Source organism: Carettochelys insculpta, chromosome 6 (genome assembly GCF_033958435.1).
Source record: "Carettochelys insculpta isolate YL-2023 chromosome 6, ASM3395843v1, whole genome shotgun sequence".
Classification (NCBI taxonomy): domain Eukaryota; kingdom Metazoa; phylum Chordata; order Testudines; family Carettochelyidae; genus Carettochelys; species Carettochelys insculpta.
In genome coordinates, this window is record NC_134142.1 from 8,516,146 (window position 1) to 8,644,705 (window position 128,560).

A 128,560-nucleotide genomic window follows, 5' to 3' on the forward strand; every position below is an offset into this window, starting at 1 on the left:
TCCCACTTCCAATGACCTTGCAGCTGGTCTGTGTAAGTTCCTTGTACTGTCTCTGGGGTCCCGTACAGCGTAGAGCATGTTGGCACTTAATGTAACTAATATCCTGCCTCTTTGACAAGAGGAATTAACTCCCCCTTTATCTTGACAGGTGCTGCATCACCACCCCTAGGTTTGTGTCTCACTCTCTGCTGAAGCACTAACAAAATGAAATGCTTGCTCAGGGAGTCAATAATGGACCTGGATACAGAAATTTTCACCTCTTGGTCATAGGCGCAGCTATAGGACAATGCAATAGTAACCAGCAGCGTTTATTACACAGATAACGTATGTGCTATTGAGCTGGTCTCGGCTTTTGTGAGGTGGACACATCCCCTATCATCACATTTGAGAGTAAAGCAGAGTAATTAACTTGTCTGTATGGCCCCTTTTTGTCTCAAGAGATGGGGGCTAGTGGCAACGGTGAGGGTCTATGGGCAGTGTTGACTCTGCAGCTTCTCTCATGGTTTTTCTGTCCAATATTGGATTTGCACAGTCGACTGCAATAACCATGTCAGTCTGTCTGAATTCTTGAGTCTCAGAGTTTTTCCTTCTAAGACAGTGTTCTTTTGCATGGCTTGCACATCTACTATCGAAAGATGCTGTGCCCTATCATAGCAATCGTTGCCAGGTATTTTGATCTGATGATGTAGATTCCCAGGATTTTGGATGCTGAATTTTTTTTTCATGGTGTTTTTGCATGTATCCTTGAATCTTAACTTTGATCTTCCTCTTGTTCTCAACCCATGTGACAGTTCACCAAAGAGGATTTCTTTGGGAAGATGTTTGTCACCCATTCTTCTCCCATGACCAAGCCAATGTAGTCTTCTGCTGTTGAGGATCACTATGAGGCTGGGTATGCCAGATCGTGACAGGACACCTGTATTTGAAACTTTATCTTGACAGTTGATATGCATAATTCTGCGGAGGCAGTGAAGATGGAAGCTGTTCAGTTTTTTCTCCTGGTTCGAGTAGGTGGTCCATGTCTCAGAACCATATAGCAGGATACTCAATACACATGCCTGGTAGATTAGCATCTCTGTTTTCACTGTCAGTTTAGATTGTTCCATGCACATTTCATAGGTCTGCCAAAAATAGTAGCTGCCTTCACGATTCTGATGTTCAGTTCTTCATCCATAGACAGGTTTGTGGTGACAGTAGATCCAAGGTAACAACTGTTGCATTAACTTGTAGAAATAAGAATAATCTTTTAGTTAATTTCATTGCTTTGTTTCCCCATATGGAAAAGAACCTTAGAATTTCATAGGGAAGATACAGACACAGTTCCATGGAAATGACCATAGTGGATCAGACCAATGACCCATCTAGCAAAATATCCTGTTTTCTGATAGTGGCCAATGCCAGCTGCTCCGGAGGGAATGAACAGAACAGTGCAAATTTCAAGTGATTGATTCGCCTCTGTCCTCAAGTCCCAGCTTCTGGCAGTCAGAGGTTTAGGGACCCTCAGCACGAGGGCTTGTGTCGCTGATCATCTTGGTTCACAGCCATCGATGGAAGAACCCTCCATGAAGGTATCTAGTTCTTTGATCCCAGTTATGTTTTTGGCCCTCCCAACATCCTCTGGTGACAAGCTCTACAAATTGACTCTATTGTGTGAAGAAATACTTCTGGTTTGTTCTAAACTGCTGCCTAATAATTTCAGTGGCAGACCCCTGGTTCTTGCGCTAGGGGAAGAGGTAGATAATCCCTTTCTGCATGCCATTAAAGATTTTATAGCCTGCTATCCTATCCCTATTTTAGTCCTCTTGTTTCGAAGCTGAGCAGCCCGTCTTTTTATTGTCTCCTCATACAGAAGCTGCTCCATACCCGCAATGACTTCTGTTATCTCTCCTCCACAACTCTTCCAAATTACCTATAAACAAAAAAAAAAAAATCTTGCAGGGGGGCAAACAAATCTGCATGTAGTATTGAAGGTGTGGGCGTACGTGGCATTATGATAGTCATGGTCTTATTATCCATGCCTTTCCTAATGGTTTCTGTTACCTTTTTGGGTAGCTGCTGTACATTGAGAGGAACTCTAAGAACCTACAGAATTCAGTAGAGAAGGATACCCTTTCACTGCGTGCTGTTAGCCTTCCTGTGGAATGCTAGAGCAGGGACACGGTACTCTTTTAAATTCTATGCCAGTTCCATAACCCTTTAGAAAGGCTATCCCGATTCAGACTCCAGAATTTCTACTGAATTCTATAAGAGTTGTGACTTTTTGCTGTTTCACTGAATGCATTATTAGAAATTACTTGTAAGAGTTCTTCAGATCATTCACCAAGTGACGCAGGAAGGCTTTAGGCAGCTGTTTGAAGTCACCATTTGAGATACCAGGTGAGTTAGTTCAGTCTGATGGGATGGCTCAGTTTTCTGAGCACATAAGCTCTAAGAATGGGGTTTCAGCTTCCATGCCTCTTGTTTTACAAATTGTACTGGCACCATTCTGAGAGCTACATCGCTGTCATTTGGTACTTCTGCTAGCAGTCGCATGGAAGTCAATCATAGCAGTAATATTTAGGGTATCCTGTAAAATACACAGTAGGATGTTATCTTCAGTAGTTGTCAGGCAGCAAACATAACACTGCAAAGCCACATGGGCCATTTCTGAACTCCGTGCTTTAGAGACTATCTGATGCATCAGCAACAATATGAGCGACACAATATTTGTAATACAATTGATGCAGAGAGACTTTAATTCAATGGGAGTTACTTTAAATTTACACTGGCCTGCATGCAATATGCAAAGTGTGGGTATACCATGGATTTATATAATGGCAGCATGTTATTCACTGTCTTATTAACTATCCCTTTCCCAATGGCCAAAATGGGCAATTTTTGTCACAGTGAAAACTTTGTTTTAAGCCACAAGTTGTTATGGCATTTTCTTTACCTGGTAGATTAACCTGACATGTAGCTTCCATGAGTCGTACTCTCCCCATCTGGAAAAACAGGAGCTCCCTGAAAAGTGGACGCTGGAGTTGAACTGCCTGAGGAAAATACATGTAAAAGAAAAGATGGTCAAGGCTCAAGTCAAGAAAAGGAAAACTTATTCTACATCCAAGCCTGCAATGGGTGAGAATCATAGGACCTGAGCAATGGCTGTAGTTCTCCCTAAAAGATAGGGGCAGAGAGAGTAGGAAGTGGGTTGTAGCAATAAGAAGAATGGCATGAAAAGAAAAAGGTATGCAACTTCATAGTGGGTGGCACTTTGAATAATGATTTTTAAGTGCCTGATAGAAATCTAACTTTCCTCCTCCCTTCTTTCACTCAGGTCCTAAAATTCCTTATTCAGCTAGAAAGCAGTGCTTAAGTTCAGCTTTAGGAATGGATGTTTTGCATTTGCTCTAAAAGATGCACCTAATTAAAATGTGTCATACTTATAAAACACACTGTAAAGAATCAAGTATTGGAGGGGTAGCCGTGTTAGTCTGGATCTGTAACAGCAACGAAGGGTCCTGTGGCACCTTATAGACTAACAGAAAAGTTTTGAGCATGAGCTTTCATGAGCACAGACTCACTTCATCAGATGCTGGTCTTCGAAATCCACAGGGCCAGGTATAAATAAGCCAGAGCAAGGGTGGGGATAACAAGGTTAGCTCAGTCAGCAAGGGTGAGGCTTACTACCAGCAGTGGATCTGGAGGTGTGAACACCAAGGGAGGGGAAGCTGCTTCTGTATTTAGCCAGCCATTCGCAGTCTCTGTTTAAGCCAGAGCTGAGGGCGTCGAATTTGCAGATGAATTGTAGCTCAGAAATTTCTCTTTGGAGTCTGGTCTTGAAATTTCTTTGCTGTAGGATAGCTACTTTTAAGTCTGCTACTGTGTGGCCTGGGAGACTGAAGTGCTCTCCTATGGGTTTTTGTATATTGCCATTTCTGATATCTGATTTGTGTGCTCTGGCTTATTTATACCTGGCCCTGCAGATTTCCAAGACCAGCATCTGATGAAGTGAGTCTGTGCTCACGAAAGCTCATGCTCAAAACTTTTCTGTTAGTCTGTAAGGTGCCACAGGACCCTTCGTTGCTGTTACAGATCCAGACTAACATGGCTGCCCCTCCGGTACTTGACACCATGCAAGGCACTGCATTTAGCCGTGTGGAATGGAAGTCTATCAGCCTCACAAGGAAGCTTGCACAAACTCAGACATCATTTTTCTCTCCAAATGCAAACGAATGGACATCATACCAAATGGACTAAAGGTGAAAAATCCCTTGCAATCTACATACTGCACAGACTACAGTGAGAGATGATGCCATACACTCTTGAAGAAACTGAGGAACCACCTAATCAGCACCCTGTACAACAAACAGGAGAACATCAAAAAAGAGCTCTCAAATCTGGAGTCTTTCATAAAAAACCAACCTTGAACACAAACTTCCACACCGCTGAACTTCACTAAAAATAAGAAAGGAGATTTACATTAGACACTTCACTACTCTACAGAGGAAAAAGGACTGCAAGCTGTCTAAACTCCTGCCTGCCACACAGAGCCACAGCAGTTGTACCACTAACTCAGCCAGCAATATCGTCAATCTGTCCAGCTACACGCTCAGCTCAGCAGAAGAGTCTGCTCTTTCTCAGGGACTCTCTCTTTTTGCCCCACCACCCGCACAAACATAATACAGTTCTGCGGTGATCTGGAAGCCTACTTTCGCCGTCTCAGACTCAGAGAATACTTTCAACACAACACTGACCAGCACACTGTTACACAGACACCCTCCCAGCAGCACAAGAAGAATAACTCCACGTGGACCCCTCCTGAGGGTAGAAATAACAGTCTGGACCTATATATAGAATGCTTCCGCCGACGCGCACAGGCAGAAATTGTGGAGAGACAGCATCGTTTGCCTCACAACCTCAGTCGTGCAGAACGCAATGCCATCCACAGCCTCAGAAACAACCCTGACATTATAATCAAAGAGGCAGATAAAGGAGGAGCTACTGTCATCGTGAACAGGTCTGACTACCAGAAGGAGGCTTCCAGACAACTCTCCGATACCAAATTTTACAGACTACTTTCCTCAAATCCCACCGAGGAATACACTAAGAAACTACACCATCTGCTCAGGACACTCCCTACACAAGCACAAGAACAGATTTATACCAACACACCTCTAGAGCCCCGTCTGGGGCTATTCTACCTACTACCCAAGATCCACAAACCTGGAAATCCTGGATGCCCCATCATCTCAGGCACTGGCACTCTCACTGAAGGACTGTCTGGTTATGTGGACTCTGTCCTCAGACCCTATGCCACCAGCACTCCTAGCTATCTCTGAGACACCACTGACTTCCTGAGAAAACTGCAAGACATTGATGACCTACCAGAAAACACTATCCTAGCCACCATGGATGTAGAGGCTCTCTATACCAACATCCCACACAAAGATGGAATAAATGCTGTCCGGAACAGCATCCCTGATGATGCTACAGCACATCTGATGCCTGAGCTCTGTAACTTTATCCTCACACACAACTATTTCAGATTTGGCGATGACATATACCTTCAAATCAGTGGCACAGCTATGGGTACCTGCATGGCCCCTCAATATGCCAATATTTTCATGGCTGACCTGGAACAGTGCTTCCTTAGCTCTCGTCCACTAACACCCCGTCTCTACTTATGCTACATTGATGACATCTTCATCATCTGGACCCACGGGAAGGAGACTCTGGAGGAATTCCACCGGGACTTCAACAACTTTCACCCCAACATCAACCTCAGCCTGGAACAGTCCACACAGGAGATCCACTTCCTGGACACCACGGTGCTAATACACAATGGCCACATCAATACCACCCTGTACTGTAAACCTACTGACCACTACCCCTACCTTCATGCCTCCAGCTTCCATCCCAGACACACCACACGATCCATTGTCTACAGCCAAGCACTAAGATATAACCGCATTTGCTCCAACCCCTCCGACAGAGACAAACACCTACAGGATCTCTACCAAGCATTCTTGAAACTGCAATACCCAACTGAGGAAGTGAAAAAGCAGATCAACAGAGCCAGACGTGTGCCACGAAGCCTCTTACTACAGGACAAGCCCAAGAGAGAAACCAACAGAACACCACTAGCCATCACCTACAGTCCTCAGCTAAAACCTCTACAGCGCATCATCAGGGATTTACAACTCATCCTGGACAACGATCCCCCACTTTCACAGGCCTTGGGAGGCAGACCAGTCCTTGCCCACAGACAACCTGCCAACCTGAAGCAAATCCTGACCAGCAACTGTACACCGCACCACAGTCACTCTAACTCAGGGACCCATCCATGCAACAAACCTCATTGCCAGCTCTGCCCACATATCTACACCAGCAATACCATTACAGGACCTAACCACATCAGCCACGCCATCGTGGGTTCATTCAGCTGCACATCTACCAATATAATTTATGCCATCATGTGCCAGCAATGCCCCTCTGCTATATACATCGGACAAACTGGACAGTCTCTATGTAAAAGAATAAATGCAAACAAATCAGATATCAGAAATGGCAATATACAAAAACCTGTAGGAGAGCACTTCAATCTCCCAGGCCACACAGTAGCAGACTTAAAAGTAGCTATCCTACAGCAAAGAAATTTCAGGACCAGACTCCAAAGAGAAATTTCTGAGCTGCAATTCATCTGCAAATTCGATGCCCTCAGCTCTGGCTTAAACAGAGACTGCGAATGGCTGGCTAAATACAGAAGCAGCTTCCCCTCCCTTGGTGTTCACACCTCCAGATCAACTGCTGGTAGTAAGCTTCACCCTTGCTGACTGAGCTAACCTTGTTATCCCCACCCTTGCTCTGGCTTATTTATACCTGGCCCTGCAGATTTCCAAGACCAGCATCTGATGAAGTGAGTCTGTGCTCACGAAAGCTCATGCTCAAAACTTTTCTGTTTAATCTATAAGGTGCCACAGGACCCTTCATTGCTGTAAAGAATCAGGCATTACTGCTGTTCTCACAAGCCCTCTGCTGGCCAGTTTGGGGTTTGGCCGGCAAAATCCATGCAGCCACTACAGCAGATGTGGGGAACTTGATTTGGCTCAGGGGCCACTGACCCATAGACAAATCAGTCAGGGCTGATTCGTGACGTTCCAGCTCTGGGAGGCAGGGGAGGAGCAGGGACAGTGTGAATCAGTGAACTCGGAGGTGCGGGGCTCTGGTGTTCCAGTGTGCAAGAGGCACATGGGGGTTGGGGGCAGCTGGGGGTCTGCAGGCAGCACATGGCACCCTAGTGAGCTGCAGGTTGTCCACCACTGGCCTAAAGACTCCAGTCCTTTCATGTTGGGCGCCACAGAATCGTGAAATGAAGAAGTGATCCTGTGACAGAGGCCCATTGGTGGTTCACTACACGACCACCAGCTTTTGTCAGGCCAGAGATATTCACTATGCCCAACAGGCAGTTTATGTAACTTGTAACCAAACAGCAGCATGTAATAGATCACTGCAAAACTAACAGCTCTCTAATCATTATTATTCTCTCATAATGTGTGTGTAGCAGACCACAATGGACTTTATAGCTATGTGCTGGCAACAGGTGTCTATGTTGGCTATGTCTACACCACAGTGGTCGGTTGACAGAAGTTACTGTCAGAAGAGATCTTCTGACAAAATTTGTGTCGACAGATCACATCTCCACCCAAAAGTGGATCGAAAAAGCAATCTGGTCTGTCAACAAAGAGTGGCCAGAGTGCCTGGCCACTCTCTTGACAGAATGGCCAGCCTGAAGCTCAGAAAACAGGGCTGCCCAGTGAACTGGAGGGCCCCCCCCCAGAGCGTCCACACAGCATTTTTGTCAACAGACTCTGTCGACCAAGGTGTTATGCCTTGTGGCAAAGAGGCAGGAGGCTGTTGATGAAAGTGCCAAGTCCTGTCGACTGCATGTTGACAGAATGCATTTTTAGTGTAGATACTCCATGGGTTTTGCTGACAAAACTCTCTAGTGTAGATGTAGCTGTTTGTGCTTAAACCAGGCATGGCAGAAGGAGTTAATAAACAAATTTTCTCCAAAGGAAAGAGGCCAATACTGTTGCCAAACTCAGTGGGCTATTCCTTTTAATTGGAGATTACAAGAAGATCATTTGCATTGTGAAAATCACCAGCGAGGAGAACAGTTTTGAGCATGAGCTTTCGTGAGCAAAACAAAACTTTTCTGTTAGTCTATAAGGTGCCACAGGACCCTTCGTTGCTGTTACAGATCTAGACTAACATGGCTACCCCTCTGATACAGTGAGGAGAAGACAGCCTAGTGTCCGTGCCCAGTAGGGAAAAGGAACTTTTTATCTGGAGATATATTTCAAAGAGTGACTGGACTAGAAAGAAAGGGGAACCAAACCCTGGCATTATCCTTTACGTGAGAAGACAAGGAAAACCCATACCTTGGACTTGGTGGGGATCCTGACTGAGAGGTGCTGCAAAAGGAAGAATAAGGAAGAAACCACCGGGAACAAAGACAGCAGCCTGTTAAGTCTGATCCTAGCTGTGAGCAAGAGTAGATTGTCTGTTAGCTCCAGACAAGGTAACAGATTGTTGTTTGTCTCTTTAAAGGAGAAGGGAATTTAATTACTTTGGAGAGTGTCCAAGGGCAGGATGGTGTACATATGCCAGTATATATGTGTGCCAGCTGTGCGTGTCTGGGCTTGCCAAGAAAGTGGTAACACAACTGCTCCCTAGTCTGGGATGATCCCCAAAACATCGCAGTTCCTACCCCAAATAGTTTGCAATCTAAGCACAAGATGATAAATGAAAGTGGTAGAGGATCACAATGAGAGAATAAGAATAAAACTCACTTGGGGTCTGCTCTCTAAAGGCAGTGGGATCTTGCCTAAGTATGAGCTGGCTGGGAACTGAAGATCTAAAGTCATCCTATGTATATGAATATTGTACTAATGTGCGCTAAATACATGGGGGGGGCTTAGAGAAGTGAGTTTTCCCCTCAGACCCCCTGGACATTGTTATCCCTATAACAACAACTATAATTGTAGGTTGAATCCAAAGTGTGAATATAGCTATTGGACTAGGTAATTTTCTTAATATTAACTGAGTGATATTTGACTCCTACACAGTTACTGTCTTCAGTGTTAAATGAGTGTAATTTAGATTTCATATCCAAGTAGGAAGTCCATCAGTTTCTGATGGAAGCAGCTCTCTTAAAATTGAGAATGAGATTGTGCGAAAGAAAGCATTACCGTGGGATGTGCTGCTACGAATGCAGCACTGGGCCATGTTCCTCTACCTTCAGTAGCACAAAGGGGATCCCAAGAAGCCTAAAGCAGGCAGTGAAATCTGACTTTATAACAATTATAAAGCATCTTCAGATGACATGGGGTTTGGTTATTCGGTTGCCATCTATTGGAAAGCTCTGGCATTGCCTTCTAGTCTATTAAATGGATTTTTCTACATCCCTGTAGAAACAGTGGCTTGATTGTCTCTTAACAGTCTTTTCATTGTGCCTCTTTTACTCTTCATTCATATTACATCAATTGCATATGCATGCCTCACTTAGAGTCCTGGCCTTCCACCACATTAGGAGCAAAGTAACTTGATCCAGTTATGGCAGGAGAAGGTCTGGCTTGAAGTAGATGGTCTGGCTTGAAGCCTTTATGCTCACTGGCCCAGTGTGAAGAAGTCCCTGGCAGATGAAGTGGAAGAAGAGTAATAGGGTGTACCCAAGATCTGTGGAGCCTGTAACAGTGGCAGCTGTGCCTGCAGAGCTAGGATCATCTACTCAGCTGTAGGGAGCGGTACAAGCTAAATGACTGAAGTACAAGGGGGAAGATATCAAAACATGCTGTCAGCATATCTGATGAAATTACAGCTGCAAGGAATGCCTCTAACAGTCGAAGAATGAATCAATATTCCTACATTAAAAGAGGGAGCAATGGCTCGTTCCCTCTGGTTTTAATAAAATGTAAGAACTATGTACAAGAGCAGTGGAGGAGAAAAGACTCCAGTGGTCAAATTACTTCCTGGTGTAACTGGAATGAGACCAATGTTGTTGCAGACTCCTGAAATGTACCCTAGATTCCAAACACAGTCCTGTAACTCAATTAAGATTTACATTAAGGCCATTCTCAATATTTCTAAGGAAACGCTATAGCAGGAAGGGCTGGGTTTTCAAGAAATGCAAACAGGAATATTACAATGGTTTTGCCATTTTGTGGCTTTTATCAAAATGGTAAAGAGAACTCTGCTTTAACTAACCAAGGGAGGGACACTTATAGAAAGATAACACCATATGCCTGTGGTCTGGAAAATGTCAGTTTTCAGCCAGATGCTAAGAGGGAACACTGGTACATGTGCTGCTGAAACTAAATTTAATGTCCTTTTTCTGAGGATGTATGTTTACATAATGTTAACTAACTTAATACCCAAAACTAGAGAAAATTCGGAGTGACTGCTATAGTTAATTTATCGTGGGAAGACATTCTGCCGGCAGTAAATTCAAGTTCTGTGTGGCAGGGTTTAAGTGAAATGAGAGGGGGAAAAAATAGGTTTCTTTCTGGCATTCTCCATGGTGATATGAGTTCTCACAACCTGATTTGAAAGAGCTGAAGAAAAGTTTGAATCTTCAAGTATTTATTAGGCATAAATTGGGAGTTAATAAAAAGACACTGATGATGGTGATATTTGGTTGCCAAGTATGATCATTTTCCGTGGGAGCGGTAGATTCTCAGGTGGCTGAGAAGGTCTATCCTTGAAACACAGGTTCATTTACAGTGATGACAGATGCTTGCAAGTATGACAGGAGGCTGCTGACCAGGAGTGAAAGCCAGTCTCTCCTTCCTCCTGCGCCTTTTGTCCTCCTCGGTTTGTTGGCATGCAAATTTAAAATGCAGAGGACTACCTACTGTACTTCTCTATATATTGAGCAATCCTGGGTAAGTATCTCCCACGTGTCAATGTCAATATTGTTTGTCTTTAACTTAACCTTCAGCAAGTCCTTATGTTTCTATGTTATGGTACCTTCTTTCAGCTGAGAGAACAGGACCTGTTTTGGGAGGTGATGGTCTGGCATCTGGACAGTGTGACCAGGTTAGCAGAGTTACTGATGGATGGTTGCTGCCTCGATACTGGAGGTCTTTGCTTTTTCCAGAACACTAATGTAGGTGTGTCTGTCTCTGTCTTCTCATTCACTCTTTGGGATCTTGTGGAGGCAGCATTGGTGATGCCTTTCAAAGACTTTCAGGTGATGACTGTAGGTTATCCAGTGTCAGACCAATACAACAAAGTTGGGAGAAAAATGGCTTGATAAAGAACAAGAAGTCCTGCGGCACCTTATAGACTAAGATATTTTGGAGCATAAGCTTTCGTGGGCAAAGAAGCTTGGTGTCTCTTTGACTGCTGTGAACTTCAAAAATCCTGTGCTGTATACAAGCAAAGGCTGCACTGGCACAGCTCAGATGGTGTTGGATTTCTGCCTTAGATGTGAGATGGCTTCCAGGAGGGAGGGAAATGGTCAACATTCTCCAGTACTTCTCCATTGATTTTAATAGCTGGAGTGTGTGGTACCTTATTTGGAAGGTGCTGATGGAGCACTTTAGAATTCTTGATGTTGAGCATAAGACCAAGACGTGTAAGAATCAACAAGCATGATCAGGATACACAACAGAGGTGATGGGAAATCTCTCTCTTAGCTTTCAGCCTTACTGTTTTACAGTACTGAGAAGTCAACATCACACTTCTCTTAGCAGTGGTGTACAATAGGATTTTCACAATTGCCCAGGCTCTCCCCTCCCCCTGCCAGTAGAGCCAGGCACCAGCCCCATCCCACAATGCCAGGCACCCTCCCCACACACGCACACTGCCGGTGACTCACCAGAGCCACTGCAACCCTGAAACCAGCAGGACCCATAACTGGAGACCACACTGGGCGCCACGGGCCTTGTGGCTGGAGACCACGCCAGGTCCGTGGCTGGAGACCACACAGGTGTCACAGGCCTTGCGGCTGAAGAGTGCTCCGGACCCACGGCTGGCTGCGCAGCTGGAGCGGCACTAGCTGCTCCAGACCATGGCTGGTGCTGCCCCTGCCACCACATGCTTTATCCACAAATTGGTGGGGCACATGCATGGAGTGGGTGGAGGGCAGGCCCCGCTGCGGTGTCCCATGCACCACGCATTGTGAACAGGAGGCACATTGGACACCGCCGCCTTAAAGCAAACCAGCATTACGCCTCCACTTAGACACCCCATTCAAATCAAGTTCTACTAGTCCCAAAAGAGTGGACGCTTTACCTCCCAGCTCAACAAATATTTCAGACCTTACCCCAAATTTATGCTTACAGCCAATTCTTTCTTACTCAACTAAAGTTTATTTTAAGAAAGTCAAGAGAGAAAATTGGTTAAACAAGATCAGCACCCATACAGACATGAGTTCTAGATCAGATTCATAGTGTAAAGGGTGAGCTTTGTAATTGCCAAAGCAGCTGTGCACAGTTAGCCTAAAGGTTATAGTCAACTGTCCAGTATTGCAGGATGGACCCAAGCAGGCTCATGCCAGGGCGGGGGGGGTGGTGGTTTCAAATCTTGCAACTCAGACTCTCCCTCGCCCCCCCCCGATGAAACATAAGCAAATCTGAGAGAAAAAGGATTTTTATACAGTTTTCCAGAAGCCTGCTGACCATTCAGTGCTGGATGAACACTAGACAGCCATGAAGACTTCCAAACAGACCTATCTCTCAAGCATCTCTGGCAATTGGTAATTTGAAGTGTACAGCAAATCATCTGTGAACAATGAATAATTCCTCACAGATGATTTGCTGTATGCTTCAAAGACAGATGAATACAGCATAGACAGGAATCATTTGATTTACATTCTTATCTTCCAACAATATAGATGTAAACACATACAAACACACACACCTTCTACCAGTCTGATGCTAAAGGTTGAATTTGGGCCATTTATCCTGCAAGATGCGTAATACTTTTCTTGGCCATCAGTCACAGGAGGGCAGTATTCTGCTACTTCCTTGATTAAGGAAGCCTGGTTCTAAGACCTCACGATGAACCATTTGGTGGGTGGGATGACTAGGTCCAGACAAAGGGGGAAGAAGGCACTATCCAGCTGGAGAAAAACAAAGAGCTGAAGGCAGAGTCCTGATCACAACTCCTCAGCTGATGCTGATTTTTAGAGCACTGTTTTCCTTTTTGTTTTGGAAACTAACACTGGAAGAGGTAGGACTCTAGCATGCCCTTGCCAGCAGGCTAAGGCAGCATGGCCCTAGGTTGATGGGGGTCGCACCCAACAGTTTGGGATCTGCAACAGTGAAGTTGGGCCTGATGGAGCACAAGCAGGTGCAACCTAAACAACCTGGTTACATCTTGGTAAAGAATGTGGGTGCTGATCCAGCCCCTGAAGAAGGGAGCAGGTCAGGAATGTAAACAAAAAACAAGCAATGCATCCCCAGGAGAGTGGACCACTGTTCCCTCTATGTTTTTTAACTTCCAGGGGCAGAATAGATTGTTATGTGCACCACCAGAAAAAACACATGCTGCTCACTGTGGGTGTCTGTGGGTGCTCTGCTAATGAGCTGGGCAGCACCTGAATCTCTGAAAATGTTTGAAAAAGTAGCAGTGGCAGCATGGTGGCAACTTGAGCAATGGCCAAGCATATTGGCTCTGTACTTGATCAAAATGGTGCATGTAGCCAACTGAGAGTTACATCCAGTGACATTGTGAATATATGCAGGAACAAAAGAGGCCATTTTGGGTATCTTGGAGTAGCAGGGTGAGCCCCAAATACGGATATATACCAGGTATCTTACACAAGATGTATAAGATGTAATCAAATGTTGTTATATTTAGAATGACCAAGTTGAATATAAATACAGGTGTAAAATAGCTAATCAGTAGGAGGGACTGGGCAAGGTATCCCCACATACCTTGTTCACAGCAACTGGAAGCGGAACTGTTTATTCCAGCAGCTGCAGTGGGGGCACCTGAACACATAGGGAAAGAACAAGGTCACAACCTCCTGTCCGGTAATTGTAAGACTGCTTATGGTTGAAATGAATGGCTACGTCTACATGACAAGTATCAGAGGGGTAGCCGTGTTAGTCTGGATCTGTAGCAGCAACGAAGGGTCCTGTGGCAGAGTATGTGGCTGAGCATCTGAAGAAGTGAGTTAACTCACGAAAGCTCATGCTCTAAACTTTTCTGTTAGTCTATAAGGTGCCACAGGACCCTTCGTTGCGTCTACATGACAATGATTTTTCCAAAGAAGCCTTTCTGGAAGATCTCTTCTGAAAGAACTTCTTTTGAAAGAGTGAGTCTACACACAAAAAAGCAGAGCGAAAGCATGATCTGCTCTTTGGAAAGAGAGTGTCTACACACCCTCTAGCTCTGTCAAAAGAAGGGGCCAGGGATGAAAAAAGCAGGCCCCACGAGGACTGCTCTTTCAAAAAAAAAAGAGCCTGGGGAGGGTCTACACACCATTTTTGTTCAAAAGAGGATTTCAAAAGGGAGCACCACGTTCTTGATTTACTTTTGAAAGAACGTTTTTTGTGTGTGGAGACTCGGTGGGCTCTTTCGAAGGAGCCCCCTTCCCTTCGAAAGAACGGGGGGGTGGAGACGCCGCCCCTGAGGCCTGCTCTGTCGAAAAAAGGACCCGGGGAGCATCTACACGCACTTTTTTTTCAAAAGTAGCTTTCGAAAGAAGGCTCTGTGCCTGAGCTGGGAGCAGCAGCAGAGCCACGCCCCCCGCAGCCTGTCCCCCAACTTCCTCTCCTCCCACCCCCTCTGCGCTGCCCGTAGCCCCCCATCCCCTTCCTCAATGCCTGTGCCCCTCACACCGCCGCCTCCGCTCCCCCTCTATCTGTGCCCCTCCCCCCCATCTGTGCCTCTCACACCCTCCCCTTCCTGCTGCCTCCCCCAACCCTCCTCCCCTCCACCTCTGTCACTCTCCCTGAGCCCCTCCCCCGCCTCCGCCTTCGCACCGCTTCTCCGCGGCCGGCCTGTGTCCGCCAGCAGCGCCGTCAATAAAGCTGGTTGACTGCGACGCCTCGCTCTGTGTTGCCCGCCCGCTGGCGTCACTCCCTCTGCGGGCAGCCCATTGGCTGTGTCAGCTGCCGCTCTCGGGATTGGGCCAGTGAGAGGCCTCGTCCCTCCTTCTCCCCGCCCCTTTTCTCTGCCCGTCGCTACGTGCGAGCGGCTGCTGCGCGGAGGCTGAGCCGCTGCGGAGGGACCATGTTCCGCCGAAAGCTCACGGCGCTGGACTACCACAACCCGGCCGGCTTCAACTGCAGAGGTGCGGGAACGGAGCGACGGGACTAGGCCGCAGCCCCTCTCCCGCCCCAGGGCCCCTGCTCGCCCCCCCTCCCCCCCTCGCCTCAGGCCCGCTCGGGCCCCGGGGCGCCGCGCCCAGCTGTTCCAGTCGCCTCCCCCGCCCCCTGGCCTTGGGGTGTCCCCGCCCCCTGGCCTTGGGGTGTCCCCTCCACTCTGCCCCCCCCCCCGCCTCTGGCCCTGTGGGGCCCTCGTGGCCTCCTGCTCGTTGCCCCCCCCCCCCCCGCTCTGGTGCCCTCCTCCCCCGTCCCTGGGGTATCTCACCCCCGCCCTCGTGGCCTCCTGCTCGTTGCCCCCCCCCCCGGTGCCCTCCTCCCCCCGTCCCTGGGCTCCCTCATCCCCGCTCTCGTGGCCTCCTGCTTGTTACCCCAGGGACAGGGGGAGGAGGGCATCTCACCCCCGCTCTCGTGGCCTGCTGCTTTGGCCCTGGCGGGATGCGTCCCCCCTTTGCTCTGGTAGTTGCCCCCGCTCTGGTCCTGTGCCCTCGCTGCTCTGTCAGCCTCACCTGTCCCCTTTGTTTTGATTGTGCCCTGGGACACCCCGTCCACCTGTTCTAATGGCCTCCTTGCTCTGTCCTGAGACATCCCCGCTGCCCTCTGCTCTGGTGCCCCCCTCCTCCCGTTCCCTTTTTATTCTGGCATCCTCTCACGCTGGCACTGCCCCTTGCCCTCTTCTGCTCGGGTATGCCCCATCGCCCTCCCTAGCTGTGGCAATGGGGGTCTCTGCCCCTTCTCTCTGCTCTTGCTCCCACAGTGCTCCAGGGCTGCTCTAAGAGACAATTCCAAACAAAAAACCTTTGCTGCTGCCTCTAGCACTGTGTGCCTGGCTGGTCGGCAGCTGCTCCTCCATCGAGCTGCTCTGGCCTTTGTTGCTTATGCCCCTTCGGGGGGGGGGGGGCTGGGGGCGAGCCCCAGCCCCAAGGAACAGGAAAGCATTCATGTGTTTTGTTGAATGGCTGGTGTCCCTTTATTGGGCTTGCCTGGCATGGGAATTGGTAGCAATTAAATAATCTCCCAATTATTGCAGGGGTGGATATCATTTTTTTGTTTTGGGAGGGGCGGTTGGAGACCAGAGACCCATAGAAAAATCAGTCGGGGACCACACACAAGTAAGAAGCCAGAAAAAAAAATGAATATGGCCCCCAACTGATGAGCAGACTCGCAGTGCCAAGGTACTCCTTGCACCCCAGCCCCATGGGGAGAGGGGCACAAGACTTGGGAGTTACCCCCAGAGACAGATTAACTCATCTGGAGGCTAATAGATTTTTGCGGGCCGCCCTGGGATGGGCCCAAAATTGAGGGGCTTAGTGGATAGAAGGGAGCTGTGGGGGAGTGAACTGCGGGGGGGTGGGAGGCTATCTGAGCAGGATCTGGGTGGGAGGAAGGATGCCAGAGTGGGATGGAGGTGTGGAGTCTGGGTAGGGGGAAAGGTGCAGGATTGAGCTGAGGGTGCAGGAGCAGGGTGGGCATGTGGTGTCTGGGCAAGCTGCTGCCCCCCAACACTTTCATTGGTTGGGATTCCCACCCTCTGGGTTTGATGGGGTGGAGCATGCAAGTCAGCTAAGGTGATAGAGCTTTGCTGTGCTGCCGTTTTGGCCCAGAGCCTCTTTCTCCCACTGCCAGGCAGAGCCTGTGGGTCACATGCAGTCCGCAGCTTGTCCTGGTTCGTTCTGTGAGGCTCAGGGCTCCCCTCCTCGGCAGGAGGGAGCTGACACTGGTGCACCAGCCACGCAGTGAAGTGCTGAATTTTGGTGCTCACCCTTCCCTGCATGGCTAGCGCATCAGTGCCAGCTTACCCTCCTGTGTTGGGCAGGGAGACTCAGGTCTCGCAGGCTGTATCAAGGCAAATTGCAAGTCATGGGTTCCTCACCCCTGAGGTAATGCTTTGGCCCCCCAGCAGTCAGGCTATAAAAGCTGTTTCTGGAGTTTCTTTTGTTTAATTCGTGAAGGTTACAGCATTACGCAGTTCAAAGTAAGCAAGTGTGACAATTCAAGTTGCCTGTGCAACCTTTGTTCAACTGGGTGTGTGTATTGTTCTATAATGTGTAATTACATGGGCAGATTGTATTTTTTTTCCACGCACTGCTGGCTCATTCAGTGCCAGGATGTTCTCAGATAGTGAGCAGCTATTCAGAATTTTATTTTATTTGAATTCAATATGTGGCTGTAAACCAACGTTATTACACGTTATTCAAATCCTTCCCTGATCACAGATTTCCTTGTGAGCTTTCCCATGCTGCTCATTGCAACAGCACCTAAGTGCTTCCAAAACAATTCTGAATTTATTTTCACAAAACCTTTCGTGGGCTGAAGTGATATTAATACACCCATTTTGAAGTTATGGACTTGAAGCCTAGGTGTCTGATCTGAGATACCCAAGTACCTGATTTTTAAGAGTACTGTAGAACCTCAGTGTTAAAAATTCCATATATTCTTGTGCGTGTTTATCTGTAACTTGGATTGACTTTGGTTACAGCTGAGTGTGCTCAGAACGTCTGAAAATCAGATTGCAGCATCTCAAGTTAGGCACCTAGAAAATGAACACACAATGTAGTAATCACCTGTCAAAAGTCTGATTGTTTTAAGTAGCAAGCCCAGCATAATGTAGGAGCTCTGTTGCAGGGGCAGGCATAAAATGCAATTTTCCAGAGAAACAGTCTGGTGGCTTAGGATTTGTTTGCACGGACAAGTTACTGTGCTTTAACTTTCTCACTCAGGGATGTGGAAAAAACACAAGCTCCTCCCCGAGTGCAGCAGGTTAGGGCAGTGTAAAGTGCCAGTGTAAACAGGCTCCCAGTGTTGTTAACTGCTCTCCTTGTGGAGCTAGTTTGCTGTGACCATACTGCTGTGTTAAAGTGCTACTGGTGTCAGTGCTTTAAACATGGAAGTGTAGATAAATCCTTAATCATGAGATAATCCCTGCCTTGTTCATTACATATCTTCCAACTTTTGCAGCCAATCAGGTGCAGTTGTCCAACAGACAAGTATTCGTATATAGCCCTGGTTCATCCCTAGGTAAGGTCCATCCTCCATTGGATGAGGTGAAGGTCCTATGGAAATAGTAGTATGTGATCATAATGCCTATGCAGCAGCAACCCTAGTTCTGGCATTTCCTAACTTTTCAGTGCTTGAATTTTGTAATCGTAATGTTCTTTAGTATAGTCTTCTGGGAGTTTGGTTTGTATTTAATTTTGAGCTTCAGTTGGCTTTTCTTTCCATGGGGGCTCTTTTAGTAAGTAAAAATGAGAAATTCTTTCATACTGACTGACCTTTGCGATCGTTGCTTCTCACGATTCTGGTTGACTGGCTATACGTTTTCAGGCCTATTTTTAACATTTTTAAAGCACTCATATTCTCACCACATGTACGCGTGGTGAAAAATAAATTAAGGTTTATTAGTGGAATAAGTGGACAATAGAATTTAAAAATTAAAAAACTGGCTGAAGACCCAGGTGTGTTTAAATTGTCTTCATATGGTGGAAAAGAATTTAAGGTCTTGCTTTTGCCCCCATTGACTTCTGTTTCTAAGAAAACCTGACTTTATTCTGATTTATTTTTCCGTTTTTTTGTCTTTTTTTTTTTTTCTTTGCTATAGATGAAACAGAATTTAGAAACTTTATTGTCTGGCTTGAAGACCAGAAAATAAGACACTACAAGATTGAAGACCGAGGAAGTTTAAGAAATATACACAATGATGAATGGCCCAAAGCCTTTGAAAAGGTAACTTCATACCTGAAATAATAGAACACATTATAATCTGTGTGTGTGGTAACTGTTTGTTTCTGGTGATAAACCACTTCTAATTTTTATTTGGTGTATCTATTACAAAAATGTATTTGAGAGAGATGATATGTGAAAGGAATATCTTTTGTTGATACATCTTCTGTGGGTTAGAGAGACAAGCTTTTGTGCTTACATAGAATTGAGGAAAAAGACAATGGAATTTGGTCAGGTTGAAGATATTTCCTCATTCATGTGTCTCTAATATCCTGGGACCAACGTGGCTACCTCTGCATACAACAGATATATATGAAAGGAAAAAAAATGATAAATTCTTTATTTGATGGAAGCCAACATTTAGGGGTAATTGCTGTAATTTATTATACATAATTTTTACTTTAATCTAAACATGATTGTTTTTCAGTATTTGGTATCCTTGCCTCTTTCCTTACTGGATAAGGTTTTTACCTTTAATGTAAAAGGAAATTGACTGAAAATAGTCCAGTGGGTTTTTTTTAGAAACTAGACACCAAAGTGGAAACTGACTAGGATCAGATAATCTTAGCCTTAGCTGTCTGTAGAAGACTATTGTAATTACTTCTGTCTGTTACTACTACTGGTAGGTGAGTGTCTACTGTCTGCAGAAAGCATGGCAGATAGCCATCAATGTGTGTCAAACCTGCAGTGGGCGAGAATGTTGACGCTCCTCCCTGTTGGTGACATCCGTGTTCCTTTCTGTCTGAGGGATCAATCCTGCAAGATGCTGAACGTTCTCTGGATTTGATGCTGCACAGTACTTTGTTTTTCAGCAAGTTTCAGTGGGACTATTTGCGTGGTTCATTGTCTTGAGGGATGAGGATAAAGTGTTCTGTACCTCATGGGATAGAGCCATAAAGCACTGGAGCTGGAATTCTTTGGTTTTTCTGACCTCCCCTCCATTTTCCCCTGCTTGTACTGTTCGGAGGAAGCTGAGGGGCGGGGAGGACAGGGAGGTGGCATAATTAAAATTTAATTGGAATATTTTGGAATGTCTTACATCTCTTGTGGATGGCACTACAGTGAAAACATCAAACATTCACTAGCTGAGAAGCACATATGATTCCTAAGATGAGATGCATGGCTGTATTGTGGCATGAGAATCACTGAAATGTCTTGGATGAAAAACGGTAGGAATATAACACATTTCAGAATATCACTCAATAATAATGGCCTTGTAACAAATCTGGGCTTGATGGAGATGTTTGTCAAAAATACTTATTTATCAGAGCAATTCTACAATGTTGAATAATTTGTGGATCTGTATCTTCCCAACTAATAATGATGATGGATGTGTTTTCTCATTTTTTTTCCCTTCTACAGTATCTGAAAGATGTCAACTGTCCCTTCAAGATACAAGAAAGACAAGAAACAATTGATTGGCTTCTTGGATTAGCTGTTAGGCTTGAGTATGGAGATAATGGTATGGCTTATTTTTTTAAATGCATTTACTATAAAGGGTGTAGGGAAATTATCATAACAAAATCATTCAAAAGAACCTTTCAAATTGAAGAAATGAGAGCACATAGAAACTGTTCTTTAGAAATGTTTAATTTACTGTCAATATTTTTATAATTTTTCTATTTTTATTTTGTAACATTTGAATAAGAGGTTTTTCTCCTTTTCAGAGGAGCTTCTCTTTGTTGATTGTAGCAGTAAACTTATAATTTATTTCCTGGTTTGTTGGGGGAGAGAGAATTGAAATAATACGCAGTATTACTTCATTATGGGCTCATGCTTGTGAGGCACAAAGGTGCACAAAAGACATTTTTGTCTGTTTTCAGCAAATCGTTGATTGTAAGCAGAAATAGCAAGTCAAATAGTTTTAGCAAGATATACTTACATCTTTTTACCTAATATGGAAGCAAGTGGTAATATTCCTATCATCTTATCTAATAGGAGTAGTGTCAGCTGTACAGTAAAACATATTGGAAGTGGAGTACTTTGTCCAAGGATCAGGGTCAACTAAAATATCTGATAGTCCCATCCAAGTGATCACTGAATATCATCTTTATTAATATTGAAGAGGTTCTAGCATAGAAATTTAGTTCACAACCTTTTTCTTATAGTAGTTCTTCACGCTACCATCAGCTGACTTGTTCCTTCTTGCTTAGCTAAGATGAGGACTGCCAGTTAAGAGTCTGTCAAGCTTTAAAGTCCTCCCTGTGATGTAGCACGTAGCCGCAATTCTGCCTTGACTTGAGGTAGTAAGTAGTCAGTAGTAATAGCTCGTATTTGAACAAGGTTGCTTAGAATCTCACTCTTCTGGGGTTTCGTTAGCAGCAAACAACTGAAACATCTACAGACTGATTTGGCTATCAGTCTTCCACCATGTGATGAAAATGCAGTTGGACTAATTGCAGCTAACTATATGTTTTAGTACTACTTTTTCTATGCTTTGAGATCTGTTAATTTTTAATTAATCATTAGCTGTCACCTGAACTATAAATTCATGAAACAAAACTCTTATTTTAACAGCTGACAAATATAAGGATTCTACACCTGATGGTGCTAAAATTACTGATAATGCAGCAAAAAATGCAGAGCCACTGATAAACTTGGATGGTAAGTGCAGTAAGTTTATCTTGTTGATTTCCAGAAAAACATTTTTGTTGATACATTTTAGTTAAATCTGTTCCATTTAAATCTATAGTTTCTTTCACTTAAAAAAAGAATATCATAACCAATGTATTTCAAGAACTCTAAAGATGATTTTTCTAAAGCTGCCTGGTATCCGAAACGTGCATTTTCTATTCATTCATTCATCTATTTATTTATTGATGGGTACCAGATAAGTACACAGTTTTTAAGCCTACGGGTTGTTGGTATTCTAGTGCTGTATGTGTGATGTTTCTCCTGAAAACTTTTATTTCCCCAATGCTCTCTAATGATATAGAAGGAGAGATGAGTGCTAGTATTTTGCCCCTTATTAATTCTAGTCCTTTTGAATAGGATTGATGAATAGCTTGTTCTGGTGGGAGACACTTTTACAGGAATGAAAAAGTAACTAGAGTTTTATTGGCGCATGAAGTGGGAAGAAATAGAAGCTAGAATAAGGAAAGAAGAGAATATTCTGAAGAATAGTTAAGTGAGCTAGATGTAGTCTAGTCAACAGAGCCTGAAAAAAGGAACCCTAGGTACCTAGCCTACAGCCACGTTACCACTCAGGGTTGATCTTCTGTGGTTTTGTTTCACGCATGTGCAAACTGATGCTTTCTGGGGTCAAAGCTGACCCTGGAACCTCTCACAAGTGTTGAGGATTAAGGAAAGTTAATAGGAGAAATGCTCCCATTAACTTTCTTCCATGTAGACAGCCATAGCAGTCAATCTTTGATAAGCTTATTTTAGCTATGCATTTGTGATTGCTAAAATTGCATATCAGCAGTCAACTGCTATGTCTAGTGTACAAATAGCCTGAAGAAACTAGAGGTTTGTCTACACTTGCCCCCAACTTCGAAGGGGGCATGTTAATCAGGGCAACAGGAGATTACTACTGAAGTCCTGCGGTGAATATGCAGCACTTTGTTAGGCTAATTCTCCCCTACAGCAACTTCGAAGCTTCAAACTTCAAAGTGCTGGCTTGCATGCAGCCGCAGGCACTTCAAAGTCTCTTTACTCCTCATAATTTTGAGGAGGGACTTCGGAGTGCTTGCATGCATGTAGCTGCAAGCACTCCGAAGTCCCTCCTCAAAATTATGAGGAGTAAAGAGACTTTGAAGTGCCTGCGGCTGCATGCAAGCCAGCACTTTGAAGTTTGAAGCTTCGAAGTTGCTGTAGGGGAGAATTAGCCTAACAAAGTGCTGCGTGTTCACTGATTAACGTACCCCCTTCGAAGCTGGGAGCAAGTGTAGACCCAGCCTAGTCAGAGCAGTCTGAGTGATTAATGATCATCTGTGAGAACTCCAGGTAGATGGGTTAGATTTCAAAGGACCAGAGAAGGGAAACCAATAGTACCTCTCTGTAAAAAGAGGACCTGAGAATTTTGATACCTGGAAAGATTTTATATAGAGAAAATGTTATTTTCTGTCTTTCCCTTGCTTAATGATTCCCAACCTTCTGTTGAGCGTTTTTGAAAAATTGGCACCACATTAGCATCATGCTGTCGAGCCTTTGAAAAAAAAAAATGGCACCATACTAGCATTCCTCTAATTTTCTGTGACTTCCCTGGTGATTCAAGACTTAGTGAAAACCAACATTTAACCATCTAGTGAACCCTGGAGCCACCTCTTTTAAAACTTTTGGATGCCTGTTATCTTTGGACCTGCCAATTTTAAAGTGTGTTAGATGCTTCTGTTTATTATCATCCAAAGATACCGTAGAATGAGAAGAGTGGTCATCGCCACAGGATGAGGCTGTACCTCATGTCCTCCCCGCCCTCCTGACTGCCCCCTAAACAGAAGAAAATTTTAGTGAACACTTCTGCTTTTTCTGCATTATTGACAATTCTGCCCTTTCCGTCTAATAATGCACTAGTACCATTGTAGGGATTCTTTTTGTTCCTAATATATTTTTAAAAATTCCCTCTTAATCTCTTTACTAGTAGTGGCTGTAGGTTTCTCCTTGTGTCCCTTTTGCTTCCTTTGTCCTACAGTTCCTAACTTCTAATTTGTATTTATTGCTACCAGCTTTCCTTTTCTTCCATTTGTTTTATGAATTTTTTTTTTATTTTCTATATCTGTCTTCATCTCCCTTCTACACCAGGTCTATTCTTTTTAACTAATATGACCTCTTCCTCTATGATGGCTTTTCGGGCATCTAGTAAGATGTTGTCCAATGATTCCCAACTACCATTCATATTTTTCTGATTAAATTCTTACTCTCAGCTGACTTGTCTCATGAATTTCAGCTTTTGTGAAATTGTTTGTATAAAAGCATAAAGAACACATACATGAATATACACCAGTTATACATATATATCAATTATTGGTTTGAACTGTGTTCTGCATGGATGTTATAAATGCCTTGATCACGATTACTTAAGCTGCCATGAATTTTTAGTTTTATGGCCTGTTCTTTGTTTAAGACAAGGTGTAATAAAGAATTCCTCCTTTGATAGCTACAGCACTTACTGAGTTAGGACATTGTGATCTATAATGTTAGTTTCCCTCTACCCAGCTATTTCCTATCAGGCTAGAGACTTGAAGAGTGACTCTAAAGGGAAAGTAGACCAATGACCCTGACTGCAGGATCTCTTTTCCTGTTGTCCCTACCGTGGCAGTGGCCTCTGGTCCTGTAGACTTTACAGCCATTAAAGTACATGTCTTCTCATCCTTTCAGTAATTTCACTTCTGAATCTGTGTCCTGCATGTGCAGCCCACTGTGCCTCCTCACTTTCTAAGCTGTGCAGTTGTATAGCTGTCTAATAAGCTCCATGCAGGGGCTCAGCGTTGCTGTGCCTGGAGCTGTGGCTGGGGAGAAGCCCTTGTCCACCATAGGGATGGGTAAAGGAAGGAGCTTTAGGGCTGGAGCCCCTGTGTTCCAGGACAGCCCTTCCTGGTAGGGTTGGGGAAGTGGCTTTGTGTGTTGCCATTCCTCCCCCACCTAGCTGCATCACTGCAGGTGCCAGGAAGCTCTGTCTATGCAGTGTCCTCTGCAGCTCCCATTGGTTGGGAATAGCAGCCAATGGGACCTGTGGGAGGGGGTGCCTGCTGGTGAGTGAAGGGCAGCCCTGGTTCCCCCTGCACACCACCACCACAAGGGATCTCCCCCAGGTAAGTGTCCATCATATCTAAATTCCTTCCCAGACCACACACCCCAGCCTTCTGCCCTGAATCTGCTCCCACATTCCAAACCTCTTGGCCTTGGCCTGGAGCCCCCTCCTGCATCCCAAATGCCTCACCCCAGCCCAGACCCACATCCCCAGCCAGGCCTCTCAACCCGCTCTAATTCTGAGCTCCCTCCCACACTCAGAACTTGGTCCCACCCCTGCCACAGTGTCCATGTGCAGAATGAATTTTGTTCTGTATGCGCATATGGAAGTGATGTCTTCATGTTTGCCCACATAACAAAATGTATTCTACACATGGACTTAAAAAATTAGAGGGAACACTGTGCCCACACATGCTACCCACCTAATCCAGTATAACAACTCCCTCCGCATCTGTTAAAGATGGCCACAGTCATCTTTTCTCTTGATCATGTTAGTTTTTATTTTTTTCTACCTAATTTTTATGCCTATTAGTTATCTGTAGATTTCAGTGAACATTTTCAGCAATGTGTATCGGCTCAAGCCAGTGTTCATTAAAGCAAACGAGGTAATCACCAAGCGACTCTACCCATCAACTCTCAGAAAAGCCAAAATCTGGCTCAGACTTCAGGCAGCAAGTACAATCCCGCTCTGTAGCCAAGTGTTACAGAGATCTTCAGAAGAGACAATACATATTTTTAAAAATGTAAATACATCAAAATGCATTAAAGACTGAGAGTGGCAATCAGCTTCAGATATTTCCATGTATTTAACGTGCATGCTGGATTGAAAATAATGCTAATTGTACTTTATTACCTATTTATATAGTCCATTTTCAGCATACAGCTGCATTTAAAATTGATCAGCAGTTCTCAGCATTTGCTTGCTTTCTAAAATGAAATTTAGGTTAAACAAACATATTGTCAGAATGTGAATCACTTACATATGTAGTCTCATGGGAATACAAATGTGAACCCCTTATTCAAATTTGTGAGCAGTCTGATACATGCAGAGCAAGAAATCAAACCTGTATTTTGGAGCCAAATATTATCACTCTGTCTGTCTTGCAGTGAATAATCCTGACTTTAAGGCTGGTGTGATGGCTTTGGCTAATCTTCTTCAAATTCAGCGACATGATGACTATTTGGTAATGCTTAAGGTGAGGTTTACATCTCATTTGGGAATCTGGTCTGAGCAAAACAGCACCACGTAACTTGGTGTGGGTGAAGTCATTGACTTTTTTGCTTCTTAGGAACAAATAAAAGTTTGTCTGTTAATACCTTTTGTACATAATTTTTGGTTGGTTTAAAAGAAAAATGATAGCCATATCTTCAATTTGAAAGACTATTTATATTTCAGATTTTTTCAACAAATCATAGAATTCCTGAAACCTTGTAATGAGAATTTGTGTTCAGTATTTAACTGAATACTGATTGATTAACTGTGGCAAAGCCAGAATTAGAAGCTCTGTCTCCTAACTTCTGGTCCTTTGCTTTTTCCACCTAACTGAGCTGTATTCTTATATCATTGTACGGGATTGGAGTCAGCTAACCCCTCTGTCTTGATCATAAAATGTGGAAATAAACTTTTTGTTCAGCAACAAAAATTTGCTAGGTATTTCAGACAAAAGGATAAGGTTCCTGTCCTGCAGGTATACAGTCTAGTGTAAATTTGTTTTGGATGTGAACAATGTAATAATCTACATTAATACTTGGATATTGTACAGTGGCAGCTTTAGAAAAGCAGAAGAGTGCCAGAGTTCCAATTAAAGTAGCAGCTGGTAAAGCGAAAATACCTTGATGTTCTCTTTGCGCAGCTAACATTTTGAGAAGTTGGCCAGGGACAACATCATTGGTACCAAACACACAAAAAGTGATGTTCTTTATCCTCAGTTTTGTTATTGGCATCTTAGTTATAACAGAATGCACAAACAAATTCATATTCTTAGTCAAATTAGTTTCTTCCCATGCCAGTTCCCCTGGTGTACAAGAAAATTCTGTGTTGCCTTAGAGTAGAGTTGTAATGTCACATGTCAACGTGCCAAGTGACAGGAGAAATAGTAAAGTTAGGCACCAAGTAGTTTGATTGCTTTTGTCAGACTTGGATAACTCAGCAAGGAAATTGTGAGAGAGACAGCTGTAATGAGCTGGCTTTTTGCTTGTGTTATGGTGCAGTTCTGGCTCTCTCATATCGCTTGAGTTATATTTAGAGGCCTTTATACAGACATACGTACCCGTGTGGATGGAATGGAGTGGTGCTAGCTGCCACGTGCAGGAGCCAGTAGATCAGCCAGATGGGGCACAGATATCCCAGATCAAGGCTGGACTTATTTTTAAAATAGGCCAGGGGGTGGGAGGTTACAAGTCCATTCTCATTTCACATTTTATAAACAACCAGTGGCCCAATTCACTTCACATTCTGTGCTGGTGGAGCAGGGTTTAGACTGTGGCAAAAGGCTGGCAGCTGCAGAAAGCACCATCAGTGGAATGTTCCAGTAGTAGAAGATGTTGGGGCTGTACAGCTGGCAGCATAGCCTCAGAAGTAGGCAGGACACCATCCTGTGGGTGAGCTAACACAGTAAATCTGTATTGTACCCTGTGCAAGCGGGGCTCCTGCAGAGCCTCTAGCAGGAGTTACAGCCACTTCAGGCTGTTCGACTTTCTTGCGTGCAGTGCTGGAGAGACATGCATCAACATGGAATTGTTACTTCGGTCTTCAAACTTTGTTTCCTAGGCAATTCGCATTTTGGTTCAAGAGCGCTTGACTCAGGACGCCATAGGAAAGGCAAATCAATCAAAGGAGGTATGTGCTTGTAAGAAAGTCCACCAGCATTGTCGAGTTCATTTTAAATATAGAAATGGATGTTGTTTGTGGCTGGGATCTGGATTCTGTAACATCGTAGGTAGGAGAGTTATCTACTTCATACAGCAAACTTGATTCTGAAGGATCCAGGAAAATGTCATACAGAATAATCAAGTTCAGGTGAAGTTGCATATTGCAAATATAGATTACTGTGTAATGGAAGGCAATCACAGTCCCCCAACATTCCAGTAATGTACATGACAACGGGTTTAAGGATCATTTCCAAGGACTAGGAAGAAAGATCCTGGACAAATTCTTCTATCCAAGAAGTAGTGGCTCTTTGAGGGGGGCCTTAACTGTTTTCACAAATTAACTAGCACCAGAGGTTGACTCAGGAGTGCCAGTATAAAACAGGCATGGGCATTTTGCTACCATCAGGTGTAGGCTTTGCTGTGCAGTGCATATGATTCAGTTCAGCGCTGCTTGCTTCATTTGGTATGAAATGTATATTGGAGTCACAAGACATCACTAAGGCAGCATCTACGCTAACAAGGTCTTTCGAAATATTTTTCAAAAGAAGGGGCTCTTTTCTAAATATCCAGTGGAGTGTCTACACACACTGTTCTTTCACAATTAAATGGGAAGAAAGCGGCACTTGTTTCAAAATTGCTCTTCCACTCCCATGTCAGGAAGAGCGCCTTCTTTCAAAAGATTTGGACCTGGAGAAGGGGTGTAGGAGGTACAGAGAGGTTTGGGTTGTGACTTGGAGTAGGGGATCGAGGCACAAGGTCTGGGAAAAGGATATGGGTGCAGGAACGATGATACAGAGGGTCTGGGTTACATGGGGCAGGGGTTCAGGATGTAGAAGGGGGTAGGGTTCCAGGTGCAGGCTTTGGCTGGGAGGCACTTACTTATTTGGCTCCTAGCCAGCAGCCCAGTGGTATCCTCAGGCAGGCCCCTGCATGCTGCTCAGAGTGGCCACTGTGGGGGCCATGTCATCTCTGTGTTGTGTGCACCTGGGGGAAGGGTACTTTGTGTACTGCCTGCCCCACAAGCATAGCCCAGGCAGCTCCCATGGGGTGTGCTGTGGGGTGGGTGCAGGACATGAAGTTACATGGCCCCCATGGCTGGCTGCTTTGAGGAGCATGCTAGGTCATAGAAGGCAGGGAGCCTCTCTGAGGCTCCTGCTAGGTTGTGGGCTGGAGGCAGGCCAGATCTGGGCCACAGGCTGTGTTTTGCCTGCACTTGATGTAGCAGGACTGAGGGTGTTGTGCTAGTTTTGACTTAATTCTTTTGATTCAGGTGTGATTTCCTCCCCCCCGCCCCCCGGTGTTATAGACATTGAATTGCCTTAGTAGTTAGATTTTCCTCTCCCTTGTGTTTAAATGGCCCATGGATTTCTATCTCCCAGACAGTATCATCTCAGTTGAAACTATTAGGCTTGGTCTGCGTCTAAAACTGTTTGACCTGGCCATATTGCACAGGGCATGAAAATTTTTCATGGCCCTGAATGCCATAGTTAGGTAGACCTAATCCCCAGTGCAGATACAGGTAGGCCTACAAAAAGATTCTTCCATTAAAGTAACAACTCCCTCTGCAATGTAGATGACCTGCACTGGGGGAGAACCCCCTGCTTGTCAATGTAGGAAGCATCCCCCTCTAAACTATGGCTACATCTACACTACTGGATAAAACTCAAACCTAAGGCAGTTAACTCGATTGTACCAAGTGACTGTCTTCACTGTAAATCCCATTAGCTCAATTTGGGGAGCACTAATATCAATATCATAACATCGTTGAAACTGGCTGGGTGTAGCTTCAAGTTCCAATTTAAAAGTTCAGACGAAGGCTGTTGTGGAAGCGCCATGTCTTTGAATCGAATTCATTAGCCTCCAGAGGCTGAGTGGTGCTGCTGTGCCGGGCGCCCAGCTCTTTTTTCAGCTGACTTGAAAACTAATCTGATGAAATTGGTTAATGGACCTTGTACTCCATCCCATCTTAATCAATGGATAGGAAGTTACATTTGTCAACCCATTTGAGTATCTTGCTTGCTAGCTTTATGCATTTAATCCAACAAAAGCTGGATGGAGAAGACCTCGTCGTGTTTACAAATGGCCATTTCAGAGATTACTAATGAGGCGCTGAAATGCAGATTCAGCACCTCATTAGCATGCCACCAGCGGTGACTCTTCAAAATTGCTGCTTTTCGCTGCCATGAGGCTCGTCCTTTTTGAAAGGACCCCGGGAACTTCAAATCCCCTAATTCCTGTCAGCATGGCCATTTTGAAGATTTGTGCTAGTGTAGACATAGCCCTCATGATGTAGGGCTGTCATAGCTTCCAGCCTTGCTGCCTCAGCTTAGAGCAGGACGTGACCATGGCAGGTAACCAGGTGATCCGAAGTGTGGACTATAAGCAGGCAAGTTGAAGGAAATGGTGTTAAGAATGAAACTCCCTTTTATGTACAGTCAGATTGCACTACCCAGGGTCAAATGCTGTCCTTGTGAGGAACATGGGACTCAAATATGATTGATTCTGGCTTTAATTGGGCAAAATTCTGGTCTACTTTACTTCAGAGTTATTTAGTCAGTGTCTAATTTTTACATGTATTTCTAATGGCATTTTAATTTTTTTTCTTTAAGGGTTTACCTGTTGCTTTAGAAAAGCACATTCTTGGTTTTGACACGGGAGGTAAGAGGTTTTTTTTTAATGTCTATACCTCGATTGTTTTTAAACAGAATCTGCACTGGAGACAAAGTACATAGTTAATCTCTAGAAGTATATGAAATGTATAGTAAGAAAAGCACAACTTTTCCAGAATCTGATATTTACAAACAGGAACTTGTTCACAAAAGTTCTCCATCTTCTGCTGGAGCATGAAAGCAGATTATACTGATGGAGTAGAATGTCTCAGGATAATGTTTACATGTCAGCCTTTACCTGGCAGCAACGTATTTTGTTACAGGAGAGATTTCTCCTTTGACAGTATCTTCTTGTAAAAATTTGTTGCTACTGGCAGGTGACTTCTGTTGATTCAATGACTGCCAAAGGGACCAATGTTGATCAGTTATATGTTGATTATTGGTTTGTAGGTAGTATGCTTTAGCTGCACACAGTGTGACCTGATGTGCTCTTGGAGTGAATATTAGTCAGGTATCTAGAGTCCAGTCTAATTGGACTGGAGCAGGGAGTGTTGCTTTTATCACTGAAGTGCTGCTCAAAAACTAACTCATTTTCAGGTCTGCTGCCGCTCCTTTGTTTGATAAGTCTTGGGTAGTTCAGATTGGATCACTATGAAGGTTGTATAAAGCCACTTTAGGCCTTGCACAGAGCATGCCTGGCCTAAAAATCAGACCCATTATTATTAGAGGGCTTCTGGAAAATTGGGAACATCTTAGTGCTCTCAGCTTTTTATACAACTGTGAGCTGTTTTTAGAGATTGTCTGAGTGTGTCAAATGATTTTTAAAGGGAAAGCCCATGTTAACTAGCAATCCATTTCTCTTCTTGTGAATGAACTAGATGCTGTTCTTAATGAAGCTGCCCAAATTCTTCGATTGCTGCACATAGAGGAACTCCGAGAGCTGCAAACAAAAATTAATGAAGCCATAGTAGCAGTTCAGGCAATTATTGCTGATCCAAAGACAGATCACAGACTGGGAAAAGTTGGAAGATGAGCGAGTTAAGACTATAGTCTCCTATGTACTTAGTATAATTAGGAACTATGTACAACTCTGGCATGTATTTTGAAATGGATATTATTCCACTGTTTTGGGAAAAAAAGCAAAGAGGAGGAAAAGGAATTTTGACTGTTCTAGTGAATTACCATCATTTTTCTTCAAATAAAGTTGAGGAAATAGACACTCTTTGTTCTGTTTAACTATAAAGTTGCCAAGTATCGTAGTCATTCTTATTCCTTATCTCAGTGTTTTAAATGGGAAGGTTACAGGAAGACTTGGAGATTTGTGTTGCTATATACCTGCATAATTATTACTAACTATCCTGAACTCTGTCATGCAACAAACATAACTAGATCATATCGAAAATTCAAACACTTTATTTAATTAGTGAAGTAACCTAGAAAAAAATGAGAAGTTACAATGCAAAAGGTATGTATTGGTCAATAATGGGTAGTTCTCAAGAGGCACTTAAGGACCATCAGATTAGCATATTCTTCTAATATAAATACTAAAAGACATGCATTGAGGCAGAGGAAAAGATATTTAGAATCATATGTTGGAAAATCTTTAACACATTTGCCACTTCCCATGGCAGTTTGACACAGTTTCTAAGATACACGTGAGATCGGGGTTGTAGATGAATTGACCCACCTAAGACACTGCATTGAAATCTTTCCACACCTATTTAACCTTTTGGCTAAAAAGAACCTTTTGGGCACATGGTCAATTTGTTTTAACAGTTCTTATTCCTTCCCAATAAAACAAAATGCTGGATTAAGACAGTTACATTAAGACTTTTTAAAAAATTGCTTATATAAGCAAAAATTAGAGTAATGGCACAGGATTCCCAGAGCCATTATATTTTCTTGCAATATATCAAAATATCTTTTTTAAAAAACACAGTAGTAAAGATTGAGGTATAACTTAAATACTTGATAATCTTTTGCACTAAAACTAGATCCCATGGTTGCTTTTTTTTTCCTTTGGTGCATTTCTTCCCCTCAGTTGTATGCAGTGATAATTTTCAGGGAATGGAATTCTTCCTCTTTTTTTCCCCCTTCAAGTAGACTATTTTCTTGCTGCAGAAAGAGGAAATAGATGCAAGTTCCCATTTAATGCAGTGAAATGTATGCACTGGCAGTAGTCTACAGTAAACAAAATGGACTTTACCTCCAGGGCAGTATGGATAAACTGCAGTTATTCCATAGAGATGCGATCGCTGCTCTGGAAGATACTCATCGGTAAGGAAGCCACTGTCTTTATTCACAGCTATAACACCGTCCCTATTAAGAAAAGTGAGAAATGCTTTAGTCTCCCACAGAAATACATCCTTCAAGAGTAGTTCACTGTACATAGAACTGAAAACTCAGGAAACCAGTATAAATTATTCTGACCTCCTCCATAACCCAGGCCAGAAAAAGTCACCCAGTAACTCTGCATGAAAGCAGTGTCATTGTGCTAGTTCTCACTATTTCAATCAGCACAGGGCAGACTCAGTCAGAACTTGCCCAGGAAGCGGTATTACCTCCTAGATGTGTGTGCCACTGAAAATTGAGAAAACACATAACAGCTTTACATTAAAAACAATCCTATACAATTAGTCTTCCATTAATGCCGGCAGTGAGGTAGGGGGTGGTTCCTCGTTTTCCATTGCTGTCCCTATGAAGGTTTTTGGAGTAGTTGAAAGTAACAAGGAAAGACTTCTAGTTTTGGGGCATGTGTCCTAGTTGGAAATAGGAACGTCCTAAGTTGCACTACCTTTTCCACTAAAAGTAACTGCAGATGAGTTGTGTAAAAAATACAGCTGCAGTATCACCATTTGTGGATGCATGCATTGATAGCATGCAAATGTGGGTAAGTTGTTCTTAAATAATTTTAAAACCTTTTCTACAATGCTTTTAGTGCAAACTGCATATTAACTTTGGGCCTCCTGAATGTAAAATGACGCTACTAACCAGAACTGGCTTGCGGAATATGGTACTGATTTTTCAGTCGGGGGTTTCTGTACAAATGAGTAACTTGTGTCTGAGATTCACTTAGAGGTTTTCAACTGAATTTTAGCTGTCTGTAATACCAGGGAAACTTGGAAAACAAGAACTGGATTATTTTAGTGCCTTAATACTTGTCAGTGCAGACTGAATAACTGCTGTGGAACAGAAAACCTCTGGCTCAGAAAACTCCCAAATCTCTCCATAATGCTTACTGCTACAACCCTCAGAATAGTTAGGTGGCCGTACGGTCCGATATTGACGGGCCTACCTTCTCCAATCAGTGTGATAAAAATGATTGGCATAGCTAACAATGCTGAAGGGGTAGTTGAGGTTATTTTGAATGACACGTCTTCCTGTTCCATCTGGTAATGTACACTCCAGCTTCTTGGTTCCTGTTAACAAAGAAAATGTTCATTGAGGCAAGAGAGACTGTATTTTATGCAGGCTACATAGCCATGGCATACAGGGGCCTGATGAGACAGTAGATATGTGAAAATCTACATTAGGGCTGGGGAGGGGCCTAGACAGCGATCCAGAGCAGCACAGATAACTAGAATTGTGGTTTTCCAGGACAACAAGAAGCCCTGTGGCATGTTATAGACTAACAGGTATTTTGGAGCATAAGCTTTCATGGGCAAAGACCCGCTTTGTCAGATGCATGGATCTTTGCCCCCGAAAGCTTATGCTCCAAAATATGTTAGTCTATAAGATGCCCCAGGACAACTACTTGTTCTCGAAAATACAGACTAACCCAACTACCTCTCTGATTGTTTTCCAGGGTCTACTTTCTATACTCAAGGGAACTGAATAACGACAATGGAATTCCCAGTTTGGGGGCACATACATATACACACTCCTGCTCAACTATAGGAACGTAAAAGGAGGCTCAGTTCTGCAGTCTATCACATATATAGTACTCGTTGCTTGTGCAGACTGCTCAGTCTCTTGAGATGCTGCTACAGGTCCATAGAATGTTGATTTCTTTACCAGTATGATTGGAAGAAGCCAAGATGGTCTTGTGATGGAACTTAACTTGTGTGTTAAATGGTACACTTCTCCAGTAACATTCATGACAGTCAAAGCAGCATGCAACAGAATTGTGGAAATTCAAACACTTTCATAGAAACTATAAACTGACACTTCAATCTGAGATGACAAATTGTTTCACTTTCCTTTAAACGTAAAAATGTACTAACTGTACCAAGGTATGTCACTTCTGCATTCTTAGGTCTGAAGTTGGAAGCCCTTGTACTGTATGCTTCCCTCTTGCTGCTGTTCTCTAATGCTGTGCTCAGCCAACATTAACAATCACCTACATAAAACCTGCCTGTGTGTTAGAGGAAAATTGCACAGATTGTTTTAGCTGATAGAGGTCAGCTAACACATACAACTGAAAACATCACTACACAGCCCCAGCAAAGATCACTTTATTCAGGAGGATATTTTCAGAAGCCAGTGAGGTATTTTTTGCCTTTTCAATCTAAAAGTTGTCATGTTTGGGGGCGGGGGGTAAAGGAAAATGAAGCAAGGGGGTGTGTGTGTGTGTGTGCGTGCGTGCGTGCGCGCGTGCGCGCGTGCGCACAGAGAATATTTTACTAATGTGATTTGTTTCCAGGTATGTAGTGGTATAAGTTACCTGCATCTGCCCAGCAAATCAGTTTGGAGAAAGGATCAAAAGTCAAGCCATTTGGTAAGCCGATGTCTTCGTTCACCAGAATCCTCCTGTTAGCTCCGTCTACGGTGGAGGTTTCAATTTTAGGTGCTTCACGATTCCAGTCTGTCCAGTAAAGGTTGCTGTGATGGAACCAATTAGCAAATCACAGGAAGGATTTACAGGGGGTGATCCCATTAGTAAAAGCAAAACAAACAGGACTGCAGTAACTCTCAGAAAACTCCCAGGCCTCTCAGGCCGTTTCACCTAATCAGATTATTAGCTGACTTGAAATTTTCTAAAAGGAAACCAAACCACCTCCAGAATGTAGGACTGCTTATCACAACCAATCATTTGCACTTGTTAGGCTGCAAATGTTCTTCTGGAAGTAGGGTCAGTCTCCTTAACTTTGTGCAGAATGCTTATAATGGCACACGTAGGCGGAGTTACTACCTTCATACAGAGTATGTGCTAAATTTATACAAGACTCAAACCTTTCAATATGTTAAACCTCGACACAAGTAGCAAACTTAGCCCAATTAGTAAATAAAACAGGAAAAATGCATAGGGTAAAAGTGTCACGCTGACGGTTGTGGTCTTGAGTGCTGCCTTCCTACAGCCCCGTAAGGAAATAAGTAGAGTATAGGCAGGAGCGAGACATCTCCGTTACGTCAGACATTATCGCTCTCGCTTGTTTTGCAGGTAGGTAGCATTTACTCATTTAAAGCAAAAAGAGGTTTATACCAGATTAGGAAGTGGCTAATAAATAAGGGCAGGGGGCAGCATATACACTAGAAAAAACCATGTCACGAATTCACCAGCGCATTTCAAATGGTGCGGGCAGGATGCCAATGTACTTAGCAGCAAGTTCGACCAACCCTGCTCAAACTTGTCTACACTGCAGCTTGTGCTTCTGGAATGGCACTAGGGTGAATTATGGGTGTGACTTTTAGCGCTGAAAGGGCAGCTGCTAGGTCAAGCATTGCCATCAGTCGCCATATAGGCACATCTCATGCTTGGATGGGGGGGTTGGAACAAAACATAACACACAGGTGTTTCAGATTTACAAAGCATGGAGGCTGTGCTGCCGTTTACCCTCTCACTGCATCCACGGTGATTGCGCGAGGATTCACAAGGTCTGTGTCAAACAGAACTCGCCGCTCAGAACCATCCAATCTTGCACGCTCGATTTTGTCCAGGCCACTATCGGTCCAAAACATGGTTCGGCGGAAGTGGTCCACGGTAAGTCCCTCAGGACTCATCAGGCCTGGAACAGAATCATAGAACACTAGAACTGGAAGGAGCCTCAAGAAGTCATTGGGTCCCAGTCTTTGCCTTCACAGCAGGACCATGCACTGGATGTGTCTAAATATCCCTCTTGATGGAGATGCCACAACCTCCCTAAGCAATTTACTCTAGTGTTTAACCCCCCGACAGCAAATTTTTCCTAATGTCCAATGTAAATCTCCCTTGCTGCAGTTTAAGCTGATCGCTTCTTGTCTTATCCTGTGAGGCCAAGGAGAACAAATTTCCTCCCTCCTCTTTGTAACACTTTTAAGTAGTTGTAAACCACTGTCATGTCCCCTCTGTCTTCGCTTTTCTAAACTAAACAAGCCCAGTTCTTTCAACCTTCCTTCAGAGCTCATGTTCTCCAGACCTTTCATCATGCTTGTTGCTCTGCTCTGGACCTTCTCCAATTTCTCCACATCTTTCTTGAGATACGGTGCCCAGAACTGGACCCGATACTTCAACTGAGGCCTAAACAGTGCTGAGTAGAGTGGAAGAATGACGTCTCGTGTCTCGCTCACAACACTCATGTTAATGCATCCCATAATCGTGCACAAAAGGATGAGGGTGCAAAGAGGACTATCATTAGTATATGGGCCAGGAGAGTATTTCGTGGTGATAGTTGGCATTTCAGTTTGCTAATATGGAATTAGCCCCCCACTACCCATGGGGTAATTTACCTAGCAAGCTGGAACAATAGAGCTAATTGTAAACCATCCCTCCCTGCCTTTCCCAGTCTTCCATAAATTGATACCTAACTGGGAAAGCCAGGCAGACTGTGGCTTGCCAAAGGTTAGTGAGCGACCAACCCAAAAGCTGGGCTTAGCACTCAAATTTGTCCAGTTTCAATACCTGGTCAGACCTGTAATTCAAACCAGCCTCATGAACGCCAAGGAAAATGACGACGTACCTGAGTTAATAATGGTTTCAGGTTCGGCGCCTGGTTCTAAACTTGCTCTGTTAACTGTCCGACCAGCAACATCTGTCCAATAGGCCATTTTTTCTCGACAATCATAATCTAGTCCAACCACTATGGAACCCTGTAAGGAATTTTAACATGTAAATAATTTCACTTACTCTCCTCTACTTCAGAGGTGTTGCTGTGGCTGCAGCTGATGGGAGGCAGAAGGGAGTCAGGCAGGCCAGCACTTCTCTACCCATAGCTTGAGGTTTGTCACGTTCAGTGCTACTAGGTACAATTTTGGGTACAGTGAACAGCCTGTGTGCAGGACTACGCTTCTAAGATGACATTTAAAATGTGGTGTTGTTTTTTTAATACACTCAGATAGGCTCAATTCTCTGAAGGGACTGCAGCTCTCGGCACCCCAGTTGCTTTTCAGCCATTTACCCCTGCAGAGGACGTGACCCAATCGATTTTTTTTGATTTTGGTACGAGACTCAAGCTGCAAGAACGCAGAAGCGCTTCCTTCGCGTCTGAAGTGGGCATGGTACTGGCCAGATGTTGTTAGTGGCTCGGCCTAAGAGTTAGTACTAAAACCTTTGGGAATTCTTATGTCAGCCAGACGCCAAGGCATGGGCCCATCTCCAGTTGGACTTTAAAACAGCCTCAGGGAGCTGAGATTTGTTCAAGGTTATCACCAACCCATGTAATACCCTTAAGCTTTCAAGAGGGACTAGCTCACCATTTCTAAGTGTAACCCCTCCCCACCTCACTCTGGATGTGAAGCCCCATTTCTTAGCTTCTCGTGCCCCAACTCTTAGTTTCTCTCTGCCTGGTTGGCCCCTTTTGGGATGTGTGTGAATAAGAGGCTTTTCTCTAACAGAAGAGGTGAGAAAAAATGGAGAACGACGTGGAAAGGTTCAATGGTTTTCTCAATGGAGTAGCGGAAGCAAAAGCTCAGATGGGTTTGCTTGGCCATCTGCTCTCAGCTACACAAGTGAGCCAGTCCTACCTCGCCCAAAGAGGGAGATTTACAAAGCAAAGATGTGGAGAATGCCTTAAAAACAAACAGGGGCAGAGGTGTGTATAAACACAGCTCAGGAACCGAGGTAGGCACAGAAGGGAGAGGCCTGTTTTATACAGGAGGGATAACTGACCTGTCAGGTGGTGAGAGCCACAGCCCCTCCAGGTCAGAGGGAGACGGGGGAGGTGACATGAATGCAAAGAGGATCCTTGTACGTAAGCCCTGCCCATGGGGGGAGGTGCATGGTCCCTTCTGGTGGTAACTATGCCCCATGGCATTTGGGGCGTGGCCTATGGCCCTGGCTACAAGATTGGGTCCAGGGTTCTCTCTAATTTTTTCAGTCCATGAGCAGAATAAACGTGGCTCTGTGCACTGTGGCAGGTGTGGTTGCACAGCACGAACAGAAACACGCTGCCAGCTCTGGGTGCGCTGCCAAGCAGCTGGGTGGCACCCACGTCTCTCCTGGGTGGCCACCCCTGTGCTCGGCTTCCAGGGAACAGTGCTTGGGTCTTTCAGCTCAGGCACATAGCAGCCCACGCAGGTTCGGGCCCAGAGCTGACCGTGCGCCTGGGGTCTGGTATCACAAGGGGTCTGTACTGGGAAACCTCACGATGTGCTTCCGTAGCCAGCAGGGGTACATAAGCCATGTCTGCTTGGTGTAGTGCTCTGTCTCCCTGGCGTGGGACCCACCCCACATTGAAATTCATCAGCTGGCTACAGCATTGGCAAGAGAGATGGATCTTTCAGCTTAGGCAGTGGATCCACAACACCCTTCCCCTCTGGGTACATATATATATATATGTAACTTATACAGACAGAGCTTATCTTCCCAGGCAAAGATTCTGTATGGACGCCTTAGGCCATAGCATCCGTTAGGGCCTGCGCGGCTAGACTCAACGCAGTCCGCAGAAGATACTTTACATGCAGGGAGAGCAGGGTCTTTGCCATCTCTTTCTGAAGCCTCGTGCCGTTCAGAGGTAAATAGCCTATTTGCTGTCCCTGGGCATACAGCAGGAAGGTGCCTGCGGTGAGCGGAGTCACGTCAGGCCGTAGAGTGGGCTGGACGATGGGAGGAGCCACGCTGGGGAGACCTGTCAGTCAGACACAAAGATTACAGTCCTGCCAGACCTCACGCAGAGAGTGTTAGAGTTGCCTGGAGATCAGCTCTTCAAATCAGAGGTCAGGCTGGAAAACCTGAAGGCTGGAGGGAAGAGACCGGCTTCAATGGCTGCATCCCAGGACCCTGAGCCCTGGGCTGCAGCACCTAACACCCCTTTCATTGTCTGCTTCTGGATTACAGTTCTGCAGCCTGATTACCTCCTGATCCTGTAGCTGGAGCTGCCCAGACACCCGGATCCCACTGCAGCACCAGGGCCCTACCTAAGGTGCGTCTACACAGCAAAGTTATTTCAGAATAATGGCCGCTATTTCGAAATAGCTATGCAAGCGTCTACACAACACAACTGCTATTTCAAAATAGTGACGTAGCGGATGCCCTATTCTGAAATACGTAAACCTTATTGTACGAGGAATAGCGCCTATTTCGAAATAGGGGCCGTGTAGACAGGGAATAAAGCCTATTTTGAAATATGCCATCTTGCGTCCTGTGGCTCTATTCTGAAAAAGGCGCTATTGGGTGTAGTCGCACTTTGTCAGAATAAAGTTTGCTTATTCCAGGGCCTCCCTGTAGTGTAGACACATTATTCTGGAATAGCAACTTCAGAATAAGCTAGTCCAGAGCACCTCTGCTGTGCGGGCACACCCTTGGTTATATTCTCTGCTTCGCCCTTTGTACAGCCGCTTGGCTGTTACCCAAGTGAATCTATTTGTGCTAGACTAGCAGCAGTGGGACTGTTTTCTCGCCCTTGTTTCATGTGATGTTCTCCCCCAGCAATGCACTGGGTACTTACATGGAGGCGGAACGCCTGGTTCTGATCTGGTCCCGTGAACCTCTCGGCCACTTTCGTCCACGCACCAGCAATAGCCACTGGTTCCATGGCACTGCAGCGGGTGAAAGCTGCCCAGAGCATCGCACTGGGGTACGTATTGGTCTTCACGTGGGCGGCCGCCATAGTGCTCCAGGAGGCTTTGCCTCCAGCGTTCGCACATGGTCTGCGGCCTCTGGGTGGGCTCTGCAGCAAAGGGTACGAGATTAGGATGGGAGCAGGGCTAGTAGGGGCTTAGAACATACCACGGGCTCTGCCGTGCCAGGCCTACCAGTCCTGTGCCACCCAGTGACTCTGAACACACTTGAGCCCGGCAAAATAAGTAACATTTATGATTGTTCTTAGGGGAAACCGTGCAGCCAGCTCAAGTCCGTACTAGCTTATGGATTCACTGGTTCCCAGTCCAGGTCATTGTGATCACCAGCCTCGGCCAGCCACACCCATTGAAGAGATGCTGGCGTTTACAGCAGCAAAGAGATGATACGCTAGAGGACGGGAGCAAGGTCAAGTCCAGGAATTGGCTAGTGACTCAGGGTTCGGCCCTGGAAACTGAACCAATGAAAAGCCCCGGAGAACAGCTGGCTGCTTGGTACGGATCGCTGCAGGAACGTGGTCAGCCTTTAAACTGACAGGGGGAAGGGGAAATCTGTTTAGACTGGAGCCGAAAGCTGCTCAGAAGACGGTTACCCAATCCAGGCAGCCAAGTGCAGGGTGGTGGGTGCTGATCTTAACCTGAGCCATCCCAGAAGGGCCCCACCTAACCAGCCACACAGCCGGGGAGTGGAGCTGTGCGATGGGTGGGGAGAAGAGATAGGAGCAGTCCCAGTGGTACAACGCAGCTCAGCCCAGGCGTGAGCTCTGGGCAACTCGCCGGTGCCCTTCACTCCTGACTGTGTGAGTGAAACAGCTGATTGGTGGGGCTGGTGGCACACAGCGGAGAAGTGACAGAAAAGGTCCCACTGAGCTCAGAACCTCCTCCCCCCCAAGGCAGCCGGGCTGAGGCTCAGGGCAGCCAAGGAATTTAAGCACTTGGCTTCGGGGGGGAGCCGGGAGCCGCGATATGCTCTAGCAGGAGCAGCGGGTGCGGCTGACATCACAGGCTCAGGCCCCTGTCCTGCACCTTACTCAGCAGGCAGATTAGCAACGACCCTCAGAGAGGCCTTCATACACCTGCTGCGAGGGGCCCGGCACTCAGAGGAGCGGGGCAGCCGAAGCACTAGGGTTTCTGGCCAATAGCCAGTAGCAGCCCTGTTGTGCTAGGTGCTGTACAAACACAGACGGGGAGGCAGCCCCTGCCCCAGCAAGCTCCCCAGCCCAAGTGACTTATGCAAGCTCAGTGGCACAGCTGGAACCAGACCCAACCCAGCTCCCTGGCCCCACAGCCAGGAAATGTGTGCGGAGGAGAGGGAGGGAACGGGGTGCAAAGCCTCCACATCCAGGCCAGGGCTCACATCGCTACAGCTCCAGCCCCCGATTTCCACCAGGCGGGCCGAGGGGCCCAGGGCTGTCAGTGCTCAGGAACTCGGGGGCAGGTTACGCTAGACACAAAAGCAGGTCCCGTCTGAGCCTGCGTTAGGGGGCAGCAAAGGGCCGGCAGCTGCTCACTGTGGAAGGCGGCAGCACGCAGCAGCCTGGGGAGGCAGGACACGCTCACCTGGTGTCCTGCAGCGCAGCGGGGCAGTGCCTGGGGGGCTCCTGCTCCCAGCGATCTCCTGCCCAGCGCCGTCCACACACCAGCAGAAGCCCGTGCTGCCGTGGCACTGCAGCGGCCGGTAGTTCCCCTGCTCGTCACACTGGGGCACGTGGAGTCCCAGGGGGCCAGCCACGCCTTGCAGCCCCTGGGCTGGCTTGGGATAGAGGCGCTCCTGCTCACACGGCGTCAGCTGCTGGGCGGCCTCTGCCGGCGGGAACCCAACAGGCGGCTTTGTTAGTCACCCCCCTAGCGGAGGGCGGGAGGCAGCAGCCGTCGGAGGCCAGGCTCTCCGAACAGCCAGCAGTGGCTCTGCCCCACGGCTGCCTCCTGCCTCACCAGTCCTCCCCCCTACCCCTGGGCTCAGCCCCTGCCGCTTCTCTTCCCACCCTGGTTCAGCCTCTCCTGCAGCGGGCTGGGGCCCACGTCTGGGGCAGTTTGGGCAGGTTCAGGTGGAATTGTCCAGCACACCAGCGCATGGCCAGGACGCGGGGCAAGGCTCCTCTGGACAGAAGCAGAGATTCAGGGCACTTGGAGTCGTCCCACCCCCACCCCCCCAGCCCTGCTTTGCCCCCACAGCAGCAGCTCTACAGGCTCTACATGGGTCTCCCTCCTGCCCCTCCCTGGTGCACATTCCCCCGGGACCTCCATCCCTCCTGCCCCTACTGGGCACGTATCGCCCGGTCCTCCCTCCATCCCTCCCAGCCCTACCAGGTGTGCACTGGAAGCCATCCCCTTGGTAGCCTGGCTGACAGCGGCAGGAAAAGGACCCGGGCGTGTTGTCACAAACGGCGGCCTGGTGGCATCTCCTTTCGGCGCATTCATCCACATCTGTGGGCGAGGGGAGGAACGTGGGTTTTCCCATGTGCAGGCAGCAGCAAGCCAGCCTGGCCTGGGTGGGCTGCCAGGCTGGGAACCCACGAGGCCCAGGGCTCAGCCATTGTGGGAGGAGGGAAGCAAAGGCGGGGAGAAACCCAGCAGGCGCTGGCTCCTGGGTGGGAGAGGCGCAGCGGGGCTATGGCGCGACACCACAGGCTCTCATGGGAGAGCAGCCGGCTGGAGCCAGGGATGGGTGAGGTGACCTCCCAGCCCGAGCGAATCCTCGGCAGTCTGGTGCAAAAGGGCAAAGGCTGCTCCAGCCCATACAGCCTCTAGTTTTCCAGCCGCTGCGCAGCGCAAGCGCAGGCCCTGCTGCAGGAGGGACGCCCGGCCCAGTGAGTATATAAATGCAAGGAGAGGCGGGTGGGTGGAGCAGGGGCGCAGGGGAGGCCTCGGGTGGGCGGCCAGTGGTTCCTAACAAATCCGAGGTGCTGAAGAGCATCACAAGACACAGAGCACATGGGCAGCAGCCATGGGCCCGAGTGACAGGGTGACCTGGGGGGAGCAGTTCAGCCCAAGGCCAAACCCCTCCAGGCCCGGGAGGGAAACGAAAACACGGGCCCATGCGCCATGCCGAGGCACAGCCCTCCGCTCTGGTTCACCACGTCTCGTGCTGCCGTCCGCTCGCACGGCCGTTCCTGGCCTCCTGCCGCTGTGACCCCGAGTGGCTGTTGCATGACAAGCCGCAGGGCTGGGCCGGGGGATAAATCTCGTGGATGCAGCCACTCTTGTGCTAATCCATCCCGAAAGGCGAGACGGGCCCACCTGCTCAGCAGCGACTGCTGGTTGCTACTGCGGTGGTGGTGGCTGGGTCTTTTCCCCAGCCTTGGCGGAGCACAGCTGCCCTACCTACCCCCAGGAGAATCCCCTGAGTTTACTGCTTGTCCCACTCACCCGCCTGGCCGGGGAACTGGGGCCACATGCGAGGGCTCTGCCCTCTCCGCCTGCCCGGCCATGGAGTCGCTCCTGGGCAAGCAAAGCAGGTTGGGGTGCAAGGAGGAACGGGGGTTTTTTCCCATGCACAGACAGCAGCGAGCCAGCCTGGCCTGGGCAGGCTGCCAGGCTGGGAACCCATGAGGCCCAGGGCTCAGCCATTGCGGGAGGAGGGAAGCAAAGGCAGGAAGAAACCCAGCAGGTGCTGGCTCGTGTCTCTAAGCCTGCCCCGGTGCCATGGCAGAGCCCTGCTTGGCCCGTCTCCCCGCCCCGCTCGGGGAAGGCTGCAAACGGGAGGGGAGTCCTGCTTATTCCCAGACCCAAGCTCAGGTAACCTCTGCAGGAGTGTGGTGGGGGTGGGCAGCGCGACGCCCTCGCACTTCACCCTCACCCTGCCGGAGAGCAGCCTGTACGCCAGACCCCACCCGCTGAGCAGGGCCTGCTTCGTTGAGACCTCCCCGCTCAGGTTAGGATGGCGCCAGCGAAGGGACCCTGTGCGCTGGGATTCCCATGTGAAGCCCCTGCCTGGCTGCCCCGCAGCGTATCCAGCAAGGGGGGCTGGGGTACACACCCATGGGCAGCCAGGCAGTGCTCCGGGCGAGGGAGAAGCCTGGGTTTCCTCTGCCCCAGGAGCGCTGTGGCTGTACGCGGCCCAGGCTCAAGAGAAACTGGGTCAGCCTCGTCCCCCCCACACCGCAGCAACGCAGCCCAGGGAGGAGGCGCTTCCCAGCAGCCCTGGCTCAGCCCAGCTGGAGCAGGCTCTCGGGGAGCTTTCTGCAGAGGCCAGCGGAGAGTTCAGACCCTGGTCTGCGCACCTCTGCAAGCGGGGGATAACGCCTCCGCACGCTCGCTCCCCAGCCCCGGGCGCAGGAATGAACCAGACCAGGTCACCCGTTTGCTCTGTCCCTGCAGCAGGGGCAGGGAGCGTGGGCAGGGCCTTGGCTCGTCCCACCTGCACACCAGCCAGCACAGCTGGGGCAGCAGGGGAGGCTGGAGTTACCAGAACGTGCTCCTGGCCCGAGCCAGCAGCAAATCACTGGCCCACCCCCACGCTTCTCCCCGGGGCCAGGCAGAGGCGGAGGAGGAGGAGGATCCTGGGTTTAAAGTCACACCCCAGTCCTGCTGGTCAAGGGCCCCTTGGCCCCAGTGAGCGCAAGCCCCCGTGTGAGGAAACTCCACAGCCACATGGCTTGCGGTCACCCCTCCTCCTCCTCCTCCTCATCCCCACAGGCTGCACCGGCCGGGGCCCGGACAGGGCCGGGACAACTCGCTGGCCTGGAGCCCTCAGGCTGACGTGGGCCTCAGGCAGTGTGGAGACAGGCCCTGAACAGCCCCTCTCCCCAAGGCAGTGGCGAATTAGTAACTGGGCCAATCAGGGCACCCTGCACCCCAACCTACTCTGCCTGCCCAGGAGCCAGCTCAGGGCAGGTGCTTGGCCCACTCCACGGCCGGGCAGATGGAGCCCTCGCACACGGCCCCAGTTCCCCGGCCAGAGCGCCAGGCAGGTGAGTGGGACAAGGCCTTGCGCCCCAATCCAGCTACCTGGCAGGGGCGCTGGGTGGGGCGAGCCCCCCATGCCTGACAGGACTGTGGAGGAAAGGGGCCCCCCATTTGCTCTTGCCCAGGGCCTCACAAAGCCATCACCTGCCTCTGCCCCAGGCGTGTTCACACTCTGAACACAGAGACACGGCTGGATGAGGCCAACGGCCTCTCGTGGGATTGGGCCAGGCCAGATTCCCCTGCCCTTCCACCTGAGCCCGTCTCCAGTGCGCTGGGCCATCACGAAGTGAGTGCGTGGGGATTTTATCCCGGGTTAGCTGGCGCGCACTGCCTAACGCCTGTAGCTCCCGGCAGCCTCCCTAAGTAGCGCTAGAGCAGAGTGGTAACGTGAACTTACAGGCAACGTCTTTGCTCCCTGGGGAACAGGACCAAAGGGGACGGTGGAGTTTGAACTGGAGGGGGGATTTGGAAGGCAGTTAGCCTGGGCTGGAGGAGAGGGACAAAGCTGGGGGGGGGCAGTGCCCTTGCTTGGGGGTTGCCCCTCGGGCCTCCTCTCCCCAGGATGGACTGGGCTGAGTGTTTCTGGCAGCTGGACTGACACCGCTGTCTCTATCGACGAGCAAAACGCATGTTCTACCTGCTGAGCGAGAGTCACTTCTGGCTGCGGACGGGGTGCAGAGCGCAGGGCCCCCGACCCCCATTACACCAGCCCAAATTGGCATCTCCCCCGAGCGGCCAAGCAGACAGTGGGCCCCCTCAGGGGAGCAGTCCTGAGGGAAGAACAGGGATCCCCCCGCCCCCTCCCCAGGCCAGTCGGAGCGTACGTACCAGAGCAATTCTGCCCATTGCCGGTGTAACCGGCGAGGCACACGCAACTGAAGGAGCCGCCTCCGTGGTGGACGCAGCGGGCGCGGTCGGCCGAGGCGCAGGTGTGGCTGCCGTCTTCACAGGGGTTGGACGGCGGCGGGATTGCTGGAAAGGCAATGACACGACAAGGCTTGTGAGAGGCCTGGGGCTGCCACTGCCCTTCAAGAGCCTCTCGCGGAGGCCTAGGCCTTAGAGCCAGGACACGCAGTCTGAGCCCTGGCACACCACAGCACGGAGCCGGCCCCGGCCCCAGCACCGGCTCCTGTGAGAGGCCCCAGACCTCTGGGCAGTCACTCGGTTCAGACTCGAGGCGATAGCGAATGCAGCACCGGCTGGTTTAACTCAGCTGCGGAGAGCGGCAGACCCCGCCCGCGGTCTCTGCCAATCTGGGCAAATGCCTTCCCGACCGCAGCTGCAGCACCTGTGGGTGGGTGTGCCCCCCCTGCCAGCCCCCTGGGAAAGAGTCCCGAGGAGTAACCCAGAGCCCGCCCCCTCGTGTCCCATCGCTGGCCACTGGAGAGCTCTGTGGCTGCCGGTGGCACGCTAGGTACAGCAAGGAGAGGTCCTGCCCCACCCCGGCCAGCCTGTCATTCAGAGGAACAGGCCACACGTGTCCTACAGGAAAAGCACCTTTGGGGGGCTAGTTTCATGTGATGGAGTGAATGACCCAGGCAGCCCCCCTGCATCCCACCGCCCCGGCACAGCACTAAGCTGCCCCTCCCATAGCACGAAGGGGCCAGGCTGGGCTGGGCGGCTTCAGCTGGCAGAAGGGTGGGGGAAGTCTCCTCTGCCCCGTCCCACCTCCCAGGGCAGGTCCTCCCTGCAGAGCTCGCCCAGGTGGTTGGCAGCCGGTCCGAGCACTGAGCCAGCCTCACCCAGCGAGCAGCCGCCCCGCGAGGCTCTGCCTAAGTGGCGGGGTCTCTGAGGTGATGCTCCCCAGGCGCGACGCTGGGACTTCTGGGGTCACCTCTGTGACGTGCAGGGCGCTGAGCTGCTGGGAGGTGCGGGGGACGCACCCGGCTGGGTGCACTGGGGCACTGTGGGGAGGTGATGGAGGGCTTGCTGAGCGAGCCTGAGCCGTGAGCACCACAGAGCTGAGGGGAGGGGGTTGTGCGTGAACGCCTTCTGCGGTGGGGACGGTAACATTTGTTCCCACAGGCAGGCCCTGGCGATCCCCGTGGGCATGCAGAGCTGACCTGGGTGAGGCTGAGCGGCCCTCACAGAACATGCCTGGCACGGGGCAGCCCCTCGATTGGACTTAGCAAAGCTCCTCGCCGACGCCAGCCAGGGAATGGGCCCCAGGCCGAGGAGCGGAGAGAGACGCGACCCGGCTCGACACTTACGCACACAGGCGCGCCTGTCCGCGGCCAGCTGGTACCCACTGGGGCACTCGCACCGGTAGCTGCCCGGAGAGTTGACGCACACCGAGCGGTGGCCACACCTGCCGAAGCTCTCCGCACACTCGTCGATGTCTGCCGAGGGAGAGGAGGCCCCGGTCATCCAGCACGGCCGGCGGCATTCGTGGCAATGCTCCCCAGGGCCTTGGCGCCGGCTCATCGGGGGCGTAAACGCGCCCTTGCTAAGCACCGTGGGGGTCTCTGTCACCGAGGAGATGCCCTCCGAACACTGAGTGAGAGACAGGCCTGCCCATGCTTTTAAGGGGAAGCCCATCTCCTGCTAGGAGTCCCTGGGCTCCGCCACATGCCAACCAACATGGGCTCGGTCTGAGGAAGTCACCAGCTCTCCCCAGCCTGCTCCGGATCCTGCCTACCCCAGGGTAACCCGCTGCTGCCGGCGAAGCTGCGCCCAAGTTGCACGGCCGTCACTGGGAGCAGAGACGGGCTCCCAACATCCCACCCTGCAAACATGGGTCTGTAATTTTCTCCCTCCCAGCAACATTTTTGGCAGGACTTCCCCCGCCTCTAAGAACATAGTTTGACATAATGAGAGCAGGATGACAGAGCTACGGCCTGGCGCCGGCCCAAACCTGCAGCCAAGCTCCCAGAAACTCTCCGCAGCACTGGCTCAGCACTGCTCGACTTGGGGAATCTGTTCCCAGCCCTGCCACAGGCCCACGAAGGAGGCAGCGCGGCCCAGGGGACCCAGCACTAGGCCAGAGAGTCAAGAGACTGACAGCCTATTGGCCTGAAGAGTCACTGCAGGCAAGTCACTGTGGCCCCTGCCTCAGTTCCCCCTTTAGTAAAATGGGGGGCTGAGGCTGAACTCCTTTCCTAAAGCGCTCGGAGCTGTACAGACAAAGGATGCTACCTGCTGCGTAAGCATTATTCTACTGCCTTTCGTCAGAGCAAGGTGCCCAGGCTGCCAGCACAATGCAGGGGGCGAGGGAGGCTCCTCAGATGAGGCTCCCCAGGTGCCAAGCAGCTGAGGGGGCCACAGCCAAAACCAGCCAGGTGGGAAAAGCCAGGCAGAGGGGCAGGGAGAGGGGCAGGGCTTTGGCAGCTGGTGTCCAGGCTGACGGGCCAGCAATGGGTGCCTCCCTCTGCTGCAGACCTGCTCCTGCAGACAGGCCCCTGAGCCAGGCCAGCCGCCAAGGCAGCCCAGGCCCTAGCAGCGGGCTCATGCTCCCCCACCCCGTGTTTCCCTGGCACCAGCGGGCTTCGTGTTACTCACACACCAAGGGGTGTGCGTCACTGTCCACGTAGTGGCACCTGGACCACTTACCCAGAGAAAGACTGAGTCTGCTACAGCCTCAGCTGGGAGCCAGCTCACACCATGGAGACTCCTCTGCTAAGTATTAGAGGTCCCAGGTTCGAGCCCCCCTCTGGGCAGTTACACAGAGCTGTGCTACACCCTCCCTAATTGGCACCCTACTTGCAGGCTTGGGGGCCTGCCAGGTGTCTGGCCTGAGGCCTACCCAGACTGTGTCCATGGGCTTGGGCCCTGCAGGTGAGATGGGGGATTTCTGCCTAGTTGGAGAATCCTTTGGGTCACCCAGGCTTCTGCGTGAGCTGGGCACAGAGCAGCTCTGGCATCACGGAGGCAGCATTTCACACATCAGCTGGTGGAAGCTTGGGGGCCTGGGGGATTTAGGCACCTCCTGAGTTACACTGCAGTTGAACATGGCTTTGGAAGTGTCTGTTGCACCTGAGGAGGCAGACCAGGGCTGTCCCTGCCATGCCTCAGTTTCCCCATGTTCATGAGGCTCACCCTGCTTTGCACTCCCCAGCTGAGAAGTGCCAGGCAGCTGCTCCCTAGGTGTGTGTCATTACCAGTCTCCCTTCTGCCACTCAGGTAAGATCACCACACCCATGTGACCCTACTGGATTTTCAGATGAACGTGCAAAACATTGTGGTAACCACGGTCCTAGGTTTGCCCAAAATCTCCCGCCAAGCGAGGTGTCTAATGAAAGCTGGTGATTCACTGAATCTCTTTATACTGCTCGTTGGTTTGGGTCATTTGTATATATGGAGTTACTCGTATTGCCTCTGGGCTTATACTTGAAATTCTCATTTCTGGGAGACCACAGTAGGAGGCGTGGCAGCCTCTTGCGAAAGGGCTCCCTGTCACCCCAGCCAGGTGAAGCCGTACTTGGCAAAGGGCCTTACAGGTGCCAATCAACCCAGCTGTTTGTGTAACCCAGCAGAGAGACAGTGGCAGACTGCCTAAAAAGGACAGGGACAGATGACCTCTTGTGACAGGCTCCCTCTGAGACCTGCTCCCACACAGGGAGAACAATGGAGAACTCTCTCCACAAGGACGAGCGTATAATAGGACCTGAAAGTTCCTCCAGCTTTGTCTTCATTTCAGCTCATCACTCCAGCAGCAACCGCCTAACAATGGATCTGCTCCAGAGACCTTTAAGATAGCAGCCTGCTCCACCTCTGCTGCAAGCCCACATCCCAAACTTTGTTACACACATCAGTCACTTGCCTGCTTTACAAACATCACTCTCCCCCTATTCTTTCCTTCTATTATTAAACCCTTAGGGCTACGTCCACACTAGCCTCTTCTTTTTGAAAGGGGCATGGTAATGAGCAAGGTTGGAATATGCTAATGAGGTGCTTCCAGGAATATGCAGTGCCTCATTAGCATAATGGCAGACGTGGAAATTCAAAAGTGCCACTTTTGAATTGTGCACCACCCATGTAGACGGGGGCCTTTTGAAAGGCGCCCCCCCCCCCCCCGTCTTGGAAAGCCCCTTCTTCCTAAAACCAAATATGAATAAGGGGCTTTCCAAGACTCGGGGGGGGGTCCTTTTGAAAGGCCCCCATCTACACAGTCAGTGTGCAATTCAAAAGCAGAAGTTTCTAATTGCTGTGGCTGCTATTATGCTAACGAGGTGTAGACATAGCCTATAGATGTTAGATCAGGGGTCAACAATCCCCAGCATGAGTACTGAGAGCAGCAAGCCAGCTGGTTTTCATCAGCACATGAGACAGGAGCTCAGCCTGCCCCTCCTCCCCCACGGTGCCAGGCGCTTGCTCAAAACCAGGCTGCCTGGGGATTAACAAATGACCAGCTAATGCCCCCAACCACCACCTACAGGGTAAAGCTCTGCACCTTCATTTATTTATTGATGAAGCTGTTGTGAGTAGGACTGTTAGTGACTTTAAAAAGTATCACCAGCCCTCGGTCTGTACGCAGAGATCAAAAGGTCAAATTTCAGCCCTCCGCCTCGGAGAGGTTGCTGACCCTGTGTTAGAGTCCAAAGGGCTGGCCCGGAGCGCTGTTTGGGGTAAGCTCTCAGGGCTACGTTGACCTGGGAACAGGGCTGGTCTAACCTGTGTGGATTGGGCGAGATCGGTTCACATAACCTCCCACGTGTGGAAGGAGGAGACTGGTTGGGGCAAGGGGAAGCTGGAGTGTGTGAAGGAATTGCTCGTGTGACTTCTCGCGGGCCAGCGTGGTGAGAGAAGAGCTCTGGGTGACTGGTTTGGTGAGCTGTGTAGAGGAGGACCCCAACTTTTGGGCTGGCAGAAGCCCTGTTTTAAGCAATTTGCCCTGATTTGGCCTCTTCAGCTGTGCTCAGAAAAACCTCCCGTATTACAGCCCGACCTGCAGAGTTAAGCCCGTGCTGGGACAAGCCACCCCTAGGGTGTTCTCCACTTACCCACACAGTCTCGGCCATCGCCCCGATAGCCAGCAGTGCACTCACAGGTGTACGCCAGCCCCGTGCCCGGCTGGCAGCGCGCGGTCGTGTCGCAGGCGTGGGTGCCGTCGTAACAGGGGTTCACTACGCCCACCTCGGTGCCGCCTAGATGTGCCCCAAAGCAAAAGACAAAGCTGGGTGAGGAGCTGACAGGGAGGTCAGAGCCCCACGGAGCTAGGGCGCTTCACAGACACACATCAAGAGAGTCCCTGCCCCAGCGGGTGGGAGGGAAGCAACGTGCTTAGGTTGACCCAGCAGGGCCATGGCAAAGCTTGGAACACAACCCAGCTCTCCTAACTCCTAGTCTAGGGATCTACCCACTAGACAACGCTGCCTTCCAAGGGCACACCTCTATTGCACATGCTAACGCCGCAACCGCAGCTTGCTCCTTCCCCTTGCAGGGCTCCTGCACAGAGCGGAGGGGAGAAGTTCTCTAACCCACCGGGCAAACCTCACCACTGGCATTCTGCTCTGCATACTTGTCGGGTGCAGGGGGAGCACAGCCCAGCGCCACCTGAGTCTGAAGCAGTGTTCCCTGAGAGCTTGGACGGCTGCCCAGGAGAGATTCAGGTGCCGCCCAGCTGATTAGCACAGTTCCCCCAGTTGGTCTCTGTTGGTGGTGCACATCCACCCCTGCTTTGGTGCACATAACAAAACTTATTCTGCCCGTGGAGTAGGGCAGGAACCCTGCTCTGAAGGCGCATTGTCAGAAAGACCCAGGCACACAAGGGCGTGTGACTGCACCTTGCCTGATGCTCCCCGTCCGGAAGCTAAACCGTTCACAGCTGGTTACCGAAATGGAACACAAACCGACAGGAGGGCTGCTGGGAACACAGCGACTGGAAACGTTCGCTAAGGCAGGGCTGGACGCTGTTCTGTCGGGGATCCCAGGCGGACAAGGAGGAAGTGTAAACTTCGCCCCGTCCCCCCACACCCCCACGCCGCTTTAATCCACTCTACGGGCTCTTCACAGACAGACCTGCGACATCCCTTCCTGCACAGGAGGGGACGAGAAACAAAACACACCTGTGGCCAACACCACAGCCAACGCAGCGGCACCAGGGTCGGTCCCCCACAGAGCAGGGGGAAACCAGGGCACAGATTGCAACTCCACACCATCCCCTGCCCCATTGGCTCGGAGGAGCTGCCCCAGGCCGGGGAGCTGGAGAGCCAGAAGTGGCTCTTTAAGTTTGCCGTTTAGAGAAGTCGGGGAAAGAGTGAATTCGGCACAGGAGCTTGTCTCGAGGTCAGAGAAACCACACGCTCTGACTGGGCTGCAGTGGGCACTCTTCATTCTTTCCACCTGTGTGTGGATGTGCACCACTGGTGGCCGGGGGTGCACTGCTTATCAGCTGGCCAGAAAGCCTCAGTCTCTCCTGGGCAGCTGCCCAAGTGTTCAGCTAAGAGGGAACCCTGCTTGGCCGCCTAGGGCAATTCATAACGGAGAGGAGCCTGGCCTGGCACCCCTGGAGTTCTAGGGCCCATGGAGCATCAGTGGGTGCTGGATTGGGCTGCTGGGTAGAAATTTCAAAAGCACCTACGTGATTTAGGTTTCTAATTCCTGTTTCCAATAGCACCCAGGTGGCTTAGGATCCTAAGTCCCAGGGAAATCATTGATTTCAGTTATCCGAGGGGTGGCCGTGTTTGTCTGTATCTTCAAAGACAACAAGAAGTCCTGTGGCGCCTTCTAGACTAACAGATATTTTGGAGCATGAGCTTTTGTGGGCTAGGTCTTTGCAGGTCTTTGCCCACGAAAACTTATGCTCCAAAATATCTGTTAGTCTAGAAGGTGCCACAGGACTTCTTGTTGCTTTTGTTGAGTTCAGTGGAAGTCAGGTGCCTCCATCCCTTTCAGGGTCCAAGCCTCGGTGTCTTAGGGGCTTCTAAAAACATTTCCCTGACCTTCTTGTGATGAAACAACGATTGCTGGTTTAGGTCTCCTAGAAACAGCCACTAAGAAGTCAGTGAAAGGATTTTCTAGGATTGTCTATTGTCCTGCTAAACCCCAGGTTGTGAGTTCAGTCCTTGAGGAGGCTGTTCAGGGATTGAGGCAAATAGATGTCAGGGATGGTGCTTGGTCCTGCCAAGAGGGCAGGGGACTGGACTAGATGACCTCCTGAGGTCCCTTCCCGTTCTAGGAGATGTGCATCTCCAATTACATTTTTTCGGGGGGAGGGATAGGTCAGTGGTTTGAACACTGGGCTGCTAAACCTGGGGTTGCGAGTCTATTTCTACCTGCTGTAAATAAATGCAGACTAGTCTGGGCCAAACCCGGAAGTCTACATTTGGATCTTACACAAGCAAAACTCCTGTGGCCCTCACTGGTCAGAGGGCAAAGTCTCGACAGCTTTCAACCAAGACCCCAACTCAACCGACTCAGCCTCTTCTGCAATTCCCAGGGTTTTCTGGACAGACGCTGGCATGAGTCACATCGCCGCCTTTGAAAGCCAGCAGGAAGAACACTCTAATTTGTGAAATTGCCATCTCAGCTCTAGAGGGAGCTGATAGGCTCTACAAGCACATCTGCACAGGTCCCGAATGTCCCCTCTTCCAACGGCCGGAAGCTGAAACCGAATAAATTCAGGCTGGAAATGGGGGAATCATTTCTGCCAGGGAGCGTAATGAACCCTGGGACCAGTGTGCCCAGGGCTGTGGTGGAGTCCCCATCAGTGACCGTTTTTAAATGGGGATGGGCTGGGTTTGGGAAAGCTCTGCAGCTGGGGGTGAGAGCAGTTGTTCTCCAGTCGGGGCTATGCCCAGCGCCCCTGAGCGGCAGTAGCAGCACAACACCCTCTAGTGAAAAGGACCCCAGCAGCTCCAGCCCAGGCTACTATTGCCCAGACTCCATCGGCCCAACCGTGGGACCATTCCAGTCCAAGGCCCAGCTGCTAACTCCAGCCCCAACACCCACCGCATGGGCCCGGTTCTGCTTTGCTCTGTTACACCGACGTGGGCTGGCTGCTGAGTGCGGCGCTGCCTGTGGAGCTGAACTCCCAAGTGATGGGGCAGGGGGGACGCGAGATCTGGGCTTTCACGCCCGTCTCTGCAACCAGCCTGAGGTAGGGCGACTGGAGGGACCGTCCCTTGGCTAGGCCCCCTCCCAGCCGTCCTGACTGTTTTTGGCTGACGGGGGTGGGGTCTGTCCCGGTGTTAGTGAACCAGGGTTTGCCAAACGTGGGGCGTGACCCTTGGAAGGGACAGAGCAGCAACACCAGCCCCCTGTAGGAAGATGGGCTCACAAGAGCACCTCAGGCCAGGCCAGGCCAGGCCCAGACAAGAGGCGGGGGGCTCAGTCCAGTCCCACAAACGGGGAGAGAGGGGACCCTTGAGCCGGCCCCAGGCTGGGAAGGCTTGGGCCTGTCTTATGGGGCAGGAGGAAGCAAAGGCTGGGGAGGCAGGTAAGGCCCTGGCTGACCCCATGCCGCCAGGGCAGGCTCAGGCCAGCCATGTGGGAAGGGACCCTCAGACCAGCCTGTGCAATGCCCAAGGTCACCCTAGCTCCAGGTCAGGTGGCACCACGCAGCCTTGGCCGTGGCACTGCCGACTTCCTGTGCTCCAGGCCCCAGCATGGAAACCTGCGAGGCTCAGACGCTCCCAATCTCTCTCCCGTAGCTCTTGGTTCAGCCACCCCACAGGAGCATCCTGCTCCGGAGCATTACGGCCGCTCTCAGGCACCCTGGCTTCTCACCCCGGAGCTGGGACCGATTTACTCGTTTACGGGGAGTTGGGGTTTGTCCAAGGAGCTGGGCCCCCCGGCTGTCTGATCCGCTCCACCCAAGAGCTCTCCACACCCTGCCTCTGCCCTGTGCTAGCGTGAACGCCCCTCAAATTCCACCAGCTCAGGAAGGGGAGAAGAGGGCGAAGGAGGACACAGCCCTCTCCTCCAGGCCCCTGGATATAATGAGCTCCCAGAAGGTGCCGGCAGCTGTGCTGTTCTCCATGCATTCCAGGCAGAGAACAGTCCCCCGGGGACGGGGCAGCAGAGGGGGTTTCGGGCTCCTCTCCCCGGAAGGCCCCCTCCTCGGCTTCCTAGTGCCAGCGTGCGATTGCGCCTCTCTGCATGGGCGGCTGCTGGAGATGGAAGGGCTTGTGCCCACCCCCGCAGCTGTCTCCTGGGGCCTGCAGAGCACCCCCCACTTTGCCCCCTTTACAGCCGTGCTTCTGACCTGTTGATTTTGGCTTCTCAGGCCTTCTGCCCCTAACAGCGATATGCAGTTCAACAGGTAACAACGCAGGTGTGACCCCCACACCCAGGGTGTGGGTCACTGTCCTGTGTAGTGAAAGACTGAGTCCCCTCTACAGCCTGAGGCCCCAGGTTCGAGTCCACCTGTAGGTGGTTAGATGTACGCGGCTGGGGCCTGATCCAGCACCCGGGAGTCTTCACACTGATGCTTGGCAAGTCCCAACTGGATGTACCCAGAATGATGCCCACTGCCAAGTGCTCTCTGTACCACTTGTTCTCACCTGACTCCCATGCCAGGAAATAAAAGGCTGTACAAGAGATGCCACACCTGGCTCCAAATCTGGTCCTGCACAGATACTAAAATGAGATTTTTCTGCTTCTACCTTTCCCTGAGCAGCTCCTGTGCCGGTAGATCAGAGATTTCACACACGCTCGCTTCCCCGTATACAAAACTCCCAGTAAAAAGTTTAGTGCAGAAGCTGCTTCAGCTCTAGAAGAAAAATGAAGGTGTGAAGAAAATGTGGAATTCCCATCTGCCTTTACCAAAGGGCTGCGAAAGAAAGGAATGGCACAGCTGAACTGGTAACACATGGATGTCCTGGGGCATTTCTGAAGGAGGAGGTACCACGTCTGTTTGTAACACCATTGCCAACCTAGCCATTTTGTTCTCCTCGAACAGTCTGAGGATACCAGGTGACTATGAGTCAACAGTGTGACACTACTGCAAAAAAAAAAAGAAAAAGCAAACATTCTGGGATGCATTCACAGGAGCGTTGTGATCACGACAAGGGATGTCATTCTTCCACTCTACTCTGCGCTGATTAGGCCTCGTCTGGAGCACTGCATCCAGTTCTGGGCCCCACATTTCAGGAATGATGTGGAGCGACTGGAGAGGGTCCAGAGAAGGGCGACAAGAGTGGTTCAAAGGTGTAGAAAACGTGGCCTATGAGAGAAGATTAAGGGACTTGGGTTTGTTTTGCTTTGAAAAGAGAAAGCTGAGAGGGGACATGTTAGTAGCTTTCAAGCACTGTATCCGCTGAAAGGGTGTCACAAGGAGGAGGGAGAAAATTGTTCTCCTGGGCCTGTCATGATGGGACAAGGGGCAATGGGCTCAAACTGCAGCAAAGGACGTTTAGGTTGGACCTTAGGAAAAAGTTCCTAACTGTTGGGGTGGTTAAACACTAGAATAAACTGCCTAGGGAGGCAGTGGAATCTCCATCACTTGAAATGTTTAAGAACAGGTTGGACGAACACCAAGATCATGGTTTCCCAGACTGGGGGCGCACCTCCCGGGGGAGTGTGAAGAAATTCCAGGGGGGCGCAAGGTGACCCAGCCCCCCCGACCCCCCCAGTCATTCCCCACCACCTGAAGAAAGAGCCGGCCTTTGCTTCTGGCTCTCAGCCCCTGCCGTTTTATGTGGCAACCTGGCACAGCCTCTATAAAAAGCAGGCAGCTGACAAAGACCCAGGTGGAGCTGGCTGCCTCCTCCAAAGGGGAATGAGTGTGGCTTGGGGAGGGGAGAGGGAGGGGAAGAAGAATGGGGTTAGATGGGGCTGGAGGTGCCTGGCTTGCGGGAGGGGAATGGAGTGAGTGGGGGGACTGGGGGTCTCAGGCAGCTCAGGCTGGCGGGCAGGTGGCTGGCCCAGGCAGTACGGGGCTCGGTCAGCTTGGACAGGCAGCTCTGGCAGCACAAGGCTCAGATGGGCAGACAGATGGTACGGGGCTCAGGCATCCAGCCAGCTGGGGATGCACCAGGCACCCGCAAGGCGCCAAGAAAAACTATTTATGCTTATTTTTAATTCGAAAGAACACTTTTATATCAAGTTTTTGTGTTTGTTTAAATTACAAATTGAATTTTTTGTTAAAAGGGGGTTGGATGATGGTAAAGAAGAAGTTGGGGAGGGGCATGAGAGTTTCTCAGAAATCAAAAGGGGGACGTGATGCCGAAAAGTTTGGGAACCATTGACCTAGACAGTGCTTGGTCCTTGGGGGCTGGACTTAACCGCTCAAGGTCCCTTCCAGTTCTAATATTCTATGATTCGATGACTCCACTATCGTTGAGTAGGGCAGAAAATCCCCATTTTTGGTCCTTTCCAATTGTCTTAAAGCAAAACGGACGCCCTTCGAAGCCATAAAGCCATTTTCTTGACTGAAGTCCTGACGTGGCAGGAAGCAGCAGCTGGGAAACGGAGTTCTTTGGCCTTCAAACCAGGGGCCCCCAGGACATTATACTGGCTATGCCAGCACAGAGAGAGGCTCCTACCGAGAGAAGGCAGGAGCAGAGGTGGGAGGGGCTACCCGCTTCGCACGGGGCCTGGCACAAAGGTTTTCCTCGGCAGGGGAGGGAGTTGCACAGAGAACAAACCTCAGCACGAGGCACCACGCCGTGCTTCCTGGGAGACCAGCTCTGCACCCTTCTGTGCAACAGGCTGAGTTTATAGTGGGGAAAGAGCTGCCGAAAACCAAACCCCTCTCAAAGCACAGCACGTGCTGCCAGCGAAACCCGCCCTGGTGCCCGGCGCTCTCGGAGGAACAGGTTTCACCGTGCGGCAAATCCTCAGCAGACAAAGTTGTGCAGAAAGCTAATTATTAGCCTGTGTTTCGCAGGACAAACAACACAACCCCTTTCCAGCCAGCTAACAGCATGGAACCAACGCCACCGGGGTGGCACAGTGCAAAGCCGGGCAGGTCGGTGGCATTTTGCCCATGGACACATGGCGTAAATTAGCCCCACAGACATTTTCTACAGGGGTGTGTCACCGGCGCACATCCAAGCCTGCTGTGCTCCCAGGAACTGCATCGCTCCACAGCGTAGTTAGGTCCAGGGCCAGAGTGCAGCTCGGACCACGCTCCTGCGTGGGCACAGCCGTTTGTGGCGTGACCACAACAGTGTTGCAAGCTGCAGCCTGCACACGCCCCATGCATGATCGAGGCTTTGCCACCCCACGAGAACCCGGCATGCCAGCGTGCATTGACAAAGCCCCACCCCCGAGGAGCTAAGGGCTCAGCCACATAGGAGGAAGCGGGGCCAGCTAAGGGCTTAGTCACATACGCAGACATTAAAAGCTCCTAAAAAGGAAAAACTCCTAACTCCTAAAAAGGGCAAAAGGGCTCAACGCGCTGACACAGGCCCAGGGGTTGGTTCCGTGTCCAAAGCCCGATAAACTTAAACTCCCCCCTCCCAAATTGGAGCCGTGTGCCCCTTGATAAGCTCAACGGCCGACCCGAGTCGCTTGTCCCTCCCACCGAAAATCCGGACCCTTTCGACTAGATGCTGGAGGGGGCTCTGCTCGCATCTGCGGTTTGGTAACCGCCCCGTAAGTACGGGCTTTCCCCTGCCCCGCGTTGGGGTAGACGGCTAGAGCGCGCTAGGGATTCCCCCTTAATTACCCTGGTAACATTGATTAAGCCGTTGTTAATAAAGCTTTTTTATGCTCACTGCTTGTCTCATCTCCGTCCACCACTCGTCCAGCCAACCCTTTTTACCCCCGGGACAGCCTGTGCAAAGGTGGAAGACTTCCCTTCCCCTCTTGCATGGGAGGCCGAGACTTTTGGTTAGGGGTCCCTGGAGTCAGCTGGGCACTCCTAGAGGAGACCTACAGGGAGCCTTGGCTCTGAACATAAGAACATAAGAACATAAGAATGGCCATACTGGGTCAGACCAAAGGTCCATCAAGCCCAGCATCCCATCTGCCGACGGTGGCCAATGCCAGGCGCCCCAGAGAAGGAGAACAGAAGACAAGTGATTTATCTCCTGCCATCCATCTCCTGCCCTTGTTATGAAGGCTAGGGCACCATACTTTATCCCTGGCTAATAGCCATTTATGGACCTGACCTGCAAAAATTTATCAAGCTCTTTTTTAAACCCTAATAGAGTCCTGGCCTTCACAGCCGCCTCGGGCAAGGAGTTCCACAGGTTGACTGTGCGCTGTGTGAAGAAAAATTTCCTTTTATTAGTTTTGAACCCACTACCCATCAATTTCATTTGGTGTCCCCTAGTTCTTGTATTATGGGAAAAGGTAAATAATTTTTCTATATTCACTTTCTCCACACCATTCATGATTTTATATACCTCTATCATATCGCCCCTCAGTCGCCTCTTTTCCAAACTGAAAAGTCCCAGTCTCTCTAGCCTCTCCCCATATGGGACCCTTTCCAAGCCCCTAATCATCTTAGTCGCCCTTTTCTGAACCTTTTCTAATGCCAATATATCTTTTTTGAGGTGAGGAGACCACATCTGCACGCAGTACTCGAGATGTGGGCGTACCATAGTTTTATATAGGGGAAGTATGATATCTTTTGTCTTATTATCGATCCCTTTTTTAATAATTCCTAACATCCTATTTGCCTTACTAACTGCCGCTGCACACTGCGTGGATGTCTTCAGAGAACTATCCACTATAACTCCAAGATCCCTTTCCTGATCTGTCGTAGCTAAATTTGACCCCATCATGTAGTACGTGTAATTTGGGTTATTTTTTCCAACATGCATTACCTTACACTTACCCACATTAAATTTCATTTGCCATTTTGCTGCCCAATCACTCAGTTTGCTGAGATCTTTTTGTAGTTCTTCACAATCCCTTTTGGTTTTGACTGTCCTGAACAACTTGGTGTCATCTGCAAACTTTGCCACCTCACTGCTTACCTCATTTTCCAGATCATTGATGAACAAGTTGAACAGGATCGGTCCCAGGACTGAGCCCTGGGGAACACCACTAGTTACCCCCCTCCATTGTGAAAATTTACCATTTATTCCCACCCTTTGTTTTCTGTCTTTTAACCAATTCCCGATCCATGAAAGGACCTTTCCTCCTATCCCATGACCACCTAATTTACATAAAAGCCTTTGGTGTGGGACCGTGTCAAAGGCTTTCTGGAAATCTAGGTATATTATGTCCACTGGGTGCCCCTTGTCCGCATGTTTATTAACCCCTTCAAAGAATTCTAATAGATTAGACAGACACGACTTCCCTCTGCAGAAACCATGCTGACTTTTGCCCAACAATTCGTGCTCTTCTATGTGCCTTGCAATTTTACTCTTTACTAGTGTTTCTACTAATTAGAGGCTCTGCCTCACCTTCTCCCTGCCCCGCCCATCTGAGCCACTGCAGAGGGGCTGCTATTTACTGCTTGGAAAGCACAACTCCCAGGAGCAATGGGAAGCAGGGGAGGGTTGTGACTAGTGTTCACTGTAAGATGGGTGCTTGGGCAGCCTCCCAGAAGAGATTCAGGTGCTGCCCTGGTTGTGACTGAGGCACAAGGCCCCCGCCGGGCTTGTGCCACTCTCGCCTCATGCTGAAATCAGGGGCTGTACCCCAGCAGGGAGCGTAGCCCTCGGGTTTCACAGGCCTCTGCATCAAGGCCAAGATGCCAGGCCGCAGCAGAGCTCACCTTGGCTGGAGCCAATCTGGTTGGTGATGGCGTAACGCAGGACCCGCTCCTCATTGTTGTATAGGGCGAAGATCCTATCCACGCTCAGCTGCTGGATGGCCGGAACGGCCCACCGGTGCCGGGCGGGCAGGCAGTCCTGGAAGGTGATGTTCTGGTGGAGTCGGTAGGCCAAGGTCCGGTTGACACTCCCGGAGATGAGGAAATACTGCCGGTAAGCGGTGGAAGTCACAGCTGAAAAATAGCACCAAGGGCGCCTGGTCACACAGGCACCTTCCCACCTGAACCTGCCATCCGCACAGAGCGCTGCAGAATTCCAGCGGGCATGACACCGTAACCTGGACGGACACGCTCGCCAGAGGACTAGCGTCTGCTCTGCAAAGCAATGAGGTTCTGGGCCCCTCTGTACCTGAGGAAGAGTAGTGGTACAGCTCCTTGTAGGGCGCAATGTGGACAGCAAAGTTCTCTGGAATAAAAGGCAGCTGGCCCTCAATGTGCGTCTTAATGCTCAGGTAATTTTCTGGCCCCAGACCGTCAGCTGTCTGAGTGATCCTGACCTTCTCCTCTCCCGGGTAAAAGGTGACTTCCAAATTGTGGGTGAATTCAGCACCTACGAGGAAGAAAACAAAACCAAGCTCTGCGACACTCACTTTGATGGACCCCATTCTCAGATCACTTCCAGGCAGGTAACACCAGCCAAGAGCACAAAGCAGGAGCAACGAATACCTGACAACATCGGCCGCGTCCTTGTCTTTGCTTGGAGTGACAGTCCACCACTGTCCCCTACAACTGGGTTTGGTGCTGCAGCCCCATCCCAGACAAAACCCCCCCAGACTGCAAAGGGAGTTTGGCCTGCAGCAGGGCTGCAGGATCGGGGGACGTGTCTTAAACGAGTTTCCCACTGGTTGAAAGAGGACCCCGTCTGCTGATCAGACAGGTCAAGAGGCCATTCTAAAGCTCTGCCTGTGCAAGTATCACACACTGCCCATCAAGCGGAGAACCCTATCACACGCATCTGCGAAGGGAATAGCCGCAGAGAGGCTTCCATGCTCATCTGCATCTTCACAAAACAAAAAGCAGCCCTGTAGCACTTCACCTATATTACATTGTTTAGTCCTTGAAGTGCAACAGGACCGCTTTGTTGATCTCCAAAGGGGAGCTGCATCCGAGGCATTACCCAGCCTGGAATAGATCACGGGATCGTAGAATCATAAGACACTGGAACCAGAAGGGACCTCGATCGTCCAGCCCCCTGCTCTCACAGCAGGAGGAAACACCATGTAGACCACCCCATCTACCATCTCACTCCATATGAGTGCCCGAAGCCACAGGAGCAGCTCTTGGACATCAGGGCCTCAGCCCACACCCCGCGTGCAAACCTCCCACGCGCCACTTACCAGTGATACTAAAGCCGTTCTCGTAGCCCGGCTTTTCCAGAGCAAAGAGCCAACCGAAGAGCCCGCCGATGGGAGTCAGCGGCACCAGCGCCCGAGCTGCCGGCTGTGGGACGTGGCTGATGGCGGTGTAGGCTCTCCCATCGTTTCCAACGACGTAGGCGTGCAAGTCAACGCCGCCGAAACGGACGGGCGTTTGGCCGACCAGGAGATCGCCGCTGACTTTACCGTTGAGACGATGAGCGGCCCCTGGGAAGAGGATGAGACACCCGGGATGAGTCTCAAAGAACAAAGTCAAGGCCGGAAGCTCCAAAACCTGCAGGCGCCTCCCGCCATTTACCTTCTGGTAAGCAGTGACGGCCATTCCCATAGAATCTGCTCTGGCAGTGACAGCAGAAGCCGGTGGCATAGTCCGTGCAGAAGGCGTGCTGGGAGCACTGGCTGTGGTTCCGCTCGCAGGTCTCCTTGCTGGCGGTATTGTACGTGAACCCTACACCCAAAGCGTAGGTTAGCATGGAGGAAGGAACTGGGCCTTAGCACAGCCCCGGTAGCACAGCACTCTGCTACCAAAGCTGCAGAGAAACCTTCAGATCCGCACAGCAACCCGACAACATCTGCCATGTCCTTGTCTTTGCTTGGAGTGGCAGAACACCGCTGTCCCCTGCAGCTGGGTGAGATGCTGCAGCCCTACCCCAGACAAAGCCCCCACAGACTGCAAAGGGAGTTTTGCCTGCCGCAGGACTGCAGGATCAGGGCATGCATCAAACGAGTTTCCCACTGGCGGAGAGGGGAGCCCTGTTCCATGGGCGAACAAGACAACAGGAGCCTTATGGATGCCTGAGCAAGGGCCAGTGAGTCCCACTGTTCCCCAGCTCCATCCAGGTGCCAGGTATATAGCAGTGAAAAAAGCCATTCCAAGGGGAACTGCAACTGTCCAGAAAATCTGCAAACTCTGCTCCCCTGGAGGGTCTACAGACAGCCCGTGTCCCCCACCCATGGGGTGAGCTCCCCTCGGCCACTAGGGGCTGTGGGAATGATTACAGCCACGCTGAAGGGCACACGTGGGCAGATGTTCTTAGCCCCTGGCCTGCAGGAAGGGACAGTTCACCTATGCTGGGAGGTTTGAAGGGAAGTTTAGCACGAGCTCCAACTGAAGATCGATAGGGTTTTAGCACCTAACACTCCACCCCTCTGGCGCCGAGAGATGCAGTGGGCACAGCCTGCGCCCAGGGGAGCCCACCAACCTGCTCCATTCACAAGGGCGAAGCGGCTTAGGAGAGCGGGAGCTCTGTGAGAATGGCCGTAAAACAGCCAGAGTCGCTGAGCGTGGTGCAGCCCCAATTGGGGTGAGGTGTCCCTCCCCACCACCCGCGGGCATCAAACTTCAGGTGCGAACACAACGCCCTGCCTAGGCGCACTCACGCAAAGGCGCTGCCGTGGCTGGGCCTTTGCCTTGCTCAGGGCCCATTCTCAACATGAGGAGGGAGAGGCCTCAGCCTCGCCTCTCCCTTCTCATGTTAACAACATCTCTGTCTCCTGGCGCTCCAGGCTCCTCCTGCCCCAGGTGGTCCAGCCCAGCTCCCCACAGCTTGCTGCTCCTGCCTGCTGCCATCGGGCCAGACAAGCCCAAGGAGCCAGACAAGGACAGCCTTCCACTCAAAGCCTATCTCCCTTGGAGCTGGCTCGGCCGTCAGCAGCTCTTTCCAGCGTTCCCTCTAGCTTTTCCCACCCCTGAATGGCATGAAGCTTTCTTACGTGCGCCAGCGTGGAAGAGACATGCGACATGAAGGTGACGTGCGACACATCACCCTCCTATTGGTCCACATAAGGAAATCCACGTGGCAGGAGAGGTACCAAAGGATGCTGGCGAGCGGGAGGGGGCTCAGGGTTGGGATGCAGGAGTGTGAGGGCTGTGGCTGCAGGTGCTGGCTCTAGGGTGAAGTTGGGATTGAGGGGTCAGGCCCAGGACAGAGAACTCTCCCGGCTGCAGACCTGAGCCCCGTATGGTGCTTAATGCGGCTTAGGGGGACTTAGTTAATTAACTGTACCCACAATTTCCCCCTACCCACCGGCTGAAGGACCAGGCAATCTGACTCTGTTTCTACATCCTCAAAAAAACAAAAAAAACAAAGAGGCGCCATGTTAGTCCGTATTCTAACAAAACAAACCAGCAGTCACGTCGCACTTTAAAGACTCATAGAATCACAGAACAATAGAGCTGGAAGAGACCGAAAAAAGCCATTGAGTCCAGCCCCCTGCTCTAAGCAGGACCAAACCCATCAGATCAGCCCTGCAAAATAATTTATTAGGTGATGAGCTTTCATGGGACAGACCCACTTGGGAGACACTGGCTGGGACACTGATTTGGATCTGTCTCACGAAAGCTCATCACCTCATAAATTACTTGCTGGGTCTTTAAAGGGCGACGTGACTGCTGGTTTGTTTAAAAAAATAGGCTCAAAAACTCTGCTAATCTCACCACCTCCACCGGCTTTTGTGGCGTATGAACTAAAGCAGCAACAAGCTTAGCATTCACTCTCCTCTGGGTCCTCTAATTCCTGTAAGAGTCTCCGCAGTGCCCTGGCCATCAGGGGCCGAGGTGGCCCCCACCCCTTTGTTGCAGGGAGTTAGAAAATAAGACTTCCAAATATTAAAAGCATTTGTACAATCCAGCATGTGGGAAGTTACCCCCTGCAGTGGAGAAGTCTCTTGACCAAAGCCAAAGTAGGATCAGAGCATGACCTGTCCCAGAATAAGGCAGCCCCTGATACCATATTCCATATGATCTGTACCTCCCCACTCACGACCTTACACCAAATCCCCCTTCCCCTGAGGTTGCTGACCTCCCACTCTAGTGACGGGAAGCTGGTCTGGGGTCACTTTGATTTCTGGTCACACTGCTGGGCACTTAGCTCCGGAAGATCATTTATTATCCCGTGGATATGAGAGCCCAGGTTCTGCAGGATGTCACCCAATTAAAGCACCCCATCCTCAGCTGGTGGGAATCCACTCTGGTCCCCGGACTTCAGTGGAAGTCACCTCTTAAGTCCAGCTGGTTTCAGTGCATGGTCTGGCTTGGTGGCGCTTAACTGCACTCATTTCCTAGCTTCTTCTGGGCGAAGATCATTTTAAACATTGTTAGCGACAAAGAAACCCAGCAGCTAGAACTACGTTACGGCTGACAGCCACTTACCTTCTGGGTTAAAGCTGCCATCTTCATCCACACCGACCACCTGCCTCCCACGATGGGGGGGCGGGGAGTTTTTTGGGTAGCTCCGCAGCACGACCTCCCCTTCCGGGTAGGCTGGAAAGATGTCCACTTCAGGAGTGACAGTGCCACCATCTGGGTAGGACCAGGCCTTGTCCTTTTTGGGGCCCGCAGGTAGCCCCTCGGTCGTCAGCTCCAGCAGGCTGTTGCTGGTCTCTGGTGAGGATAAGCTTCTGAACCCTGTTTCCTGAGAGGATTCCGCTTCGCCTTGCAAAGCAGGAGGCTCCTGAGATGACCCTTCCTGCCTCCCAGGAGAGGACGGGAGAGATTTCACTTCAGGAAAGGCCGGGTGATGGCTGGGTACCAGAGATGGCAATGTGGATTCCAGCTCCAAACCCAACCTAGCGCCAGAGTGCCTCGGCTCACTGTACAAATCAGGCACCGGCTCGGTCAGGTACTCAATGTCCTCGTCTTCATTCTCGTCATAAAAGATCTCGGCATAGTCTATGTTCTCCTCAGGGTAGTCAGCATCCAAGATGTTCTGCTCCAAGGCCGTGCCACCGAGCGTGCTCTCCAGAGGTTCCTGGGAATGGTCTTCCAAAGGCTTTTCGCCAACTCTAGCCGGCACAACATTGTCCAGCAGGGAGCTGCTGCTGCCAATGTGGAAGGCCCATATGCCAGGAATCCCCACGTTGCTTGTTCTAGGTACAAATTACAAACACGGACACGTGTCTACTATTGATAGATGCTGAAAAAATCACAATGTCCCATGCAGCATCTCCTGCTCAGACCAAGTCTTCCACTGGGCTTGGTGGGAGATTTGCCCAAGAAAATACCGTAGAATTTGAACTACTGATTTAAAGGGTCAGAAGTGGCTCGGGATCTGGGGCACCTCAATTTCAAGAAAGTGCTAACTTCTCACCTTTTGAAAAGTGGGCCTCGTCAATAACCATACCTAGCCCTTGTCAACAGTAGAGCTCCCAGGGCTTTACAAAGGAGGTTACTATTGTTTATCCCCATTTTACAGATAGGAAAACTGAGGCACAGAGCAAGGCAGTGACTTGCCAAGGTTCATCCAATGGCCAAGTCAGGAATAGAAGTCAGGCCTCCCAAATGCGGCATTATATCCACTCAAGTGTCTCCTGTGAGGACCTCAGTTTGGACCTCCTTAAATTGAAATTACTCATCCCATTTGAAAATTTCCGCAGTGATCTTTCTGGCCCAGGAGAGGGTCAATATTTTACTATGTAAAGAGGAATCCTCCAGGATAAATTATTATAAAATCTTATTCTGTGGGTTTTCACAGCTGTTTTGTCATTCAGTTTCATCAGCTCCGCTCAGCCTGCTATTTGAGCTGTAAGAGGCCCGGATGCCTCGTGGGGGAAAAGGCTTCTTCAGAAACCACTGTGCTTTCACGTCCACATTTTTCTGCATTTCCGCCCCCAACCCCCTTCCCTTGTTTTTTATTTCTGGGGTCAGACATAAGCATGAAAGCAACTGGTACTTGATACCAGTGACAGCTGCCATTTCCCAAGTTCAACAGCTCCCGTGGTTTGGGTGAAATCCCCACTCTGTGCAGAGGACAAATACAAGGCCTATGTGACATTAAAACATCAGATAAGCCTGGCTCTGAACCAGGCTCCTGCCTCTGCGTCCATGGGTGAAGGTCAGTCCTACTAATGCCTGGTTGATGGCACCCTCCATGTTATAACCACGTCGGACATCCCTGAGTACAGGAATCGCCTCACTACAATAATAGGGTCACACGCGCCTCACCAGAAGCACTGAGGTGCATCGGTACGAACCCATGAAATCCTGGAGCCGCTGAAATTAGCGGCCAGTCTCCCCGACTTCAGTGGAATCAGGACCTCACCCGCCATGTGGGCCTGACCATTGTCAATTCACAACCCCTCCAGGCTGCTTGTTTTCACACTGTCCATGTCTTAGTCTCACCTACGAGGTCCTCCCAGCCAGCCAGCTGATGTACCTAATCTAGTGGCCCCCAAATTTCTTACCTCTCTCCCCAAGCCCTATCCATGCTCACTTCCCTGCAGAGCCAGGGCTGTGAGTGGGGCCACGGCTCTGGGAGAAGGGGAACATGGATGAGGTAAAGGGGCCTGAGGAGGGGGCCACACCTGGGCTGGGGCTGACAGTGGCGTCTCACCCAGGGCCTCAGCTGGCAGCCAGGGCTGCAGAGGTGAGTGGTGCTCCCTCCAGAGCCCATGGGTGGCCTCACCCCACTGCTTGGGGATCTCTCAGCTAGTCAACGCCTCCTTGTACCAACAGGGGTTCGGAAATGCTCAAATCAAGGCAGTGGGGTCGCTGCACGTTTCTGCCTACCAGGTTCCCAAAGCCCAAGGTGGCGTCCTGAGGGGATGTTCTCTCTGAGGTGCCCTCAGCATTTACCCTGACACGTTCATCCCCAAGCCTTTCAGCGGCACCTGGTTCTATCCACCAGACGAGCCACTTTAGACAGACCCGCCAGCCCACGCCAGCCCGTCCAGCCGCACCACTTACTGGTAGAGATTTTTCACAGCCTGTTCACTGCTGGTGACCGAGTAAAATGGCCCTTCTCTCTTCAGGTCAGCACTTTCACCTCTGCTGAAGCCCACTCTGGCAGGCAGCTCCAGGTGGACGTTGTAAGACTCTTTGGGACGCGTCCCAAAGAAGTGAAGGCCATCGATGGGATAAAGGAAAAGGGCGTAGGTGTCGGAGTCATCATAGGCTAGGACGGCCTGGAAGGTGTTTAGCTACAGGAGAAAACAACAGCGCAAATGGGTGGGAGACCATCAATGTGTTAACCAGAGAGGGCTGGATGTGTGAGCTAGTGGAGGGAAAGCCCTGGTACAAGGGGCACAAAACCGAGCTCTGCCACATGGGACTTGTGTTCTGGTGCAGTCAGTTTACGGCAGTTAGAATAAGGGAGCAGCAAAGGTGTGCGGTACTGTTAGGACGGTCTCTTGTGATGCAAACTTGTAAGGCAGGAGTAACACAGTTAGGGTTTCACAGCAGAGAATTTCTCTGGCAGCTTGGGATCCCGGGAAAACCTCAGCCAACGGTCGAGCCAGAAAATCTGTCAAGAGCAAATTTCTCCAATCCCCTTTCCCTGTTATGCCCAGTGTTAGAATTATTACAAACCCCCACATCTGTTTCACGCAGGAGAGAATGATTACAACCAGTGCCTTGGGAATCTAGGCAAGTAATTTACTGTCACAATCTTCCATGTATTGCGAAACGATCCGTAAGCCTGATATGTTCTGTGGGTTTAAAACAGGCAAAGGGGAAGGGGGACTTGTCCCCCATTACACACACACACACCCACACATGCGCGCGCACACACACACACACCCTGGCATTCAAGAGAAGAGAATGAGGGACAGGGAATTTAGCTGGCACTACAGCAAGTGTGCAGCCTGGGGCTTGTACCCTGAAGAGAGACCTCCTAGCAGATCACCGAACGGCCCTGTGAAGACACTGGGGCTGGGAGGTGTTCACAGAATTGCTGTTACAACCCCAGCACTGTGCGTGCCTTCCACTTCCCACGGGGTTTGTGTTTGACCGAATTCTTGCCTCGCCCAGGAAAGCGGCCAGAGACCTATAGCAGATGCAGAACCACAACCGTACCGAATCTTGTGTTTGTTACTCCATACAGGAGAGAGGTGGCTCTTTGGCTCAACGGGATGGGGTTTAAATCTGGTTTTTTGTGGAATTAGCAACAATGCTCTACCTCAAACAAGGAGAGAATGATCGGTTCACGCCATCAGGTTCCCATCAGGAGGAATTTCCATTCTTAGGAAATTCAGGCCTGTCACACTGCCCACCAGCCAGTGAGACCAGCAGACTCATCAGCTGTTCATAGATTAGTCCTCAGGCTCCAGACACCTTGCATGTGAAACAAATTTGCTGATCCCAGTCTCAGTCCCCAGGGAGAAATACAGCACAGCTGGCAAGCTCTGTGGCCAGAGCAACGGCAGGCTAGCCAGCCTGTGCTCTGGAACAGAGGTCATTCACCAGACTGCATGGGGACCGTGGCTTCCTCAGCCCTTTCTCCGGGGTCTGACGTTCAGACAGAAAAAAACCCACCCAAGACTTTGAAAGTCCTGCATGATTTGCTGGGTGGGGCTGGGGAACCTCAGTACACAGGCAGGGGGCTGCCTAGGACTCCGCAGTGAAACACGACATCCTGCCCGACCCCTCCTCTTAATGATGATGCCTCAAGCTTCTGTCCCACTGAGCTAGGGGCAAGGGACACTCTGAGTCAGGAAATACCCGGGAATTCTTCTGGAGCACCTGATGGATGCAGGAAGACACATTATTGTTATTAACGAGAGGCCAGAATCTGTTCCCATTTATACCTGGAGTATTGTGCATCATCAACTCACAGCCACGTAGGCCTGGTAGGGCTCTCAAGAGAGGGTGCCAGCCCCACATGCTGAGGCAGAGTTGAATATAGACTATCCCTGGCAGGCAGTTGTCCAACCCGACCTTAAAAACCTCCAAGGATGAGGATGCCACAACCTCCCTAAGTAGCCCGTTCCTGTGCTTAACTGTCCTTCAATCTTTCCTAATACTGAGCCTCAAGATTCCTTGCTGCAGATCAAACCACTTCTTGTCCTGCTCTAGATGGACATGGAGAACATCTGACCAACATTCTCTTTCCAACGAGCTTTGACATATTTGAGGACTGATATCACCCCCTCCCCCCGACCCAGCCTTCTCTTCTCTAGACTAAACAAGCCCAATTCTTTCCGCCTCTCCTCAGAGGTCAGGTTCCATAAACCTCCTTTCTTCTTTGTTGCTCTCCGCTGGACTCTCTCCAACTTGTTTGTGTCACTCTTAAAGCGGGTTGTCCAAAACAGGACACGGCGCTCTGGCTGAGACCTCACCAGCGCTGAGGAAAGCATAACAGTTAACTCTCCCGTCTGCCACACAATGCCGCTGAATTCATGAAGCCCCTCCAACCACACACCAGCACAACGCGAGATCAGAATCTGTTCCAAAGCCACGAGTGCCAGCTTGCGATCACTTCAGCCATGTCTACAGGAGCAGCGCTCCACCAGCTCACCAGACTCCCAGTGTGGACACAGTCACATTGCTTCGTATGGGTAAGTAAAACCACTGTACTGGCAGAAGGGCCATTCTGTGCCTAGAACGGCATCTGCCTTAGGGGTTTATGCTGGCACTGTTCTGTCGATCAGGGTCATGCCCCCAACACACACAGCTACTCCTGCAGAAGGCGGCAGTGTAGACGTGGCCGTAGCTCTGGTCTAGACACAGGTTGTCTGTCATTATTGATGTGAACTTTTTCCCTGATATACTTCCAACAGCACATATAGATATAACTACACCAGTGCTGCTACTCTGTGTGTGCGTGTGCGTGCGCGTGCGTGCATGCAGACGAAGCCCAGTGCGCTAGATAGAAAGTGGCTAACCCCTCAGAAGGTGACGCCATACACCACAGGTTTCTCTGGAGCAGAGGTACCTTGTAACCAACACTGGGCCAGATCCTTGGCCGACATAAATGGCATCGGTCCAGGGAAGCTGGTTGATCCATGTTGATTTACACCAGCGTAGTCTAAAAAGTAGTCATAAGCTGGAATTTTTAGAGTGATCAAGGAGCGGCACCCTTTAGTGAAGCATGTGGGGTGCCCTGGTGAGAGAAGACAGTGCTACTGGCCCCATTTTACACTTGGGAAACTGAGGCACAGGGTAGCTTAAATGACTTGCCCAATGTCAGACGGGAATGCCGTGGCTCAGGCAGGAGCCGAGCCCAGAATCCAGTTCCAACATGCTATCGTCACAAAACAGGACCCGAGCGCCACAGACGTGCTGGTGCCAGGCTGGCTGAATTCAGCACTGGAGGAGCCATCAGCCCCAAAACAAGCACTGCATTGTGACGCCAGCCGAAGACATTCATCCACTTCAACGCAGTCCTAAAGGGATTCTGCTTCCCTTCCTGCCTCCCCACAGCCAGCGCAGGCAGACCTCCCAGTGAGTTATTACCGGGATAGCCTGTTCCCCACCACAGTCCCCTGTAATGTGACTCTTCCACCATTTTAATCCACTTCATCTTCCTGACTCTTAACCCAAGCGCCTCTTTTCCCCAACACACAGGAAAGCTCCCCCACAACAGCTGATTTTTTTCCTTCCCAGCTAGCAGCCTGTTATCCTGCACTAGCCCTCCGCCGTCACCATCTCCCAGTCACTCTCTCCCAACCGAGGACCTGGGCCTGGCTTCCCAGCCAGCAACATGCTTGGAGCATGAAAGAGAAAACCCCATTGCTGGCCACATTCGGGACTCCGCTGCATCGCTAGCTCCGTGGATCGACACTGGTGGAGCTGAGCTCCGAATCTGACCCTCTAGTATCACTGGGGGACAGGACTAACGTTTGCTCCAATTATTTGCATCCATGTGCAGAATAAATTACGTTCACCGAGGGGTCTGCGGCCGTGCGCCACCAGTAGAACACAAGCTGGCGGCTGAGGGGGCTCTGCTAATCCGCTGGGCTGCATTAGAGTCCCTCCTGGTCAGCCGCCGAAGCGCTCAGCTTACAGAGAGCACTGGCCAGGACCTGCACAACGCAGCTGTTGCCATTCCCAAAGCGCGCTGCTACAAGGTGAGCCCTCTGAGAGGTCCGGACAATCTGGGGTGAAGTAATGGGAGCTCTGTCACGGCTCCGTCACAGGCAAAGCTGTCGCCCTGAAGCGCCTGCGCGTTACCTCAGAACGTCCTGCAAAGCATCAACGACAGGCAGGAGTTCGCAGCCACCCCTCAGAGGGCAACTCGGGCCAGCTCCTCTCCAAGGAGCTACCTGCAGGACGAAGTCACAGCCCTGCGAGGCTGGGCTCCTTCTGACCGCGGGCTCGTGCGTTGTGGCTTCATTCCGGCAGGCCACAGCCGTGTCTCTAGGCTGAAAGGAGCATTTGTGCTGCTTTCCAAGCCACCCCCAAACCCGACTCTCCTGCCCCTCACTCCAGTTTTCCATGGCCGTGAGCCCACTGCCACCCAGACAGTTATTCCGCTTTTGTGCCAGCTGGGGAAAACCATCAGTCCCCCAATTGCTACTAATGTGTCTTTTGAGTTTTGGGCTCACTGACCTAACGGGGCAGATTCTGGGCCCCACAATGCTCCAGCTGGAAAAGGGCAAAGGAATACAACTTGTACCTGTAAAAACTGGGATGCTCTGGTCTGGCAGGGCCAGAGTGCCCCAGGCTGGAGATGGTGGTAGCAGAGCCAGCGTCAGGCAGCCTGGCCAGGGCCAGCATCCAGCTGCGTGGCTAGAGCCCCCGGCAGCAAGGCCAAGGCTGGAGAACACAGCTGCCGGCAGCAGGGCTGGAGCCAACAGCAGGAAGCTACAGCCTGTGGCAGTCAGGCAGGGCTGGCGGGGTGCGGAGGACAGTTGTGGATGGAATCAAGGCAGAGGTGGGCTAGGGAGGCCAGGAGCAGAGGGACCTCCCGTGGTCCAGCAAATCCCCTCATTCAGCTTCCAAGGCTGCCGGACCAGGGAGGTCCAGGCTATATTCGCTCTCACCCACTTTGTTGTCCTTCAGCCTGCAGGCTGCTCAGCCAGGGACCGTCTCCCACTAGGTGTACAAGCCACACCTCGCCTCACACTGACAGACCCTGGAGACAGGCATGACGCTGGCCCCTCTGGAGCTAATTACAACTGCATGAATTAAAAGCCATATGGCTCTTAGGCAAGGCTGCAGGAGACTCACTGACCTCTAGACGGTCCAGGTACCAAGTAGCACACACAGCTGGAATGGGTCACAGGTCTCCTCTAGCCAAGGGAGCGTGTCCCAACCTTCAGCCTTCTCAACGGATGCCTGGGACAAGCCCTGGCTTGTAAGGCTGCCAGCAGGTAGAATCGAACCTGCTCTTGAAATTAAGTCTAAGAGCTGCTCCTGCTAGTGAGGGGGGCCACAAGAATTTCCCTCCTTCATCTCAGTGGGCAGCTGTCAGACCCCACAGCCCGGCCCTGGCTCCCTTCCTGCACCTGGGCTCCTGCCCAGACCCTGCAACCAAGGCGCTCTCCCAGCACAGGGCAGCGCTGCAAACTGCACTCATGTCTCTCCAATCCGCAGAGGGCGCCAATGGAACCAGCGCAGTGCTCCGATTGGATGCGGAGGGAGCACATGACACTCAGGCAATCTGCACGCACCCAGGGCCGGAGTAGCTCTTCCGGGCGCCCAGGGCTATTAGGCTTGGGAGGTCCTAGACTCTGGGCATTTGGGGGGCAGCTGGAAGCTGCAGGCTGAAGTGCAGGAGGGAGCTCAGGACAGGCAGTTGGGTGGGAGTGTGGGGTCTGTACCGGTGTTAGGGTGCAGGAAGCAGGTCAGGATTGGAGTGTGTGGTCTGGATCCCCCCATCCCCTCCCTGGGTTCCTTCCCACACCTTAAGTGCCCAGCTTGGACTTAGGGACTTAAGAGCACAGGAGGGAGGCTCTGGGCTGGGGCAGGCAGTTGGGGTGTGGCGATCTGTCCTGGGGCTGCTCCAGTCTGGTGGCAGTGGGGTAAGCAGGTGGCTCAGCGCAGCCTGCACCGGACTGCGCTCTTCCGCAGGCACCGCCCCTCGGCAGCTCCAATTGGCTGTAGTTCCCAGCCAATGGGGGCTGCGGGGGCAGTGCCTACAGGCAAGGGCAGCGTTGAGACAGAGCTTCCCCTGGCATTGACAGCAACACAGCTCCAGTCTCCCCTCCCCTCCAGCCAGACGGGGCCAGATAACACGCTAGGACTTCAGTGCCTGCAGCCCAGGGCCCTGGGCTAAGGGGGCCTCTCAAAAAGATGTGGACGTTTGGCAGCCCGGAGATCTCTTGTGCCCCATTCCCCTGGGCTGCAGCCCTTTAAGTCCCTTCCTTAATCGGGCCACACAGAACCCCCTGGATCACAGTTCGCCCAGCACTGCTCTGCAGCATGAGCAAAGCTGACACAGCTCTTAGCCATGGCTGCACCAGACTTGTTAACTCTACATGGGCTGGGTGCTGCCGGCAGGGGGATAGAGCATCACAGCCGGCAGGTCGGGGTTATGCTAACAAAAGGGACCCTGATCTCACTGCAATACAGATACACCAGGAGAGGGAGCGAGCTGGGGGAGCGGGAGAAAGAAGGAATCCAAGTGAGGTTTTACAAGCCTTTACCGAGAGAGGATGGAAAATACAACCCTCATAGTGATCCAGTTTTAAGGGGGGGAGGAGGAGGAGGAGGTCATGGGAAGTGGTAGCCCCAAGTCCAGTAGCCTTTGGCCAGAGCCATAGGACGAGGCGGGGCATCTGCCCCTAACACCGTGCTTTGGGGGACCCTCACCTGCCACCCCAACCATCTTCTGAACGGGGGGTGGGGGCGGGTCTTACCTGGAGCCAAGGGCCAGGCACTGTGGCAGAAGGATCACCTCCCCCCTGACCCCCAATCAGTGGGCAGCAGGAGCTCGGCAGCCTGTGTGCTCTGCACAGCTCGCCTAGCCCGCTGCACCCAGCTTCTCCGCAGCGGTGGCCCCCGCTGCCGCAGGGCCAGGCCCCATAATCCCCTTTGCAGCATTGCTCGGGGAAGGGGACGGGCAGGGATGGAGCAGGGGTGAGGCTGGGAAAGGGGCAGGGCCTGCAGCAGGTAGAGGGATAAAACCCCAGCCCCCTCCACCCTCGGACCAGCCCTGCCTTTGGATTGCTTGACGCAGCTGCACAGACTGACAATAACGTCCACAACCGAAAAAGGGCCCCGGCTCCATTTCCTCACTTTTCCACAAGGCCGTCGGGGCCCTGCCACACAAAGGGGGTCTGTTGTGAAGGACGCACACCCACGCTCAGGGCCGCAGGCATTTAGGACTCTGCCCCAGTGGCAGCGGTTCAGCAACACGAACAAAGCGACACTGAGAAAGATCTCAAAGGCGGGGGGGGGCAGGGAGACCCCACTCTCTGCACAGCTGGGCAATGAGGCTGCATCAAATCCATCCTCAGGGTAATTTCACAGCAGTGCACAAGGGACGCCAGGACTTGACTCTGCCAACTAACTCCTCCGGGAACAAACCAGGATAATCCAACAAGAGCTCAGCTAAAGTTTGCCAGAGGCTTGGGGGAAATCAAGCAGATAAGAGCACAAAGGGCAGAGGCCGGAGAGCAGGAAAGGTCAGCTCAGAGCTTGTCACTGGGGCCATCTCAGAGGAGCTTAACACTTGACAGAAGTGTCACAGGGGGTAAACTTCCACCTCAGTGCAGCTTTCCAGAGCTCCAGCTCAGGGCAAGTCCCATTTAAACTCGTTCCACTGTGCAGGCTGCCAGAGCCCCGGCTGCTCACCCCCACTACTGCTCTTTTCAGTATTTGATCAAGGGCGTGCCAATGTATAAAACCCTGGGGAGAAACATCTGTGAAAGGCTGAAGCCCAAATGTCCCTAAACAAACTAAACAGAGGCACTGGCAAAGGTACACTGACACAGCGTTGCCAAATCTAGTAGGTTATCTCAAGTCTCCTTTGCCATGTGCTTTCAAGCCCCTGCTCTTGGAGTCATGTGATTATGCGAGAATCTTAACCTGCAAAATGGAAAGTTCCAACCCTTCTGGATGCAGAGCAAAGCTAGAAAATATGACCCGAAGATTCAAGGCAAATCAAACCCCCTATTTAATAAAAGCCTCATGGTTATTTTTTTTTTCTTTTTTCTTTTGAGCAGGTGGGTCAGATTTTTGGAACAATTGAGCTCGACAAAAGTGTCACTCCAGGACAGAGCTCTGCTGGGTACTCACAAGTAGCTGATATTTTAATTAGTTGATTGTATGATTGTTTTCCCTGGTGTATACAGCAGCTTCCTCTATCAAAATGAACACATTGTGCTTGCCTCCCATTCGGTACCACATTCGGAAGTCTTGAAAGTCCCGAAGTTCCTCCTTTTCTAGCTCCCTTTTCCCTAAAACTGCCATAAAAAGAGTCAGCACAAACCCCACCAGTGACCTGCACTTCCTAGGTCAGACCAACATCCTGCAACGGAGATGCACCGGCACGGCCCTAAAACACACATCTGGGCCAGGCGGCTCCAGTGACAGAGCAACCCTCCTAAGCGGCAGACTTTATAGGACACATTGAGCATAGGCCTGTGCACCTGATCCCCGCTCAGCACCGTGCAGGAGTTTTCTTCCAGTCAATCAGCCATGCTGCAGAAGACCCGGTGGGTTCACAGAGGAAGGCAGGGAATACCGGGAGTCGCAGATGCACTGCCAGGGGGAAAAAGGAACTTCTATGGCTTGAAAAGGAAGGGGGTAGCGGGGAGAGAGAGAGAGAGAGAATTTCTAAGGCACTTGGGGTCCAGGAGCAAAGAGGCCCCGGGCAGCGCTCTGGAGATCCCTCCGTCCCGAGACAGGCTGTCCTGCTTCCAAAGCCTGAGCGGAGGAAGCAGCCGCAGAACGCCATTCGTCGGGGAGCAGCCTGAGCCTACAGGCTATCTGGAGAGTAAAGGTCAAAGGAGACCTTGTTTTCTGGAGTCACCCGTGGCTGTTGTAACCTCTTAACGCTGCAGTGCAATTAAGTGTGGAAGAGTGATGTCATCTCACCACATTGAAATGCTGTGCCCAGGCCCACCAACGGGGAAGTTGGTCCCGAGCCCACAGCTCCGGGCCCCTTTGAACGACCGCAGCAGCTCCACTCCAGCTACACATGGCTGTGAAGGCAGGGTGGGTAGCACCACGGTTCAGGCAGTGCTGAGGGACAAATGCCCTAGGCCCCACCCCTTCCACCCTTGGCCCCACCCCTTCTGGGGCACAAAGCTAAGCCCTCTTCCACCTCGCCCGTCGCCCCCGAGGGTGATCAGCACCACTGCCTACTTCGCATTATCCCCACATCAAAATCAGGCTCTTCTATTCGCGCTCCCTTCATGTGAACCCAGGGGATGGCCAATGAAACAGAAAGGCAGCAGATTTAAAATTTAATTAGAGGGAATAGTTTTGTAAATGTGGGTGGGGGGAAACAAAGGGGGCAGTTACCCCTGGGCCTGGCTGGTTAACTTGTGGAACTCATTGCCACAAGGTACCACAGAGGTCCAGGTTTTAGCAGGATTCACAAGGATAGGGCATTCGTACAGACAACTGGATAATGAGACCGTTCAGAGTTACAGCAATAGGATATTTTTTTTAAAGTCTGGAGGGAAAACATGCAGCGTAGTCACAGCCAGGATATAAATGGTATACGTACATATAAATATTATAAATATAGGTCGTCCAGTGCCAGACGAGAGAATTTGCCAGAGCCCAGGAGGTCAATATTGTCCAGCAGCATTGTCAGCACTTCCGCTGCTCGCTGGGCTCTTAGACGACATTGAGGGGTAAATTACAGCTAAATAACAGCACAGAGCACTGAGAGCCAGGACTGGTGGCTGGAAACAAACTTTATGGAACTACAAGAAACTTGGCCAAACCCATGATACGTGGCCATCCAGCTAACTAAAATCATGCTGGATTACGGATGCTGGACTAGACCGTTCTGGATCAGAGAGGTTCATTTTGTAATAATATAAATCGTCATGCTTCAGGCTACAAACCAACAACTACCTGACAGGTCAGGAAGGATATTGCCTAGTGCCATTTACTCAGTAACTGCCCATCTCTGAAGCATGAGGTACTACTCACTATCAAAGACATGGCTGGAGCGTTAGCTGGGCCACTAATGTGACCTGGGAGGGTGACTCCTACATCCCTATCACACTGCAACGTGACGTTAGCATGACATCAGCAAGCTGCAGGCAGGCAGCTTGGAAGAGAAGTTCAATGGCAGTTTTCAGACAGTTTTTCTTTGTAACCCAAAAGAATTCCAAATTTAAAAATAAACACAAACACACTGGCTTTCAGGGTGCACAAAAGAGGTGCAGCTATTTAGGAGGGTGTTGACAATGGACAAAACTCAGAGCTCCCTAGCCACTCAGTAAGGAATCAGACAAGTAAAACACTATTCACCCTAGCGACAATATTGACCTTTATGGGCCAGGGCCATGCAATAACATGGGAACCAAAATGCTGTGAATCTGAAAGAGTTTCAGGCTGTTCATGAGGGTTATCGACTCATGCGCTGCGAAGCATGTGTCACTGCAGGAAGTTCTTGAGACCAGATCTAATCAGTGTCTCCGTCCCATCCCGCAAAATCACCCCACAGTGGAAATTCTGAAAGCAATTCCCCCACAGAAAAGTAGTTTGGAAAACAAACCCCAGAAAGGGGGAGGAGGAGCCCAAATTAGTAAGGAAACATTTGGAGCACTTGAAAAAAAAAAAAAAATCACAAAGGCTGGGCCAAACCTTCCTTGATAAACTCACATGCATCAGTCCCTCTAAACCAGTGTCAATTCAGAGCAACTGCATGGACACCACATTTGCAGGAGAACCAGTGCCAGATTTCGGCACCACCCTTCACTTATGGCATTAGCCAGAGCATGCTCGGTGCCTATTTGGTTGTGTCTGCGGCTGTACTTAAGCCCCTTCATTTTCAGTTTAAGCCAATTGTTTACAAAAAAAAAAAAAAAAAAAAAAAAAATCACAAGTTTTGCAAAAAAGTATTATTTTTTTTCCCAATTTTCAGGCTGCTTTTGTATCGTTCAAGTATATATCTATATAAACTTGTTTTATTAGAAAAATATAATGCATAGCATGATATAATATACTAATAATACATAAGTCTGTGCCTATATATGGAGCTGCCTGTTGAAGTAAGGCCACGTTTCAGTCTAGAAGATACACACAGAAAACAAACAGGCAAACATGCAAGTTCTGAAGTACATGTGCATCTGAACAGACTGGTGAATTTCACGCCCACCATGTATACGGTTCAAGCCATTAGGGGGTAACAACTTAAAGATCGGACACACAAAACTGCAGAGAAAATGAAAATCTGCCTGAGAATCCATTTCAGAGCACACACAAATACTCCAAAGTTCTTTTAAAAAAAAATTAGGAGAAAAGGGTGAAGTTGAGCATATGTGCTGCAAATGGTACGGCCCAGTTATTACACGTAAACATCTGTTGGCTAATAGTTGTTTGTCTACAAGAGTCAACTGTTTGTTCATAGGAAAAGTTTTATTTGGGAATTTGAGGTGAATTCTTTCCTTAATCTCAGAGGCAGCACTGCGTTTAAGTTCAGGGGCAAACCACCCTAAATTCTATTTGTCAAAGCACTGATCTACTCAACTTTCTTCCCCGTCCTTCTGTCCAACAAAATAAACTGCAATACGTACCCAGAAAAATTAAATAGCTTTTTCCCACTGATGTTCGCCTGCTTTTGCTGTAAATTCCCCAGTGTGATGGGATGTCTGCCTCGCACTGGCCCTCTGAGGGTTAAAACCAGTCTAGGGACGCTAAGTGGTAGACAGCCACAGGTGAGACCACAGCTAATTCAGCTGAGTGGTAGGCAGCCACAGCTGGGGCTGCAGATAATTGGGGCCCAGCATGGACTATATAAAGTGGGCTCATGGGTAGGAGGACAATAAGAGAAAGCAGATTCTTGCTCCAGTGCTGGAGTAGGAGGGACCTGGCTGGCAGGGAAGCAACAGAGGCCTCCTGAGACAGCAGTGCTGGGGAAAGTCAGGCAGAGCTGTGGGGCTCCGGCCTCACCCTACTCTCAGGCTGCAGCCCCTGAGACAAGGCCTGAGGGTACTAGGGCTGTGGGGAAGCAGCCAGGATAGGAGAAAGCAGGTCCTCCCCCTTGTCAAAGATGAGTGGCCGTTTCTGACTGGTTTGCCCCTGAGGTAAGGGGCTAGATGATACTGGCAGCGGATCTCTGAGACAAGATGGGTGGAGGGATCTGGGTTCCCTGGGGAGGACCACAGAGCATGAGGCACTGCCAGGGGGCTGTACCCTGAGGGAAGGGTACCAGGGTCAGGGAGGGATGCAGGTCCAAATGAGTGGTGGAGAACAAACAGGTCACACCAGTAAGCCAGCAGAGGGCACTCCAGGGGAGCTAACTCCCAAGGAGATGGTGCCAGGGCGGTCAGTCACCCTATGTTATGCCCAGGAAAAACTAAATCTGAGGGCCCTACCTATGGTACTGCAGCAAAGACCAGCTCTTGGCAGATATGGGGTGAATACTGTTACAGTCAGATTATAAACAGCCCATGATCTCCATCACTGGTGGTTGCAAGAGAAATTGTGACTCCCTTGTGAGCAACGATGACAAGAGCAGCCCAGTTGACTTCAGCGAGCCCCTTGTGCAAACAACTACTCATGACTAGGAGAGAGCAAGGGTCTCAATCCGTCCTTGAAGGTTTGGGGAATGGAATTCTAGCCTCGCCATGCAAGGTCCCTGCTGTGCTGCCATCAGCTGCTCAACTGCAGGTGCTTCAGCCTAACTGTGGTGCTTGGGCTGCCACCCGAAGTGCTCAGCTGATGCTCTGTGCAGGGTGAGTCTGTATCCCTCAGACACCTCAGCCTGGAGCCCCCTCCCTCAAGTCCTCGTTTTTGTCCCCACCCCAGATCTCATATACCCTCACCTCAGTCCAGAGCCCCTCTTATACCCCCAGCCCTTCATCCCTAGTCCCATGCCAGAGACTGCACCCCCAGCCAGAGCCCTTGATTCCCTCCTGCTCCCCCACCTCCTTGGTCAATGGGGAGAAACTCAGGAAGTGAGCGAGGCCAAGGGAGAGCAAGTAACAGAGGGAGGAGGGGTGGTGTGAGCAGGAGCAGGGGCCCAGGGCAAGCGGTGGCTTGCAGAATGGTCCGGGCAGCTGGTGGGGCAAGATTTTTGGTTTTGTGGGATTAGAAAGTTAGCAACCCTAGGGGTGAGGGCTAGAGACAGAATTCCACTTCATCCAGGGTTGAAAGCCACCTACTCTGCAGTGACGATTAAGGCTAAGTCACTGAAGTACCAATAGTCCTCCAATGCCCTTCCCACACCTCCCCCCAAAGGGGAGACTAGTTTTTCCGCACTCGACACAACCGACAGGAAAGAGTCCCAGAGCGCCCCAGCACAAAGAACCCTGGGATCTGCCCCCAGATGCACGGGGATGAGCATGGAAATGACAAGAACCCGGTAATGTAGGTAGGACTTTGCAGCGGGAAGGCTCATACCTGAGCAACGCTAACCCAGGTGCTCAGAGTCTGGTGCCGGTCACCTGGGATAACTGTGCAGTGAAGACATAACCTTAGTCTGCAGAATGGGTACAGATGCACCCTCCCCCCAAAACAGGAGCACAGGTAATATGTGCACGGCGCAGTGCTGACTGGAAACCATCTCAGGGGCAGGCTGACACCCCGGGGAAGGTGGAATTAAGATGTGCGATTCCAGCAACGTTAATTACGCCACTAAAGCCGACGTACCTTAATTGGGTCTTGCACGTCACCTCCACGAAGGGAGCTTGATTGGAGCCTGCGCTCCCATCAACTTCCCTTGCTCCTAACCGGGGGCAGAATTCCGCTGTTGACAGCCAGCCTGTGAATTTGATTTAGCGCATCCCCAGCGGGTGCGTGAATGAACTCGAACTCTGCACAACCGCCCACAGCAGGGTCCATCTTCCCCGTAGCGTAGCGTAGACACATCCGCAGGGGCCACACTGCTAGTGAGAACACCGGCCTTACCTTGCCCGAGGGCTCCGCGCTTCCAGGGACTTCCTCGTAGGCACCCACGTTCTCCCAGGTGGCAATGAAGGCCCGGGTGGGAGCGAAGGCAGCTGCCCCAGGAAACCCAGCGTGGACCAGGCGGGCGGCCTGGGCCAGCACCTCGGGGGACTCCTCCTCCCGGTAATAGATCTTCCCTCTCCCCCGGCTGGTGTCGATGTCGGACAGGAAGGGGGCGATGGCCGGGAAGTCGGTGGGGAAGTCGTCGTCCACGTACTGGGTCTCCCTGGGGAAATCCTGGGTGGAGATGAGCCCGTTGGTCCCCACCTGCAGGGGGCAGCAGAGGACATGGCAGCATCCACCCCGGCTGTGCCAGCAGGCGGCGGCGGGGGCGCGGAGAGCTCTGGTTCGGTGCCACCCCCCGCCCCGCTCTGCACCTCCCTCCCGCCCCGTCCAGCGGGGGCCGAGTTCCCGGGGGACAAAGCTCCCCCCTCCCCCCCGCGCTCGCCACCCACGTGTGCCCGGCCCAGCTGGCAGGCGCGGGGCGGGGCAGGCGGCTCGGAGCCCGGCCGCGCACTCACGTAGAGCTGCCCGAAGCGCGCCTCGTAGAAGCGCAGCGGCCGCCCCAGCGGCACCGCGGCCGAGCTCTCGTCGTCGCCGTCCGGCAGCAGCCGGTCGCCGCGGGGCGCGCCGTAGGGGAGCAGCTCCCGCCGGGGCAGCGCCGCCGCCCAGCCCAGCACCAGCAGCAGCCGCAGCGCGGCGAGTCCCCCGGCCGGCATGCTGGGGGCCGCGCGGGTCCCCTCCCGGGCGGCGGCGATCCCAGCGCCCGAGCCGCTTCCAGCGCCGCCGAGCCGAGCTGGCCGGGGCCCGGGGCGGGGCGGGGTCTCGCCTCTTCCCCGCGCCACCATTGGGCGCCCCCGGCCCGGCCCGCGGCCAATCACGCCCGGCCCGGCCAGGCCAGCTGCCCCGGGCAGCAGCTGCTGGGGGCCCGGCCGGCGCCCCCCACGTGTGGGGCCGCGGGGGGGGCCCGGCCGGGTGTATTATCACCCCTGCGTGCAGGAGACTGTGGGGTGGGACGGGCTGATTCCGCCCCTGCCCCCGCGGGAACCATCGGGCCTCCCTGCGGCGACTCCCCGGGAGGGTATTTAACTCCCTCCCCGGGGCGGGCGGCTGCAAGGCCGGGCAGGTCTCTGCCCCCGCTGAGGAAACGCCCGAGGCCTAGTGAGGAGGAGATTTTAGGCTGGGGCTGTGCAAACCTGCAGCTGAGCTGGTTGTCCTCCCCTAGGCCCCATCCCAGGCAGGAAAACCACTCCAGCCGCTGGGGACAGCCAGGAGTTGCATTTGCCAGGGGTTAGTGGTTCTGGGGGTGTCTGTTTCTAAGCCCCCCCCATAAAGGAGCCTGACTTGCCAAAGGAGGTCCTGGTGTCCTGGCTCTCCCAGACACAGGCCCCTAAGAGGAGGTTCATTGTGGGCCCAGAAGAAGGGAGGCAGCCAGTATCCCCAGCCACTTTTGGAAATCTTGAGCTGATTCTTTATCAGGCACGTGTGTGGTAAACCCGCTTCATCTTCATCGGCTCATCACCCTTTAGTGTTCACTCCACGTGCCCCTTTGGCCTGGCGCATTTGTATTACCTGTGCTTTGCAAGCACACACAGCCGTCCACTCGAACAGAGCAGAGCAGCACGCTCACGCCAGCTGGTGTGGCAGCTGGAGGGATTGGAGCAGAGAGCAAGTTTCCTTCTGGTTTCCCCCCTTCCTCCGGCCCTGGGAGGTGTGAACTCCCACCAATGCGCTTCCGAACTCTGGGACGACAGCTGTGAGCGAGGTGTGGTGGAGAGAGAAGGGAGAGGCACTTTGAAAGAACTTTTGATTGTGGGATTTAAGACCCCGAGACAAAAGACACTGCTTGGCAGAGGTGCTGGTTATTTCCAACAGCTAACACCCCATTCTTTGTTTGCTGGGCTTTAATTGTTCTAATAGTCCTGTCTTAAGAAAGTGACATGCTTATTATCAACAGTCTCAGAGGGGGAGCCCTGTTACTCTGTAGCGTCACAAAGAACATGCCGTCCTGAAGCACCTTGAAGACTAACAAATTTATCTATTCGGTGATGAGTTTTCGTGCGTAAGATTTGCCAGTCTGAAGAAGTGGGTCTTACCCACGAAAGCGCATTACCTAATAAATACATTTGTTAGTCTTTCGGGTCCTGCAGGACTGCTCATTTATTATCAACTGTGTGTTCCTTTGCTTTGATCCTGAAAGGCAGAAACAGATCTGAGCACCTTTTTTGTCTAAGAGAACATTATGGAATACGGTGGTGTATAAATAGGATCTTTTAACAACCAGGACAGTATTCAGGGTAAGATACTGAGTCTATGGTCCTCTGCCTTTGAAAGCGTGTGCACTGGGTAGAAACAAAAAGCTGTCAAGTAGCACTTTAAAGACTAGCAAAATAGTTTATTAGGTGAGCTTTCGCGGGACGGACCCACTTCTTCAGACCATAGCCAGACCAGAACAACAGTTCACGTACACCAGCAGTGCTAATCTATCGCCTGATTCATCCCTGGTTGTGCCTCGTCCTCACTCCCTCTGTCCCCTGGCAGCCCCGTGTTTGCCGCTTTGTGTCGCTTTGAAACCTTGAGCAGCCATAGACGCTTTCCCATCTGCTGATTTGCAGTGGGAAAAACCCACAAAGGATCAGCCCCCATCTCATGCCATTCTGCAAGCAATCCTACAGCAATGCCCCCTGCAACATGTGTTGGACAAAGGGGACCGTCGCTGCACCAAAGGATGAACGGCCATAAGTCTGACATCAGGAATTGGAATACGCATTAACCTGCATGGACCTTCAATAGTAGACTTAAAGGCAGCCATTCTACAAAAGGGTTTTAGCACGAGATGACAGAGGGAGGTCTCTGAACTGGAATTCATTTGCAAATCTGACACATTTCAATTGAACACATTTAAACAGAGATCTCAACTATCTCATGCACTGCAAAGGCGATTTCACCACTTCTGATATTTTCAGGAATGGGACATAGCTCACTTAATTTGCTTCATCTACTTGTCCTGTTAGTGACAGGTACCTCTCCCCGCACACACTTTTTACCTCTTTCCTTTACCCCACCCTCCTCACTATATAAACCCTGGATTCTAATTGCACCAATCATCTGAAGAAGTTGGTCTTACCCCACAAAAGCTCATGACCTAATAAGCTTATTAGTCTTTAAGGTGCTACAGGATTGCTTGCTCTTTGTACAAGCATCTTTGTAAGTAAGTCTGAGGGGGAGGGACTGGTCAGTTTCTTGAGTGGGTTATTCTACATAGTTCGTAGGCAATCACGTCGTTTGTTAAACTGTCCACCACTCACCATCCCCCGCACCAGAAGATATATGCCTGGAGCCAGATCTAGTTGACAGCACCCGGGTTTCCCCCCCGCGACTTAGTGGCCAATTAAAGTGCGGGCGAGCTGGGGCCAGAACCCAGGGTCCTCGAAGAAAAGGGGGTCGTCCCACCACCCACCGGTAGGAGGAACAGCGCAGTCACTTAAAGGAGCAATGGAACTCCACCTAAGGTCCACCTTTCCCTAGCAGGCACGCACCCACCCAGAGGGAGAGAAGACACCAACACAGGTTTAGAATATAATTGACAAGAAATTTATTAACACAAATAACACGCAAAAACAGAACAACAATAAAATAAACACATAAACTAATTCTTAAACTCTAATTTTAACTATATTTAACTTACTACTATAATTATGCAATCCATCTCGGAATCCAGGGAATCCCTGAAAAGAAAGTATGACAGGGTGGAAGTGGGAGAAAGGGAGGGGAATCTGGACCGGGACACTACCCCAGTCCAAGTGACCAGTGGTGGAAGCCGCTGGGTCTCTTTTATCCACGGTCGACTCCCTAACCCCAGTCTTTTCCCGGGGCTTTTGCCCAGTCGGGAGAAATATACAAGGGAGTAGTGAAAGGGAAATTTTTGTAATCTATTTTAAAACAGTCTTATCATTAAGTAGTTTAGGCAGTTAACAATCTAATACTAACAATTTATATAACTACTCATATAACAATATACTAATATAATGTTTTTAACCAAGTGTGGCTTTGAAGTATAGTGTAGCCTAGTTAGGCCCGGCCGTACGGGGTCAGGTCCCCAGGCACTGCCCTACCCCTGTCGAGGGAAGACACAGAGAAGGTTACGTTCCCTCACTCCCCCGTAAGGGGTCCTGGTGCCTACCAACGTCTATTAGTATCTGAATGAGTCTGTGTATGAAGCCCGGCTGAGCCGTAGGCTGTATTGGTTTTACATGTCTGTTGAATCAGGTGTTGAGTCCAAGTTGTAGGTCACGTCTGATTGGTTGTCCAGTCCGGTGAGATGAGTGGTGCGCGGCTTGAGTGTGATGACGTGGCAGGAGCGGAGATATCGCCGACGATGGCAGGCTCTGGGTTTCAACAGCTGGGTACGCAGTACCTCACCCTAGGGGTGAAGCCAGTTCGCCACCCAGCTGATCCGCCGCAGAGCCCGCTTGCTGCTTTTAGCTTCTAGATCCTAGGCTTCACCAGACAAGTACACAGTACCACGTCCTATAGACGAGACCAGTTCGCCACTTGCCCGATCCGCCTTAGGGCTATTGAGGTAAAAGCCAGTACACCATTAACACAGCGGGCAGACCCCGCTGGGTAGTGCTGGCAGTGATTTACAAGCTCTTTGAATAACAGGAGCTCTTTGCAAAGTCTGGAGCTCTTTGAAAAGTTTTCTTAGATCTTCTCAGGCAGGCACACCCCCCAGACTGACTGACCCCAAGTGCTGTGCTGTGCTGCCTTTTATACAGTGTTCGCATGCATGATTCATTAGCTGATTTTAATATTCATGATTCTGTTCACGGTTTTCAACTAGGTCCTCTCTCTTGGTCGAAGCTTCCAGAAGCTGGCAGAAGCCCGCTCCCTTTGACCAATCAGAGAGCTCTGTTTGGATCCTAGTTTTGTGGATTCAAGTTACCGGGGAAACTAACTGCCTCAAAATGGCGGCCTATAAGCTTTTAGTTCGCCCATGTTCCTGTATAGATTTTACCTCAGCCAGAGGCTTGTTTCCCCTGACACACGGGGGCGATTATGTCCTAGAGATAAAAATCCCTGACACTAGTGGCATTAAGGGAAATCTCCAATAGCTCTTTGCTGTACTAACCTCCTGTGCACAAACCCACACAATCTGTGTTATAACAAATTGCAGTCCAGATTGCTCCTTTCTGTATGCACTGTGGTGGCCACTGGTGCCTTACAAAGGCTTAGGTAGCTACTTCCTTAGGAGTCTTCCTGCCCCCGCTCTAACAAAAAGCAACAAGCAGTCCTGTGGCACCTTACAGACTAACATTTTTTTGGAGCATAAGTTTTCTTGGGCAAAGACCCCCTTTGTCAGACGCCCCTGGTCTGTTGTTCATGCTGCCCTGTGCCTGCATAGCTGTAGAGCTCCCAATTCCATAGCACACAAGTGCCTAAACTAATCCGTCCTCGCTTCTTTCCCATACAGAGATTAAGTGATTCGCCCAAGGTCGGACAGGAAGACGACTGAATCCAGTTTCCAAGTCCTGCTTCAGTACCATAATCTCAAACCCTGTGGGATTTAATGCTGCAGTCTGCAGTCAGGCCAGAGGGCTCCACTGGGAATATCTGGCATAGGAACAGGGCTGGATTTGGGGGCAGGCAACCTAGGTGACCAACTGGGGAGCCAGCCTTGGGAGTGGTGCAGGGCTTAGGGAGCTCTCTGGGGGCTCCATTAGGTCTTGGGCTGGCCCTGCATAGGAACATGGCTGGTGTGCCCCTTCCGAGCTGAGCACAGGGCTGGAGGGGGTGAATTGCCCTCGCCCCCTTTGAGAGCTAGCAGGGGAACACCAGGTTGGAGACTGGCTCTGGAATGAAAGAGAGAGCCCCAGCCCACACTCTTGTGTATCCATACACAACTGTGCACCCTCAAGTCTTCACCCTGTAAGCCATTCTGGGCCGGGACCTCCATTCGTATCTATCTGCAAAGCGCCACCTGCATCTATGAGCCCTAAATACCCACGATAATTAACCAAGCACACTGGAACCAAGGAAAGAAAGCTACAGCTCAAAGTGGATCAACCAGAGAGCGGGTAAGAGTTGTACGGGGCTGCAGCGCTGACAGGAAATCCCCACTGCCCTTGGAGAGTTGATTAAAAAAGGCCCCATGAGAAGCTAAGAAAAGAAACAGGAAATGCTCATTTCTCCTGGGAGGTTTGGAAGAGAAAAACGGATTCTGAGCGACTCGTTGTGCTTCTGTTTGAGGCTCTGCATGTGACACTGCAAGGACCGTGTTGAGAACAGGCTGGTCTGGGTCACAGTTTGCTCCTCAAAGGATCAGAACAAGGGCGACGGAGTCTTCTGAGTAGTGGGGGCCAATGAGATCTCACCCCTGCCTCCCATCTTCCCCCTGAGGCCCTGACCCCAGCCAAGCTGGAGCTAGTCCAGGGCATGGGCCCCTCCACCTGCTGAAGGCCTAAGAGCAGCCCCTTGCCAGTGGATACCACCCAGGGCAGGTGGAGGGTCTGCAGCTCCCCCTAGGGACAGGAACACAGGCTGGAGGCTGCTCTCAGGCCCCCTACCCTGGTCTGGTGGAGGGTCCATGGCTCCCCAGAGCTGCCTGGGCTCTATCCACTCTTGCTCGAGCTGGGCTTTAGCTCCCAGCCTGGCCAGGGGCATGGCCTTAGGGGGAAGAGGAGCTGATGAAAAGTTGTATGGCCATGGCCCCTTGGGCTTCCCCCTGAATCAGAACGTGGTCAGTTCTTCAACCTAACACCAAAGCCCAGTCTTCATCCAGCCCCCTTAGGAAATGTCCTGGTGCCCAGCTCTTAGCCATAGTAACCCTTTGTGTCCTACCCAAGCCCTACTCATGAGCCAGGACCCCACTGTTGTGACAAATGGGAAGGGGAGGTTATTCCCCTTGTCATGTGGTACGGGAGTTTTACTGTCCTATAGTAACCCAAGTGAATGCCTCAGTTTCCCTAGGGACCATACCAACGCCTAGAAGATAACCATCTTCATCATCAACAACCGTGGGCTCAGTGCCCATTGATGTCTGGTGCCTCCCTCATTATTTCCTTCCATCTTTCCCTGTCCAGTGCAGGGTGGCTTAGTTTCTGTAGACTAGCTCCACACCAATCTACTACATCATCTATCCACTCTCTGTGGGCTCTGCCTCTCCTGTTTGAACCATCCATTGTGCTGAATACCAGGTTCTTGACTTTTCACTCACTGTTCATGCTGAGGATATGCCCCAATAGCTGTAACTTGCCTTGTATATCTTTCTGCAGTAGGTTCTCCTTCAGCTATATCTTCCTATGTAATTCCTCGTTGGTGACCTTCTGGATCCATCCCGTTCTCTGGATTGTTCTGGATCCATCCCGTTCTCTGGATTGTTCTGGATCCATCCTGTTCTCTGGATCCTCCTGGAAGCCTAGAAGATGGTGATGGAAGTTTCACATGTGACTTTCATTCAGAGGGGCTGCCCCAGCCTCCTGCACCTAAGCAATGGCTGCGCCTTTTGTACCCTCTGCCAGGGAGGAGGTGCAACCAGGTGATGGCTTTTGCTTGAGAAGCAGGAAGTCTCAGCTGGCTGGAGAGGTGGGATGGCCAAGGCCTGGTTTTTGGGCCCTTCCCCAAAGACAGATTGCGCTGGCAGCTTCTGGTTGCTGAGCCAGTAAGCCTGTTCCACACTGTGTCCCTGTCGACTAATAAACTTCCTGTTCTACTTGCTGGCTGGGAGTCATATCTGACTGGATGGGGGTTCAGGACCTTGTAACTACCATGTAAAACCAGAACAAAAGACAGCCTCCCCTCCACCCCCACCCTGAGCTTCCAGTCTAGGTCTGAGACGAGATACAAAGGGATACAGAAAAATGGGGGAGTCCCAGTGGAAGACCGAGATGAACCCATGCTGACTGGACAGCCAGCCGGGAAGACAAGAAGAGGCCCTGGGAATGTTTATGCAAATACAATTGCTCTTGTTTGGCTTAGATTTGCAAGATATTCATCTGAGGGGAGGGGGTTTTTCTCATTGTAAGGAATTTGGCTGGTGGTGTTTAGTTACAAATAGGGTTAGTATTAAATGACAAAATATGGTCACCAACGCTGAGAAAACGAGACGGACTGTGCAGAACTTGTCCCAACAAAGGGAGACACCATTGCTGGAAAGAACTTGGGAGAAAAGTATGAAGGGCAACATTAGGTTATGCTGGTGAGGACTCGGAGACTGTATACTCTCTCAGTGGTCCTGCCTGGATGGGTTTGACCTGGTCTTTCCCCACAGTCTGTCAGGGAACAGAGTTAAATAGGTTTCACTGGGAGTCTCTTTCTTGTGTTAATTGAGGCAGAGCTGCATTTCCTCTCTTCTAAGAGTTAAATCTCTGGGAGCTGAAGTCACTTACAAGCGGTGGGCAGAAGCCACAGCCCAGAGGTGGATGGTGACCAGAGTTCTGTTGTGTGGCGGGTGCCAGGGTGAGGGCTTCTGCTAGAGGTGATGGGTGTTGCTGAGAGCAAGGGGGCCAGAATATTAAGGTTCAGCCCCACCCCCAACATCTTGAGTCATGTTCCCCCCTTACCCTCCGTAGCTCCTCCCCCCGTTTGCCACTGCCGCAGTTGTGCCTCCCAGCTTGCTGGCTACAGCAGCTGCCATGCAGGCAGGGGACTCGGAGGCATCATGCGACCAAGTGGGGCCAGCAAACCCTAGTGACTCTGAGTGCCCCTCTCTGCCCACATTGCCTCTGCCTTCTGCACAGCGGGGATGGGACTCTCACGTCTTCCACCCCATAGCTTGCGTCTGCTGGGGTTGGGGCTTCAGCAAGAGTGTGGCTGACTCCCCCAAACCCAGCAAGCACCTCCTGTGGGGCTGGTGCCCCAAGACCTCCCTCCACACGGGGCAGAAACCCCCAGCCCCTACTACCCTACTTAGGGGCTGAAGCCCTGAGGTCCAGCATGCGCACCCTGGCTCTCAGCCATCTGAAGCTTGTCACAAGTCCATAAGCTTGGCCACCCCGGGACACAGGTCAGCCTGTTTGGCTGGTCTCTCAGCACACCAGCAGTCTAACAGCTGACATGGTTTTTGCGGGTATCCCAGCAAAGGAGAGTTTGGAGCAGGGATTTGATGGAAAACATGGAGGTAGATTTGTGGACATCTAGCGAGTGCTCCCCACAAGCAGGGGGGGTCCCCAGCATAGGAGAAAGCAGGAAGACGGTTGCTTGGAAATGTAACGAGTGAGCACTGGAGTGTCCCGAACGAGGTACCTTCATGGAGGTTAGGTCCATCAATGGCTGTCAGCCAGGATGGGCGGAGATGGAGTCCCTCGCCTCTGTCAGATCTGAGAATGGGTGACGGGATGGATCACTTGAGGCTTACCTCTTCTCTTCACTCCCTCTGGAGCATTTGGCATTGGCCACTGTTGGCAGACAGGACACTGGGCTACATGGACCTTTGGTGTGACCCAGCATGGCCGTTCTTATGTTCACCTCCTACGTGACCAGGCCGGCGGTACAAAATCACTCATGTATTTCATGTAGTCACCTTCTCTAGTCGGCTTCCCTGGTTACAGAAAGCCCTGTTTGTGGGGGGGTGGCTTCTTTAAATGTTCTTCTGGTGCTCGTGCAAAAGCTTGTCTCCAAGAGGAAGGCTGGTTGCTTGCTGGTAAGTGGATGGACTCTGGAGTAGAGTTCGTTTTACTAGTGCTATTTGTGCCTGTGTTTGGTGTTACCTGTTAGTCTGTAAGGTGCCACAGGATTCCTTGTTGTTTTGGAAGATACAAACTAACTCGGCTACCCCTCTGATACTTGTGTTTGGTATGTGGGGTGTGGATTTAAATGCCACTGCATCATCATCATCATCATCAATAACCATGGGCTCAGTGCCCATTGGTGTCTGATGCCTCTCTCACTATTTCCTTCCATCTTTCCCTATCCAGTGCGGAGTGGCTTAGTTTCTGTAGACTAGCTCCACACCAATCTACTACATCATCTATCCATTCTCTGTGGGCTCTGCCTCTTCAATTCAAACCGACCACTGTGCCAAATACTAGAGTCTTGATTTTTCATTCGTCGTTCATTCTGCAAAAATGTCCAAATAGTTGTAGCTTCCATTTTATAACCTTCTGCAGCAGGTTCTCTTTCGGCTGTATCTTCCTATATAATTCCTTATTGGTGACCTTCTGCATCCATCCTATTCTCAGAATCTTTCTATAACAACTCCTTTCGAATGTCAATATTCTTCTTTTCGAATCTTTCTTTATCACCCACGTCTCACATCCGTACAACATGCTGCTGAATACACACGTTTTCAAGACGCTCAGCTTCGTTCCTAAGCTAATCGCTTTGCTTTTCCAGATCTTATCCATCGCCTTCAAACTCGCTCTGGCTTTCGCTATTCTAGTCGCTATTACCTTCTTACAGTCTAGAGCATACGTTATGTTGCTCCCCAGATATGTGAACTTCTCTACATTTTCTAGTTCAATGCCATTCACACAGATCTTCCTTCCTATTTCCTTATCTCCAAATACCATTGCTTTTGTTTTATCAATGTTCATAATCAGTCCGTACCGCTTGAGCTCAAGGCACAGAGGCAGTGAAGGAGGCTATTCGGCTTCACGTTTGCAGGGAGCTTTTGAAAAAGTTTTACGTTTTCAGTTCTCTCTGGCTTCACGTGATAACACAAGCATCAGCAGGAGAAAAACAGGAGATCTCAAAGCACTTGGCAAAGGAGAGCTGGGGAAACCAAGGCACAGAGGAGTAAAACAACCTGCTCAAGGGCACCCAGCAAGCAGGGGCAGAGAGAAGGACAGAACCCAGATCTGATGAGTGCCAGCCCCAGATGCTACCCCCTAAGGGGCATGATGCACCTAAACCAGCTAGACTGGATTTCTGGATGAAAAAGCAAAATTGAGTTCCATACATCGGTGCACATGAAAGCCGAGCCTGATGCACTATTACACGCAGAGGTTGACCTCCTCACCCTGCTGAGCACTGTGGGAGTTTTTCCCTTCAGTGGGACTTGGAGTTTCTCCCCAAATGCAGGCATTCAGCCTGGCGTGATATCCGCAGCAGCTCCTATCAGTGTTTTGACAGAGCGCAGGCCACTCTCACCTCCGTTAACACGGCAAATGTTTTACAGACCCCACGTCCAGCTGCGGATCGGTTTGCAATCGATGGTGATGTCATCCAGGAAGGAATCAAAATGTGTCTGGAGTGGGTCAGTTCAAGAGGGCTTAGCAGCTGTCCCTGCAGTGACACAAGGTGAGCCCTTCACTCTCCAACATGGCTCCGACTTCACTCTTAAGGAGCAAGACTGGGGACACTTTGTAAATGGGAGAAGTGTTGAGATGCTTAAACAGCAGGAGGCCATTGCACAGAGCAGAGGTGAGGAAGGAAGAGGAGAGGAAACGTACCAGACGATGGGGGGGGGCGTATTTCCTCCTTTTTCCCCTCTTCATGTTACTAAACTTTTGGCTTTCGAGTGAACCTCTTACATCTGTTCAGTCTTGGCCAAGGACCCTTTGTTTGTTCAATCGGCACCCACGGAAGTCCTCATATACAAGCTCGGCCGGCTAAGCAGCTTTGTGAGCAGTGTATGTTCTCATTATCCTGCTGGAGCTAGCCAGAACCGTCGGTTCCTCCGCATTGCAGCAGGATTCCTCTTGAGCAAGTGAAAAACTGGGGGAGGGGAGGGAACGGAGGGGGCGTTTCTAACCCTTAAAAGCTAGGGGTGAAACTCTGGCTCCACTAAACTCTGTGCTTGTTATGCCAAGATTTCATCCTTGATTTTCAGAATGGTGCCCCCCAATATATACCATTGTGTGCACACAGACCCAGACCCAGACGATGTAGCCAAGTGACATCCCCAGTTGTCTCTATTTCACCTTGTCCAATACATAGACCCTGGCTCAGAAAAACATGCCAGTCTGGGAAAGCCTTTAAGCACATGCTTATCTTCCAGTGGCTAGAGTAATGCACAGTATTCCTTAAACTTTTTGGGAGTACGGAACACCCAACAAACAATAATATGTGGAACACCTGGAAAAATTTTCTCCCCCAACAAAAAAATGTTGTCAGAATAAAAAAAAAGAAAACCAAACCAAACAGCAACATCTACAGCAAAAAACAAATGACATTATTTAACCAGGTATCATAGCAATGAAGAAGTAACGTTGTGTCTGATTTTAATAACAGAAAATACATCCCATCAGGGTATTTTTCCAAATGCTCGTGGCACACTTACAAATTGTTCACGGAACACCAAGGTTCCATGGAACGTAGTTTAAGCAACTGATTTATCACATTCTTAAGCGCTTTCCCCTGAAGCAGGGCCCCAGTGTAAGACAGTGGAGCCGGGGCCCACGGTCAGTTTTTTGGAACCGGGTTAGTCTGTTTCAGCAAAAACAACAAGGAGTCCTCTGGGAGCTTAAAGACTAACAAATTTATCTGGGCTGGAGCCCACAGTGTCAGATAAATCTGACAAAATGGGCTCTGGCCCATGAAAGCCTGTGCACAGATAAAGGACTTGTTTTAGTCTCTCTGTCTTGTGCATACCAGACCTGGCACAATGGACCCTGATCCTTGTGTCAGTATCAATGTTCCCTCTATGTTTTCACCAATGTGTGGAATAAATTTTGTTATGTGCACCAAAATGTGCAGCTCTGCACCACCTGTAGAAATACTAGCTGCCAGCTCTGGGCATGCTGATAACCAACAAAACAGCATTTGAATCTCTCCTGGGTGGCCACCCAAGCACTCAGCTTACAGGAAACACTGGTCAGGACCCCTTGGCTGGTCCTACCGTATAAACAGTAAATAATGTGCAAGAAAGCCCCAATGACAGCTCACTGAGTCTGACTCATTCCCGTTAAGGCAGAGGTCAGGCTTGGAGCTCTGGGAAGCAAGTGAAATCAAAAGCATGGATACTTTAATCTGCCCCATTTCTAGAGATGTCTGCTAGTTGTTTGCCCCGTTCACACTCGAATGAGGAGGAGGGTGGGTGGATTTCTAGCCTGATGGCATGTTTGTGATGTTCACGACAGACCCCTTTGTTGGACAAAGGCTTTGGGGAAGAGCAGTTATTTCCTTGAAGTTGTACACTCCAAGCTGCCCAACACATTAGGCAGTAATAAAATTACAGAATACAGCCAACAAGTCCTTTCATGTTGGAGAGACTGCCAAAGAGCTCTCGGGTGACCACAGCTTTGGGTCATTTTTGGTATTAGAGATCCTACCTTTAGTCCATTTGCCCGACTTCATAGCACTGAGCTTTTCTTGTGGCACATCTGGCTACCCCTCCAAATCTAGAACCCTAGGACAGGAAGGGACCTTGAGAAGTCCTCGAGTCCTGTCCCCTTCCCTCACGGCAGCACCAAGCAGTATCTAGACTGAGCCTGATAGACATTTATCTAACCTGCTCTTAAATATCTCCAGCGATGGAGATTCCACAACCTCCCCAGGCAATTTATTCCAGTGTTTAACCACCCTGACAGTTGAGAAGTTATTCCTACTGTCCAACATAAACTTTCCTTGCTGCAGTTTAAGCCCATTGCTTCTTGTCCTATCCTCAGAGGCCAAGGAGAACAATTTTCTCTCTCCTTCTTGTAACCTTCTTTTAACTACTTGAAAACTGCTACCATGTCCCCTCTAAATCTTCTCTTTTCTAAACTAAACAAGCCCAGTTCTTTCAATCTTCTCTCAATGCTCTTGTTCTCCAGACCCTTCCTCATTCTTGTCAAGTATCGGAGAGATAGCTGTGTTAGTCTGGATCTGTAACAGCAACGAAGGGTCCTGTGGCACCTTACAGCCTAACAGAAAAGTTTTGAGCATGAGCTTTCGTGAGCACAGACTCACTTCTTCAGATGCTGGTCTTGGAAATCTGCAGGGCCAGGTATAAATAAGACAGAGCAAGGGTGGGGATAACAAGGTTAGCTCAGCAAGGGTGAGGCTAGCTACCAGCTGTTGATCTGGAGGTGTGAACACCAAGGGAGGGGAAGCTGCTTCTGTATTTAGCCAGCCATTCGCAGTCTTTGTTTAAGCCAGAGCTGAGGGCGTCGAATTTGCAGATGAATTGTAGCTCAGAAATTTCTCTTTGGAGTCTGGTCTTGAAATTTCTTTGCTGTAGGATAGCTACTTTTAAATCTGCTACTGTGTGGCCTGGGAGATTGAAGTGCTCTCCTACAGGTTTTTGTATATTGCCATTTCTGATATCTGATTTGTGTGCGTTTATTCTTTTATGTAGAGACTGTCCAGTTTGTCCGATGTATATAGCAGAGCATTGCTGGCACATGATGGCATAAATTATATTGGTAGATGTGCAGCTCAATGAACCCACGACAGTGTGGCTGACCTGGTTAGGTCCTGTAATGGTGCTACTGGTGTAGATATGTGGGCAGAGCTGGCAACAAGGTTTGTTGCATGGATGGGTCCCTGAGTTAGAGTGACTGTGGTGCGGTGTATAGTTGCTGGTTAGGATTTGCTTCAGGTTGGCAGGTTGTCTGTGGGCAAGGACTGGTCTGCCTCCCAAGGCCTGTGAAAGTGGGGGATCATTGTCCAGGATCGGTTGTAAATCACTGATGATGTGCTGTAGCGGTTTTAGCTGAGGACTGTAGGTGATGGCTAGTGGTGTTCTGTTGGTTTCTCTCTTGGGCTTGTCCTGTAGTAAGAGGCTTCGTGGCACACGTCGGGCTCTGTTGATCTGTTTTTTCACTTCCTCAGGTGGGTATTGCAGTTTCAAGAATGCTTGGTAGAGATCCTGGAGGTGTTTGTCTCTGTCGGAGGGGTTGGAGCAAATGCGATTATATCTTAGTGCTTGGCTGTAGACAATGGATCGTGTGGTGTGTCTGGGATGGAAGCTGGAGGTATGAAGGTAGGCGTAATGGTCAGTGGGTTTATGGTACAGGGTGGTATTGATGTGGCCATCGTGTATTAGCACCGTGGTGTCCAGGAAGTCGATCTCGTGTGTGGACTGTTCCAGGCTGAGGTTGATGTTGGGGTGGAAGTTGTTGAAGTCCCGGTGGAATTCCTCCAGAGTCTCCTTCCCATGGGTCCGGATGATGAAGATATCATCAATGTAGCGTAAGTAGAGATGGTGTGTTAGTGGACGAGAGCTAAGGAAGCACTGTTCCAGGTCAGCCATGAAAATATTGGCATATTGAGGGGCCATGCAGGTACCCATAGCTGTGCCACTGATTTGAAGGTATATGTCGTCGCCAAATCTGAAATAGTTGTGTGTGAGGATAAAGTTACAGAGCTCAGCCATCAGACATGCTGTAGCATCATCAGGGATACTGCTCTGGACAGCATTTATTCCATCTTTGTGTGGGATGTTGGTATAGAGAGCCTCTACATCCATGGTTGCTAGGATAGTGTTTTCTGGTAGGTCATCAATGTCTTGCAGTTTTCTCAGGAAGTCAGTGGTGTCACGGAGGTAGCTGGGGGTGTTGGTGACATAGGGTCTGAGGACAGAGTCCACGTAACCAGACAGTCCTTCAGTGAGAGTGCCAATGCCTGAGATGATGGGGCGTCCAGGATTTCCAGGTTTGTGGATCTTGGGTAGTAGGTAGAATAGCCCCGGACGGGGCTCTAGAGGTGTGTTGGTATAAATCTGTTCTTGTGCTTGTGTAGGGAGTGTCCTGAGCAGATGGTGTAGTTTCTTAGTGTATTCCTTGGTGGGATCTGAGGAGAGTAGCCTGTAAAATTTGGTATTGGAGAGTTGTCTGGAAGCCTCCTTCTGGTAGTCAGACCTGTTCACGATGACAGTAGCTCCTCCTTTATCTGCCTCTTTGATTATAATGTCAGGGTTGTTTCTGAGGCTGTGGATGGCATTGCGTTCCACACGACTGAGGTTGTGAGGCAAATGATGCTGTCTCTCCACAATTTCTGCCTGTGCGCGTCGGCGGAAGCGTTCTATATATAGGTCCAGACTGTTATTTCTACCCTCAGGAGGAGTCCACGTGGAGTTATTCTTCTTGTGCTGCTGGGAGGGTGTCTGTGTAACGGTGTGCTGGTCAGTGTTGTGTTGAAAGTATTCTCTGAGTCTGAGACGGCGAAAGTAGGCTTCCAGATCACCGCAGAACTGTATTATGTTTGTGCGGGTGGTGGGGCAAAAAGAGAGAGTCCCCGAGAAAGAGCAGACTCTTCTGCTGAGCTGAGTGCGTAGCTGGACAGATTGACAATATTGCTGGCTGAGTTAGTGGTACCACTGCTGTGGCTCTGTGTGGCAGGCAGGAGTTTAGACAGCTTGCAGTCCTTTTTCCTCTGTAGAGTAGTGAAGTGTCTAATGTGAATCTCCTGTCTTATTTTAGTAAAGTTCAGCGGTGTGGAAGTTTGTGTTCAAGGTTGGTTTTTTATGAAAGACTCCAGATTTGAGAGCTCTTTTTTGATGTTCTCCTGTTTGTTGTACAGGGTGCTGATTAGGTGGTTCCTCAGTTTCTTCGAGAGCGTATGGCATAATCTCTCACTGTAGTCTGTGCAGTATGTAGATTGCAAAGAATTTTTCACCTTTAGTCCATTTGGTATGATGTCCATTCATTTGCATTTGGAGAGAAAAATGATGTCTGTCTGAGTTTGTGCAAGCTTCCTTGTGAGGTTGATAGATTTCCATTCCATATGGCTAAATGCAGTGCCTTGCATGGTGTCAAGTATCGGAGGGGCAGCCATGTTAGTCTGGATCTGTAACAGCAACGAAGGGTCCTGTGGCACCTTATAGACTAACAGAAAAGTTTTGAGCATGAGCTTTCGTGAGCACAGACTCACTTCATCAGATGCTGGTCTTGGAAATCTGCAGGGCCAGGTATAAATAAGCCAGAGCAAGGGTTGCTCTTCTTGCTCTTCTTTGGACCTTCTCCCGTTCCTCCACATCTATCTTGAAATGCGATGCCCAGAACTGACTCCCACTGAGGCCTAATCAGAGCAGAGTAGAGGGGAAATGATTTCCCATGTCTTGCTTCTCAACTCTCCTGTTAATACATCACAGAATAATTTTTCCTTTCTTTGCAACTGTGTTACGCTGTTGACAATATCCTCTATAAACCAGGGCAGCAGCTGATTTATCTTTAGAAAGGAATGCAGCTGATTGCTGCTTTCTCTCTTTTTTTAAAAAAAAATAACCTTTTTGCCATCTTTTTGTTGTTGTTCATTCCGGTGAGAGGTAGATGAGCATCTGCTGCAAAGATACCTGCCAAGCAAGGACACAGAGCTGTCGGGTGGAGAGTGTGTGTGACTCAGCAGTCACAAGAGAAATCTATTTTCTTCATCCTATGTTACTTGTTGAACGAGACCTTCCTCAGCATTTCCGAAAGCTGACAGCGGCCACTGGCTTCTGCAGTCATTATTATATCATAGTGCCTAGGAGAGCCAGACCTGGAGCAAGACCCCCTTGTGCAAGGTGCTGTACAAACACAAAAGTCCCTGCCCCAAAGGGCTTATGGTTTAAGTGTTAGAAAGGAGACAATAAACGGACACAGACTGACAGAACACTGGAACCAAGTCTTGGTATAGGCCCCTCTTGAGCTCAGTGATCACCCAGTGGGTGGGAGTTACACAGTGATAGCTACAATCAGGATTTGGCTCTGTATTTCTGTGCAAGGAGGTGATTTACTGAGGTCTTCACCAGTGGTTACTATTTTCTGGGTGCTGCAGTGCCCAGCTGGGATGCTGAGCTTTGATTTGAAGAGCTGCTGAGCACTTGTAGCTTCAGTAAACTCATTGACTACAACGCTGTCTGTCTTGGGAATCATCCGCCCCCATCCCTGTAGCATCTGAGCACCTTGTGGTTTTCAATGGATTGAGTCTCATGACCCCCCAGTAAATGGGGAAGTGAAATTGTAACCCACACACCTACCAGGTGGGGTTTGCTGTCCCATGCAGGAGCACTTAGACCACTTACACTGAGAAAGAGTGAGCCTGTGCTACAGCCTTACCTGAGCAGCAGCTCCTGCACTAAGCTCCAGCAGCCCCAGGTTCTAGTCTGCCTGTAGAAGGTCATGCGCCCATTTGTGGGATGGAGGCGCAGGAAGAGACATCACAAAGCTATGTTAATTACCTAGCTGGGGTTGATCCACCTTAATCTGGGCTTCTGTGCTATCTCCACCGGAGGAGGTTGAGAGGAGCATCCTTATTCCTAACAAGGGGGAGGAGTCCTGGCTCTGATGCAGACACCCCGTGAGTTCAATTGAGCATGTCTCTAGCTGGTTGCGCTGCATTCAACCGCAGCAGCATTGATTTTCCCAGAAGTGTAGACATAGCCAAAATCTCTGGCCAAACAGGTAACTGAGCCTGGGTCTCCTAAATCAAAGGCTAATGCCCTAACCACATCCATGCCTGGAGCTGTGGGTGCTCAACCTGCATCTGATGAAGCAGGTCTTTGCCCACAAAAGCTTATGCTCCAAAAAAATGTTAGTCTATGAGGTGCCGCAGGACTTCTCATTGTGTTTGCAGACACAGACTAATGCAGCTATCCTGCTGATGCTTGTCAAACGTTTCTGCTCTGAGCTGTCAAAAACGGCGCTGCCCAAAACAAAAGGCCAATGTGGAAAATGTCCTCAGCTTTGTTTGCTGGCAACTGAGTGACACCTGTGACTTGACCACAGATATCCCCAAAAAATACGGCACGTAGGTTCACGTCTCACTCCAGTGAGGGTCTGATTCTGCTCTTTGGAGTCAACAGGGACTTGTGCTGGGAATGAAGTCGCAGGGTCATGTGCTGGTGATTTTCTCAACAGGATTTCCTGTTTCCCAGATATTGAACCCTCCAAGAAAGCGACAAGGAGCATTCTTTGATCAGGGCTCTTTGCGACCAAGTTGAGTGTGGCACATGGCGTATTCTCACCATGTACCTCTCAGTCGTGCTAAAGGCTGATGCTGGCCTCAGTCTAGCAGCAAATAAACACTGGTCATCATCTTTGGAAGGAGAAATTTGTTTCTTCCCCATCCCGGTTGTTTTCCATGTGGTTGTGGCCACTGCAGTGGGAAGGGCGGATGTTCCTCCAAAAATTAGCCATTCTCCTTGGTGCTCCAACTCTCAGAGGGAGTGGCACCTGTTTAGAGAAATGATAGATGCAATCTGTAGCGATTAGCCATTTTCTGTGTCTGCAACAGATGGATCTAATTCTAGGGAACCGGGCACATTGGCTGGCTGTTCATGTTGCTTCACTTAATGCATCCAAGCTGCTGAACCATTAATATTAAAACGTGATCTCAGATCAACAGCATCCTCTCACCCAAACTGCTACAGGCAAAAAGGAGATTGGTTCATTTGGCCCATATTCTCCATGATAGTTTGGTTCCTGACTTCCACTGAAATCAACAGACATAGGAGACTTTGAGGATCTGGGACTTTGAGTCTGGTTCTACCCTGGTCAAGGAGCAGCTGGACAGTGGTCTTTCTGGTATCCACTCTGACAGTGGCCAGTACCCGCTGCTACCAGAATCTCCATAATGGAGAACACTGGAATAAACTGTCAGTCGATGTACCCAGCCAATACCCGCTGGCTGGTGGTAATTCAGTGCTATTGCATAGGGTGTACAAAAAGGGCAGGATTTGGTCCTTTGTCTATTTCTGGATCCCAGCCCACAAGGAGTGGCTCTGCTTGAGCTTTGGCAATGTGGATTGGGCCCCATCCTTGGAGACTTTAACTCATTCTCATCCTGAACGTTGCACAGAACCCCCTAGGTCTGCATTTCCCTCCATCGTGAGTCCGGGGAAGCCCCTGCTGGGATCCTGTGGCAGCTCAAGAAGTCAATAGAGTGCTGTTGATTTACAGCAGCGGAGCGGCTGGCCCTGTGACTCCAGAGCCTTGTTAATCATAGAATCATAGAATTGTAGGGCTGGAAGAGACCTCAAGAGGTCATCGAGTCCAGCCCCCTGCTTCAAGCAGGATCAACCCCAACTAAGTCATCCCAGCCAGGACTTTGTCAAGCTGGGACTTAAAAACCTCCAGGGATGGAGATTCCGCCACCTCTTTAGGTAACGCATTCCAATGCTTCACCACCCTCTTGGTGAAGTAGTTGCTCCTAATATCCCACCTACTCCTCTCCTTCTGTAACTCCAGACCATTGCTCCTTGTTCTGTCATCTGTCACCACTGAAAACAGTCTCTCGCCATTCTCTTTAGAGTTCCGGCCCCTTCAGGAAGCTGAAGGCTGTTGCCAAATCACCCCTCACTCTTCTGCAGACCAAATAAGCCGAAATCTCTCAGCCTCTCCTCACAGGTCATATGCTCCAGCTCCCTAATCATTTTCATTGCCTTCTGCTGAACCCTCTCCAATGCATCTACCTCCTTTTTATACTGGGGGGCCCAGAACTGGAAGCAGTACTCCAGATGTGGCCTCACCAGTGCCAAATAGAGGGGAAATAACTTCACTAGATCTGCTGGAAATGCTCCTCCTCATGCACCCCACTATGTGTTTAGCCTTCTTGGCTACAAGGGCACACTCTTGACTCACATCCAGCCTCTCGTCCACTGTAATCCCCAAGTCCTTTTCAGATGCACTGCTACTTAGCCAGTCGGTCCCCAGCCTGTAACAGTGCTTGGGATTCTTCTGTCCCAAGGGCAGGACTCTGCACTTCTCCTCGTTGAACTTCACCAAATTTATTTTGGCCCAATCCTCCAATTTCTCTAGGTCCCTCTGGACCCTATCCCGACCGTCCTACACATCTACTTGTCCCCCTACCTTAGTGTCATCTGCCAATTTGCTGAGGGTGCAGTCCATCCCCTCATCCAAATCCCTCCCTCCTTATGCTGTCACCTCCTTCCCCCCGTCACCCTAATGCCTCCTCCTCTTGAGCAACTGAACCCTGCTGCTCTGCTCTGCTCTTCTCAGCTGCTCCCACCTGCCACCACCTCTCCAGCAGCTCTGCCCTCTGCCCCCTCCTCTCCGTTACTCCCAGTCCCCATCTCCTGCTCTGCTAACCTCCCCTGCCATCACCTCCCTTCCCTGTCTCATCCCATCACTCACTCCTTTCTCTGACCTCTTCCCTCCTCTTGCTTGCTGCTGTTCCCCCCTGCTCCCCAGTGCCCCTTCTCCTTGCGAGCTGCCTCCAAGAGGCTCTGTCAGGCATGGGAGCTGATTGGCATTGCAAACACACAGACACCGCCTCAACCAGGATTCCTTGACATTAATTTTCATTTGTTGCTCATGAATATTTCACACCTGCCTGGGGAGGAATTGTACAACACAGGGCACAGGAGGGGGAATGAGCCCTGCAGTGCAAGTGGGGGCTGACCCTCGCACCCATTGCTAGGGGAACAGCCACCCACTTAGGGGGCAGAATCCATTCCAGGGGCACAGGAACCCAGCTGAGCTTCTTCCAGTTGACTGAAGGAGGTTCCTGTTCCCCCTGCAATGAAATCCTGCAGTTGCTCCAGCTCAGAAACAAAGCAAAAAACTAGCCATGAGCTTCAGGTCCTGAATCACCCCCAGTGGAGCCCTTTTCTCAGGGCGGTTTCACAGCTATATTTCCCTTTTTTGGGAAATAAGCCCATTTTATCGCAGGAAGTGACTCCTGCTGCTGACTCATCTCCCTCAATCCTCCCACTGTTCAGATGGGGAAGGGTGGGAGCTGCTGTCCATTCTGGGGCTGAGTAACATGGGGCACAGTTGTCGTCCCCTCCCCCCCAGTAATCCCTGAGAGTTAGCACAGTGAGACCTTTAAGTGCTGTAGATAAGAGAGGCCTCCACACATGGAGCAAAGCTTAGCCCAGGGTAACTCTGCCAGAGCTCAGCTGCGGAAAGATGGCTTTACATGTGGAGAAGAAACATAGGCTTGTTACTTTGAAAGGCCAGCTACTGAAGCTGATTTTGTCCATGTTCTCCCAGCCAGACCTGTAGCAAGTTGAGAATTTCCAAGTCCCCTGTGGGATGTGAGTACCTTGTCCTTGTTATAGAGGAACAGGATTTGTGGGGGATCAAATGTAAGCAGGCTTGGAAATCTCAGCTCAAAGGAGTGATTAAAATTCTTAAAAAAATTGTGTATGGCAAAGTTTGAAAAGAAAAAGGAAGTTGATTGGTGGTTCCCCCGTCTTCCTTCCTTTTCAATAGCTTGAGCTTTCTTTGGTACCGCATGGCAAGCTATGACAATTAAAACAAAAAAGCAGTCCAGTAGCATTTTAAAGAGTAACAAAATAATTTATTAGGTGATGAGCATTTGTGGGACAGACCCACTTCTTCAGATCATAGCCATACCAGAACAGACTCAATATTTAAGGCACAGAGAACCAAAAATAGTAATCAAGGTTGACAAATCAGAAAAATATTATCAAGGTGAGCACATCAGAGAGTGGAGGGGCGGGGGGGGGAGGGGAGTCAAGAATTAGATTAAGCCAAGTGCGCAAAAGAGCCCCTATAATGACCTAGAAAATTCACATCCCAGTTCAAACCATGTGTTAATGTGTCAAATTTGAATATAAAAGAGAGTTCAGCAGCCTCTCATTCCAATCTGTTGTGAAAAGTCCTCTTCAGTAAGACACAAACGTTCAGGTCATTAACAGAATGGCCCACTCCATTAAAGTGCTGACTGACCAGTTTGTGACAGGAGTGTTTTTATGTCTGTTTTGTGCCCATTAATTCTTTGTCTAAGGCCGTGTCTACACTAGCCCCAAACTTCAAAATGGCCATGTAAATGGCCATTTCGAAGTTTACTAATGAAGCCCTGAAATACATATTCAGTGCCTCATTAGCACGCAGGCAGCCGCGGCACTTTGAAATTGACACGGCTCACCGCTGCATGGCTCATCCCAACAGAGCTCCTTTTTGAAAGGACCCTGCCTACTTTGAAGTCCCCTTATTCCCATCTGCTCAGAGGAATAAGGGGACTTTGAAGTAGGCAGGGTCCTTTTGAAAAGGAGCCCCGTCTGGACGAGCTGTGTCAATTTCGAAATGCCGTGGCCACCTGCATGCTAATGAGGCACTGAATATGTATTTCAGGGCTTCATTAGTAAACTTTGAAATGGCCATTTTGAAGTTTGGGGCTAGTGTAGACATAGCCTAAGAGAGTTTGAAGTCTGTTCAACATACAAAGCATCTGGGCATTACTGGCATGTATGATCGTAGTTGAGGAACATGAGAATGTGCCCATGATTATGTGAATAACCTAGTTAGGTCCAGTGAGGGTATCTCCAGAATAGATATGTGGACAAAGTTGGCAATGACAACAATGTTATGGTGACTGATTATAGCTCCAGCTCCGTAGCTGTTGTAAGTCAGCATGGCTCTAAGACTTCACTTATGGTGTCTGCCCAGCCTCCCCCTGCGGGAAAGGGTGAGGGCATCTGTAATTACACCTGACAGAGATTGATTTTCTTAGTGACAGTCTCGCTTTATCAATGGGACAGAATCCTGACTTAGTTCTAATTCATGCAAATCTCTGCCTGCAGTAGAGGGTTTGATTCAATGTAATTATGGATAAATGTTTTATATTCGCTCTTACCGTAACAAGTATTTTACATTTCCAATACAGACCTGCCACTTTCCCATATGTTGAAACTGTGCTGTCTTCTTACTGCCGCGTAGAAATAGTTTCAGGTATCTGAAGTCCTGAGCTTTACAGAACAAACCTTCTGTTACATCTTTCCCCAAACAGCTCTCCATTTTCACAGTGCTCATTCAGCCCCTTGCAGCCTGCTGTCTGGCCCTGCTGCCTGGCTTTTCACTGTAGAAGTTCCTTCTGCTACTACAGTGTGTTGTTCAGAGGCAAAAACCCAACGTCTTAGTTAATACAGTACCTACAATGAGGGGACTGTGTGCAGGGCTCCCATGTTTTGCTGTGAAAACTTGTCACAAGAGCACGCCTATTGCAGCTGGGGGTTGATATTTTCAAGGGATTTGCTGGGTTCCCCTGAATTATTGTGTCTGATCAGCACACATGAACGCACAGCAAATGGATTCATATTTTAGAACTGGAAGTGACCTTAAGGGGTCATCCAGTCCAGCCCCCTGCACTCACAGCAGGAGCTAGCACCATCCAGGACAGATTTTTTTTTTAAATCTAACCTGCCCTAGACCTTGAAAGACACCCCCCAGGGAGTGGCCTCCAACTCGGTTTGCCAGGCCAATGCTCTAACCACTAAGCCATCCTGTGAACAGGGCAAGTGATATTTCTTGTGACCAAACAGTCCAAAATTCCAAACCCTAATCAAACCCCTAACAGAGCTGAGAGAGACACCCCCCACCCCACATGGTTGTCCTAAAAGAGGGTAATTTAAACACGGGGCTATGCTTGAAATGCAACAGAGAACCTCTGCAGTGCTGCACACAGGGGCCCTCTTCTCCAGCGCAGGCAACCCCCTAATGCTCCAAGAACCAACGTGCAGCCTTGAAACTGCTTTGTGCAGTTTGACATGTGGTCTCCAGTTTGATCCATCCCCGCTGGCCCGGCAGCAAAGGAGCAGCAGCATTCTTTACATTTTTATGCTGCCGCTGTAGCCCACTGCAGCAGAGCACACGAGGAAATCCCTCACCACCTCTCCGCTCAGATGGAGAGGGCTTCAGCCGGACGCTGAAGGAAGCTGACACAAATGTGAGAGTCTTTCATACTCTGGGCTGCAGGAAGCCCACATCCCGTTGCTGTATGAATGCCAGAGAGACATTGGCTGGCTCGGTGCTCAAGGGGCTTCGGACACAGGTGTGAGGAGCTATAAATAACCTGGAGCAGGACCTCTTTGGCTGGAATGGACCTGCCTTTTTCAGCCGGGAAGAGACTTCCATGTTTAGCTCTTCTGCGTCCTTTCTACAGTAAGGGCCTCGTCCAAAGGCCATTCAAAGCAGTGGAATGAAGCCCACAGGGGCACGTCAGTTACCTGCCCCAGTGGAGGATCTGCCCCCACCCCGCCCCGCGACGATTTCCATGCTGGGTTTTCCTCTCACCGCTGTGCGTCAGTACCGCGGGGCTGGACTCCGCTGCCCTTACTCCTGCCAACGAGCGCCTTGCTGCATGAGTAGTCCCCACTGAGATCACAGCATAAGGGGCTACTCAGCGTTATTTAGCCCCCGACGTTTGTACAGGCTGGGGAACGGGCTTAGTTACTGCTCCTGTGAGCAGGGCTGTGCTGGGGGGGGTGGGGACAGAGCTTGGGACAAACGCCCCCCATCCCCCTACACCACAGGCCTGACCCCTCCCCCCTCCCTGACCAACCGGGCTGAGGAATATCTGGGGCAGGCGATGGCGGCCGCAGCAGGGGGTCACCTCTCACTGCTCCCACCCCCCTCACCTGCAGTCACCCCACAGGGACACAAGCGGCAGCCTGCTCTGCCATGCTCTCCTGGCCTTCTGAGCCCCGCTTCTCTGCGGGCAGCGGAGTAGCATCGTTAGAGGCCAACAGAGCAGGGAAAGGGCTGGGTCCCTTCCCAGGCCTGGCCGAAGAGTTTGGGGGCCCCAAGGCGGCACGCTGACAGCAGGGCCCAGACAGTGGGCGGGGCCTAAGGTGGCACGCTGACAGCGTGACCTGGACAGTGGGCGGGGCCTAAGGTGGCACGCTGACAGCGTGACCTGGACAGTGGGCGGGGCCTAAGGTGGCACGCTGACAGTGTGACCCAGACAGTGGGTGGGGCCTAAGGTGGCACGCTGCCAGCAGGGCGCAGCCCGTGGGCGGGGCCAGCCCGTGGGTGGGGCCTAGATGGTGGGCAATTTGGGCCCTGAAGGCGTGGGGCCCAAGGCAGCCACCTTGCTTGCCTCGCCCTAAGGCTGGGCCTGTTCATGCCAAAGCGAAGAGTAATATAAGTTGGCTGGGTGTTGTCTTGGATCTATTCTCATGGAAATCCCTGTCAGACTCCTTGTGGGCGGTACAACTCCCCCTCCAACAGCAATTTGGAGACCCTTCCCCGAGATTTGGCCCTAGCTGTGGCCATCTCATCTGAGAATCACTTTTCCGCACTCAGCTGTCCTCCTCTGCAGCCCAGGACAGCAGCGTTAATCTGGCTTTTTGCCTTTGCATATTTATTGCAAAGGAAAAGAGCCACATTCACCCACCTATCCACAGCTCTGGTTTTCCACCACGATTTGTCCTCTCCCCATTACTGTCAATAGGCATGAACAGGTCAGGTCTCCAGCTGGTGAGTGCTCCATCTGGGCTGGGCCAACGTGCTTGCTCCCTTGAGCTAAATGGCAAGCAGAATATACCCATCCATATTCAGCCACCCAGTACATCAGCATCCATTTGCCATGCATTTGTGTTTGTTGATCAGGCACAACCATTTAGGGACCTCAGCAAAACCCCTGAGAATAGCCAGCAAACTGGTTTTGTTCAGCTAGATCTTTCCATTTCGGGGGTTTGCCCCCCAAGAACTGTGGGATAAACAAAGCACATTTGTGGGTGTTCTTCAGGAAGGTTGTTTTAGGCAGGAGTGAGCTTGGTAAAATGTAGAGCAGGTTGGAAAACACTGGAAAAATTCTGAAGTTCAAGGAGAAGTGACAAATACTGGCAGCAATGAAACCAAAATTTCCTCCATCTTACAACCAATTCGAATTAGTCAAAATAAGAGAGTAAATCCCCAAGGGCTTGGAAGGGATCGAATCCCTTATACTTCACTGCTGAAGCCAGCTTCTGATTAAGCCTTTGTTTACACAAGAAAATTGCCCTGGTTTAATTTAAATCTGCATTCAACCCTGGGCAAATGGTGGGGACTTATTTTGATTTACGAGTGGTTATTCCAGTTTAGCTTGAACAAGGCCTTTCCGGTTTACACTAGCAGAAAGAAACAAGTGTTAGCCCTAAATAAGTATCAGAGAGGTCGCTGTGTTAGTCTATCTTCAAGAACAACAAGAAGTCCTGTGGCACCTTATAGACTAACAGATATCTGTTAGACTATAAGGTGCCACAGGACTTCTTGTTGAGCCATAAATAAGGGCATCCACATGGGGGCCTGAATTGGTTTAAATCCCCAGAAATTCACAAACAAAAATGCAGTCAAGTAGCACTTTAAAGACTAACATAGTAATTTATTAGGTGGTGAGCTTTCGTGGGACAGACCCACTTCTTCAGACCACGGTAGGTCTGTCCCACGAAAGCTCACCTAATAAATTATTTTGTTAGTCTTTAAAATGCTACTTGGCTGCTTTTTTGTTTTGATAGTATATAGACTAGCACAGCCCCCTCTCTGATACTATAGAAATTCACACTACATGTTAAGCTGATTGAACTTCCTGGCATAGCCCTGGCCTGGGTTGGAAATTGACTCTCCCCTAATTGCCTGCTGTAAAGTTTCTTTCTTTGAAACAACTGGTGCTGGCCAGGGCTAGAGAGCAGATCCATTTAGTCCAGTCTTGGGGCCCCTCCTATTGAAATGAAAGGTCTGCCTTGAACATCATGTTGCAATAAAAATTAGAGGAGCATAAAGATTTGCCAAATGACATTAAATGCCACTGCTGAGCCATAGGCAAGTGAAGGCAATTGACGCAGATCTAATGATAGGTGTTTACATATCCTGTTCCCAAAGCACAGACTGAATAAACACATCCCTGGGGAGAGGGGGAAACAACCAGATGCGACAGATGTGCACGAAGACCCCTGACTTGCAGCTAGAAGGTATGCCAATACTACGAACCTGACTAGGATAGAACTGTGTTCAAGGGGGCAGCAACGGCCTCGCCTCCCTCAAGCTGTGATCCTAGCTAACTGCTGTGTTCCCCACCACTGCAGGACAATGACTGCTAATCCACATAGATCCAGACCCACCAGCTGTGTCCTCGATTCTTCATCAAACCTGCTGACCTCGCATACCTGGGCTCTCTGATCTCTGCCCCGCTTTCTGAGCAGCAGAATCACAGCTCTGCTGTGCCCAGCTCCTTCCACGAGTGGAGACGCGCGTGGGTCAGGATTGTCTCTTTCGTGTTCAATAAAGAAGGAAAGTGTGACTGAAGCTTGATGGCGATAATGTGATGCAGATGGGACGATCTTCCCTGCCTCTCGCTGCTTTGCACCCCTATAGTTTCCACATTATGTATGAGGCAGATTTAAAGAAAACAAAAAGAAGTTTGGAAAACTTTTATGACGTTTTCAGGCCTTTTCCATGCCAGGCCCGGAAGGTGAGAATTTGTAATGACAATTGCGCCCTCTGCTGGACACATTGGAAAATACACCCTCTTCCCTCCCATCCGCCTGTTCTCGACCTTTTTGGCGTCATGCCCCGCTTTTGATTTTTGAGAAATTCTCACGCCCCCCCAACTCTTCTTTGCTATCATCCAACCCCGCTTTTATCAAACAATTCAATTCATAATTTAAGATAAACACAAAAACTTAATATAAAAGTTATTTAAAATTAAAAATAAGCACAAATAGTTTCTTGGCCCTCGTGGGGGCCCTGGTGCAGCCCCAGCCGGCCAGCTGCCTGAGCCCTGCACTGCTGGGGCTAGCCACCCACCCACCCACCAGCCTGAGCCCCACACTGCTGGGGCTAGCCACCCACCCAGCCACCCACCAGCCTGAGCCCCACACTGCTGGGGCCAGCCACCACCCACCAGCCTGAACCACCTGAGACCTGCAATTCTGGGGCCAGCCACCTGTCCATCAACCCCAGCTGCCAGAGCTCTACAATGCCAGGGACAGCTGCCCATGCCATGCAAAGCTGGCCAGCTGGCTGCCCAAGCCCTGCAAGCCTCACGAGCCACCCACCCGAGCCCCTCTCCTCCCACGAAGCCAGGTACCACCAGTCCCCCACTCTTCCCACATCCCCATCTCCGTCTCCTGAACCACGCACCCCCAGCTCTCCATTTAACCCCATCCTCCTTCTCCTCCTCCCCCCGCAACCCACACTCCCTCACCTTCGCACGTGGGTCTTCACTAGCTGCCTGCTTTTTGTAGCAGCTGCGCTGGGACACCCATGTAAAATGTCAGGGGCTGAGAGCTAGAAACAAACGCTGGCTCTTTCTTCAGGTAGGGAAAATGATGGGGGGACTGGGTCACCTTGCAACCCCCCCCCCGAATTTCTTCATGCCCCCCCCAGTTTGGGAAACCATGTTGTGGGGCCTTGGTGCGCTCTCCACAAACTCCGCTAGAAGCAGGGTGCAGCTCCCCGAGTGGGACCTACCAGCTGAGACCTGCACCAGCTGCTGCCACAACAAGGAGCTGCAGAACCTGCTAGCGTGTCACCACGGCTGCAACAACCAACACCCCTCGAGACAGTAAGTGCCCCAGCAACAACTCGGTGGTGCAGCCAGACAATTGCAACGCCCTCAAAGGAACTCCCACCTGAAGACAAACCAATGGCCCTGTCATTGGTACAGAGGTGGAGGTGGGCTAGTGCAGCACGTATGGCGGACCGGTAAGAACTGGCCATCGGTCTCATCCCACACACAGCCGATGTTAACGGCTGTGCCTGCTCTTGGCTCTATCCCTTCTGCTGGGTCCCCTGCCCACCATTCCCCAGGGCCCACGGTGGCTGGCAGCAACAAGCCTGAAAGGACTGGCTGGGGGAGTCTGGCCTGAGGCCCCACCTCTTCTAGGGCCTCAGAGCTGACCCCACACCTTGTCAAGGACCCATCATGCCAGTAAGTCCTGGCAATTCCTTCCACCCCTGCACCTGGGGGTGAACACACCACGAAGCACTCCCTGGGTGTCCAGCCTCCCAGCCCTCGTGTGCAGCAGACCCCGCAGAGCACTTCCAAGGGCTGAGCCTGGGGCTTCAATTCACTGCCCTGCTCACCCAAACCGCCTGGCCCGGCCAGAGACATGGGTACCCTGGCTTATTTCAACAACCTGCCACGCACAGACAACGCCCCCAGCCATAGGCACCGACTCCCTGGTGCCCCCTGCTGGGCACAGCAAAAAGACATCCTCTGAGCTCCCACGCTCCTTTGCAGGGAGCCCCCACCGAGGAGCCAAGCTACCCCTCCTTTCAGTGCCTCTGGCCCAGCAGCCGGCCCACCAATCAACTCCTCCCTTTTCCACCCACTGCTTCCTGCCCGCCAGGACCAGCTGTTTCCCAGGGTGCAGGATGCTCCGGACGGGAGGGGGAGGAGCAAAGACGGGGCGTGCTTGTGGGAGGGGCCAGAAAGAGGCTGGGGAGAGGTGGCAAGAGGCAGGCTGGGGTGGGTGCTGGGAGGAAGCAGGAGAGAAGCTAGAAGGGAAGTTGGTACCTAAACCCCAGCTCCTTCTCCATTCCTAGAGAGGTGCCAGCGGCCCACCACCATTAGTGGCTGCTTTTGAAAACATGGAGGCAAGAGAGGGTGAGTGAGCCCCGTTCGTAACAGGGAGTGAATCCTCCAAGGTGTTTTACAAAGCCTAGTACTGGGGGATCTGTCACTGTAATTAGTAAACACGTGCTGACACCTGCCCACCTCAGGAGCAGTGTTTCCTGCAAGCTGATCGCTTGGGCGGCTGCCCAGGAGAAATTGCGGCGCTGCCCAGATGATTAGCGGAGCGGCAGCTGCCTGCCTGTGTGTCTATTGGTGGTGCCCATCGGCACCTGCCTTGGGGTGCACAACAAAATTTATTCTGCGCACGGCTGGAAAATGCCAGCGGGAGCATTGCTCAGGAGTGCTTTTGTGCAGCCGGCATGAAGGTCTCTACTGCCCAGCTAGGACAGCTCTGCTGCGGCAGCCATGTAGGGTTGCCAGGTTATTGATGTTCCTAGATGCTTTGCAGCACCAGGCTCCAGAGCTGTCCTGCCCATAGTGCCCTGGGCCCCAGGCTTTGGGGGCCTGTGCTTCAGGGGGACATGGAAACATGGGCACAGGACGGCCTGAGGGGCTTCCCAAGGGGCTTGAGGCCGGCGGCAGGGATAGGGCCCCCCCCGTTCTCACCAGTGGCAGTGAGAATCAGAGCAACCCGCTCCCAGGCTGCCCCACCCAGCAACCAGCAACCCGCAGGGGAGGGGCTTGGGGAAGGGATGGACTGGGGCAGCGAGCAGAGACTGAGCGGGAAAAGGGCTAGAGCAGAGCAGGGGTGGAAAGAGGCGCAGGGGTTGTTTCAGTCCCTGCATCCTTACCGGAGTCACACAACACAGGCAAACCAGCAATCCTGTAGCTTTCCAAAGACCAGCGAAACAATGGATTCGGTGATCATTGTCCGTGGGACAGAGCCCCTTGTTCGGATCTGGGAAATGCGATAATGTAAACCCAGGCAGCGCATCCTGGTGGCTCTCCCCAAGTACTGCAAAGTGCTGAGTATCATGAAGCTGAGAACAAGAAGAAGTCTTGTGGCACCTTATAGACTCACAGATACTTTGGAGCATGAGCTTTCGTGGGCAAAGACCTGCTTCATCAGATGTTTGGGGGGAAAGAGGTTCAGAAGGGTATTTAAAGAGCAGGGTCCCAGTAAAAGGGAGGGCCAGAGCCGACAAGGTCTATTTAGTGAAGGTGGAAATGGCCCATTATCAGTAGTATGTACCAAAAGAGGAAAAAAACAAGTCAGATCAGACAGGGGGGAATGGTCCATTGTCAGAGTCTAATGTGGAGATGTTAACACACAGGGCAGAGAAGCTGCTTTTGTAAGGAGTCAGCCACTCCCAGTCTCTGTTTAATTCTTGGTTAACAGAGTCAAATTTGCAAATAAATTGCAGCTCAGAGATTTCTCTCTCCATTTGCTTTTTGAAATTTCTTTGGTTTAGGACTGTCACCCTCAACTCTACTACTGAGTGTCCAGGCAGACTGAAGTGCTCTCCCACAGGTTTCTGTACATTACCATTCCTGACATCTGATTTCTGTCCATTTATTCTTTTACGGAGAGACTGTCCAGTTTGGCCAATGTATATTGCAGTGGGGCATTGCTGGCATATATTATATTAGTAGAATTATTACAGGTGAAAGAACTGCTCCCGGAATTCTGCCCTGAGGCACCCCTCATAGCCAGGGCATGACAGGATTACCAGGGTCCTGGACCAGGCCTCAGAGTATTCAGTTACATCTGTCCCACTGGTGAGCAGAGATCACTGCAAAGTCTCTGGAAGCGGGAGAATGAGAGCTCTGCAATGCAGGGCGCTACAGGCACAGGGAGAGAAGGCTGATCTACGCAGTAACTACCTGCTACCTGGCAAGACAGAGAACCTGGGGTCCCTTGAAGCAGAAGTGATCATTCTTGCCAGGGAACAGCTCATTAGATGCCATTGTGTTGGATAGCTGGCATTACATTTTGCCCTCTCCACGATTTTACTTTGCATTCCACATTGAATTTCATCTGTTCCTAAGGGCAGGGGCCCATTTTTGTTCGGGGTTTGTACAGCACCAAGCACAGCGGGTCCTGGGTCATCACCATGGGTGCTGCCAAATCACCCTGTTCTGTGAAATCCCTTTGTGGTCTGCTTTGGACTTAACCATCCTGAGTAATCTTGCATCAGCTGCACATTTCCCCAGCTCACTGTTTACCCAGTTCCCAGATCATGGATAACTGTGGAACAGCACTGGTCCCTGGAAAGGCCCTGGGGGGCCACCACTAGTTACAGCTCTGCATTCTGAAAATGGACCATTTGTCCCTACTCATTGATCCTATCTTTTAGCCGAGTGCCTGGCAATGCTTTCAGGATTATGTAAGGACTCTTAATCTAATGACAAGCCTGTTATCTTAATCACTGTGCCTCTGCTTATAAACAAACTCACTGCTCCCACGGTGGAAGCTGGGAGCAGGAAGGAATTTATCTCATTCCAGACCAGAGTGCCAGCTGGGACTCCGCCTGTGCTGTGATAGACCTTAGGTATGAAATTCCAGGAGGTCAGGAACTATTATGGCTTGTGGGTGCTGAGCCATGAGCACCTCCCTGTTTCCTGTGGGTGCTGAAGCCCCAGAGCACCCACCTATCCCATGATCAGCATTTCTCAAATGTAGCCACCTGGGCAGTGACAGGGGTGGGGAGAGAGCAGTGGCCCCATTCTGCTCCCATGTGCTCCTGCATGCACAGCTTTGGGGCTGGTCGCTACCTGGCCCTTGCAGCCCTCAGGAGACACCCTGGGGCAAAAGGCTGGAGGATCAGGCAGCTTCCGAGCTCCTCACTTCCCCAGAACGGTGGGGCTGAGGCTTTGGCTTTCACCCAGCAGCTGAGCGCAGGCTGGAGCACTCAGGAGGAGCGGGGTCAGCTGCAGAGAAGGGGCACTTTGAAGGGGAAACTGACTCTTCTCTCCAGCTGCTCCTCCTGAGTCCTCCCCCTGCTCCACTGAGGCTCCCACCCTCCCGGGCTCCTGCCTTGGGTTGTCACCTCTCCCGACTGGATGCCATTTGCAGCAATGGCATCTGGTGCCTGCAGTCTGGGAGAGCTGGCCAGCCCCTGCAGAGCGGGGTATGCAGCCCAGCATCAGCAGAGGACACCAGCCACATGGCTTTGGCTTCCAGCCCCTGGCTGTGGGGCTTCAGGCTCCAGCCCCCTTCTACCGCCTCAGTCAACTCCTCCCCCCACTGCCTCCCCAATCTACCTTCCAGGGCTCAATTAGTCCCCCGATCTGCTGGGGCTCAGTAAATCTGCTGTGAAATTTGTTTGGGAGAGGTGGTGCTCACCCCTTGCAAGCGCCCCTGCTGGCGGAGTGTGAGAGCCTCTCCTCTTGCCATTCAAAGCCTCTGCCGCTACCCCGCCCTCCAGCTGATTCACACATTGCCTATGCATGAAGGACACAAACTCCCTCCAAGCTGCACCTTTAACAGGGCCCCTCTCCAAGCCCTCTGTAGCAGTCCTCTTCAGTCTGTTCCTCACTCTGGCAGACAGCAGTGCCCCCAGGGCTTCTCCTCCTGGGGGGCAGCATCCTCACCCTTACCGCAGGGCTTTATCTCAGAGTCCCTACATAGTCCAGTATCGGAGGAGTAGCCGTGTTAGTCTGGATCTGTAACAGCAACGAAGGGTCCTGTGGCACCTTATAGACTAACAGAAAAGTTTTGAGCATGAGCTTTCATGAGCACAGACTCACTTCTTCAGATGCTGGTCATGGAAATCTGCAGGGCCAGGTATAAATAAGCCAGAGCAAGGGTGGGGTTAACAAGGAAATTTCTGAGCTACAATTCATCTGCAAATTTGATGCCCTCAGCTCTGGGTTAAACAGAGACTGCGAATGGCTGGCTAAATACAGAAGCAGCTTCCCCTCCCTTGGTGTTCACACCTCCAGATCAACTGCTGGTGGTAAACCTCACCCTTGCTGACTGAGCTAACCTTGTTATCCCCACCCTTGCTCTGGCTTATTTATACCTGGCCCTGCAGATTTCCAAGACCAGCATCTGAAGAAGTGAGTCTGTGCTCACGCTCAAAATTTTTCTCTTAGTCTATAAGGTGCCACAGGACCCTTCGTTGCTGTTACATAGTCCAGCCACCTCCAAGAAGCTCTCCATGCAGCACTGTCACCAGGGCTGCTGCTCTCACCAGCCCCATGAGTGACACACCTTTAGGTCTCCAAAGGCACTAACTGACTGTGGGCCTGCAACTCCTTTTATAGGGCTCTCTTGGCCCCTGATTGGCTGCTTCTCCTGCAGCCACTCTAGCCTGCTTGGAGAACTTCTCTATTACCTTTCTGGGACAGCCGGGGGGAGGGGGGGGCCTCAGGGCCTCGTCCACCCCATGACAAGGGGAGCTACCTGTTTGCTAATGTTTTTCCCAGCAGACTTCTTAGCCGGCAATACATGAATTACAGTGATTTGAATATATATTTGCGTGGCTTTATTTGTTTTTCCTAAAGGTCATTAAGCGTTTCAGGAAAAAGTGTGAGAGCAGCCACCAGCAAGAATTGGTGGCCACCCTCTGAGGCCACCAGATAATTTGTCCTGAGAACACCTGCCCTAGGTCATCCATTTGACCCATTTGTATATCACATTTTCAACCAACCGCTTCTGCATTAAGCCCCAAAGCCTCGGTGAGATTAAAGGATTTTGGTCCCCAGGAGACTAACTGTGTGGTAAAGAACAGAAGAGACAGAGGTGCCACCGCTGCCTGCAGCTCCTGAGGCGGCAGGGAAAGGATTAGCTGGGATTTACCATGCCCGTGCTGCAAGGGATGGTGAAGCCCCCTTCCAAGCTGCCAGTCATTGTCACCTAGAGTAAAATTCCTTCTTGACCCTAAATCTGGACACCAGTTGGCCATTAAGCACATAAGCAAGACACACCTGGCAGGCATTTAGAAAAAGGAGTCTCAGTACCACCTTGCTACTCCAGTCCATCCCAGTCTCTGCCCCCGCTCCAGCTGTGGCCAATTACCAATTCTTCAAAAACACCCAAAACCTGGACTATGTTTAGCCAGTTGTGCACGGCAGAGAGAGAAGGGGAAAAATTTCCTTCCTGACCCCAGCACCTGACTCACTGGAGCCTTGAAGCATGAAATTTAGATACACTCATTAGCTTAATGAAGATGTGCAAGTGTTCTGAGCATGTGGAGGGTAATGCAGGAAACCTTCTTCTCCCAACGGCCTCTAAAAGTAGGGGATAAACAGGGAGACTAATAGGCCTACATATTATACGGATTGCAGTGATTACTGAGCCCACCCACCATACGCCCAGCTCCTGGAATTTCTCCCTGAAGCCAAATTAATACATTCTCTTTCCAAAGGACATCTAATCTTATCAGACAGATTCCGAGAGGCAACGAGTCCACCACCACCCCACGAAGTCATTCCGATGTTTAATCCCCTCTTTGCTCAGAAATGCCTCCTTATTTTTAGGCTCACTTTATCTAACTTCAGTTTCCAGCCACTCGCAATGAGGCACAACAAGCCAGACACAAACAGCTCTTCTCTCGCCGCAAGAAGCCTTACAAGCCATCTTCTTAGGCACCCCAGTTCTCCTGTGTACTACTCCTTACACAGCTGTGAGGTTAGGGGAACCGATCTCACCCAATCAGAACAAGCTGGCCTCATCCCCAAAGGCCGGCCACATTCCCAGGCAATGCATACCTGAGATCTTACCCATAAAAGCATGTTGATGACCAATCCCTTAGAATCTAAAGGTTTATTAATAAAAGAAAGAAAAGGAAGGAAAGAAGGTTAAATGAGCCAAGTATACACAGAAATTGCAAAGTTCTAGGTGCAGGCTCGTAACAGAGATGGAATACTTTGCTGTCTTAAATCAAGACTCTGGAATATATCCTTTGTTAAGCGGGATCATCCATCCTTCCAGGCTTCCGTTCATAGCAGAGATCCCTCAGAAGTGACGCGCTGGGCTGCAGACATTGTTCTCCTGGATAAAAGCATGTCCCAAGGCGGAGTTTGTCACAGGAGAAAGACACCTGTCCATGTATGGCTCAGTCTGTTTTAGGAGCCACCGTTGCTCTTATGCTGGTCTGAATGCTCGTGCAACAGATGTGGATCGGCACCATCTAAGGTCCATTGTCAGTCAAGGACTGCTACTCACTTGACTAATGGGCTTCTCGCCTCCTGTTGCGCAGAAGCCAGCATTTGAAATACAAGCACAGAGCCAATACTCATGACTTCAAACGCAAAAACGTTACGCGCCTCTGAGCAGTACGAACAGACTCAGTGATGCCTCAGCTTTTTATAGGCATCTCACTTGGCCCACTTTGGTGCATACATAGAACAGTGGGTGCAACCATGATCTGTACATTTGTGTACGATCCAACAACGTCACAGTCCATCCAGGTCTGACCCCACCCTCATCGTCTTGCTTCCTGTCACCTGGTCCTTCTCGCGCTCTCTGGGACTCACCGTGTTCCCACTGATTTGCTCTTCATGGTTTGGCCCTCCAGCCAGGTCACCATATCCCTTCCCTTCTGCGCTTACTACAGCACTGTTGGGTATCTACCTCGGGCTTCTGGTCCGCTGTCCACTCAAGGCCACTTCCCCAGGGATGGGCAGAGAAACCTGGGCCCTCCTTCTCCTCTGAGTTCCAGCCCAGGGACACTAGAACCAGCAGCCCAGGTCTGCACCATCCCTCACTTTGCTGTTGTTTCCATAGTGTGCTTCTTACTTCACCTCTGCTGGGGTCCTTCTCTGACACCTCCCTGCCAGTGTTCCCTGTAAACTGAGCACTTGGTGGGGGGGGCACCCAGGGGAGAGTCAGGTGGTGCCCAGCAGATTAGAAAAGCACCCACAGACGGCAGCGTGTTTCCATGGTTGGTGCACACCTTTGCGTGCCTTGGTGCACATAACAAAATTTATTCCACCCCAAAATGGAAAAAATTAGAGGGAACACTGCTCCATGAGCACTCCCTCACCTCAGGGCATGGATCCCAAGGCTTCAAGTCTCCTCCAGCTCCCTCCTTGCCCCAGCTAAGCCCAGACCAAGACTGCACATCTTCTCTACCGCAAATCCTTTCTGCCACCTTCCTGGCTTTTTCTGAGCCCCACCTCTTCCTTCTCAGCTGGGCTCCAGCATCAGTGGGAGTTCCTTCAGAACCTAATTCCCCTCAGCCACAGTGCATCTGATTCTCAGCCTCATTGACCTTTTCCAGGCTCACCCGGGGGCGAACACCCCACCACATGCAGGATGGGCATGTCAACAGCCTCTCGGTTCCCCCATTCCTCACAGCGAAGCTCTGAGGCTGGATGAATGAGTGAGGTGCTCAGATGCCACGGCTGTCATGGACGTATCAGAAATAGGTAACACCAGATTAGATTAGATGCCCATTAGACTGAGTGAGCAAATCAGTGCATCCTGGATCATCTCCCTCGAGTTCCTTTGACCAAGAGATTGACCAGACCCCAGGCTTCAGGCCATGTCCTGTGACGTACAACACAGCAGAAATGAATATATTTCTCTGGTCCATGCGTCCATAAGATAAGCAACTTCTGGCGCTGATACCACATCTCGCCCCAGGAGGGGATACAGTCTGCTAACAAACTTGTCCTGGCTCTCATCACTATGCCAGTAGCTCAGTCAGATCCACTTACAAGAACTGGAGCCTGATAAATAATGCAGCTGCTCCGCTGGGACATTGGCCAAGGATGGTACCAACGATGCCAACAGGAATGCATTAACCTACAGCTCACCTGCTGGCAGTAAGCCCATTTAAACAGCCAGCTTGGCTTTGCTGTGTCTGCGGCCTGTTTGGGGGTGCTTGCAGAACTAGCTTGTTCCTGGTACAGCCTGGCATCATTGTAGCCCATGGGCTGCTTCGTTCTTGTGCAAGGGCTGCTGGATGATGCGGGCTACTTGCTGAAACGGTGTCTAAAACATTACTGCTCTGAATAAGGCTGAGTTTACAGCCATTCATGAACAACCTGAGGTTGCCAGGACAGTGTGTGTGCTCCCCCTAGGCTCCCCCTGGCATCTCTGGACCAGCAGTCAGAGAACAGCCGGCCAGCAGGCTGCACCAACCTCATGTCAGACTTGGCTCTTGAGATCCATGCCTGTGGGACCTCCAGACTTGGTCACCTGAACCCTCTGACTTAGGAAGGAAATCACTGACCAAAGGGCTCCCAAACGCAGTGGAGGCCCAGCACCCCAGGGCTCCTCTTTCTTTCCTGGCTCCCTGTTAAAGATCAGGGCACGGCTGAGGTTTCAGCCCTGCGCTTCACCCAGCCTTCCCTGGGGCTGGCCCATGTCACCCTAGGTTGGTGGAGACCATGGCAGCAGACACAATTGCCAGAGGTGATAATTAATGTAGCTTTCTGGGGAGAGTGAAATAGTTAATTACCTTCCACTGAACACTTTATTTCCTCCTCCTCCTCCCTAAAACAGGGGTCACACATGCTGTCCGGGAGCTTTGTCTAGGCCTCGGGAATTCCACACTAAACAGGAGCAACTTTACTGGCTCACCACAGGTCTTCAGGACTTTGACTGTTCCACTGGTTCTGGTGGGGGGGGTCCCCCCCCCGCTGGTGGAATTACATATGTTCTTTCTTTGTGTAACCCTTCTGTTAACGCCAGATGCCTGCCAGAAGGGCCGGGTTCAACTCTTGTGGGGTTTTCCTATCAAGGATACAATCAACCGGCTCGAGCCCCCACCCAGTGGCCTGGGACAATTTCACCCCCGTGCTGGGTGCCTGTAAGGCGGTTCTCCCCCACCCCCCTCGCAAGCACAGAGTCTGAGATAGAAATGGCTTGTTTAATGACCGTAACCTACCCCAAGGTTACAGCGACAGATGCAGTATATCTCAGCACAGAAGAGACAAACCCCGTTTACCCAGATACCATCCCCATATGCAGTAGAACCCAGTCTCTTGCTGGGGCTCTTGGCCCTTTTCCACACACACACAGTCACAGGGTGTACCCTCTGCGGTGCAGTCCCAAACTCAAAGCCCACAGATACATCACCAGGGCAATACTAGCTGTCCACTTGTCTGTAGCCTCCCCTTGCTGTCACCAGCTGCCCGCCGGTCGCCATCGTCCGCCGCCCGGCCGCTCCTACCGGCCGCCCGCCGGTCGCTGTCGTCCGCCGCCGCTCCTACCGGCCGCCCGCCGGTCGCCGTCGGCCACCGCCGCCGCTGCCCCTCCTACCGGCCGCCCGCCGGTCGCCGTTGTCTGCCGCCGCTCCTACCGGCCGCCCGCCATCGTCTGCTGCCGCTCCTACCGGCCGCCGCTCCTCCTGGCCGCCCGCCGGTCGACGTCGTCTACAGCCGCCCCCACTGCTCCTACCAGCCGCCTGCTGGTGCTGCTGTTGTCCGCCGGTCCTAACCCCACTGCTTGGGATTGCCCTAAGGCAGAACCCAGTGATTTCAGCTCTGTGTGGCCTCAGCTGCCACTCTGTGATTTCAGCTCTTGGTATCTCTAGTGTGGGGTTTCCCAAACACCCTAGTATCCAGCTCTATCTTTTTAACAGATGGGGAGGGTTAGTCAAGCCAGGCTTATAGCTATATGGCCAAGGCACTCAGCAAGCTGGCTCAACCCGTACCCCTCCCCTTGCTCTCTCACAATGCTTTAAACCAGGGAGCCCTGTGTAATCAATGTCTTACACAGCTAAGGCGACTGCCCTGTCCCCCACAACAACCCAGAGCATTGGTGAGATCTCACAACTCCCACCTTAAATGTCAGCTTAAATTGTGATTTCACAACTACATGTTTACAATAGACCAAATCTCATGGCTTACTTGCTACCCATTAGGCTTTGCCTGAAAAGGTATCACACATGCACACCTTTTGCATTCTCATGCAGATGACCTCTGGGAGACTCATTCCTCCCAGCCTTCAGCAGCACTGCATTCCTTCTGCCACATTCCCTACATTTGTGCTAGAGAAGAGTGCAGTCCTGGAAGCAGCATGGCCAAGGGGTTAGTTTTGTGATGCTGAGGGTATGTCTACACGACTGGGAAGATTGACCCAGGCTCTGGAGTTCAGTTTAAACGTGCCTGGTAAACACATGCTGTCGCAAGACTGGGATTTGGTACGGATACGGAAACCGTTTTGTGCATCCATCGTATCTGTTGGCACCAACTTTTGTGCCAGGGAGGCCATGGGAGGTGTCTAAGGAAAGCTGATGATGCCCTGAATCTATGTGCGCTACTTATAGGTCTGTGCCATGTTTGTATGTAAAGTTATAGGTTTTTTGCTCTGCAGCTGTATTAGAAATGTTTTAGTGTTTTGATTCACAATGGGAGGTGGTTCTCCACCCCGGCCTGGACCATGGACAGAACAAAGGCCCCAACAGCCAATACACACTTCAGAAATGTGGGACTTTCCTCTGGAGCTGCAACGAATGGCAATACAGCCCAGCATCCCACTGGGTCAGGTGGTAAGCCAAGACCAAGGGGAGAAGAAAGGGATTTCCCCTCTGCATAGAAAAAACATTTAAGATGTGTGTGTGTCAGGGTTGGGGACTCACACCCACCAGCCCCAGCGCCTGTGCTAACCTGCACCAGCTGGGAACAGCCCCATTCGTTCACACCCTTTATGCCGGGGCTAAGGAAGTGGGGTAGGAGCCAGAAGGCCCCAAGCAGGGCCAGAATCCATCCCTGGGGGCTGTCATGGGCCCAGAGGTCTGACTAGCCCAGCACCTGCCTCTGAGAGTGCCCAGTACCAGGGAGATTATTTGCTAAAGGGGGAAGTGGGGAGTCACTCCCCCAAACTTGGTGTGTCCCCCTTGAATTTTCATAGCTCCTCGCCAGCCAGTGCTGTGGTGTCTCCCCAAGGGCTGAAGGGCTGCTGAGGGTTGGGCCCAGTCAGGCTGGCCACTCAGCTCCGTGTCAGCACCATCCCTCTACCCGCCAGCCAGGAAGCGGTAGGGGCAGCTTGGGTGAAAGCTGAGGAGCGCATGAGCCAGCCTCGGTCCCTACCCTAGGTCTATCCATTGTGAGACAACCCTCTGCTCCATCCTGCTCCTTAGGATAGGATCGGCCCGTCTGCTCCCCACCCCTCGTCTGAGATGGGCATGGCCCACTAACTCGAACGCGTCGCCGTCCCCTCGATGGGGAGGCAGGAGTGGGGACAATTTTCCCCGGCCTGGAATGTTCTGGAACGATGCCCTGGCTGGCCCCAGATGCTCCAAAGGAAAACGGAAGAACTAAGAACTAAGACGTAAGCTGGTCAGGAGATTTGAGAGGAAATTGTTTTTGTCAGAAACTGCTGATTCATCAAAACCAAACACGTTCACGGGAAAAGGCGGGTTTCCATCAATTTCCCATTTCAGAAACACTTTTTGGGGGGTGGGGGGCTATTAACAGAGTCTAAATGTCACATTCTGGCACTGAAAAGTTCCAGTATTAGGCTTAAAACAACTCTTCACTTTAAAACATGACAAAAAATTAAATTTTAAGAACAACAAAAAATGTAGACAGAATAAAAAGGATGAAATTGAAAAAACAACCTAGAAAGGATCAAAATGAAACATCTCCAGTAACCTGATCTGATTTTTTTTCCATATTTCAGTTTACAACTACAGGTTGAACGTCTCTCATCCAGCACCCTCGGGACCTGGCTGGTGCCAAACAAGAAAATTTGCTGGCCCATGGGAAGTCAATACTGTCTAGCCCAATACCCAACCCTTCCACTGCTTGCTGGGCTCTTACAAGGCATCCAGAGGTCAATTACAGCTAAATAATGGCACGGAACACTGAGAGCCAGGACTGGTGGCTGGAAACAAACTTGATGGGATCACAGAAAACCTGGTCCCTAGAGTTGAGCTGGGACAGCCTGGCCCTGCAGCACCCGCTCCCAGCTTCACTCAGGGGACAGAGCAGAGGCCATAAAAGAGGTAGGGCAGTGGCTTTGTGGAAGTGGGGCTGGGAGGGGTCGGAGATGGGGCAAGAAGAGGCAGGGTGGGAGTAGGGCCAGGGGTGAAGAGGGGGGTATTCTGGGTGTCACACCTGCCTAGGGACAGCCCTGTCCCCAGCTATGGAGAGCCAACGCTTCCCATGACCCACATGCATGCCTCTTTGCATGTGCCACTGTGACCGTGTGCACAAATGTGGTATTTGCCTGTGCAAATGGCCGGTGGTACCTGTAAGAAGTGTTCCTGGTGCCCACGGGCAGAAAGCATTTGTTCTAGTTACCAGGTTAAGAAAGTCATAGTCTCTCTGCAACCCTGGCTGTAATAGCCCCACCAAGTTCTTTGTCCCAACAGTGGTTCCCAACCTTTTCACTAGTGGGGACGGCCAATCACACCCCCCTCAAACCATTTGCGGATGCCCAGTCATCCCCCAGACCATGCACAGGCCCCCCTCATTCTATCCGCTATGCACACATCATTAAATGAAAAAGGAAGCCACAACATCGATTTTTCGGCCTTCAGTCAATAACACGCTTGGAAGATAATTTAAAAGTAATAATTGATTGTAACTTTGCAATTTATTTAAAACTCATTTTCTGTGACCATTTTCAGTTGTCTTTTTTTTTTTCCACAGACCCCCTGCAATACGCTCATGGGCCCCTCGAGGGTCACTGCCCCCGAGTGGGGAACCACTAGTACTTTCTGCGGTGACATTCACAAGGGTTTGCAGCCTAATTGTTGCACAGTAGATGGCGCAGCATCTCCACGAGTGGTCCACCGCCCTGGGCTCGAGTGATGACATTTCAGAAGCATTTAGCGGATGTTGGCTGGTGGGCGCCTTACTGCTTAGCAGGGCACAGATCTTTCCAAGGGGTGACGCGCTCAGCAGGCCAAAACGCTTCAGAATCCGATTCTCCCACTGAGTGGTTCTCAACCTCCCAACCATCACACGGCCCTTCTGAAGCTGCTCAGCCGCCTTGGCCCACCGAGTGGCCTGCTCACTCTGCGCTGGGCTGAGAGGTTCCCCTTCTCTCTTCCTAGGCCTGGGAGGGGCTCCAGAGAGGAACTATGACTCATAGACAGGCCTGAGTCAGAGCTTCTGTAAGGGACTGGCTGCACAGGGCTATGGGGAACCGGGTGCTGTGTCAGCACCAAGCATGCCGCGTCCATGCCCCAGACACCCTTGTGTGTGAAGGTTGTCGGGGAGGAGGCAGGGGCCTTGCAGGCCTCCCCTAGGCCCAGACCGAAAAGCTGGGCATCTCCTGTAACCTCCACCCTGCCCCGTCCTCACATGACTCCTCTGCAAGGCCAGTCTTGCCCCTGACGACGTCCTGGCAGGGGAGCAGGAAGAAGACAGGATGCAGTAAATTGGCCTGTGATGGGGCGGGGTTGGCAGCAAGCTGGTGTCTCTGCAGCTGCTATTTCTGGGCTGTGTATTTCCTGCACGGGTTGGCACCAGCGTGAGGCAGCAAGACTGCCAAGTAGAGTTGTACAGACAGCCAGCTTATCCCCACCGGCTGGAGAACGTGCCAGGCTGGAGCCTCTGCCGTGGGTCTCCCCTCCGGGGGCGCACATGGATCACAACTCATTTCCTCAGCTCTCACTTCCCAGGGCCACAAGCAGTTTGGTTCCCTTGTCTATGAGTACCACCCACGCACGCATGCCTCACTGGAACATCCAGCGCAGGCAAAGCCACGATAGACGTACCTAAAGCAACACAGGGCCCCCAGCGGCATTCCCTGTCAGCTGAGCACTTGGGCAACGACCCAGGAGAGATTCAGATGCCACCCAGCTAATGAACAGAGCACCCATAACACCCACAGTGGGCAGCCTGTGTTTCTATTGGCGGTGCACAACTGCACATGCCTTGGTGCACATAATAAAATTTATTCCACCCCTAAAGGTAAAAATTAGCAGCAGTGCTGGAGCCAGGTCCTGAGCTTTTGCTGACCTGGGTCAGACTGGTCTGTGTATGGGGAGTTCGGCCTTGGGCTCAAACCTGAGTCTTTTCCTGATCTTGGTATACCACGTAGTCACCCACGGAAATGCCTGTGCAACTGAAGGGCGTGTGTGGGGCTGTGGCTGGAAGACTTGTGCACACAGCAGCACCTCCCCTCTATCTAGCTAACTTCAGTGCATTTGTGGTCCTATCACCATGGACCTAAGTGCCTCACAGTCTGGAACGGCTCTTTGGTCTCATCACCCCTGCAGGACAGTGAACTGGCATTATTCCAGCTGAAATTAGGGGCCTAAATACCACTGAGGAGCTTGGGCCTAACTGCCTTAGGAACCTCCCATTTCAAAAGCGACGTAGATGTGCCCTTCACCGTCCCATGGAGTGGCACCTGGACCACTTACAGAGAGAAAGAATGAGTCTTCTCTACAGATTGAGCTGAAAGTTGGGTTTCAGCTCACACTGGAGAAGGTCCTAGGCTAAGCTCTAGAGCAGGCAGGTCAAACTCAAAGCCTACTGAGGGCCGCACAAAGGAAAACCAATAGCTTTCGGGGCCACCAAAGAAAACGTGCTTCTACGGAAAGGCGTAATTCTTTATTATTAGAGATTATGTTTTAGGTATATTTTATAACATTTGTTCAGGTTCCACCAGAAAAACAAATTTTAACACCTCATGACAACATCCTCCGTTGAAGAACTGGTGCCTTATAGACTACGTCATTGTCTGTGCAGGATCAGCATGATGTCCTGCTCACACATTCAGGCTACATCTACACTAGCACACTACGTCGAAGTAGCCTGTTTTGAAGTAAGAACATCGAAATAGGCTACTTCGACACATATCATCTACGTGTCCTCCAGGGCTGGTGCCATCGACATCCAACGTCGAAGTAGCACGGAGAACATCGAAAGGAGCCACCCCGGAAGGAAATGCAGAGCGTCCACACACACAAGTGATCCCCGTCAAAATAGGGGGCCAGCAAAGCCCCCAGCCGCTCCCTTAAAGGGCCCCTCCCAGACACACTCGGCCTTGCACAGCATGAGATCCACAGAGCTGACAACCAGTTGCAGACCCCGCGCATGCAGCATGGACCCTCAGCTGCAGCAGCAGCAGGAGCAGCAGCCAGAAACCCTCGGCTAAGGGTTGCTGCACATGCTGACCATAGAGCCCTGAAGGGGCTGGACACAGCATCTCTCAACCCCGCAGCTGATGGCCAACATGGAGGACCCCGCTATTTCGAAGTAGCAGGACGTGGATCGTCTGCACAAACCCTGCTTTGATGTTGAACGTCGAAGTAGGGCGCTATTCCCATCTTCGGACGTGAAGAGCGATTTCGACATCTTGCCGCCTAACGTCGATTTCAACCTCGAAATAGCAGACGGCGCGTGTAGACGCAACGCATGCTATTTCGATGTTGTGCTGGCTACTTCGAAGTAGACATCTGGTGCAGATGCACCCTCAATGTCTACTGCTGATGACTTCTGGACAGATCACTGCCTCATTCAATCCACAACGGCGATAAGGATTGTCACCAAACTGAGAAGTCAGAAGAAACAGAGCCGACAAAAGATTTTGAAAGGTTTGAAGGACCCCATCAGATGAAGTGACTTCTCGATAGCGCTCCTAAGGAAGCTGCCAACAACACACCCTGAAGATGTAGAAGAATACTGGCGTCAATTGAAAAATGTCATCATTGGAGCTTGTGGGGAAACCATTAGCTACCAGACCAGGAAGTATCAGGACTGGTTTGATGAGAATGATGTGGAAATTGAATGCTTGATTGAGGCAAATAGGGCCTGGCAAAGTGACATCAATTACATGACGAAGAGAGACGCACATGCCAAGGCCAAGGCAGAAGTTCAGTGTAAAACAAGGACTCTGAAAAAAACTGGTGGAGCAAGAAGGTGTGAGAACTCCAGCATCTCGCAGACAGCAACGATACAAGAGGTTTCTTCAATGCTACCAAAGCTGTTTATGGACCAAGCAACCATGGAATCGATCCCCTGAGATCAAAGGATGATGTCCAACTCTTGAAGGACAATGAAGCCATTGGCTTCTCACTGGAGGGAGCTCTATAGTGACCTCTTGAACTACCCCTCCACCATGGTCCTATAATCCCTTGACCAAATCCCTCATCAACTGCCTCGAATCAATCTTGCAACACTTCATACCCTGAGCGAGATCCAAACTGCCACCAAAGTGATGAAGTGAAAAAAGGCAATTGGACTAGGTGGAATCCCTGCTGAAGTCTTCAAAGAAGGTGGGCCAGAGCTCCACCTTCTGATTCTCAAGATCTGAGATAGGGAGCAGCTGCCACAAGAGTTCAGAGACACACTGATCATCAGTCTATTCAAGAAGGGTGACAAGTCGGACTGTGAAAACTATTGTGGCATCTCCCTCTTGGCAATGGCAGGGAAAATCTTAGCTTGAATCCTTGCTTGCAAACTGACTCTTGCCACTTTCAGAAGAAATTCTCCCACAATCCCATTGTGGCTTCCAACCATTCCGAGGAACAGTGGACGTAAGCTTCACTGCCCGACAACTGCAAGAAAAATATTGTGAATAAAACCAAGTCTGATACATGAGTTTCACCGACCTGACCAAAGCATTCGACTCAGTCAATCAGCTGCCCCCCAGAATTCATTAGCATTGTAAGGTTGCTTCACGACAACATGACTGCCATAGTATTGAGCAACAGCAGATCCCAAAATAACCCCATTGAGGTTGTTGGCAGGGGAAACATTGTTATATTCTGTTCTCATAGAAACATTGTTTTGTAAATGAATGCTTACTGATGTTCCCATGAGGTTCAATATTGTATTCAGCATTGTTTTGCTAATGAAATCCTGTTCATGTTCTATACGACCAA

The 128,560-nt window shown here is 50.7% G+C and overlaps 2 protein-coding genes and 1 long non-coding RNA gene across 3 annotated transcripts; 1 reads left to right on the plus strand and 2 right to left on the minus strand.

Annotated features, from left to right (window-relative positions):
• Positions 1–334: 334 nt before the first annotated feature.
• Positions 335–15,019, minus strand: LOC142014141 (uncharacterized). The gene is made up of 4 exons (XR_012645875.1): positions 14,976–15,019; positions 13,923–13,979; positions 2,933–3,029; positions 335–2,566 (listed from the first exon to the last, which is right to left on the minus strand). It is a non-coding gene; the product is annotated as an uncharacterized LOC142014141 (long non-coding RNA).
• A 115-nt stretch (positions 15,020–15,134) lies between these two features.
• Positions 15,135–31,424, plus strand: RTRAF (RNA transcription, translation and transport factor). The gene is made up of 8 exons (XM_074996210.1): positions 15,135–15,286; positions 18,916–19,040; positions 20,400–20,499; positions 21,555–21,641; positions 25,833–25,921; positions 27,496–27,564; positions 30,206–30,254; positions 31,084–31,424. The coding sequence occupies exons 1-8, from the start codon at positions 15,226–15,228 to the stop codon at positions 31,236–31,238; spliced, it is 735 nt and encodes a 244-aa protein (XP_074852311.1). The 5' UTR covers positions 15,135–15,225; the 3' UTR covers positions 31,239–31,424.
• A 151-nt stretch (positions 31,425–31,575) lies between these two features.
• Positions 31,576–82,630, minus strand: NID2 (nidogen 2). Its single transcript, XM_074996209.1, has 21 exons — positions 82,289–82,630; positions 81,729–82,034; positions 67,716–67,948; positions 65,184–65,899; positions 62,331–62,480; positions 61,994–62,239; positions 61,006–61,206; positions 60,600–60,830; positions 50,983–51,126; positions 47,254–47,382; positions 45,872–46,015; positions 42,443–42,562; positions 41,696–41,938; positions 40,006–40,227; positions 39,017–39,186; positions 37,081–37,210; positions 35,979–36,150; positions 34,869–35,026; positions 33,501–33,624; positions 32,412–32,524; positions 31,576–32,320 (listed from the first exon to the last, which is right to left on the minus strand). The coding sequence occupies exons 1-21, from the start codon at positions 82,613–82,615 to the stop codon at positions 32,310–32,312; spliced, it is 4,290 nt and encodes a 1,429-aa protein (XP_074852310.1). The 5' UTR covers positions 82,616–82,630; the 3' UTR covers positions 31,576–32,309.
• Positions 82,631–128,560: the final 45,930 nt, after the last annotated feature.

Bases quoted from the DNA above. Each gene is read 5' to 3' on its own strand.
- RTRAF (XM_074996210.1), top strand. From the start codon at position 15,226: ATGTTCCGCCGAAAGCTCACGGCGCTGGACTACCACAACCCGGCCGGC. The intron at 15,287-18,915 runs GTGCGGGAACGG...TCTTTGCTATAG, and splicing joins GGCCGGCTTCAACTGCAGAG to ATGAAACAGAATTTAGAAAC. The intron at 27,565-30,205 runs GTATGTGCTTGT...TTTTTCTTTAAG, and splicing joins AGGCAAATCAATCAAAGGAG to GGTTTACCTGTTGCTTTAGA.
- NID2 (XM_074996209.1), bottom strand. From the start codon at position 82,615: ATGGTGGCGCGGGGAAGAGGCGAGACCCCGCCCCGCCCCGGGCCCCGG. The intron at 61,207-61,993 runs GTAAGTGGCGCG...TCTTCCTCGTAG, and splicing joins GAACGGCTTTAGTATCACTG to GTGCTGAATTCACCCACAAT. The intron at 32,525-33,500 runs GTAGGCCCGTCA...TTTTCTTAATAG, and splicing joins TATCACACTGATTGGAGAAG to GGACGGTGTTATAGCTGTGA.